General features: G+C 38.8%; 6 protein-coding genes and 1 pseudogene across 7 annotated transcripts; 3 read left to right on the top strand and 4 right to left on the bottom strand.

Annotated features, from left to right (window-relative positions):
• Window positions 1-1,663: 1,663 nt before the first annotated feature.
• On the bottom strand, window positions 1,664-54,116 carry nav1b (neuron navigator 1b). Its single transcript, XM_062444250.1, is given in 32 exon segments — window positions 1,664-2,820; window positions 2,928-3,125; window positions 3,301-3,419; window positions 3,530-3,726; window positions 4,485-4,556; window positions 4,656-4,810; window positions 4,933-5,168; window positions 6,473-6,641; window positions 7,204-7,299; window positions 7,394-7,488; window positions 8,735-8,927; window positions 9,229-9,391; window positions 9,543-9,763; window positions 10,307-10,315; window positions 10,816-10,937; window positions 11,036-11,147; window positions 11,755-11,838; window positions 13,741-13,818; window positions 14,321-14,344; window positions 14,607-14,659; window positions 15,299-15,472; window positions 16,034-16,204; window positions 16,282-16,322; window positions 17,173-17,586; window positions 18,068-18,815; window positions 20,284-20,584; window positions 21,430-21,580; window positions 38,043-38,396; window positions 40,234-40,336; window positions 45,947-46,678; window positions 53,063-53,151; window positions 53,341-54,116. Coding segments are annotated over 32 exon segments (6,534 nt in total). The 3' UTR covers window positions 1,664-2,736.
• A 21,388-nt stretch (window positions 54,117-75,504) lies between these two features.
• csrp1b (cysteine and glycine-rich protein 1b) lies at window positions 75,505-79,549 on the top strand. The gene is made up of 6 exons (XM_062415581.1): window positions 75,505-75,620; window positions 76,610-76,719; window positions 77,180-77,348; window positions 77,619-77,748; window positions 77,898-77,991; window positions 78,840-79,549. The coding sequence occupies exons 2-6, from the start codon at window positions 76,611-76,613 to the stop codon at window positions 78,914-78,916; spliced, it is 579 nt and encodes a 192-aa protein (XP_062271565.1). The 5' UTR covers window positions 75,505-75,620; window position 76,610; the 3' UTR covers window positions 78,917-79,549.
• A 5,051-nt stretch (window positions 79,550-84,600) lies between these two features.
• tnni1b (troponin I type 1b (skeletal, slow)) lies at window positions 84,601-86,129 on the top strand. Its single transcript, XM_062444270.1, has 5 exons — window positions 84,601-84,645; window positions 84,917-85,048; window positions 85,171-85,260; window positions 85,488-85,664; window positions 86,025-86,129. The coding sequence occupies exons 1-5, from the start codon at window positions 84,637-84,639 to the stop codon at window positions 86,127-86,129; spliced, it is 513 nt and encodes a 170-aa protein (XP_062300254.1). The 5' UTR covers window positions 84,601-84,636.
• A 5,432-nt stretch (window positions 86,130-91,561) lies between these two features.
• On the top strand, window positions 91,562-98,977 carry LOC134005284 (troponin T, cardiac muscle-like; annotated as a pseudogene).
• Window positions 98,978-100,662: 1,685 nt separating this feature from the next.
• pkp1b (plakophilin 1b) lies at window positions 100,663-111,016 on the bottom strand. Its single transcript, XM_062416213.1, has 13 exons — window positions 110,827-111,016; window positions 109,049-109,137; window positions 107,594-108,003; window positions 107,332-107,473; window positions 106,547-106,754; window positions 105,934-106,102; window positions 104,422-104,539; window positions 103,039-103,215; window positions 102,225-102,395; window positions 101,886-102,039; window positions 101,431-101,617; window positions 101,210-101,294; window positions 100,663-100,822 (listed from the first exon to the last, which is right to left on the bottom strand). The coding sequence occupies exons 1-13, from the start codon at window positions 111,014-111,016 to the stop codon at window positions 100,748-100,750; spliced, it is 2,175 nt and encodes a 724-aa protein (XP_062272197.1). The 3' UTR covers window positions 100,663-100,747.
• A 2,503-nt stretch (window positions 111,017-113,519) lies between these two features.
• smpd2b (sphingomyelin phosphodiesterase 2b) lies at window positions 113,520-120,958 on the bottom strand. 2 transcript variants are annotated; one of them, XM_062415894.1, is made up of 12 exons: window positions 120,800-120,859; window positions 119,378-119,439; window positions 118,734-118,853; window positions 118,538-118,634; window positions 117,866-117,942; window positions 117,260-117,353; window positions 116,951-117,040; window positions 116,776-116,858; window positions 116,432-116,564; window positions 115,508-115,612; window positions 115,196-115,373; window positions 113,520-115,091 (listed from the first exon to the last, which is right to left on the bottom strand). In XM_062415894.1, exons 3-12 carry the CDS (start codon window positions 118,781-118,783, stop codon window positions 114,667-114,669), a joined length of 1,332 nt encoding a protein of 443 aa, XP_062271878.1. In that variant the 5' UTR covers window positions 118,784-118,853; window positions 119,378-119,439; window positions 120,800-120,859; the 3' UTR covers window positions 113,520-114,666. The 2 variants fall into 2 exon arrangements, with proteins under 2 accessions (XP_062271878.1, XP_062271876.1); XM_062415892.1 differs by lacking the exon at window positions 119,378-119,439 and having other exon boundaries at window positions 120,800-120,958.
• Window positions 120,959-124,316: 3,358 nt separating this feature from the next.
• On the bottom strand, window positions 124,317-141,508 carry tead3b (TEA domain family member 3 b; the record flags this gene model as incomplete). Its single annotated transcript, XM_062445454.1, has 14 exons — window positions 124,317-125,840; window positions 125,954-126,106; window positions 126,215-126,358; window positions 126,860-127,033; window positions 127,306-127,442; window positions 127,557-127,621; window positions 128,059-128,115; window positions 128,310-128,353; window positions 128,481-128,606; window positions 129,489-129,500; window positions 131,869-131,931; window positions 132,084-132,146; window positions 133,730-133,794; window positions 141,277-141,508. Coding segments are annotated over 14 exons (1,449 nt in total), but the record flags the coding sequence as incomplete, so codon positions are not given.
• Window positions 141,509-144,179: the final 2,671 nt, after the last annotated feature.

Here is a 144,179-nt window from a genome sequence, read left to right as displayed (position 1 = left end):
ATCATGTTATTGTTTTGTTTTATCGTCATTTTACTGACCATTAATAAGCCCTGTTTTGATACTTTTGTTGCCATGCATAAGGACAAAACACATCAAACTGCTCTCAAACATCTTAATTTCTTTAAGTATATCGATTAACCCTGTTCTCAATGCAACGCCAAACAAATCCTCCTCTCTTTAAGGCTCAGTATCACCCGCTGAAACAAGATCTTACTTTTATCTTGTGGTGCAATTTGGTCCAAATTAAGAATTCAAAGACAGATCAGATGAAAACACACAGCATTTGCTCGTGAAGTTCAGACATTTGCAAATTGCCAACACCAGTAGAAGTTGCTGCATAGTCCTGATACACTAGTAAGCAAACACAAATCACAGCTACTACAGAGCAACAGGCACAACAACCAGTGAATGAGATGAGATGCTTGAGTTGATGGCTTTTGTTAAACCTGCAAAAAAAAAAACAGACCTGGGTTCGTATACTATCTGAAATATTTACAAAACTTAAATTATTCTCATGTGGCCAGTGTGTGACACTCACTGGCCATTTGGCATCTTTTCCGCTGTAATGTCTTTAATTCATTCTTTTTTCTTTCTTTTTTTTTGTTTAGATTACAGTGACCAATAAGAGCTGAGGATTTGCTTTAGGTTTTGTCATTAGCCTTATATGCAAACAGTGCAATAACTAAGCAAGAAGCAGCTTAAAATGTTAAACTTTCTTATCAAGCTGTCATCAAAGTGGTCTGACATTCATTTAAGAAGAAAGAAAAGTGGTTTTGGATGAACACATGAATTATTTTGACACCACTTGCACAATCCTCAAGTCCCCTAATACTTTATCTTTTCTTTACTCCATATTGGCTTTTTTTTCTTCAAAAAAACAAAATCTACACAAAGTACCTTTTATAAATGTTTTCCTCCATCAACAATTTAATCTGTTTTTATTATGTCCAGAAACCAAAATATGAATACGACATCAACATGGGCAAACACCATACAATGTCTCACATGACTTCACTGCCTCTAAATGTCTTCAACACTTCTTCGACAACACATCCTATAAAATATCATATATCATCATATCTTTAGCATCTGACACTTGTAGTACACACAATTCTTGCCGGCCTACCCTGAATGTCTATGTGGTCTTTACTTAACACTTAAAACATTTGTGGGGACATTGTTAAAGAGCACCGTATGCACCTAAATGTTGATAATATGCACGAGAGTCTTTAACAAAGAGGTTTTTTAACTCTGTCTGTGAAGCGCATGATCTGGTGCAAATGAAATGGGTATAGGTAACTTTAAAGTCATTCTATTTAGCCAGTGTTACAAGTGCCTTGCAGAGGACCTCTGTGATAATGCTTCCTTTACAAGCACCTACAAGATGATTGAATGGTTATAAATGGTTGTTTTTATAAGTGTTTTCTATACATTCATATAAGCAGTTGAAACTAAACTTGACAGTCAATAAACATGGTTTAAGTTTCAGTACAGTATTTGGTTCGGTATATTTGATATTTGCACCACGCAACTGTTGCAGAGAAAATAACTGCAATGTAGCCTATGTACATAATATATACAGTTACTACGGTGAGTGTTGGGGGAAAATAAACATTTTAGGAAAAAAAAACAATCAGATTGGACTCAAATAGAATTTGCTCAATTTACTTTCATTAGAAGGTATTTGTTATATTATCATCCCTGTGAAGTACGAATCTAAATACCTGATATATATGGCATAAATGGCATATATGGCAATATTGGTGACATTAGTTATTTATTTATTTTTTACATAAAGCAATTCATAAAATTAAATTAAGTGCTTGGAAAAAAAAAGTTGAGTATGCAGCCACAATGTGACAACGTTACATTTGATCAGGAATACATAAGTCTTGTTTTATGCAAAAGAGTATGACAGCAAGTTTCCAGCTTATGAACCAAACACATGATAAAAGAAGGAAGGTACCTGATGTTGTCTTGAACCCAAAAAGATTATTTATTTTAAATAAATTATGGATAGTGTAGAGGAAACACTTGATTTCAGGTTGTCCGTGCCGGGATGATATTAATGAAAGCACCAATATACTCTGCTGAAGTTGGGGTGACGTTCTTAAGGCATTTTACTTGTTTCACCTGCTTGGGTTGTAAAGTTCAGGATTGCATATGTATAAGATTTGGCCATGAAAGACTTATACAGTAGATATGTACCAAAGAACTTTGCAATAAATAATAGTGCCTGTCATGCTGTCATACTCTTTTACAAATTGAGTCACCATTAATTGAGAATACCTCTATTTGACAAAGCACACCGTATCCCCCATGATGCACTTAAGCACAAAGCAGGATGGACACGGTGTGCTGTTGCAGAAATCACCTGAAGTGTCAGTGCTGAGACGATGAGTTTCATACTGAGCTGTTAGCACCGATCTAAGAGGACTACAGTGATATTAAGGGTTCTGAACTGAAGTGAATGTCATCCAGTTAACTATATCCTAAAGTATATAGTTTGTCATTCAATACTTATGAACAGTTTTTGAAAATACTGTATGTATATTAAGATGATTTAGAATTAACCAGTCACGCTTTGACTTCCTAGTGCAGGAATGACCTAAATCACCCTACAACCATTTCTGAGGGTTGGTTTGTTCCTGAATGTGCACTGCGTCATTACAGTTGATAAAAAAATAAAAATAACATTTGAAGTGTTAAGTGTAAAGTGTACAGTAAGCTTTGTGTTCAAAGTTTAGGTAGGCTAGGGTCTTCTTTGTCGGGGGATTCAATGTAATTGGCAGCCTCTTGAAGTTTCAAAAGCATTGCCATCTACAACAGAAGAAGAAAGAGTTGACAAATCAGAGATCTGGAAGTATCAATTTCAACGCTGACAAATTTCATACATGAAAAGAAGAAGATCACGACACGACTCTTACCAGCGGATCAGATTCCATGGAGCTTGGTGGAGTCTCCTTGTGAGCCCTTTCCTCAATCAGCTGACCAGGGCTGCTGGAGCCTATGCTCGGGGGAGGCAGGTGGAACAGTTTTGCCTGGTCCTGCTGGGCAGACGGCCAAGGAAGAGTGCCCCTCACCCAGTCCACCGGGTCCTCCCATACTGCCTTCTGGCCGTGGACCTGGAGAGTCACAACATACCAGAAGAGTAAAATTAGAGTGTAACATTTTTGGTGAAACGGAAGCCACCGCCACTTCCTGAGGAAGAATCCAGCTGGAGAGTGAGCTGCAGATGTGTTTTTATAAGCCAGGACTCCAGGAAATGTTTGTTTGGATTTGATGGCTCTGGTTTCTCACCTTGATACCGTCCTTAGCACCCTCTTGCAAATATGGAATAATAGAGTGGTTCCAAAGGTCAATGAACCATGATCGAAATTCATCCACAGTGACTGGACAGGACAGGAAGAAGCATGGGCCTGAGGAAACAACAGGATGACACACACTGAGAAACATGCAGTCATACAAAAAGGTGTCAACATATTTCCAAAAAAAACCTCTGCCCTGTCCTAATCAGAGTGTTTCATACCAATCAGGAAGTCTGATGTACTGTGCTTCTCCAGGAATGTGTGCAGGTGATACCACAGTTTGGGCACCCAGTCTAACACCCTGATCAGGTCCTCATTGGTCAAGTTTCTCTCATCCTCGGACTCCATCAGCTTCCTGTGCAGGTAGCGCACCAGGAAGCCGTTGGCTGGCTCCACGTTGTTGGAGAAGGTCACCATCCTGAGAGGATAAAAGGTCAAATAAAAATAAAAATGAGGGGATAAGGTCAGTGGTCTAGCTCACTAGCTACACTGCATACCGCTTATTCACATTAGATCTTTGAGTTTAGTTTTAAAATGAATCTAAAAAGATATAATCATTATATGACTTAAATCAATGTTTTAAATATGCAGGCCAGGGCAAAGGACAAGTGAGACTTTATTTTTACAGTGGAAATTTGATTAAACCACCAAATCACTGAAATATCAATTATTCATCAACTTCTTCCTTCACTTTTGTTTCATGGCACATACAGCATGACTATATCTTTCTTCCATGGGTGTAATTGTGGCTTATCTTGCAGTCAACCCCAATATTAACACAGCCATCCCTTGTACAGTATGTTTGTGTTTTCTTCTTCGGTAGCGGGAACAGAACATTTTCTGAAGGAAATTAAATTATCTTAAAATGGAGAGGACGCTCAATTTCAGATTTGTTGCAGTTGTTATTTTTCTCAATCATAAAGTAATATCATCATTGGTATTCATGGCATGAAATCAAAATGTATCAAATCATACAGCATCAGATTACATATAAAGACATTAACTCACATCTAGGTATTGACCTGCTTAAAACGTCTTTATTCTATTGACCTGTTTACTCCACATTGAGCTTGAAATCTTATCTGGGAGTAATCAGGAAAGAGACATTCGTTCCATAACACAAACAATAGGAGTGCAGGAGCAGAAGATAGTCCCACAACTGTTTCTTCAACTAACCTGAAGCTCAGGTGCAAGCTGTGGTTCGCTGTCATCTTCACTGGTTGATTGCTTGTTCCAATAATGTACGGGCTAAAGGGAGAAACAATTCCACATGCATCAGACACTGTAATAAATAATCACATGAATATATTTGTAGATATTTTAGGTATTTGTGGATGTGGAGATTACCATTTGTGATATTTGCAGGTGAGAGCACCGTTGACAAGTTCGCTGATGGAAGCAGGGTTGTGAATATCATCCAGAATAACTACCAGCGGTATTTCTGATGTGCTGGTTTCCCGATCGATTTGATTGGCCAAGTTGGAAAGATAGAGCTGCAGATCCTGTGGAGAGAAAGAGAAAGAGAGAGAAACAGCGACATGAGGCGATGAAACAAAGTTGACAACATGACAGACCAAATAATCCAGTGTTGTGCAGGGTCTTATGGGACATCAGTTTCTGTCACCTTGCATGACTGGCGATGCATGTTGAAAGTGACCATGATGCCGTCCGTGACTTCGCGGGCGCTGCGGTCCACCAGGTACTCAGCCAGCCGGGAAGCAAGGTAGCTCTTACCCGTTCCGCTCGGTCCAGACAGGATGATACGACGATGTTTGAGAAGCAGACTGATATAATGTTGCATCATAGGTTTGGGAATGAGGGTCTCGAATACCAAGCTGTCCACACACTTCTCTTTCAAACCTGAACACAGTGAGGGACAAGTGAGACTGGACTGTAAAAAACAATGAGGACAAATTCATTATCTGCTTAACACCCAGCACAAATTAAGAGTTGGTGATGTGTGAAGTTGAGTGTGGAGTTAAGTTTAAGTTAAGAATTCTGTTAATATCTATGCTAGAAAGAATATACATAGCCAACGGGGAGGGCTCGGGTAGGAAGATGGATTTGTATCACCTCGCATGTCCTTCATAAGAAACATGGAGCTCAAGCATTTTGCTCTGAAAATAGCTTAGCATCAAGTGTAGGGAGTCTGTGCACCCCCACCAGCCTGCAGGAGTGTAATGTTCCGCCTTAATGTGTATGGGGCCCATGCGTCTGAGGCTGGTTGATCAGCTGGAACTGGCTGACACCAGGCTGCACTCAGATCATGTTACTCAGGGCCTGTCTAGGCTTCCACTGCTTCCACAGCTCTCCGAGCTCTCCCTCCATGCATTCCTGCATGCAAAGGTGCAGAGGGGTCGACTACCACACCACAGCTCGCCTCACTGATCAAAGCTCTGGTTTAAAATCACTGATGGGATCCACATATGTGCTTCTCGCATAACCAAAACACCACTGTTACTAATGTAACCCAGGTATGTCTGCAGTGGTAGTGACAATGTTAAATGTGTGTGCAAAATCTGACCATAAAAATCTTAACAGGAGGCTATTTTCAGAAAAGCAAGTTTTACCTTTGTTAAGTTAATTAGTGCAAAATAAAAGACTGTAAAGCAAAAAAACAACGCTGAATCTGACAGACAGGAAGACAGACAGGCCCAAATGTAGCAGCTCTAATGAAGAGGTCAAACCATTAAACTCCTAAAATAAACCCTGCACAATTTAGCAAATGCAAAAAGACATGATTGATAGAGAAAAGACACCTGGTGATGTATTAATCATATTTAACTGTGTGGATATGTCCTTCAATCAACAGATTTATTGTTTCAGAACTGAATAGCTGGCTTTAAAAAAAGAAAATGGAAAGAGTCCAACAGTAAAGCTGCAGACAGACAACAGTTTATTTGATTAACCCAACATCTGAATCAAAAAAGTTTAAAAAAACAAAACAAAATCTTTTAATCTTTCTACATTTAGGTTACACAAATCATGTTTCTGGGCCTGAATTCAACTTGGTTTTCAAAACAAAAAGTAATCTAAATCTAAATCTAGATGCTATCAATGCTGGCCTAAATTCATTTATTTCCACATCTGTGGAAGTAAATCTTCATTCTTAACAGTATGATTTTATATTCTGGGTCATAGTTACTTCACATTTCTTCACTCACCCTTTAGAGCCACCGTAATGCCACTGGGGCCTCGGGACATGCAGCGAGAGGGCTGGGTCTCTGGAGCTTCTCCTCCCAAAATTCTCTTAATGTGGCCCATATTGTAGCTGTAGATGGAGTCAGGAGACAGGCCCACACTGGAGGTGGGGTCCACTTTGGCTATGTAGACCTGGAATGAAAAGGGCAGAAAAAGGACAAGATTGTTTAAAACATGATTTCGTGTGTACAGACAGAATCATTTTACAAGGATAAATGTAAGAGCACAATAAAAAAGACAAAACAATAACATCTTCCCGCTGTGATCTTTCACATAGAGATAGTGAAGAGCTGGCTTTTAATACCTGTCAAAGGTCAGAGTTAACATGATCTGTACAGGGGGTTACAAGCTTCTGCTCATGAGTACTTTACGTTTTATTGAGCATCATAATATAACCACCAATTGAACTTGCTATTCCCAACATGCAATGCCTGGATTACCTTGTTAAAGAACCTGCCAAACTGGCGCAGTAAATTCAAATAGCTCAAATTTAAAATCACAAGTTCAACATGAGTCCAAATGCTATTTTTGCATTCAGGTTTCCATCTATGTGCAGTAATAACTCCTTGAAGTATTAACCAGCTAAATTTAATGTGACAGCTGAATTACAAACGTGAGTGTTCTTGACGCAAGCTGTACATTCAGTACTTGTGCAGGTCACACTGAACTAACTTGTCAGAAGACGCCGTCTCACCTTGAACGCTTGGCTGACAGCTGAATCAAGCATGGACCAGTCCATCCTGCCATTCACCCTGACAGTGCCGATGAAGAAATCCTGTTGTTTGACCTCCTGTTGATACCAAGTGCAACATGTAGGTGACACAGGGATTTACAGTCATGTTTATTAGTCTGAAGCTGAACAGCTGACGAAAAAACATACTTACGTCTTTGAAGACATGTAAATCTGCCACACAAACCACCACCCTAACACGATGATCATCTCTCTGTGAGGAAAGGCTGAGAGAATCTGAGAGGACGTCTACTGAGAGGAATAAATAGAAGAGGATAGAAAACAAAAGAAGAAAAGAAAGATCATGAAGCATGTGTGACACCAGTTAGATTTATATCAATGCAATATTTGTTTTGGGGTTTTTTTCCCCCTTTTTTTAGCTAAATAACACTGAGCCCCTTTGAGGTCACATGGCAAAAACAAATATTAATGTTGAAATTTGTGCTGAATTAAACACAGTCTGGTAATCCATGTGTAAAGTTAAATAGATGCAGGTTTACTGAATAAAATTCAGTAAAGCAGAGATTTTAGGCACACTTGGCCTCTGATGCTTAGTGATGATTTAGTGGGATTATACTGTTATAATATGCTTTTAAATACAGTAGTCGTAAAATTTAGAATTGTAGGATTGTGAAATAAATAAGAATTTTTTTTTTTTTTAACCGCAAACAATAGCCGGGTATATACTCTCTTGAGTAGTTGCTATAAATGCTTATATTACACAGATCTATACTATATTAATAATCACATATGTGGATTGTGAATAAATGCATGATACATTTATCAATCATTTATTGTTACGACCCGTCCCTTTCTGCCCGTAGTGGTTCAATTGGCCACTTTCTGCAGGAGCTGGCAGTCAGGGAGGGTTGTTAAGGCAATGTAATGACACCTGGCTACACCTCTACCAAGGTTATACATATCAGTCTAGTCTCATTCTCTCTCTCTCTCTCTCTCTCTCTCTCTCTCTCTCTCTCTCTCTCTCTCTCTCTCTCTCTCTCTCTCTCTCTCTCTCTCTCTCTCTCTCTCTCTCTCTCTCTCTCTCTCTCTCTCTCTCCTAGGCTTCACATTTCTCCAGGGTTTGGGTTTGTTTTGGCATTTTCTTCTGCATTCAACAGTAGCATTCACATTTCTCATTCATCCATACACTCTATTCATTTATATTGATGCAGTTACTCTGCACACCTCATGCCTTTTGTAAATGTATTTAGTTATGTTGTTTGACTTTTTAATAAAACATTTCATTGGCACTTCAACCTGACTTATCTCCCCTCTTTGTCACATACACTGAGCCGGTTTTTGACATTATACACTGTTGTTCCATTTCTCAGTTCAACAACACATCCATAGTTATTTAAAATGAATTCAGTATATTGTCCTGAGTCTGACTCTATAATATTACCATTTAATCTCCATGCTATGCCTACTTGTCTAAAACTGTTGTAAATCCACTCGGTAACACTACATTTACTACATTTCAGGGATTAAACTGTACCTGAGCCGTTCCCCTCACTCAGTCCTCTGCTGTAACTTTTGGGCATGTTCATGGCTACTGACTGACGGGGTGAAGAACTTCCCAGAGCAGTGAGACCTGAGGACTGGGAGACGGAGCTAGACGGTCCAGGAGATGGACAAGGAGTTCCTATCTTCAGATGGTCATTCTCAGCCTTCAGGTTCTCCACTGTTTTCTACCGAGGAAAAAAAAAGGGTCATACTGCATGGCAACTGAATTTGACAACACACAACAATATACACCCATTAGACATCTACAATTTACATTACATAACAAGGTGAACATGGACATTTAACTGTAGAAAAATGACTGTTCACAAGAAATTAATGAGGTGGATTAATCTAAAAGTCAATAAAAGTCTAGTTAAAGATACAGTTGCAATCTGCAAACTACAACTAGTGTTGTCCATGGCCCGGATTTTTTTTTTTTTTTTTTGGTTAGCAAAAAACAAATAAAAAGGAACACATCACACTTACCTGCATGTTGGTCATGGTGTCCTGCAGCTGCTCCAGCTTATGGGCAGAGCTCAGAGCCTCCAGGCGGATATCTGTCAGTTTACGCTCCTTCTCCCAAAGTTCTGAGCGCAACTCTGATACAACTTTTTCTTCCCCCGCATCATCCTCATCCCCCACACTGAATCTGCAGATATTCAGTTCAAATCACATTAGAGAAGTGTGAAGGTGGCAAAGATCAGCAGACTGACAGCCACAAATGGAAAGTTAGATAAATATCCTTCTTGCACAGGTAGTATATGTCTGACAGTGATCTTCATATATAATACATACAGTACATTTATAGTTTTGGATCTGTGCCTGTGCAGGGAGAGGATTACCGGGATGATGCTGCAGAGGCTGAGGATATCATTAATGATGAAGGGTTCTCCTCGTCGTGGTGGACTTTGGGAGAAGAAGGTGCCGAGGACTCTGGGGTGGAAATTTCCTCAATGTCAGCATATGGCCCCGTTGGCTTACCACCCTTCTTATTGAAGGCCTTGTTGAAAGAGCTGCGTAACTGTTTGGAAGAGATAAGAGATGAATGTAATGAATGAGCAATTCCTAAAAACATGTATGTTGAACAGCTTGTATCAGACAGGTTCCTCAGTTTCTGTTAAACATCTGGTTTCCACTTTATTGTGAAATTTCTTCTAATATGTTTCTTTTATGTAATCCTGCACTTTACATGTATAATAGACACATACCTTTTGAGGCAGAATCTGTCCTCCCCTAACTTGGTTTAATGTTAAACTTCTGAGTTGATAGTGGCAGGAATTAAAATGGACAATAATATAATGAAGTATTAGTTTAGTTTATGATGTACATATTACTTAATTATGATGTAGAGAGAGAAATTAGGTGAACTTCAAAGCCTCTGAAAGCCATCTTTATATCAAGTTGTTGTTGTTCAATAAAGCATTTAATGATATGATGACACATGCTTGGTAAGACGTGGATGACACAAAGTTTCCAAAAATTTCACAAGTATGACTCATAGAGTGCATGCAGGCCAGAGTGAGGAAGGAGTTAAGGCTTTATTTACTTTAGCAACATCACTCACCTCGAAGACCTGAAATGAAAAGCAGGGCAGCGTGAGGGAGAGACCAGAGTCATACTTTATAACAAATTTGGAACGAGATAGGATAATCACACACACACACAAACACACACACATGCAGGGACACAAACTATCATCCATCAGCTGTTTTATTTTTTTGGATCAAATACAAACAGTATACTGAGAACTGACGGTAATCAAGGCAAGAACTAACATTTAATCAAAGTTGGATGAATTTGATGTTGGTGAATTAATAACAAACAACAAAAAAGTATGCAAATCAATATAAAAAATGCTTTGATAGTTTTACTCCCTTCTCTGACAATATGAGGAAAATATAAGACTCATAAACCACTGAATTAATGTGTTTGGAGTAGTGCATGTGTGTGTTTTACAGGATAGGCCAGCATGTTGGTTTCAAGTTATTTAAAGCACTTGCTATCTTGTGCTTTAAGTTATATAAAACCCATTTCCGAATGTCTGGGAAACAGATTCAGTTTAAAAGTCCTCACCCAGCTCTTCTTCTTTTTCTTCTTGGCCTCCTGCTCCTTGAGATTGCCCATACTTGAGTGGCTGGTGGTGCTAGTGAGGCTTGAGATGCTTTCTGAGGAGTTCTGCCGATTGATCAGCAGCTCTGAATGAAAGGAGAAAAAAAGAAATAGAGCAAATGAAGGGAAGCTATTGAATCTTTGCATGTGCTTGTTTACTACACATTCCTAGCATATTCTGTACCTTTAGGTGTGATGTCTGGATTACTGAGAGCCACGTGAATGATTTCCTGGGCTTCTGTGTTTTTGGTCTTCAGAGCCTCGATGGTATCCTTGAGCTCCGTGAGCTCAGAGTCCTGAAGAGGAGATACATCAATATGCGTTCATTAGCTTACAGGCCGGTAACTGAACCAAGATTCTTCTGAACTGAGGATTGTGGAATGACTATCCGCTGTCAACGAGGATGACAGGTTGTGTTGAGTGGCTAATGACAACATGGAAATCCTGCCATACAAACCTTTGACCCACATCACATTTCCAGAACGATTACTATATGTCACCTGGTAGATTTTCGTTTGCTGACAGGTTCTGACATAAAGCAGATGTAATTAGCTTGTCTTTACAAACATTTTTAAATTTGTTTCTTGATTTTAGGCCAACTCACACCTGGCCAGGGACAATGGATGAAAACTAGCCTTTGGACTAATTCTGGCTTATTTACAGCAGGGTTTATACATGTGCAATAAAAATGTATAAAATAAATCAAAAATAAATCAACTAATAGCTTATCATCATCGTCATTGTGTATGTTGGGTATTTCTTTAAGTGTTTCTCTCTGATGTTGCATGCTTAATTCTTGGTTGAACAATCTAAGTGAAGCATCAGGAATAAGAATTGTGGGTTTTTATCATCAATGTCACAGGTGGAAAAGCAGTAATTAGCATCACGATATCAGTGAGATACCTTCTGGTCTGAGGAGACCGACAGGGTCTGCAGACGTGCTGTCATCAGTGCCAGACTCTGTTCAAACGCCGCTACCAGATTAGCCTTTAAAGAAATAAACAGAGGTAGACAGAGAGACAGAAAGTGAGGGGTCGGGGGTGGGTAGGGACAGCAGACAGGTATGAGTCACCAGGCTGCATCGAATCAGTGCAGTCTCACACGCTCACAGCACATCAAGCAAATGGCTTTTTCCAACTGCTAGGTGAAGAGGGAGGGGATGGGGAAGTGGACAGCTGTGGATGATGTCAGAGATGAAAGAGGACGTTAGGGTGATGGCAGTGATGGTGGGAGGCGGTGTAGCGCTGGAGCACACGTCTTGTCAACTGCATGTGGCATGTTTAACCTTTAGGCTGACCTTAAGATGTCTCACACCGTTACTGCTGATGGTGGAGTGTCTTTAATGAAAAATAAAAAATCCTCTAAAATGGATGGCTGGATTTCTCTAAATCTGATGACAAAACATACCTGATTTGGATATGATGAAGAAGGATGATACAGTAAAATTGAAATGAAAGTAATGTGACACATTAAAATGCAACACACTTAGGTTTTGCTCGAGAGCAGCAGACCCTCACTGCCTGAAGGTGTGTTAGGTCACCTAAAAGCCTGTTTTTGTATTATGGCTGCATTTCTCTCTGATGTCTACAATTTGTATGCTATAATCTTGGCTTACAAATCTAAGTAAACGAACAAGAATTGTATTAGTGCTAAATCAATCAATTAATGAATCGATAATTCAATAGACGGAGCAGTTATTAATCAAGAATCATGATAATCGTTTTCTAGTTTAAGTAATTGATCACTGTGTCAGCTTTTCAAAGGATTTGTCTCATTTCTCAACTGAATATCTTTGGCCTCTAGACTGATGCTCTGACAAATCAAGCAACTGCACTTGAATGGTTAATTGAATAAAATAGTCAGCATATTAATTGATAATGAAAGCTATTATTAGTCGCAGCTATCGTCAAATGCTTCAATGTAGCCGTTAAGGGTCTGCTGTGCCACACTGGAAGCCTAAAAGAGATGTCTAATAGCAACTTGTCAGCTGGAGTTTCACTCAGAATCATGCGGGAGCGACAGAAAGCCATCTAGAAGCAACAGTCGAACAAACCTGGCCTAGCTGCTACACCCAGCATCCAGAGGTGCGGGTCAGCGGGAGGCAGGCAGTGGCAAGTCCGGCAGTCAATACAGCCAAGAACGTAAAAAAAAGAGGGAAAGTGTTGTCAGGCATGGGATTCAGTTTTTCATTAAAAAAACAACAACATACAGATAAAGACAAACACACCCAGATCATAACTTATCATGGTCAAAACACCCAGGTTAGTTGATAGCAAAGGCAAGTAGGAGACTGTAGTTCATACTGATTCTGTGTTAGTAAGCTGGGGTTAAAATAAAGTTGACTGTGATACAACAGCTAGAGTCAGGCATCTAGAAGCTGCAGGGTGAGATAATAAATAGAAGCAGGGGTGGGTAACTTGTTAGGGAAAGTTGGTAAAAGTGCAGGGTTAAAAGCGAGTGATAAGGGCAAAGATTCAGTGGACGTCCATAGATCGAACAGCTGTTAGCCGGACAACTTGACGCTGACATGTTTGCTGAGTCTTTATTAGGATGGTAAACTCCAAATCATCTTAAATATTTCTTGATATTTCACTTTTGTAAGAATTATGCATTAGAGACAACAGCCATCTACCATCCGCTAGCTTTAACACAATGTTCTTCCTGCAGATGACCCTCACAGAGCACAGGGCAGATATTAGTAAAGTTTGATAAATAGGGTTTCTGTTTTTGTCAGTTGGTTGTGGATTAAAAACACAATCACTTCAAGAAAGTTCAATCAACATTTTGGATTAGTCACACTCTGAATAAAAAAATCTGTCATGTATCCAAGACATCAACAAATTAGCTTATGAAAAGAGTCCAAAAGCGAAACTTGAAACGCTTACGTACATTAGCAGAAAGCTGCATGGTCAAGTTGGCAACTTTTTCCTGCGATGATTCCAGCTCTCGCCTCAACTTGCGGATTTGCTGTGGACAAATAACAGGATGTAAGTCAAGCAGCATGGACAAAAAGCCAGAATTTAAGTTGTTAATACACGTTTTGATTATGGTTATGCAGCAATGGAATGTGTTTAAAAGTGTGGTTTTGTTTGGTTAACTAAAAAAAGACATACTCAAAACACAAAATATGAAACAACACATAACAGAAACAGTAATGAAGTACACAGGACTAACACACGGTTATATGTTATAATGTTAAATTCATGGGGTGACATTTTTCTCATGCGCTGAGAATTGTACGGAGATCTGGACATTTCTTTATTAAATGGTAGAAGGTAATACTGAGGGACAGAGAATATTAGAGATATGAGTTATGAGCTTCTGAGATAAAGACCTGTGGTCCCAGACCTCACTGAGCACTGATAACACCATCTGACGAATGGACACGTTTCAACAGGAAATGACTGACAGATGATGCAGAGGAAAAAGGCACACTGTGAGATGAAGAGTTACGGCACGTTGGCCTTACCTCCCCTTGTATCCTCTCCTCATTCTAAAGAAGGCATGGTGAAAGCAAATAAACAATAAAGAAGAACGGGGTAGAGCATTAACTTTAGGGCGCAGTCATAAAAACTAATTATTCACAGTAAAAAAAAGGGACAGGAAGTTTTATGAGTAGTGTTTTGTAATCCCATGTGGGTTTTCTTACACGATTATTTTCCACTTGAGGACATAAACTAATGACACAATGCACTAAACTCCAGCAACAGCAACATTTTGCAAAATAAAAATACATAAAATGACGATGTACTCACAGTGGAATAGTTGGAAGAAGCATTGGACGCCAATGAGAGCACAGAGCCATGCACTGCAAAAAGATAAGGAATTAATATTACAACTGAGTTCTATTACAGGCAGTTTTATAGGTTTTACTATTGTAGCCAGCACTAGCTGTCAAGCAACAATTCATCTTCACCTGCAGTCTAATCTCACATGTCATCACAATGTGGTGCATGAATTAAACAGCAAGAGAAAACCCCTTTTTTTCAGTCATTAACAGCATGTAAATAACAGGAGAATGTATACAAGTATGTAACTGAAGAATTAGACCTATTTGTCTGTTTATCATATTAAATAAAATCAAAGAGGCATAAAGGCCTGTTTTAGTTTGTGCTTTCTTTTTTGTGTGTTTGAGAACAATACTGATAAACTTTGTTATAGCATCAGAATACATAATTAACTTCCAGTTGATGATAATCTAGTGTTGAAAGCAAGTTCGAACTGTTTTGTTTACATCTACATGACAGATAGTGCTTTTAAGTCTTGATATAACTAGCTTATAATCTAAAATAGAGGCACAAAGACTCCTCTGCACTGTGATTATTCATAAAAACAAATGCCTTTCTGACATTTTGCCCGACAGATTGCGTGCATGAGCGGACAGCTTTGTCTCATTTGAGGACACCTTGGTGACCCCCCTGCAGGGAGGCCAACCGAGCTTGCTCACCATCGTCCCCTGAATCACGGAAAGACCCTGACCGCATCATGCTTTTTGGGCGGTCAGCCAGGGACATAGTGCTGCCCGGCGGGGAGGATCCATAGAGATCACAGGCTGAATCACTGGGGGGTCCTATGCTGTTGGAGCGTGATATCCTCGGGGTGCCACTGGAAATTGGGGCAACTATTACAAAAGAGATGTTGGGAAAGACAGTGAGTGGCACTGATGAAACTGTACACTGCCGAAGAAACATGCACACATACGCGCGCGCACACAACCACACGCACGCACGCACGCACGCACACACACACAGCTCACCTAGGTATAGCCCCTTATTCTGATGACTCAGTGAAAGTCAACACTGCGGTTTCCACAACAGTCAATGTGATAAATATAGCCTGACTTGACCCCTTATTGCCTTCATCTCCTGCATCTTTCAGACTTAAACCCAAGCCTAAATTAGTTAGGAGATATGGGATAGTAATAGTAAAGAGTAAATGGTAAATGTGATAGCACACTAATTGGCTATCATTTCACCACTCTGAAATAACTGGATCTATAATTGACAACTTGTGTCAACATTTTTCAGTTTAAGAACTAAGTTGGGCTTTTCTCACAGTATCCTTTTAAAATCCCTATCCTCAGTTATAATCAACGATAAGATGGATGGCTTATCAAAGATCTCAAGCTGAAGCAGTGAATGCATTTAGAACTTGGCAGCCAAAAGGAACAGAGCAGACTCACCCACGTTGGTGAGAGGAGCCTTGCCGGAGGAGGGGTGGAGTGGGCGGGTGGGAGAGGGCAGCTGAGGGGGGCTATCGCTATCCGTCATGCTGACTATGTTGTGGGAGTGGCGTCTTGCTGGTTTGCTCCCATCACTCTCTGACAGGCTTGAGCCATAGCGTCTAAGAAGACATAGATCATTTTAACTTCAAACATACATTACATTGATGTCATATAGATGTAGATGATAGTAATTGTATTGACTTACTCTAAGCCTTTCTTTGGCAAGGTATTCCTGTTTGTTTGCAGGCTGTGAAAAAGGAGAAGAAATAGTTATTAATATATGAAAAGTGCCTGAAAACAGTCTTGCATAAACCCAATCATCCATCGAATCATTTAGTTTTGAAAGCTTCTCAGAGTTTCCACTACCGGGAAGTGCACATAAAATATGGTTAGTTGATATATCGGCTGCTAAGAAACTTAAAACCGAATTTTGGATGTCTCCACACTAAAAGAACTAGACATTATGTTTCCCGAACTAAGCTACTAAAATAAATGAAGCTGCCTCTACCGCTACTGATTCATGGGAAGATGGAAAAGTGGATGTGTAAGATCTTCTACTTAGATAACCAATTTTCAATTTTCTTTCTAAAAACACCATTGATCCACTGATGTGAGGATAACTTTTTTTGTGCAGGGTTTGGGGTTATTAGGAGTTCCTGAAAAAAATGTGCCTTTCTTTTGTTGTTGATTAAGTTGCCAAAAAATACTGAATGGCGAACAAAAAAAAGTTTGTTTCGTCTGGCGCAGGGTCCCTGTCTCACTTTCACATAATAAATTAAGGAAATCACATCAAATGTGTTGGTTCCCTTTGTTGCATTAAAGTAGAATACGTTTTTACACGTTCACATGATTACAACAGATTAAATTAACCTACAATAACAAAAATTAATTAAGAGACTTGTCTATGATTGTTTAAACCTCATTTCAAATGACAAGTGTCCACTTAGTCCAGTCAGAAAAGTTAGTCTATCAAGGGGGAATACCCCACACTCTCTTCCTGTTCCAGAGGCAAAAAAACAACATACACTTAGGACAAAAAGATGGATCACAGATTTTCAATAGAATGGTAATTAGATTCTTCCTGTGATGAGACCTACCCATCTGAGAGATTGAGGGATGTCCTGCTTCCACCTCCCCATGTTCCTGTACCCCTCTCCTTTGGCTGCATCTCCGGGGAAAGATATCTCACACTGGAAGGCACGCTCATCTGGAGAGGCAGGGACTCCATGCTGCGGTGCATGCCAGATAGCTTCGGGTAGAGCAGCGGGGATCCACTCAAGCTCAGGCTTTCACTGGTGTAGGAACCAGGAGAATCGATGTGGAGCACAGGGGCCGGGCTGGGGGTGAGGTGGGTGGCAGTGTGGGAACCAGCCAAGTCCTGAAGTTTGGAATAAGGGGGTACTTTGGGTGGGAGGTCATGGATGGTCACACAGGAGTCGAAACTGTTGGAGTTGACTTTGTCCAGGTGAGCCAAGCTGGGTGGACGACCCAGAGATTTAGTGTTCAGCATCCTAGGAGTCAGGCATGAAAAACAAGATGTCAGAATACATAAACTAGGGTGATCCCATGAGTAATGATGTTAGACTTAAAAAACATGTATTTATATGTCAATATTGGATCCATGCATGTGTGATGTGATCATTAATTTCAGTTCATTTATTGTTTATTGTAAAGGATCTTTTCATTCCTCTAGCGATACATAGCCATGCACATAGTGGTTGTATCAAGAGCAAGATAAATGCAAAAAAAATGTTCCCATTACTCTGAACCATGTCTAACTGTAACTGGGACAAGTTAATAAGAGATATTGCTGTTAAATTTTTTAGATGCAATTTCTCAATCCTGTGAGCGCCACAGCTGAAACTCTATTCCCTTCCACTGTACAGAAATCCAGGGCATCCAGGCAATCAACTACTACGTGTATGGCTAGATATCAAGAAATGTTTCTTTCTTTTTGCTGACTCTTTAAAACAGTGTTTAAATGAGAGACACCTTGGTGTGGTAGGTGATGACAGTTCAGGGTATTTGCTGCTGCTGGTTCGTCTCAGGCCGTGCAGTTTCACAGTAGACTCTCCTGTACACTCATCTCCTTTCAGAGACCTACAGTCTATGTCAACACCCACGGCCTTTGCCTTGGCTCTCTCCTTCTCCTTCTCTCTGTCCGTCTGGTTCACTGGGCCTGTGCTCGTCCGATTAGCCATTTTACTGCTGCAGCTACTCAGCTCTTTAACCCTGGGGCCTGCGGAGGCGATGGTCACAGGTTTCAAACTCAACAGACTGGGGTCAATAGTACCGCTGACAGGCCGAGATGCAGGCCGACCAATCACACTGAGCGTGCTCGATTTGGCAGGTCGCGGCAGGCTGCGGTACTGTATGCTGTTTCGGGCGTTTGGCCCCAGGAAGCTCTGCTCACTGCTGGCATCAAAACTGTTCTTGCGACCCGAGGGTGTTCCTCCTCCTACAGGCTTCACAGGGATGCCAGATGACTTGGGAGTTTTACCCACAGTAGCAGAGCCACTGGAGATTGTGGCGCCCCCTGCTGTCATAACTGTGGCAGTACCGGTGGCTATAGGTGGTTTCTTGTAGCCAAAGGAGGCTCCAGCAGTGGGTTTAACTAAACCTGAGGGGGGCTTGCGGTGCTCTCCATGATGGTCCCTGCCAGCATCTGAACGAGACCTCTGGAGACCAGCAGTTTTGATGGAAATCTTGGATTTATCCTGTGGCTTCTCACTTTTATGTGCTGCATCAAAAAGAAAGACAGAATAGGTGAATAAACAATATTAATGTCATTGCAATCACAATTTAAAGATTTAAAGTTGAATGATGGTTTTGATAGTGAGGGCAGCTCTGTTCACTCTGTTGCCTTAACCAGTGGATAGATAGGTTAACAGGTCAGTCCTTTTTTGCAAATGTTTTTGGAATAAGTAGATTTCAAGCATATGAGACAAAAATAAATAAATAAAAAGACACTTAATATACTACAAGAGTAATGAAAAGCAAAGGCGAGATAATACACTATATACAGTATATGAATAAGATGCACTTGGCAGAGACAAATGACACCAACCCAACAAAAATCACACTGACACTAAGATGGATAATCAACACAGGCATACATCAATTCTCTCTAACTAGACAGCTTCACATAAAAGTAAATGCACATATCATTTCAGCCACTGCAGTTGAGATAAAATTTAAACAAGAAACATCTGTATTAACTTAGAGAACTTTTATATTCCCATGACGTCAATTGTGACTCAGACTCTGAGTTACTGTAAATGAGCCTAATACAAAATTAAACCTTTTTTATCATCTTGCATGACATATCCAGGTGCCATAATCAATCAAAATATGTTCCGTATGAATCATTAAAATGATTTAGTGCAGAGGTATTAAATATGCAAAGATTAAATGATGAAAGGAAAAGGGTAACTGAAGGGTAATCAAAAAGTAAAATTTGATTTTTTTATTTTTATGAAAAGGTAAAATAATGGGTTCTAAATTCATAGAATACAACACGTGATAAGACATTCTGTTAACCAAGCCTTAGAAATGCATCAGCTAAAATAATGTTATTTCCCTTCAAGCTGAAGCCAAAAAACATACAATCAAATGTAATTTTAATCACTCATGTTTAAAGGTGAAATTAAGTTGAGGAAATTGCAATAACACGCAGAGAAATATTGGTATTGGAACTGAATTTTGACCTATTATTATTGAAACATTATGGGATGTTTTGTTGAGGACTGAGGGGCATTAAAATAAATATAGTTGCAGCAGATGGCAGACAGAGTGTCTCTGCAGACATGTACAGTAACATGCTTTCTCTGAGATAATAAAAGAAACATGGCTTTGGGCTTTAAGCACATATTTTTCCTCACTGAAATGGATTTCATGGTGCAGTTTTTTAAGTATACTGTTCTGTGCTACAAATCAAACCCTGGCTTACGCTAAGGGGTATAACTTGTGTATTTCTTTTGACACCAAGCAGATATCCACCTTGGCTGCTTTACAAACAGGATCTGTTTTGCAACTGGATTCAACATATAAAGAGAGAACGGATGACACAGATTTCTTAGTTAAACCAAGTTAAAAACATCATTGAAACAAATTCCTTTATGAGAGGAATAACAGAGAGAGAAACACAGACTGAGAAAAACAGGTAAACAGAGAGACAGATGAATTAAGAACATGTCATCAGATCTCACCTGCAACTTTAAGCATGCTCTGAGAGGTATGGGTGATAGGGGAGGTTATGCCCACAGGAGGATTACGACCTTTCTTAAAACTCCCTGGATGACCCAGACTTTGAGGCTTCCTCAGTTCTCCTTTACCCGCCGTATCATCACTGAGGCTCGGAGGCTTCTTTCTCCACTTACTCGGAGCCTCGGTCTTGAGACTCCCTGTGTCATATCTGCAACTATCGAGTTTGTGGCTGGCTTTGCTGTCCTCGCTGTACCAAGAAAGTCCACTTTCCACCAGGGAGCGCTTTTCTGCATCAGTGCGGAGCTGCAGGGAGAGGAAAGGAAGAGGCACAGTGTGGGTAACCATCAGACATGGTCTGTGTTATCTATGGAACTGACTGTTCTCTGTAATCTTTGTTTCATCTCAGCTGCATTCCAGTGGGAAGGAGTGAAAGATAGACTGATATGCCCCAAGTGGATTAAGGAAAACCACAGAGGAAGACAAAGAAAGAAAAACAAGAAGTGAAAAAATCTGTTTATGGATTTCACACTTTCAGAGATGCATGAATACATTAAGGCTACAGAAAAGCTTGGAGCTTATATTTTTGAATGTACCACTGTGCAGTGGACAAAAAAAGACAGCTAAACTGTGAAAGAAAACCTATCATGTGGCGCAGTGAGGAGGTAGCACTGCAGACAAAATTGGTCATGCTGCTTCTTGGCACTACATTAATGTGATATAGAGCGACAGATGGCTCATTGAGAAGCTCTAATGTTCATTTCTTCCCAATGAGCATTCTGTAAGTAAGCAATTATCAAAAGAGCAAGTCAAAAATATCTACCTGTGCAAAAGGTAGAAACCATTACCACTATGCAAAGTAAACATAGAAATAAGTTTGACCAAATTTTTGTTTCAGATGAATCTTTAAACATTTTTTCTCCCTTGTTTTATTTTAATAACAGTGGTGAGGTTTGTGGTGCTGTCTTGTGGCCTTGGTCAAAACAATGAACTCGCATTTTAACAAACAAAACATTGTAAATCACAGAGTGAAGCTTTGGAAATGCATGAAGTAAAGGCCTCTGTTGCAATCTTTAGCACTGCGTTGACACACAAAACAAGCCACAAGATGTATTACAGGCTCTTACAGTAGGTACAATATGTCAGCTCACCATAGCAGAGGAGTTGCGTCTGGATCCCAGTGGTGTGCTTGGCAGAGAGTTGAGGGAGGAGCTGACATTGAACTCCTCTGAACTGAGGTTCTCTGACCCATCGCCGTCTCCATCGCTGAGCCCGCTGCTGATGGAGCTGCTTTCATCCCAACTGAAACAAGACAGAACGACAAGTTGGCAAAACAAATGTGTGCTTATCAAGTAAATGACAACCATATGAATATACATCAGGTAGAGCTGCAGAAATCTTGAGAATGGAGGGAGAAAATGCTGGCAGCAACAGCAATAAGTCCATCTGGCTGCAGTAAGCTGTCTCTGTAGGTGGCCGCTCAATAAAGTAGGAGTTTTCCAATTACCTATATCATAACGTACTTTTACACTTTTTTTTTAATAGTATTTATATATCAAAAAACCTTTTTTACACAGTTAAATTGAAATATTTATAACAGTTACTTGGATCAAACCAATCATGATTAAGGTGCCAGAGGCTTTAATTCAATGATTGTGACGAATCCAGAATGTGTGAAGAGGATTATCCCAAAAAGACATTTTTGAACTGAGACCAGGTCCACACACCTTGTTTTAACCATACATTTGCCGCTTTCACTTACAACTTCTCATTTTTTCCGTATCTACTTGCCTCACCCAATACGACCTACCTTTAAAAAACAATACAAAAAGGTGCATAAATCTGAGCAGTTCATATTGAGATCTAACCATAATTTAATAAATCACCATAACAACAAGGCCTTCGTTTTTTAAACCGAGGCCAAGACACAGCCATCTTTAACTATTAGCTTCAAGGAAAGCTTTACAGGATATGCTGATAAATCACGCTGGATGAAAAGTATGGCGACTGACAGCTCCGGGTTTAGTTAGCGGTCTGGTATGCTCTAAAGAAGCAGGGTGAGGAGAAATCGGAGTGACATGCTCCTAAACCCTCTCTGACCCTTCCCTCCACCCCACTATGAAGTCCTGCATCGCCCTGAAACACATGCTGCCAGATTGGCCCCTCGCGTGAGGAAGACAGGGATGGGCAGTCCCACAGCAGCCTCAAGAGCCTGCTCACTAAGCAGAAGATCTCTGGATCGTGCATTTGTATTGGAATAGATTAAAAATGTAAAGTTCAACAAGAGGTGTAGCCTCTCAGTCAACCAAAACATTACATGAGGATAAAGCGATTGAGAGTCTGAAGGGAGTTTAAAATTAAAGCGGAAAACTTTTTTATGTATTTTAGAGGAGTAATAATGCCTTGTTGAATTTAAAAATTACATCTCCAGAGAGCTAGATGGAAGTCCAGCTCACATTTTGTGTAATTACGTTCCCCATCATTACTACTGGCAACCACAGGTGGTAATTGAATTTATGTTGGCGCACCGAAATGTGGCACAGTGGAAAAGGTAAATTAATAAGCCTCCTTTAAAGCTGAGTCACTGCTTGAGCTGAATCAGTTCTTTTCCCCCCTTTTCTTTTGCTTTCCCCACTGAGCTGAAAATGCTCTTTGTGGGTCTGCAGCCTGCAATTAGCAGAGGCATGGAACATGGAATTGGATAGAAAAATACAGAGAGACAAAAATGGCCTGTACACGTTCAGAATCGGGTTTAATCACATGGCTGCAGTTGAATTGTAGTCACAGTTGTAAAACAGAGAGGAGGCTTACCCTGATGATTTGTACTGGTTGTGAGCATTCGGATGCATAAAACTCAACAATTTACTGAAGATTTGTGGACGCAGATACAAAACCTCAGAGATGAATTTTGACAAGAGCGGGATAAAACATGAGATAAATGTTTGATTTGAGATTATAAAATGTTTTCAAATACCACCAATAACTGGAATAACTTTGATTTACGCCGAGCCCAGATGTTTGTGGTATATTTGAACAATACCACCTCTGTCAGGGACGAGAGCGGGGCAATGAATAACCCCTCAGGGATGTCAGCATAAGAAGAGGCAGGAGGGCCTGTGGGCTGTTGATATTACAAGCCAAACTGTCTGCTCTCAGAGGTGAAATCCAGTCAGGGGAGAGGGTAGGAGTACTCCAGCAAAGTGCATACTTCATACATGGGGTGGCAATTAACTTCTTGTTTTCTGTGGCAAAACTCCAACGTCTCTCTGATTTGTGTGTCCATGCTATTATTTGAGTTGCTGAGAAAATGTTTTGGTTCAACAAGACTTGAGAGATGGTTGGCGGGGTGGAGCAGGGTGGGGACATTACAATCACTGTCCAGACTTGGAAGTGGATCTAAGAGTATTGCTGTTAAATACACACAAGCGCTGGTTACCGCTAATGTGAGACTTTCAGCATTGTTCGAGCACAATGCAAAAGGTACAAAGCAAGAAAATTAAATAGGATAGCTCCACAATCTTTAAAGTGTGTCTTCAAATAACAGTCAGGTGCCCATTGAACCCTGAAATAGGTTTTCCTCACTGCAACCATTCCTCCTGTTCATTCTGGCTATTAAAAGGTCTCTTTTAAATGTACTTTCAATGTAAGTGATGGGGGCCAAAATCCACAATTTGTCCACAATGTCATTTTTAGCAAAAAAACTACATTTTGAAGTTTATCTGAAGCTTATATGAGGCATCAGCAGTCTGAGTTAGTCATATCAAGACGATATCTGCCATATTTACAGTCTTTTTAGCATCAAATTCCCTCTTTGTGTTTCCCTGTTGAACTGAGGTGGAAGTATAGTAACAAAAAAAGGGGACTTTGGCACTAAAAGGACTGCAATGCTGAAAGATATCTACGTTATTTGACTAATCTGGATGAGTGAAGCTTTATATTAGCTTCAGATAAACTTTTAAATGCATTTTTGCTCAGAAGCAGGAATGTGGATTTTGTCCCCCAATGGTCAGCATTAACAGGAGGAACGATTACAGCAAGAAAAACCTATTCCAATGTTCATTTGGGCACCTGACTACTCTTTTAAAGCAGACTTGAAAAACTTTGTACATGTCCTTTAACACATTTGACAGAGGTACAAGATACGAATTGGAACTTTAAATCTCTCAGACATGCTCATTTGTTAGGGTTCTTATCAAAAAAATGCCACAGTATAATCAATAAAGCCATATAAAGTAGCAGAAGGCTACATTTTAACATTCATCTCTGTCGCTGTGTCTATTTTCTGCATGACGGACAGTGAAGACAAAAGGCTGCAGGGAGTGCATGCATGCCTCTGGTTGAGTGAGTGGTGAAGACATCTTCTATTACACAGATAGCTGTGGTAGCAGCACCGCAACGTCCTCCAAGAATTGTTTGCACAGATGTTATAATTCCTGGTGTCAAACGACCATCGGCATACGTTCTTGCACTTTTTTTAATAGCATTTTTAACTTCTTGTCAACGCATTTCACACTGTCTACACACCGGGAAATAGTAACACTACAGGCTCAAATGAAATGTAGTTAGGAACTCCATTTTATTGTTACAGTATTCCTGCAATATAAGTGTATAAAACTGCATTGAAAGCAGCCGGTTTCAACCTCTAGCTACTCAAGAGGAGATGATCGGCTTAGGTTAAGGTTCATATCAATGTAAAGCCGGTTAATGTTTATAATGCACTTAACCTGAAGCTACATATGACTCATTATGAGAGGGAAAAAAACATCGTTAGAGATGCCGGTGGATATAAAAGAAGCCATACATTTATCTCGCCAGCATTCACAGTCTAAATACAATGTTAAATACAATTGAATACAGTAAATGCAATGTCATCTTTACCTTGGAGTAAAAAGTAAAGTCCTTTTTGCTCTCGGTGCTCTCGACTGCAGCGGAGGAACTTTTCCGATTAAAACACGGCCGCTCATTTGTCACCGATACAGTGTTTTATTATTTTAATGAGACGTTTTGCTGTTTTTTTAAGTGCTTGAAATCAAAATCATATCCTCCGATGGCGAAGACCCATTTCCTCCCATTCAGCGAAAAGCAAAAACCGGTCTGCCGCTCGGCAACACCCCCCATCTCCCAAAAAAAAGGGAGGGAGGGGGGGGAAGCGAGAGAGCAGGATGGCGAGACTAGAGACCCAGAGGGAGAGACCCAGAGACCCCCATATTACATGATGGCCAATGGCTGTCAGGCTGACTGGTAACCATGGTAATAAGGTCCATCAAGGTCCATCACTCTGCTATAAAGGTCACCAAGTACTGACCCGCATGTAATCTGATTACACTGATCACAATATTTGAGAGTGGTGGATTGATGTTGAAGCATATTTTCCCTAGAAGTGTGCTTTTATCTATAACATTTCTCTTGTCAAGTATCTTAAAGTGAGGGCAGGGGCGCTGCTAGGGATTTTGAGCCCCCATGAAAAGATATCACATTTATGTAACCACACCTCTACCTGTGAAGGCTTGCAACTCTCTTGAAGTCCAATACTAACTGTACAATATCTACTGACATTGAGTTGTGAACATATGTGTAGTAGACATACATGCAACATTCTGCATACAAAATAAAGCATTAGTTTAATTGTAAATTGAATATTATATTAATGAATATTAATGATGATATGTTCATTTTAAAAAATCAACTAATGTTCTTATATTTTTAGGGTCGTCCTAACCTAGGGGGTACATTATTTTTTGAGGATTACAGGAGTACAGTCTAGTCCTGCTATATGTGAAAAGTGCCTTGAGATTTTGTTGTGATTTGGTGCTGCATAAATAAATATTGACTGATTGATATAACTTTCCTTTAGTGTTCCACATGTATTCGAATCTGAAAATACACATTTTGGTGTAAGGGCTTTTGGTGTCAAAATGCCATTTGCCCAAGCACTTGTTAAATCTGTCCTCACATGGTCTGATGACGTTGCCACGTATAAACCTCTTAGTGCTCCTAGCCAGTAGCCACAGAGATGAACTAAGTATTAGCTGCTGCTGCTACTCTGCTAAATGTGCTAAAGGAAGCAGACAAAGCACTCACTGTTGCTGTAAAATTAGCCTACTATAAAAAAACAAACTCTGAGCTCTCCTCCCAACAGTGAACAGCTCAGTGCTCTGGTTCTTACATTACTGCTCTTTGCTAATGGCTAAGTGAACGTTTCCATTTGAAAAACCTGGAAAGGAACACAGGTGGAGTGACAGACTAGTGTGCTAACGTTATACTACTTTAAAAAATAATGTAAGAAAAAGAAGTATGAAGGCTATTAGTGAAGATATGCTGGATGCTCTCTCTTTCTCCAATTAACCTACTCATACAGTAGCCTAAGTGATGAAATGTTGACTGATTTTGTAAACAGTCTTAAACAACTTTTCAGTTTTTTATTTTATTTTGTTTGCTGCAATCACTCCTGTTCATACTGGCCATGAGAAGCTCCCTTCATGCTCTTACAGAGTAAGTGATAGGGGCCAAAATCCACAGTCCTCCCTCTGTGCAAAAACAAATTTAAATTTTTTTCTGAAGCTAAGCTATGAAGCTTTGGCCCAAATTAGTCAAATCAAGTAGATATCTTCCAATATTATAGTCTTTTTAGTGCCAAAGTCCCTCTTTTTGTTTCTACCACTGCAGCTCAACAGGGAGACACAGTCCAAATAAACACAAAGAGGGAATCTGATGCTAAAAAGACTGTAAATGTGGCAGAGATCCACTTGATATGACTAACTCAGACTACTGAAGCCTCATAGAAACTTCAGGTAAAAATGAATATGTGGATACAGGACACTTACATTGAACACACATTTAAAGGGATATCTTTTAATAGCCAGTATGAACAGGAGGAATGAATACAGCGAGGAAAACCTCTTTCAGTATTCATTTGGGCACCTGACTGTTGTTTTAAGACAGACTTTAAAATTTGTGAACCAATCCTCTAACACCACATCTAACGTCATTATTTTTACTTTCTCATAATTATGACTTATGAGTATTTTTATTTTTGCCATGCATAACATTTCATCTACTTTTTTTTTTCTTCTTTTCCTGGCAATGCTGGGCTTCCATACTAAGCTGAGCTATAATAGAACCAGGAATCTTATTAAGGAGATGATTACATAAAGATGAATATCCCTAAAAATAAAATGTGTTCCATCTTCATTCATTACCTTCAGGGGCCCTAGCTGGAAAAACTCAGTCAAAGGTGAGGCCTGAATCAGTGCAAGTGCAACCACAAAGCCACAGATGACACGAGGACCTCCAGTGAGGCATGAGAGCAGCCTTGGAAAACCTTCCCTCCCCTCTCATTAGCAGTGGAACAGTCTCATGGTGATGATCTCACCAGATCTCTGCCCTGTAAACTGATCACTCCAGGAGGTACAGTCCCACACCCAGTCCACATCGCACGCCAAATTGGATCAGTCTGGCTCTAAGTGAAGTCATTTTGGTTTAAAATGTATCAACAAAGGAGCGTACGTGACCGAACGCCATGAATCAATTTCAAAGCAGAAAACACAAGGATGCAGAAAACGCAGGAAACAATACATACATTTTAGGACTTTCAACTGTTTCTATTGAGAGCTTATTGACCCCCTGTGATATATTATGCTCTTCAGGATGTTTTTCCACATCAGTCCACATTTTGAAATACAAATATGGAGTCAGCACGCATGGAATTTGAGACGCCTGTGGTTTTGCTTTTTTGTTCAAATTAAGCAGCCATTTTGCTGTCAGTGAGTGTACCAGACATACAGGCATTCCTAAAACTCTTTAACAGAATGAGTTGCTAGTGTGATAAAAAGATTGTTGAGTCTGCCTCCATCTTTTGATACTATCAACTCTCATCTTCGTCATCATCATCATCATCATCAAAGAACCAAGCATCTCTGCATGTTGTTTTTGTTTTGCTAACAAACACCATAAAACATTCTTCAAAACTTCATTCTCTAATAGCAACAAAACGTGGGTGTGTATTTCTTTCACTAGAATGATGAGTGAAATTGTTTACAGTTAAAAAAAAAGTGCATTTCTCATGTCTTCTGTTTATCTCAGCTGGACCACAGACTCACTAAACAAGCTGTCATCTAAAAAGGCTTGAAGTCATGTTTCTGCTGTGCTGTAACAGCTGTCTTACACTTAAAACCAAATGGCTTGTGTCAGAAACATCCTCTGTGTATTTGCTTACGTGGAAGGCCATTGAGTAATGTTGCCACCAGTGGGCTGGGCTATTTACAAACTGTTTTAATGGAGATTCGGGCCATCTGTGAGTGGCCATAACACTGTCAGACCTTTGCTGCAGACAGGAAACCATTTTCATGATCTGACCTTTACTATTGTGGCTTTTGATCTATCAATGCTGCCCCTGGGGCAGTAAACTGTGCAGCAATATGTGAGTCTAAAAGTAGATTTTTGAGACATTAAATAACATTGACAAAACATCTTGTGTTCTTTTAAAATTACTTTCTTAATATTCAGTTCAAATTGGCAGCTATTTAATAGTAAATTGTTATACAGCCTATTTCCATGTGGTGGCATGACATTAGATTTCCAGCAGGAGGCACAATGAGTTAAAGCTGAGCCTCCTATTGCTGCAGTTTAGTGTGTATGCTCTGTAATTGTGTATTAATGGGAGCCCCACATGGCATTTAGAGAAAATGAGGGACACTTGACATTTTGAAAAAATGAGGACTTAACAGGAATTTGAATCTGAGCTGAGAAAGAGCAGGCATCCTTCTACTCAATACATTCAATTCAATGGAACAAAATGGGAGGTTATTTATGACGGCATCACATGAAAGCACTGTGTTCATTGATTTACACATATAGCCGGAAAAGCTTTTAGCACATTTCTGATTTCTGATCTTTCTGGGGACTAACTTTGATCTGTATCAAGCTTGACTATACTGTAGCTCGGCAAATAGGACTGCCCGGCCATCATCTTAGAGCAGTGGTATATCAGTGTCATAAATGGGTCTGAGATGCATCAGTGGCTGCGTCTGGGACAGTAGGTGCTCCAGAAAATGGACTCGTCGTCCGATTATTGGACTGGAAAATGAATGTACAGTCTCCATGAAGCTCAGACAGGAAACTTCCCCCCACAGATGTAGCCCACAGTACAGCTGATACACACTTCATTCTGAGAACCACAGTCTCATACAGAGCCACATGTACAACCTAATAGTCTGGAATACGGTGTATTGTTTCATGATGTTATACTGTGCTCTTGTTTTTATCTCAGCTAATTCACTCAAGTTGATTGATATGGCACTTGAATATTGAACTTGAGGTGACTGCTGTCTTACTAGTGTGACTTCCAAAAGCATATGTTATTAACTAATCTAAAACTAAACCGAAGTCATTAGTCATACTTAAAGCAGATAAGCTGACAATTCTCAATTATTTCAAACAAACGTAGTGATAAATGGGGAATGATTGATAAACAGGTACCATGTGAATCATATGTTCATATATTGTGATCCAAAACAGTAGGTGTATCACATTTTCCATCCAGGACTGAGCATTACGCACTGATGGAATCCAAACTGCACACTCAGACGACCACACGCAGACATTATACACGGATGATTCATGCTCCCTGAGGTGCTGCTGTAATGGTCCATTATTCACGTGGCCGAGGGTGCTGGTGGAGGTGGATGTGGGTATAGTTTTGGGTTTTGGGGGTGGGGGGGGCTTCTCAATCCAGTATTTTACAGACTCTCACTGGGGAGAACTCCATATTGACCCCAGATGTCTTTAAGTTGCTGACTTTGGGTGCCTGTGTGTTTTGGTAGCGGTAACACGTAGTAGGGTACGGTGGAGATAGTGTTTTTTATTATTGCTCTTCTGTGAGCAATTTTGAAACATATGCAAATTACAAATTAACTAAGCATTTCAGTATTTTATTGTTCGCCCTCCTATGAGCATATGTGTTTGTGTGTGTGTTGTATCCAAAGGCAGGAAAACCACATCCCTTCTTACTGAACCGTAGCCCATAATGGACTGACCCCAAGCGGTGGCCTCACTAAACTGTAATCCCAGCAGCAGCAGGACCAAAGCAGAGAAGCCAAAACCCAAATTTCTGTGCAGATGGGTTTAAGTGGGTCAGAAAACATGTGAGGCTTCAATAGTCAGGGAAGCACAGTGACTATAGAAAGGTCCAACCTGGCCAGGAAAGATAAAACTGAATGCAGACTGCCTGCGGCACAGGATCAAATGACTACAGCAAACCCTTTGTGCATTACAGAATATATTAGTTGACACACATAGTCCAAGAGTGAGGCTGTTAAAGTATTCCAATATTTAGAAAACTACAAATTCTCACTTTTGTACTGTATATGCCAAGCTTTGAACAAATCCACTCACAAGCATGGGTGAAGCTTTAGTATGGTTACCATGGAAATGACATTGCCAGAGGAGCACACTAAACCAAGGGCTTATCGAGAATATACTGTAATGTAGACTAAGAGAGCAACGACATGCATTTAGTGCTTAGCACGGTTAAATATGTATTGGTATTTGTCTGTAAAATCTAATTTACACTATCACTATTAAATTAATTACATGTGCTCAGAATTAAATACATTGAGCGAAAAATTAAAAAAACATATTTAATACAAAATATTTTTTACACACAGTGCTATGGTAAATCCAGGCAAAAATACAAGCGATAGCTTCTTAGACAAACAGCCCCCCCCCCCATTATATAACTGCAGTCTTTACACTAGTCCCCCTCTCTGTGTCTCAATCGCCCTGTCTCTCCTTTTCTATTTCACTTCCTCTGTCTCCTTCTTTCTCTCCATCTCACACACAAACCGCAGCCTATGCACAAACACATCTTCCACACATACATCCATTCAGAAGCTATCACACTGACACACAAGGCAGCCCATCACTGGGTCAGTGGAAGATGGTTGCCATGGCAGCACATCCCGAGCCATGTTGCTGCATGATCAGAGGTATGATGCTGCTGAACCAGCCTCCTTTCTCTGCTCTGCATTGCTGCTTTTATGCTGCTGTACAAGAACACAACTTGGCACAGACCAGGCCTCCAGATGTCCACATACTTGCTCTGAACCTTCTGTTACGTTGTAGAGAACAGGACAACAGCACTGCACGGAACAATAGAATGAATCAAGCCATTTTGTTTCAGGTTCCCTTTGTCTACTTCCACAGTATGTGATCTATATGTACCGGTTATGATGGAACCGTGCATTGTTCTGCTTCACGTGTGAAGCTATGAACAGCATGTGGTGCCGCCACAAGATGTAATAAATTCACCAGATGAATAACACATGAAAGATAGAACCATCTGTAGTATTTTTCTCAAAGAGATGTATCTAAAAACGTGTATTCTGTATCATATCTATACAATGTACTATATGAAATCTTTATATTCCAACAGGAACATGTATATTGGAAAGAAGACATAGTGAAACTGGAATAAGGTGAAAATAAATGTATACTTCCATATTCATTCTTTTTTAACATTTCTGTTATTTGATGCATTATCAGGAATAACTTCACAGCAGACATAATGAATTAATTACAGTCATAATGTCCATGATCTGTATGTTTAATGACTTTAGAGCTGCTGTAAGCAATATTTTTATGCTAACAGTGGATCAAATGACTACATGTGTGTAAAAGGCATGGCTCATACTGACACGTTCAGAGTTGTCACCTCACTTTGCATTTCCTCTCAGCTCTCTAGAGCATCTCAGCATCTTTAAACCATTGTTTTGGTTTTACAGCTGCAACTTTATGGTTTGGTTCGCTCTCACAGCGCCATGTCCAACCGCAGCAGGCAGCTGTTTTCAGCAAAAAATCTTGGACGAAAATCACTGTTATGCTATCGGCTTAACATCAAACTGCTGACAAAGTTAGTGACTAGCTGGTGAACATAGTGGAGTATTTACAGGCTAAATGAGCCAGATATGTAGTTAGTGGGACCTTGACAGACTTAAAAGGAGAGTGAATACTGGATTAAATTAATGCTAATGTTACTCCATGTGTTCTGGATGTGCAAATAGTAAATTGTGTCCAGACATTCACCATATCCACATTAGGTGATCAAACATTCATATAGTGTTTACAGATTTTTCATGCTGCACTTCAGTAGTAAAAGAAATGCATGAATGCAGGTTTCAGTGTAGAAACATAGGTGCATGTCTAAACCTGGCTACTGCACAATGACTTCAACCTATGACAAAAGGAACTCAAAAGCCAGCCAAAATGTTGTATAAATGTAGCAGTTTTAGCACATGATGGCCAAACCTGATTGCTAACCAATGCTAGAAAGCACGAGCAACACCCTACTTCCAAACTAGCTTGTGTTTCATGAACCATCATTGCACATATTCTTTACATATAAGGGGGTGACACGTGATGGTTTATTCCGTCCATATTCTAAGATAATCTGCAATGTAAAGTATGCCTATACTTGCTGGCATACCTTGTGCATGTTATCATTTTGAGCAGCTCACCAAGATAAAGAAGAATGATTCTGTTAACATTCAACTACTACTATATGTGTTTCAGGTTTTCATTGAGACAGACAGAAGAAACTGTCAAAACACATTGTGGATCAAAACTAGTCAAACTCAAGTTAGTCCGGAAGAGAAGCAGCCCATCAACTTTTTATGAGGCATTGGAGTCATCAGTAGATATTTATTGGCCTTTCACTGCTTCTCTCTGCAGTCAGCCAAACAGTCTGGAACCAAAACAACACTAAAAGACAGTTCCATTTTTTCAGTGAAGTCTTCCAATTTAAAAAAACATGTATTTCATGTCTATATACAATATAACTCATAAAAATACTCTGCTTTGAACCATAAGGCATCTGATATGGTTTTCTACAGTCAAGTACCACATTAAAAGCCTCAGAATGATCTACTTCTTTGTCCTCATTAAAACTTAAATCAGACTTCTCATTTCCACATCCTACTTGTTTAAACTGAAGATTGGACCATGATTGGCTCCAAACCAGTTGTAATGTCACAAATCATTCTTGTACGCCCACACCTTTACAATGGGATTTTCAATGTACTCGGAGAAACTTTCCACTTTCAGCAGCTGAATGTAAAAGAAATCCCTTCAGTGTCAAACTCTGCACATACATCATTCTGCACAGTGAAGCTAAAACAACCAAGTGAGGTCACAACAAACAAAACACATTTTTGAGTGGGGGGGACTTTAAAATCATACTGTTTATCTGCCAAGATGATACATAAATCTGTCAGATAAAATGACCATATTCAAGCAGATGGGCCTCCTGTGAAACTCACATGTTCTGTTACAAACATTAGGCTTAAATTCATCTCATCAACTAACTGACATAATGGAAGAAAACAAGCAAGTTTCCCATGCAACATCTGTATTAGACATGAAAAGTTAACCTTAACCAATCTACTTACATACATTACAGTCGAGTGCCTGTAAAACATCAACCATAATTGACTGAACACCACTGAAATGACACTGTATGCTGAATAGTAGTCATAATTTATATACCAGAAATGGAAAAACCAACCATACACTAGCAATATAATGTGATTACTGTTCTACTCATAAACCATTCTTTTAAAACGTGGCTTGCATCAGCATGATGTCATATGAGTGATGGTTAAACTTTGCCAGTATGGTGTGAAGAATGTAACCACAGGAACCACTTATGGTTATTGACGTGGTCAGGGCAGAATAAGAAGCCATCACAACACTCCTGTAATTGTAATATTGCACTGTACATAATTATGGAAATTTTAGATGAAACTCTCCTCCATCCTTTATATTTCCATGTCTGCAGTTATAAAAGACAGTCTGAGGATGGGTACCGAATGACTAGAAAAACAGAAAATGATGATGATGATTAAGTTGTTGTTATTGTAAGGTCTACCTAATATTTTAGCTTGTCCGTGTATATCAAGCTTCAAGATGTACCACAGAATTAACCCACAAATAACTCAAGTGATACTTGAATAAAAGTCCAAGCATTTTAAAGTTGCATTAATCATTTTTTATGTATCAATGTATAATTAAATGTGTAATGTGAACGGAATTGCTCCAACTGGCAAATGCTCTGAAATGTTTTAGGTCAACTTTGCAGCTCTGCAGAGCTTTTAAGCCTCTTTTAGCTCATTATTTCTGGCGTGCATAAGCTGCTAATTAACATGATTTCCAACAGGAGGCAGAAATCTTTGGGAAACAAGCTCTTATATACTGCTACCTGGCCTGCACATAACAGCAGGCAGACAGAGTTATCAACTTGGTGGAGGTTGTTCAATATCTATACAGCTAAAGACCCACATGTGTTGTTGTTGGAGACAAATTCAAAGCCAAAAAACTTATGTTCGTCAGGTGGCTAGGAACATAAGAGCAAATACTGACTGTGAATACTAATGGTGCTCAGAGTTGGCTGGATGTGAAAGTAGGTCACTGTTCATCTAAAACTTTATCAGTATAACTTTATACTGTATAACTTTAAGTAAGTTATACGTTGTTGGGGCTGTGTGTCTGTCAGCTTGTTTCTGACTTATTCTGTTCCCCTAATGGCCAAAACTATATGGCGCAGCTTTAAGTAAGACAGTATTTTAGGTAGGGAGGTGCAAGATGATGATATATATCTTGAGATGATAGAAAATGTCTATCATTTCATATTATGCTCTATAGTTTATTTTATTGTGCCACAAATCTCACCCTTTAAGGCAATATTTTTGCCATTTGGATGACTCTTTGTGTTCTGCATGGATGCAGATTTGTATGAACGCAACAAAAAACAAACATGGAGGAGATTGAACAGGGTAATATCAAACAGGAGGAGGACACTGACCAGCCATGACAAAATGAGGAGCTTGTACCTAAAAGAGGGGCTATTTCTTTCGCATCAATGTGGTTTGAGTATGAAAATTCTGACATGGAGCAGAAAAGTAAATACCTTTTATTTGTCGAGTATAAAAAATGTAATAACAAAATAGGCCTTTCCATGTTGTCATTTTATGTAGACTATTTATTCAGGATATATATCATTGTCTGGATATGAAAAGACCAAATGTATATATGAGATTTTGGTCATATTGCATAGGCAGGGCTGTATGCTATATTATGGGATAATACTCACAGACAGAAACTGGTAACACATAAAGGGCCATCTCAGGAACAAACATTTTTGGAAGGCTTCTTCTAAGACATCGAATGATTATTAACTGGGACTGCTCCTCTGTGATGGAAAAATGGAGCTTTCAGTGAGATTGGGATGCATGTGGTATCACATTATTGATGAGGCAGACACACAGTAGCAGTGATTACTGTCAGTATGTACACATCCAGCCTTAGATAGCCAATTCTGCTAGTGTGGGTTAATCAATATCCATTAGACTTCTACTGATGTGCTACTGTTGTTTTGTTACAATGTCTCATATAACGGTTCATAGACAACACGCTTTGTGTCTGATTATTTTATCTTTATGCATTTGTCTGCTTCCAGATTGTTTTAAGCCACATACACTGGTCTAAGACATTATCCAAGCATTACTGAAAAGTGGAACAGTATCATTGAGTTGAGTTGTCTCACTGTGCGATTAACATAGTTCATTATATTAAAGCTAATTTCAGACCAATGAAATGTATGAAATGTGAGACTGGGGCTTCAGTGAAAGGGAACAGAAATTGCACCTCTCCTTACAGCCGATTTCCAGCTGGTTTCCATGGTTACGCAGGAGGAGCATGATCTATTTTCAAGAGCTGGTAGCTAATGGTTCTCAATGAGCTGAACTGTGAGTGTGTGACAGGGGATGTACAGTAGAAATGTAAATGTATCACAGAAGAGGATATTGTAAGAAGAAAATTAGAGCATGTGCTGCTGTTGCCCCTGCTCTAGAAACCAGATTAGCTAGTTATCTACAGCTTAGGATGTTGGTGAATTTATGGGGCTGGGTAAACCCTTGATATGGAGAACATAAGCACCAGCATTCCAGTATTCCTGCAGGGAAATCAAGATACTTTCCACTGAAAAGCAAGCAATTACAGACCAGCAAAGCATACAAATAAGAGCAGTTAAAAGAAAAACATGCAACCTACTCAAGGTCCAAGAGAAAATAGCACCTACTGTTTCCATGTCTTTGTGAGTCTTGGCAGGCACAATAGCCCTTTATTACTCCCATGATAATGCATAGGAAAAGAAATTTCCATAGTATGTATGTATCTAAACACAACCATAATCCTCCCGGTGTAATAACATATGGAGCAGTTGCTCCCATCAGGGGGTCTCACAGTCACCTTGAACGCTTGTTGGGGGATTACTGGGTGGCTGCACACTGAGCATGATGCTGCATTTTTTTTTTTTAATGGTTACATAAAATGATTTGAATCTTTGGTGCCTGTGGTGTTATAAAGCAGACGAGAACCCCCGCATCCACCTCTCACATTCATTTGAGTCACCGCAGCAGAGCAGATGCAGCAAACGGCGGGACAAAATACAGGGCAGATTTAAATGGATTTCGAGTGCATGGATGTTACTGTGAGGAACGGACCCATATGACATAATCCCCGTTAAATCCTAACCTTATCAGGGTTCTACTGTCTGATCTTTTCCACCTCTCTCCTCCCAAAATGCTAAATCTTTACACATGGAGCTAGATGTCCATTCTTATTTTAATACAACACTTCTTTTTTTAATCATTCCTAAAAACGGCAAGATAAGATTGCTACTGATTCACCTCACCTTGAAATTCTTACTTCACTTAAATAGACCCAGTTCCATTTCACATTTTCTCTTCTTTGCTCTAATTTCTATTGCTCTAAAAGGAGTCTCATCTCTTTTTTTTCTTATCCTTAATGCACTCAGTAGTAAGAACGTGACCTGGCTCGCAGGGCCTTGTGAGTGCTCCAGAGGCTGAGCTTAAATCCCACTGCATGTGCAACAGTGATAAAGCTGCTAAAGCACACTGGAGAACTGTCCTGGATTCTTTCTCTCCTCCTCTCCAACTCTCACTATCAGCTGTCAACTTGGGAGAGGGAATTAGGTGAAGACACAAAGGATGTGAAAGAAGAGCAGTGAGGGTGAAGAGAATAAAAAAGGAGTGCAGAGGAGGAAAAGGAGATGCTGCATTCCTGTGAAAACATTTAATGTAACTTGTAAACGTATGTGTTGCTTCTTTTCAGACTCAGACACTTCTTATAGCAGTTAGAGATGAGGCTGCATGTCTTGTGTAACTGCGAGGACACCTGATGAGTGTTCAAATTCTCTCTTCAGTGAACAACTTCTGAAAGAAATCTCTCACAGTCAGCAAAAACAGCCTTTAGAGAGACAATGTCAGGAGCACTTTGAGAAATAGAGCAAGAATCTGCAGAGACTGCTGATAAAAGCTCTTTTATATTCCTGCCAAGTGAAAACATCAGGTACCAGCACGAAGCTGAGCTCCATAATGCATGAAAACTAACCTTCTTTCTTTTGTTTTTGTTTGCATCAAAGTTGAATATTAAAATGCATATATTCTAGCTAACCAAATTAACTATTTAAATGCAGCATGCAACAGTATCAATTATAGCAGGACCCCAATCATTTGATTATTGTGAATTAAACACAATTTGACAGTAACTCCTCCAGTAGCTGACCTTTTCAAAGCCACAAGGTAGACTCCAAAAGGACAAACCAGCAAGCAGTCATCTGCAGTAACCACTTGGTTCACGTTGTCATGGAAACAGGAGGCTTAAACCCATGCGTATTTTCAGTTACTCTTACCCATTAGCCAGGTTGTCGTCATCTTCATCTGGCATGCTCTTTCCTAGAAGGTCACTGTCACTCAGGTAACCAGACTTGAGGTCGGTGTCATCAAGCCCTTCGATGAGCTCAATACGAGATGTGCTGCTGAGACGGCTGGAGCAGCGAGCTGGCATCGTATGGGCTGTATACTGGGAACCAGTCTTACTCCCCTGGTAACCTCCACCTGTGGAGGACGGGGCGTCGCCCGCCTGAAGACGAGGGCTTGACTGGCCGTGGCGCCAAGACAGAGGTGAAGAGCGGTTGGACATGCTGGATATGCTGCGAGCATTGGTCTCGTCACTGTCATAGCCCACACTGCTCGTGTCCAGACAGCTGGAGAGTTACATGAAGGGAGAGAAAAATGTGAAGTTAAGTTTGAGGAATTTAGCTGACAGTCTTGTCAGTATATCAACAACAGTGCAAAAGGAAGAGCAGGACATTTTTCTCTCTCTGTCAGAAGTTCTTCAAAGAAATCCATAGTGGCATTGAGTCGTGGTTGACCCAGATACAGCAGTTGTGCCTTCAGAGACTGAATCTAGAAATGTGGCATTTCAGAACCCAGAGACAAAGAGAAGCATGACCTGATATCTCTGTATTAACATAGCATCTGTCTCTCCGGGCAATATATTCACACTAACCAGTCATTATCATTGTCATACCAAGGACTTTTCTTTACATGACCACACCCGAAAATGCTGCTGCATAAACAGTAGCAGCTCACCTCTTACCGCTGTTTTGCATCAAGCACATCAAAGTTTTCCTATTCAATTCTGTAACTGGGTCAGGGTTAGAACTGTCGTCTCCAAATGGCTGGAAGCGTCTGTGTGTCTGCCGATTACATAACTGGATGTACCAACCCATAGATAAATATTGCAATAGCTACGACCATGAGGGTATTTTTATCCATTGTTGATGGATTATTCATCAATATGGAGGCAACATGGATGCACTCCAGTACTGACCGTGAAAAACTAAGAATGTTTTGCTTTGTCAATGACTGATATAGTAGCTTGTTTTTAAAAAGTGTTTTCAGGAATTTCTATCACGTGTAAATCACATTAAGGCAAGTTGCTTGGGATGAAATGGTTTATATTATAATATGTGATCATGAATGGTCAAAATAGTGAAAAGTATGTTTTATAATGACTGTTTATGAATAGTTTTTACATTAAAACCAAACACATTATAGCCTCACTTCTTGTAAACCCTTTTTTGGCTATTAGCTGGCAGAAAACATAAAAACAAGCTAACATATACCTTACTAGCTTATAATGTCAATATGACTAACATGTTATCAACTAACTGGTGCTGCCTAATTGCACATTCAACAGACACACAGCAACAGTAGCATATTTATAGCCACCTGACAATGTAAGTTTGGTATTTTATTGGTCATGTAGTTTATGTGGTTTTAGGAAAATGTGTTCAAAAGTAACTTTGCCAACCGTTTGATGCTCGGCAGGCATAAAATGGGTTCATCAGCGGTTTTTACTTGAAATTGATCCGTACAGGGGTTGATAGGAGCAGTTCAGACTAATGCTAGAGGGTTTAAAACCAAAGTAATGAGTTAAAAGAGGCTAAAAAGCTTTATATAGTTGCAGAATTGGGTTATAATTTCCCACAGACAACTCTATCAAAAATACTAATTAATGCAGGTTTAAAGACATATAAGCAGAAATGCGTTCCTGTTTGCATTCATGTTTCATATAATATCACATCTAAACTTTAATGTCCAGACAAAATTAAGACCTTTCCTCCATCAGTGTCTTGTTGTGTTGTGGTTGTTGCAACAAATTATTGCTCAGGCCTTTTGCCTGTGAGAGCCAAACAGAGATTCCTAGAATGAAGTCATGACCATGAAACAGAGACGGCCAATTTAAGAAGGATGGAAGCCAGATGTGCACCAGGTGGCAATTCTCCAAGCGGCCGCAGCACAACTGTTTACACATGATTGTGTTATGTATCGATCCAACAAGCTATCTGTTGTTCATATGAGAATGTGTTTTTGCTTTCAGTATAACCAAAGACAGAGTTTGGCTCAAGGTTTTATCCTGTGATTTCATGAAGAAAATGTGCATTCTCTTAGGATGTTATGTGATATTAGCCAGTGTGTTAGACACACCAGTATGAAGCAGCTAATAATTTCAAAATGTGCATGTGTTGCACTCACCTATGGCCAAGCTGAGAGCCCCGCAGACTCGACATTGTATCTTCCAAATTCTGGCGGAGGTCAAGGACATTCTGCACAGTTCGTTTCCGCTGGGACTCAGGGTCTGTGGGACAGTCATGCAGAACAAAAGCTTATAAACCATTTACTGTCAAATAAAAACATACAAGCTGTCTTTTTTTATTGTAGTATGTGTGTGTGTTTGTGAAGAGAAAGTCATGCACACGCACACATTTTTGCCTCCCCATGCATGTATTCTTGGGTGTATTTTTTTGTTTGGACTGATGTGACAAGTGTCCTCCTGGTGAGCGCACATTCAGCATATGTTCACATCATTAGGCAGACAAATTTCACAACATAGGCTGCCTCACCATGGTAACCTCCACTCTACCCCCCTCTCAGCTGACATGGTACCTACTGAAAATGAAACACTGAAAGGTTGATTGTAACTTAGATCGCCCACCAGGGGGATCTATTCTTACATTCTCACTACATTAGGATCTCTTTCAAGGGACTGAGTTTTTTCTTTCCAGAGCTTCTGTTTTTTGTTGCATTGACTATTGTTTCAAAGTCATTCAGCTAATGTTGTAAAGTTAACGATAAGCTGGACTGAAGCCAGAAAGATTTCACCGCAGGTCAGCTTATTCGGACTAGTCACCGTGCGAATGTAAGTATCCAGTCAATGTGACCATGTCAAGTCAATATTACAGTACAATTATCAGTGTTGTTGTGTTAGCTGTAACAAATCAGAGAAATGCAGTGTGGAGGCAAAACCCCTTGGGGAAGAAAAAAAATTAACATTCAGTGCATTAGCTGGGATGGCTGGAGGAGGCGAGGATGTCAGGGGAAAACATGTCAAATAATGTGCTGTTCTCATGAAGAGGATGTCGCACTAATTCAGTGGAGTGTATAGAGGGTGTGAAATGTAAGCAGCTATATCACACACAAACATAGCCTACGTATACAGTTCACACATTCGAAAACACACAATAATTTCCTTTTTTCTAGTACAGAGTCCACATCTGCAAAGAAGGCAAAGAACTTTGATACATTAGATGGTTTCAATAGCATAGACCCCAAAGACTGATGAGTTCCATGGCAAACATACATAGAGTCTTCTGGAAACCCCAATATAATACATTATGGGTGTACACTGTGTATGTGCAATATTGACAAGCACTGTCATTTATGATTTATGAACTGAATGAGATATGGAGTTAACCTTGGAGATTATGCTGATGGGAACTTATCTGAGAATCTGGTATAATTTGCTTTTTTTGAGAACAGATTCTATAATACACCTTGACTGGTAAATTAGAAACACTGAGCACAGGGAGCAAAAAAAAAAAACAGATCTAATCATCAGTGAATGTCAATAACATTTGGCTGACATTCCCCAATGATAGTCATCAGCAGTATTTGTCAGCAACTTCAAAATCCAGCTGTCAGATCAGGAGAGATGTGCTCCATTTTAAACAAATGAATTACAACACCTGTTTATGTGATGGACAGTTGTTCAAAGCTTTAGTGAACCTGGTTCCAGCTGTAGAGTGATTTCAATATCCCATTTTCTCTAAATTCTTAATCTCTACAGTTATTAATCCTGCATTGAACTTTAGGGAGTCTCTCATCATGTGTATACTGAGATAGGCACAAGCTTTCTGTGACCCAAAACAGACATTTAGTTTAGTTTATTTGACATTATGAAAAGTTAGATGCATAATCTCTCACACCAGCAAACGTCAAGGAAAACACAGCAACGTGTGAGACTTATTTCTATTGTTGTACTTGATATGAGGAATAAAGGTAGGTAGCTACATAAAAGAAAATGAATGAAGGAATACATTTTTTAATTACTCTGTATTTCTGGAATAATCCAGCTAATCCACTTTGTAGTGAATACCTGGGGATATATTCAACCAGGAATCCTGGACGCAATCCAGCACACATTGTGTGTCACATCTGTTTTGAGTATTTACTTTATTGAATAGGCACTATGTTCCTGTGCAGGGAACGACAATCCTCTGGCACCCTGCATTGCAGTAATGCCTACAAGTTGACACAGAGGGGAAAACTCGGACAGAATACTGAAGCAGATCTGAATCGGTAAAGTCCTATGAATGATGCAACACTACAGGAAGTGCTCTGTATCGACACAGAGGCAGACTAAAGTATGGCAGAATTAATGTTGTTAAATGTTGTTAGAGGCCGTCAGCTATTAACCATGTTGCACCGATGGAACCTGAGACATTGGTATCCTTTCCATTTCAATTTCCATAAGCAAACATGTCGATCAGTGTGAGGATTCACAGCTTTGATCAGCGTCTACAGTTCATTTTGTAGCACCATTGAGTGAAATTTCAGATTTTTCAGAGCCCCTCACATTGGCAGCTGATACAGTGAGTGAATGCAGATGGGAAAATAACTTGAACCCTTCAAAAAAAACCATGAAACACTCTCAGGGTGATGTTAGGTGGAGTGTGGTGGGCGATCACTTATTTGAGCTCTACATAAACTGCTAATAGTGAATTCATATCCCTCAGTATTTACAATCCTTGGGCCAGAGACCTACTGCTTCACTGTTTATTTTGTTTGAAACATGTGATCAGCTTAGGGCTCTGCCCAATTGTTTCTATTTATTTGTGATCATGAAACAATTACTGTTTCCAAAAGATGGTTGACTTGTCCACAAAGACACACACTTTCAATATTGCCCTCAACTTCTCTTTCTTACATACATAACAATTGTGTAAAAGGCAGAATTAAGCGCTGATGGTTCAAGGCCAAGGCTGCAGATTATTTCAACTGTTATATTCAAATAATACTTAAATACCAACAACTTGATGATGATAAAATGTCACATTACCATTTAGAGTCAATATCTCTGATCCTTGCATAGCTTTCAATATTGCCTAACCACTGCTTCTCCTATATTCCCTTTCTACTTTGATTCTACATTGCTGTAGGCCATTGCTGCATTTGTGGAGATCTTGCATGACAGATCACATATAATTATGATGAAATAAGGTTTGCTCATCCCTCACTTGTCTAGAAGAGTTTTTTTTTCTTTTCTTTTTTCCAGGAGTGCTGCTGTCTGTACTACTTTAATCCTCTGCTCTTTTCGTGGATACAAATCTGTCATCCTAATGACCTGGAATCCATTTGTCACAGTATATTTGTCATTTTGAAAATAATTGCAAGCAACTGATTTGAAGTTTGTCCTTTATCATTTATTACACAGTGTACTTTGCAAATATCAACTGCTTCATGTAAAAAAGGAAAAATGTACAAGAAAAAATCAAAAACAGCATAAAAATCCATTTGAGCTACTTGTGGATGGAAGATTTTTTACTTTGTTGCACATCCGCAGCCCTGTCTTGTGATGACACAGTGGTATGCAATGTTCTAGTGTTGTATGACAGCTGCGGTACACAAACTAATATGGCGAGTTTAATAAATTAGCCTATTAACTAAGTCCACCATTCTCTATCATATTGGTAAAGAATAAGTCCCTCTATGTTCGGAAATAAAAGCATCCTTTCAGTTGGCTTATAATGAGATACTCTGCGGAAGCCAAGCATTAAGCAGACTATGAATAAAAAGATCTTTTTACAGTAACAACCACATCCGCTGTATGTGTACAGTAGAAGAAAAAAGTTCTCAAGATCGTCGTCCGACATGCAGAAAAAGAGTGCTCAGATAATGCTGTCTTGAATACAAAACACCACTATCAGTGTAATTAAAGAATCTTTCTGTGTCTCACTGATTAAATCGAGTCAATAATCAGTGTTGCAAATTGTTTCCATCACTGTGTGCTCTTCCCATTTTGGTGGCTGTTTTTCCTTTCATAGTCACAAAGCACTCCACTCAGGTCAAAGGCCTGCATTGGATTATCATATTAAATAATGATGAATAATTCATTGGGATGATAAACTCCCCTTTTGAGAAATAATGACCTTCAGTTGATTTGGAGGCATTGTGGAGGTCAGTACAGTACACTGAAGAGAGGTGGATGCCTCAGCCTGAAGCAGTATGTGAACTGTTGCAAATTGTATGGAATTAGGTTAATATAGCAGACATGGGTGTGGTGCCAAATCCGGCAGAGCTCTCAAAAATGCTGGTTTTAGTTACACAGTAAAAACACATGAAAGGACCCAATGTTGCCAGCATGCATGGGGCCATCCATGATAACCTGTACTGCTCACAGTTCTTACTTTGGCTTTAAGTGTGACTAACATGAATGATAGACATCCACGTAGGGAAATGAAGCATGGATAACAAATTAAATCATCACAGATGTGTTCATTAAGATGCAACAGGGAATATGCACTCATGATGATACTGGAGCAATGGAATGACAAATTATTCACTTTTGCATGAGTGAATGGGACATGAAATGCTTGTTGGAATATGACATGCTTGAACCAGATTTGTCAATGATGGGATTTTAGGAGTAATTAATGCAATGTGCAGGCAAGTGAGAAACATGCCCTTTAACATTCCAGTTTTTCTTAAATAGAAAAACTTTTATCATCAGAAACCAGGAAACTGACATTTATAAAGCAACTCACAGATCCATGCACTGACAACAGAACATATTTAATCTCTTACCCAATAGATACCCAAGTAACCAATAAATCTAAAGACTGAAATCTAATATAACTGAGATTTAAGATCTAAAATATCCTCTCCAGGAGATAACTGATAGGGCAATGGATTTGATACTTAATGCATCAAGGTTTTGGGTAAAAATGGATCTAAAAGTCTCTAAAGACAATGATACCTTCTCCTGCCTGAAATACAGCTTGTAATAAGATACACGCTGCAAATACAGTAAACACAGGAGGATGCTTTCTTATACAAATAAAAATAGACATATTTTAAAAAAAGATGGAATGATCATAATCATAATCAACATCATGTGATCAACACCCTGATTGTTCATGAACCCCCCCCTATTGATACCCCTGACCTCCAGCTCCAGAGCCATTTTCTCTGCCATTTGCACCGTTGTTGTACACAGGGTGTAAACCATCTGTCAGTGCTCTACAGATGAATGGAGCTGGAAGGAGGCTAAATATGAATCTGTGAGGCTAAAATTAATTCAATATGGCATGCCTTCTTTCCCATCTCTGGTTTTTGGAAGCGTACGTGAAACAGTGGACGGACCCTCGAGTGCATCAGCACATGTTGCAGCAAACGGCAGTTTTAGAAACGAGATCAGTGTGCTAGTAATAATCCCCAACCCCTCAGGCTTTTTTCATGCAATCAGCTGGCAATGTCATGATGAAAAGCAGGCATATTTCACATAATAAATGCCACCGAGCCCCAGACACCTGAGTGGCATGCTGAGGGAATAAGAACAATGGAGCACAACGGCAATGATCTATATTCTCTTTCTGCTAACTGTTCAGCTTTATGTGAAAATGCCAAGCGAGGGCAGCATTCAGTAAAATAATGAGAAGGTTTACATAGCATGCTTTCAAAGCACAACAAGAACGTCTTCATTTTTTCCCCCTCAGTCGGTGAGTTGCATAAAATCCATTGAGGGGAAATGTGGGGCTGCAGCAGCAAGCAGGTGCCGTGTGGTGGCTGCATTAAAAGGGGGCGTGCTGCCGACCTAGAGATACACACAAGCAGGGTGTTTTGTTTGTAGCACATGGCGCCCACACTGAGGGGTCCTGGGGTGGTAGAGGTATCACTCTGCTGTACTCACCTAACATCTGACTGAAGAGAAGCTGCTCCAGGTCACCCAGCACTGTAACCACCAGCTCTGGATCCACCTTCAGGAAGGGCTTGTCTCCCCCTTCTTCCCCCTGGCCTTTAGAACCAGACTCTGCTCCAGCTCCCTGTTTCTTTGCGTTGGCCTTAGCCTTACTGGAGAGGATCTCATCATCGGACTTCCCATCCTCGGGTGCCTTGCTCAGGGGCTTCACTTCAGCGTAAGGACCACGAGGTATGCGACTCTGCTTATTCAGGGCAGAGGGAGCAGCCAGAGGGCTGAAGGGCTTCGGTTTGCCCTGAAACAGCGAATGCTCCGATTTGGATAGTTTTCGAGAGAGAGGGGCACCCCCTACGGCGCTGCTGCCACCCCCTGCTGTCTTTGGCCTGCCTGTCTTCGTCTGCCCAGCTCCAGGCTTGGCCATGTCATCACACCACTTGGGCTCATAAAGGTGCAACTTCTTCTCAGCATCAGTGAGTACAGCCAGGTTTGTCATAGACCTCTGCTTGCGGAGATTGGAGGACACTGGTAGCCTGCCCTCAGAGCTACCCGCCCGGTAAACCTTTAGTTCACCCCGCTGTGTGCTCTGGGGCACTCCAGTCTTGGCCCTCTTAGCTGCCATACCAACTCCTTTGCCATCTGCTTGGCCGTATGCCTTTGTACTATCCGTCCTTTCCATCTTCAAATCGCCTTCTCTGCCTTTCACACTATTTCCAAGCATGCCTCCTGCATGAGACCATATAGAAAAGCATCAGCAGGGAGAAAACAGGCTTCCTCACTCAAACCTTTTTCCTTGTGCAAAAAAAACAGCATACATAAAAATGCTTCCTCTAAGGCAATCCTGCAGCCTTTGCTTTCTTCCCTGTGTCTCCTTGTCTCCCTCTTTCCTCCTGACCGGCTGCTGCAGCTGCAGCTGTTGCAGTGCTGCCCAGGCGCTCCCTTTCTCTCCTTCCCTCCCGTCCTCCTTTCCTCCGTTTTTTCCACACTCCTCCCTTCAGCGCACCCTCCTGCCGCTGAACCGCGCAGCAGCAGAATGACAGCGGCGGCAGACGCATCAACGCTCCCTCCTCCCCCTGCTCTCTGCTGCCTCTCCCTCGCCTCCGACTTCCCTCCCATCCTCCCTCTCAAACCTCCCTCCTCCTCCTTTTTTTTCTGCATTTAAAGATGCTTTGCTGTGTCTCAGCAGAATATGTGCAATGCAAGAAGACTGATGAGAAACGATCATCTGTGGCTTTTTTAAAACCAGGCACCAGTCTCCATGTTTTCCCACCATCTCCTCTGATTCCTTTGTTCTTCCCCTCCCCCTTCCTCACCTCCAGTGTACCATGTTTGTTGCACTCAACATGATGCATGATTTGTGATGTGGAGTATTGATATTAATGTGTGGATGGACACACATTTAGATATGTAATTACACCCCATAGCATGAATTATGATCACTGTCAAAACCCCACAAAATGCAACAACTGGAGCAACCAGATTATCTCTTGATCCCGTCTGAGCTTCCTTACAATATCAATTCCAGATTTACAGCTGGATAAATCATATGCTAAATATCAGCAATTTGCTGCCCTGCTCACAGTCTACTGTATTCTTATATTATATTAACAACAATGACTTATATCAATAATGTGTAGATTCTAATGAAACTTGATGAAATTATGAAAAAAATATTGGGTGGTTTTAATCTTTAAGTCCAAAAAGTGTTTGAGCCAAAAGGTGACTTCATTTCAGCAGACTGAGTAAGCGACAAGATGTGCCAGTGGAAGCAAAAAACACACCCAAAACCACACTTTGGAAATATCTTCAGGTCAGTATAAGACACATGTACTCACACACACATGATTGCTATAAATTGAATATCCAGTCACCACAGTTTTTTTTTTTTTTTTTGCTGACATATGAGTGTAATCATCTTTTAAGATATTCCACACAGCTGTCTCTCAGGAGGATATGAGGAGGCTCTGCAGCGCTCGCATGCAGAGCTGCACCATGGAAACCACCCTCTCATCGCCTGCATGTCATCTGCACCAGACCTCGCTGCTCTGCACAAACACAGCTGCTAAAGAAACATTTACCTTTTCATATAGCCCACTTCTTATCATGCGGTCAAAGGGATGGGATTCTTCATCGAATAAAATTTATTAAGATTTTTAACATTCCTATTAAGTAAATGACGTGAGTGAACAGTTGCTCTTTTCCACTACACAGCATGCCTGGTTAAGAGCATGCTACATGGAGCAAATCCACTGGATATGATTGACCTGTTAGCTACAATGCCCGAACCGTCCCTCTCTTACTCTCACAATGTGTTCACAACACACTCTACTGCTTTTTTATATGGCTTTCAGGGCACCTGGGGCGGCTCAGGGACTAGTGAGTAGTTGTTTGATCTGGCAATTAGTTTCTGGAAACAATGTCAAGTCTTGTTCCTTCACATCACGAGTTTCAGGACTCCCCTGCTGACTCTAGATCCATGATACACTCCCAAGATGCACTGAATAGCTTATTTGTTTTGGTGAGTGGAGTGGGAATGTCTTAATGAATCATAGGATAAACATTTTCGGACATGCCATATTTTCTTTTTATAAAATCATCTATATTTAAAGTTTGTATTAGACACAGACTAAATGAACACTTTCAATCAGGAGTTGTTGGAGCTGCTTTACTTCAGGGACTACAATGTCCGTATTTCTAACTGAAACATCTCAACAACTATTAAATGATTTGCCATGAAATTTGGTCAACACATTCATGTCCACCTCAGGATGAATTATAATAACTTTGGCGACCACCTGACTTTTCCTTTATGACCAACTAGAACACAGTTCTACCCATCAAACTCAACTGTACTTTATGTTTAATGCTAATTAGCAAATGTTAGCAATCTTAAACCACTACACTAAGATGCTTAACATTATACCCACTTCACATTAGCATTGTCAGCATTGTCATTCTGAGCATGTTAGCATGCTGAAGTAAGCATTTCGCTCAAATGAATGTTGTGCCTATAGCAACCAATTCAGAACCGCTCATACTAGTCACTTAGTCCTGTTGTCAGCAATTCTAGGCTTAAACATCGTGCCCATGAGGTTTAATGGGGCTGATATTTTATATTTTTTGTCATCTTGTTTTTCCATACTGTAATTTTGATATCTTGGTTTTTTCTGTACGTACACACATCTATTACATGGCTCTTCCTAGGGTTTCTTCCACGTTTTTTCCAACATTAAAACGTTTTTTTTTTTTCTCACTGTATGGATTTATAAAGCCCCTGAGGCAAATGTGTGATTTATGATATGTGCCTTTTACACTAAACATGAAAAGTTCAAAAACTGTAATGTCCATTCTGTAAATGTAGAAACCTTTAATCGCCACCAGCTCTCAGGAGAGTGAAGGGTGGAGCTGCATCTTTCATTTGCTTTCTTTCACATCTGGGTCTGATTCCCAAACTCTGACTGGCCATCTGAGTACTGTAATTGTGTGTGTATGTGTGTTTATATGTATGTGTGAGCACAGTATGATGGGACAGTTACACAGCTGTCTGTTATACATTTCCCTGGACAGCATGTGTAATCATTTTGGGTCTGCTCAGCTGCAATAGTGACGCAATGGATTCAAGAACATCAGGAAGACCTCCAGAGAGGGGAAAATGGCAGGGAATAAGCATGGTGTTAAAAGGCACATGTAAAGATTGTGTTTGTGCATTAGACCTCAAAACAGAGACCTAATGAAGTCATTGTGCTTTCTGGAATGGGAGCAGCCTGAGGGATGAATATTGAACAGTTATATTTCTTCTTTTCTTCTCCACAGTCTATTCATGATCAAATCCAAACTGCCAGAAACAATAACAAGGTAAAACCACATTTAAGTTAAAATTGTGCCAGAGTGCTTAACTTGCTGCTTGTTTTAATCATGGAGCACACATGTCTCCCTATTTCTTAAAGTTTTCTCACCAGAAATCTGGACTGAGCTTTTGTTTCTGCAGCCTTGTATTTCATTTTCCGGCTAACTTGTAGTTGAAGCCAGATGACAGCTTACAAAGACACATCGCTCTGGTCTGTAGTCAAAAACTGAATTTAAGCGTCCCTTAGGTCTGTCCAGTCGGGACAAGAGGAACTCCCAGACAGGAGGTGAAAGATGATCCTCCCATCAAACCACTCAATCTCTCAGCGCTGCATCTGTCCACACTCAGCTGAGGACCACTCAGTCTCTAGTCTCGTCTCTCCCCGAGGAGCCCGGCTGGAGGCTCTCACCCCTCACAGTCATTAAGATAATTAAGAAGCCACTTAGAGGGTTTTATAATAGCCTCACACAATTATATGAGTCATCTTCTAAATTCAGTCCATGTTGGGTGACCAGCAGCAAAAAATAAATTAGACATGTTATCGAAAATAACTTGCCAGGCTAATTATATTTTTAACATAATACCGCTACTGTTTCGTTGGTTGTATTAGGGAAAAGAGAAATGAATTAACTAATTAGGTGGTTGATTATTAATTTAAGAAGTCAGATGCTAATTTGTCTAACATGCAGTATTTTAGTAGTTTTTGACTGGGGCAAAGCTTTAAGATCCACCACTTTGATCTAGACTGAAATATCAACTACTGTTGGATGGATAGCTATGAAATTTCATAACATTTTTATCTTGCACCATCATCAGATCAAAAGTTGCATTCACCCAATATTGTTCTTTATGACCAAATATTGGCAAAACCTAAGACAATCTCATGAGAAGTATTTTCATTTGCACATAGTCCAGATTATACCTGCCAAACATCATGTTAGCATTGTCATTGTTAGCATTGCCTTAGCATTAATTTCAAGGTATCACTGTGTTTAAGTACAACCTCACAGAGCTGGTAGCATGGCTGTAGATTCTTAGTCTTTTTAAAATCTTCAGTTTGTTAAGGAGGATAGGCTCGATTTCTCAAATCTGTCTTAAGATAATTGTCAAGTTTTCCTTGCTGTAAACATTCCTCCTGTTCATCCTAACCCTTAAGAGATCCGCTACAAAACACACCTACAATGTAAGAGATGGGAGACAATATCCACAGTCCTCGTTTTGAGCAAAAATATATTTCAAAGTGTGTCTCAAGATAATATGAGGCTTTAGAAGTCTGAGTTTGTTGAACCCAGTAAATCTTTTTAGTTTCAAATTCCTTCTTTATGTTTCCTCAGACAATGTTCCCTCTTCAGCTGTAGTGGAGGGATCCAAATAAAAAAAAAAACATGGGAATTTGGCATTAGAACGACTCCATGTTAAAATATATCTGCTTCATTTGACTACTTTGAAGGGCTCAGATAAAATTTTAAATACATTTTTGCACAGAAGGAGGACTGTGGATTTTGTCCTCCATAACTTATATTGAACGTGCATTATAAAGGGATCTCTTAAGGTTTAGGATGAACAGGAGAAATTATTACAGAAAGAAAAATATGTGTCGAAGTTCATTTGGGAATTTTTGTGTGTGTGTGAACTTATCCCTTAAGCTAAAAAGATGAACGTTAGTGTGTCTGGTATATTTCAGTTATTTTAGTTGGAGGTCTAGTTGGTATTGGTTATTTGTCAGAGAGTGCGTAACAACAAGATTTCACATTAAACAATGATGAAGCTCATCCAAAAATATCTATCAATCTCACAACAAATATGTTTAGGTATTTATTCTGTCTTGTAGTCATTGCTATCTCTGAGTCAATACATGATGTGTCTGCTTACTTACTTGAATCAATATCACTTACTGTATTTAAAGTATGTCCTCAATCATGTAATCTTCTGTAATTGTAATTCATTGGTTTAGATGCTGTTGTTTTATTTACTTCTAATGAATTGCCCTCATTCAGCAAGATATTCCTGCAGTTCCCTTTAAGTAAGTTCTCTTTAAATAATGACATACCGACCAAGCAAATACTGTACAGTATACTGTAATACTGTGTGTGTTTACACCTCATGTTTGTCAGTCTCTAAGCAACACAATGCATGCGTTACAGTGTTGTTGTAGGCACCCCAACAAACACACAACAGTACAATTTTAATGTTTTATGCAGCACCGACTTAAATGACATAAATTAAATCTCTATGGCACACCGGAGACACAAAAACATTTGAGAAACAGTGCTGACTTAACAGTGCTGTGTGATTTGAGAGAAGACTTCTCTGCCAAGAATCCGTGTTTTCCCACATGCACATAAAGAAAGAAGTGAAGTACTTCAGGAAATCCTGATGCACATAACAGGTGGTACATATAGAATGAAGCTTTCGTTGTGAGTTGGCAGCAACTCTGGTGAGAACAACTGCCACGCTGAACAGAGTCCAGTGTCAACATCCAGCCATATTAAAGCCTGGGTGTTACAGGATGCACTATAATACAACTGGAAAGATTTTGTTTTGATAAACCAACTTGGTGAACTCTGCGAACTGTGTGAAAAACCTTTTTTTCCTAAATATAACTCACTTGCTCTGGCATAGCAACGTTCAAAGTTTTAAAGAACAGAGGGAAAATTGAAATGTAGGTCAAACACAAAGTGATTAAACTTTATGGACAGCTCCTTAATTTTAAGATCCTTTATGATAACCTTGACTGCTGTTTCATGTTTCATGACTGTGTGTCAAGGTTACTGCTCATTGGTAGGTTTACAGCCATTGTTACCAACTCTTAAAAATGAAGCCACATGTTTCATGCTGTGCATGTCTTAGATGTGAGCACTATTGTTAAAACTACTTTTGGGGCATTTATGCCTTTATTGTACAGCTGACAGGACAAAGGGGGAGAGACAGATGGAGAATGACATGCAGCAAATGTACCCAGCAGGGCACAAGGTGGTACAAGGTGTCAGCTTGACCTCTGGGTGAGGACTTCAACAAAAGAGTGAATTTTGCTTCTCAGGGTGAGAAAAAGTCAGTATTTCACAAGAAAAGAGCACATATAATGGAAAACTTTTAAGTCTTAAATTTTTTTTTTCATTCCTTTTTTCCAGTCAATCATCTTGTGATCCCTTGGATGGGTCTGGACCCCAAAGTCGGGAACTAATTAATTTTAATTGAATGCCACAATCTTTCTCAGGTGTTCCTGTAGAAAGATAATTGGGAGGAGATTCAAAAAGACTCACCTATATCATCACAGCAGACCTCCATGGAATCAGAGGAACAGTCACTCAGATCATCCAGAGAGGCATCCATCTCCTCATGGACCTGAAACCTACAGTAGTATAGATAAACACAAAAGCATACACATTTTATTTATGTGCCACAAAAAATGCTTATTACATAAACACAGATGATGATTTGTAAGACAAAGCATGAGCTGCTCTGAGGCTGCATGATATCTGATGTGTGCTGAGAAAAAAAGCTTATCTTCCTAACTTAAAAGGTGAAACACTGCCCTCACCTGAACCTGAAGGGAGCAACAGTTGCCATGTTCACCTTCCCTGGCTCACTCCCTCTTCGGTGCATGTTGAATGTCTGATACGAAGGCTTTGATTTGTTAGTGGACGCCACTCCTTCAGAAGTGTTCAGGTCCAGGTTGGAGATGTTCCTCACCTCTTTTTGGAAGTTCCCCATTCCAGTGGAACATATCACATTCCCATTAGTACCTTTAGTATAGAGGAGGCGTCCTCTTCCTTGGCCAAGCTGGTTAGTAGCCGAGAGCTGACACAAGGATTCATCCGCCTCTGCGTTGTCAACGCTTCTCAGACGACATTTTCCAAAGGTCCAGTTCTTGTTGGTGTTTCTTCTCAAATGTAGGTCTCGTAAAGCTTTCTGGGTCAGTGTGCTAGTGCGAAGGTCAAGTGTGTCTTTAGAGCGCCGGACTTCCCTCTTCGGTATCTGAGGGCTGCTGTACGCCGAGCACGTCCCGTCAGTTCGCTCTGTGGCCGCTGGGCTCCTGTGAGAATACATGCTGCTCTTTTGCTGCAGCAGGTGGTTCTTTAAAGCTGTGCCTCTCAGCAGCTCTGTAGGGCCTGAGGAAACAGTAGATGAAGCGTACGAAAGCTGACGTTTGGCTGCATGCTGATTCTGCACCATAGAGTTTGGGAGGCCTCTGTATTGTTGCTTAGGATCCATCTTGGACAGGGGCATCATGCTTCGAGGTACAGGCAAACTGGAGCTGACACCAGCGTCATTCTGGCTCTGAGATATGACTTTGATATTCACTCCACCGCTCATGGTTGGGGAGAGTCACCAGACTGAGATCTGAAAAGGAAAACAGGAAACTCTAATTTAGCACAACCAAATTAGAGCTGCAACCATAAGATAGTATTTATAAAACCATTCCATGTGCATATCTGACAACTGCAGAGTTTTAAGTTTGTCATTGGAAGAAGGAGGAAAAAAGCTGATTATTTGCACATTGGAGTAACCTTGTTACTAAATGTTTATATATTTATTATAAACTTTATTACATGGGTTGTAAGAAATTGTAATGGACATGTTTTCTTACGCTTTATGGACTGTTTGATTGATTAATTGAGTAAGTAATCAGCAGATTAATCAATGATGAAAATCATTGTTAGTTGCAGCCCTACAAAAGACCCCACTGACTAGAAATAGATTTAAGGGTAAAATGTGTTAAGATGTGTTAGGAACAACAGCTGATACCATGTGCTAATAAATACCAATGTACAGTAACATAAATAAATAGTAATGGTGTCACAGTGCTACAGATTGGTTATTTGTTAGACACATGAACACTTAACCGTCACAGCATTATGCAAACAAACTGATTTCATCAGAAGCTTTCAAGCTATTATTTGAGAAGGACCTATTAAAAAAATGGTCTATTTGCTCCTAATGATGCTTTTAAAGTCAAATCAAACATTGAAACAGTCAACATGCCTTCATCATTGTTTGGAGTTACTTCTTGAATACAAGTGGACCTCCTAGTTAGTGCCATATCCTCATCTCTAATTCACCCTACTGGCATAAAATAAAATAAAAAATATTGATAAAAATTATAAATATACTGCAAGAAGGTTTTGAAACTTTAGGTGTGGTCAAAACTTGTGTTTAAATAAATAATTCAAGTGGTGTGCAGCTCCATATATAAAGCATTTATGATTGTGGGGCTATGGGGGCATCTTTCTTTGCAGTATATTATGGATAACAAGCTTTCATTCAAGATGTACAGTGTACAAAATCCTGTAAAACAGCTGTGCATTCCAGGGCGTCTGCATCACAGAGAGCGTTTCTACCCACGAACCTCCTGACTGAAGGTGAATGAAAGAGAGTGGGAAAGAGGAAAGAGGAGAAGATGGTTTGAGGGGAAGGACCATTAAAGCATTATCTATCAATTACAACATCAAAAGGTCCGAGAACCAGACTGGTCACCGGTTCAAATTCCTCAACTGGTTGAAACATTGAGATCAGAAAAATGAATCAATGTCTGCTGTTGAATGTTTTTTTTTTTGTTGCACTCTTAACTGCTAAAGTGGAGCAGCTGTTCTCAGGCAATAAGAAAAAAGTCACTGGTTAAACAAGGATAAAAAGAAACTAAATGTCTACCAGGAACAATTACTTAAATTACAATGTGTTTAAAATCAAATGGGAAAAAAAAATCAAATGGCTAAACAGAAAATCAATCAAAGCCCTCAGTTGCATCCAAAAAGAAGCCATATGTTTCAACAGCTTTGCCTAATGTATTCCTGCTCCTCTACCCACAACCTCCAATGAGAGACGTGCTGTGAAAGTCAGTGTCAGACTGACACCACTTGGCACGTGCAGCAGGAGAAGGGCTCCTTTCAGGCCATGCCAACACCAGCTGGCCCCACTGCGGCCAGACAGCACCTCTCCTCCAAAGATGTAATGGTGGGATCCCCCAACTCCCTCACCTCCATCCTCACATCCAATCCTATACTGGTAACTAATAAGTATAATAGTTCAAGATGACCACAATCCTAAGTACTTACATCATGTTTCATGGACACAATTACCTTTATTGTCATCTCACCACCATTATATTCATATTTTTCATTTCAGTGCTACATACTGCAAGATGATATGAAATTAATTTCCTTATTGTGGGACTCATAAAGGAATATCTTATCTTATGATATCTTATTAAGTTTCCTGGAACTTTGGTGATAAAGTAGGATAATACAAAAGAAGTTTAAGAACAATTTAAATTTAAGGTTCAATAAAAATATAAATTAAATAAATGAAGACAAGCAAAAGCACATAGATTGTGCTAAATGATATGAATGTAAATGTGGCTAATATACAACAATAAAGAAATACAGAATACGCAGAAGTGACGCAATAACGATAGTTTAGCATAAACCTGTTTTACTAGGAAAAAAACAAGATACCATTCATTAAAAGTACAGCATGAAACTGAACATTGAGAGCTTTTTAACTTGTTAGCAAATAGTTGCTTATTTACACATCCAGTGGACACAGAGGAACATTATCATTTATCTGGAGCTGTGTTTCTGTCCACCTGATTAATGTAAGTCCATAATTCTCTGTCTTTTAGCAGACGTTTTGGTCTCTACCAACTCCTGAGAGATATATCTGTCTCTTTAGCTTCTAAATGCTTCACTATGTTCACCCGTTAGTCACCAACTGTGTCTGTTTGTTGTCTGGTGCTGAGCAGGTAGTGTACTGTTGGTGTTCAGAGCTTTTTCTCTGAAAACAGCTTCTTGCTGCAACAGAAAACGACACTATGAGACTGCTGAGAACCGTAAAGTGGAAGTCAGACATCTAACCAATGAGGTCAAGCTCACTGTGAAGCTCTGTAAAGCCAAAAAGAGCTGCAGAGTTGGGTGATAATTCACTCTGTAGATTCATCTTTATGACCCTGTTTACACTTGGTTGTCTTGGGTAAGTGTAAATGACCACAAAGACGCATTGTGATCCAATCACTCCAACCACTTGCCGAGGTGGTCTGGGATGCATTTGACCACATCTCTTTTGTAGTGTAAATGTTAATGTGTCCTGATGTGTCCCAGACAAGGACATAGCAGAAAATACATCATCAATGCAGGATGTGGTGGTTGTTTTGGTGACAGCATGCCAACACCAAATTCTCCTGCCAGTCTCAACAGCTGGAATAGCCTGAACATGTATATTAGTACTTGAAATATTTATCTTTTTCTAAGCTAGCCTTTATGACACAAATCTGGTGCTTGTCTGGTGACCAACTGACATAGTAACTATACACAGGGCCCTTTGACCCTTTAGTGGAAGTAACAAAATCTGAACACAAGTGGTCAGCCAGATAGATACATGTGTCTCGGCTGTCCGCTTGTGTTCTTATCACCGAAATGCATTTTAAAGCCAAATGTAAACAGCCTCTATGAGCGACATTTGTCACATTACATCATTTGATACATTGTTATCAAATAATAATGTGACATTATGAAAGAAATATGAAAAACACTTTATAACCACTTAAATGTGAATAATTGAGCTACTTCTCTCTATACCATGTTACCCTCAAGTATACATTATCTATGTAAAGTTTAGTGTTATGATTTTTTTTTTCTTTGTAGTCCTTTTGGGACATGCATCTTGTTATGGAAAAGTGATAACAATTTTACATGTTGGTCTTGGAGTCACTTTTGCTGTACAGAAAAGTCAACAGCAGTCTTATGAGGTTAGACCTGTAACCGTTTTGTTGTAACACATTCAACAGGGAATAGCTCTGAACTGAAAGTCATGAATTTAACATAAAGACTCCAGCTGGAAAAAGGATTAAAAAGACATCTTTTTCTGTCTTCTGGAAGAGCTATAAAACCTTTTTTTTTAACACATAATAATGTATGCATGAAAGACATTACAGTACTTTAACAGATTATTTGTAACACTGCCGGTTTAACTAATTGTCTGTATTATAATCCTATTATTGCTACTTCTTTTTATTCTGTTCATTGACACATATCATCTGTTTCTTCTGAAAGAGAAAATTCCTCCTTTATTGCTTTTTCCTGTGATTTCTCCCATTTTCTTTCAACTATAGAAAGTTTTATATGCTTCCTATACAGATATTAAAGCACCTTGTGACAGACTACTGCTTTTAGGATACAATATATATCCAGACTCTCTGTTTTTTAATCATTTTATACAATATATGCTGATAACTAAACTAAAATCAAGGCAAACAAGACGTTTGTGTCCCTGTGTGTTCCTCTGCCCTAAATAATCTTTCCTCCATAAGGAATTAAACATGTTGTTATTCATGATGTGGAATTGGGATTAACAGGCCATTTCCTTAAACACTGCCTAACACACAACAAATCCTGTTTCACACAGATCCAAAACACATACACATTCTGGCTCTTTAGTCTATGTATGTAAACTAACACAAGCAAGTGCATGTAACTAAGCAGGAAAACCAATTTAGAAAGTGACATGGTTAAGAATCAATGTCAGGATATTAAATATTTATTATAATATTGATAGAGTATATAGAGGTATGGGTAATGGGTAAAACAAGTCTCATTATAATCAAACTCATGTTAAATGTAATGAATTGTTCCCATACTTTAGGCTTTAATAACTAATAACAGTGTTTATTATACTGAATTATTACCTATTTACATCTATGAAAACTTCAACTTAAATCAAAAAACCTAAACTGACAGGTTAAATGAGTTCAGATGTTTCGTCTTACCTGCATGAATAAATAAAAGTCCAACATTAGTCAATCTTCAGTGCAGAGACAATAAGGAGACAACGGTGCGGTGCAATGCAGACTAACTTGTTCACTGCTGAGAGGAGCCACACTTAACAGTATGATGCAGCTTACAGTAATACAATTTAGACCCACGTGTTGTTTTAAAGTGAGTGGGGGCAAATCAATACTGGTCCACAGCAAGCCAGTGGAGGCTGAAGGCAAATTACATGTCTTCACTTCACCCTGCAACTCACTCTCTTTCTTGCTTATTTCTCTAGGTTTACCCACCCCCACACAAACACACACACACACACACTTTACCTATCATGACCGGACTTATTAGTGACTCACGTTTCGATTTTTCTCTGGTGACATCATGCTTTGTTTTCCCCCTGGGGCTCATGTTTCTATCACAGTTTGAGGGTGACCTATCAGCTTCTTTTTAACATGCCAGTCTTTCAACATGCCATCAACTCCAGTGCAAGGAGCTGAAACCACCCCAGTCCTCCAAACCTATAATCAGCCCTGCAGGCCAGACTAAAGATACTTGTATGGACCGACAACATGTCGGCGCAGGATCAGTTTACTCTGGTAAAGTCCCCAAACTGCTGTGCCAAAGGCTTTGATAATACACTCATAATACATCAGAAGAGTCCATTTCCCCAATGTTATAAATCAATTTTTGGGAGTGAAGAAAACGACTGTCGTAAAATATAGATGACCAAACCTGGAAGTCATCATCATTCAGTCTACCGTGTCATGGTTTATGATGCCTTCTGTAATTGCCGTTTTGTTTTGTGCCAAATGTCATCCTGTGAGGTGTTGCCTTATGAAATGGCCAATGTTTTCCTTCACTTGCAGATGTTTCACAGAGCTGAATTTGGGCCTTTTAGCACAAAAAAAAACAGAATCTCAGTGTCTTTCTGCTCCAGTTTCCCTCCGTTCTAGCTGAGCACCAATAGATAATAGAGTTGAACGAGTGCATCATTATCTACATAATTCAATTTTCTCAAGACTGTTGCACTATCTAGTTTTACAAGAGCCCTGATCTAATTTTTATATATAGCACAGAGTCCCAGATTCCTGATTTTCACTGCTTCCTCCTGTGGCCTGGCTTTATCAGAGAGGAATTGTGTTGGGGGCAAAACACAAACTGAGGTCACCACAGACTCTATCAAAGATACACACAAACACACAAAGGCACATTCACATGCACGGATGAACATGCATGTGGCTCTTTTTACATTTGTCTAAAGGCACATTGTTAGGTGACACCAGTCCAGACTCTCTGTTGCCATTGTTTTTGACAGCTAAGAGATGCATTTGTGTTTCATTTTTCCCTCCAGCACCACTGTTTTTCCAACTATGGTGGGATACTTTGACAGCAAAACAGCTGGAAACTCAATCCTAGTTTCTCTGGTATTTCTTGGCTGTTTTATCCAGTTTGTCCAGTTAATTACTACGAGGATTTGTATACATAGTGAACAAACTGCATCCACAAGAGCATTAGATTAATTTAGCTGCTTATTTGTTCGTTACAATGCGGCAATTATAATCAGCATATTTGTTTTTTACTGTCGCACAAAGAAAAAGAGGCAGTAGAGAAAGAAAGGGATTCTGTGTAATCTGATTGAATACAATATCAACAATATTTTGAGGTGAGCTATCAGTCTTTATAAAGATGTCACAGAAAAAGTTGATCTATAATAAGAAAGGTAGAAAAGGATGTTGAAAATGCAAACATATTTAGGTTTAGTGTGTATGTGTGTGCGATGTTCGGGTCTTTCATAGGCTACTTTTGGGGACAAATTTCACACTTAGTTAATTGGGAGCAGCTTGTCCAATTGGGAAAAAGCAGATTTTTGGGTTAGTGGATAAGGTTAGGGTTAGGCATGTAGTGGTTATGGTTATGGTTAAAGTAAGTCTCAAGGAATTGAATGTTATTCAGCGTAATGTCCCCAAAAGTGACCTGGGACATTGCATTTACATGTCTGTTTACACTTCAAACAGTTTTTAACAGTAGCTGTAATGTCTGCACCCAGCTGCTTTTTTGTAATCAGATTACTCTAATGTTTTATTCACCTGCCTGCACTGAAGCAGATAAAAAGCTCCAACTAGATTACAGCCAGAATTAAGTGTATCATGTAAATGTAATGTAATTTGGTATCAACAACCTCTCAACGTCTCAGTTTGTGCTGCAGCACGTTTTAAGAGTGGGTTTCCTGGTAAAGAATTATTTTTATTTTTCTTGACTGCATTGTCTCGTCAAGATCTATAATAGTCACTGTCTCCCTCTTCAATCCATCACACGTACAATATAACAGAGTTAGAGCACTCTGCAGCAGCACTGTGGTGTCTGTGTTTGCTTATGAAGGCATGTGCACTGAGTGGGTAAAGAGTGTTTTCTTCTGTTTGTCTGAACACATCTCGTCTCATTACAGCTTCTTTATGAACATCCTTGCTGAACACCAATTAGTCAAAGATTACCATAAAACCATACTACATACTGACATATTGTTCTTTTTTTATTAAGCCCACTGTACTTTTTGTGCACGCGAGATTAGAGTGGGCATTTAAGCGAGTGAGTTAATCTGTTGGCCCATTACAGGGATTTATCCCTTATAAGTCACTTCAAGTGATTAACCGCGGTCAGTAATGCCATGATGACATCATCGACACCCTGAATAATGCTTCTGCAGCCAGCTGTGTCCAACTAGCACTGGTTACAGGTTAGAAATAACTCAAGAGAGGGTAAATCCTTATTTGATCAAAGGATCTCTTTGGGTTGCAATATCAAAGCATGTTTTATATCTGGCTACACCTCAATCAGTGACATGACAGCAGCTGATTTACCTCTGCTGCCTGCTTTAAATATGTTGTCACCCGCGTTAGTTTAAACTGAATGACTGATTTAATTATCGAGGATATGGCATGGACCTTGATTCTTCATCTCTTCAAAGCTTAAAGTTTAAATTTATCTACAATTGCTGTCAAAGAAACGGTTCATTTTAAAACTAGGTAATCATGATACAACATGGACTACAGATGCAGGTTTTGGCCCATTTTCATCCAATATTATTATAAAAATATGTTCCTCAGCAAATTGCTTCCATGCAGCTAAAAAAAGGTCTCTCTGTGGAGCCAGTTTTCAACACTTTCATCTCCTTTAAATTAAACAAAGAGCACAGTTATTAAAAATAGCTTGATACAGATTAACTACATATCAACAAATATAGTCCAGACATTAAGTATTTGGACAGTTACACACGTTTGTTCTTAATGCTCTGAACTTCAGCACATTTAATTTGAAATAAAATAATGGATAGTACATTAAAGATTTAATAGGTTTATATCAATAAAGAACTATGTGGGAGATATAGTCCTACATAGTTGTCTGTGAATATGAGGAGTCAACACGCAACCATGCAAGTGACATATATGGTAAGACTGAAAAAAGCTGTCAGAGAGATATCAAATGACTTAGTTTGCCAAAATCAATAGTTGGGTTCATTCCACAAACAAAAAAGAAAGAAAAAACAACAACAGGAAAACAAAAACAGGCGTGCACAGAAAAACTAGAAAAATGGCAAATGAGCTGGTCAACCGAGGAGCACAAGTCTTGTGGATGACCAGAAAATATTTTTCATGATGAAGAAAAAAACCTTTATGACTGCACAGCGAGTCAAGAATGCTCTCCAGGATGTAGGAGTACCTTGTCAACCATCAAGAGAAGACTTCATCATCAGGAAAGAAACAAAGCAGTTATTTTTATGTAAACCTACTCAAATTCAATCTTAGACTTGGCACTTTAATCCATTATTTCATTTCAAATTGAATGTGATGAAGCACAGAGTCTGTTTTATTGTCTGGGCTGAATATCAGCCTGATGATTTATCTGCCAGGTTATAATTTCTAACAATAAGCTGTCTACTTTTGAAAGAAACATTATATCATTTTAGCAACAACATTAAAGCATTGAACAAGTACTATTCTAAAGTGCATTACATAGCTATTTACAATTATTTACCATCACTGTCCTGAGGACTTGTTTCCCTTTGCCTTGAGATAAAACACTCAGTGTTTCAGTCATGCAGTGACCTGATTTAGTTTTTGAAGAATCACAGGCCTGAAAGAGTTGGATCGCTTCTTTCTGAAAAAGTCATGTTTGCTCATTAATGTCTCTTTGCAGTCCAATTAAAATGAACCTTTTAAAACTGCAGTGTCTGCAGAATCACAGCTAAATGGGTCAACAAGGCCTTTTCATACATAATATTCCATGTTGCATTGCTGCTCTGTCATAAATTATTACTTTTAACCTGAGACATAGGTAGATATTACCTCAGAGGGATCAGAAAGCAGATTATAAGAAGCACAAGATGTTGTATTGTAAAATCCCTTGTGCACACTGAAACAACCTGCCTCTGCAGTTATGCTGCTGTTATGCAACTGACACAGTTCTCTTAAATAGGAATAGAGAGGCAGTTTGCAGGGCATACTGCAGCGCTGTGATGAGTCAATGAGTGGGCAGTTGTCTGTGATGGACCATCAGTCTGTGTTAGGTCTGCAAACTAGGTCATTAGAGCAGGTAGGAGAAGAAAACTGTGTTAGAAATAGACTTGAAAACTCTCCAAACTATGCAGCAGCAGCAGCACCTAAAATAGTGCAAGTGATGAATAAATGAATAAGCAAATAAAACAGGATTTTTCACTTTCATCCTAGAGAGAAAAAACTGTAGGGGGAAAAATGTGCACAGCTTTCTTTTCTTTGCCTACATTTAACTAAAAACATATGAATGGTGACCTATAAGAGGAGGGGAAATAACTTCAGTACTGTGGGAATAAACAGTTAAATTCTCAAATATACAAAGGCAGGTGAATCATAATTAGTTTCTTGTGAATTCAAAGGTTGTGTCAGCAAAGGCCTGAAGATCACTTTAAAAATCACTTTCCAAGCAACAAAAGACAGCTGACACAGTGCCCTGACTAATAAATGCATTGATCCCAAAAAAGGACAAAGGTTAAAGGTTACGCAGCTACACAAACCTTCGTTATTCATGTATTTTAAACTGAACATAACACATAATTATTGAACATCAGACCAGGCTATTGTGCAGTATGTTTAAGATGAGATGAGAAAACTTTATCCAAAAATGTCATAAAATTCCACTAAGATTTCTTCAATGGAGTATCATAAAACAGGGTTTGTTTTATAAACACATTTTACAAAATTAAATATGAAAAGTATTAAATTTGACCTTTAGTTTTTTACTAAACAGCAATGATACAGTAAGTTACATATGATAACCCAAATGACCCTACACACTACATTTGTACATACACACACACACACAAATTTAAAGCGAGAATGACAGACAGTTAAGTCAGTTGCCACAGTCGAAGTCAAAGTTTTCACTGTATGACCTATTGAGCGTTCCTAAAAGCTGTCACCACTGTCAGCTTGTCTCAAGAGCCAGCAGTGTGGTGGGAACCAGTAAACACAGGGACTTTATTTTTTGCAAAGCAGTTGGATGGAAAACTGGAAAATAACATTTTATTCCAGTGTGCTGCAGCATCTGAAGTCTGCTACTGTGCACTAAAGCAGATTTCCATTCATATCAAAGCGTACAGCAGTTGATTGTAGTACCGACAAACAACTTTGGCCACAAGGAGGGGTGTAATTAGTGAAAACAGCCTTATTGGTTGGAGTGAAAACCTGCATACATATGGCTCTCAGTGGCACCACTGAGCTCGGTCTTTAACACTGCAGAACCAAAAGTGACCAACTGAAATAATGACCCATCTGTCAGTATTATCTAAACCAGACCAAACGCAGACAGAGCGGAGCTGTCCTTTTAGGAGGCACATAAATCGTAGCTGAGTCATGTTAAGTCAGCATTTCTTAAAAGCTGAAATCACACCTAAAAAGGAAAATATATAGGAACAATCCTGAGTTTACCTCTTCTTTTACCTCTTCTGCTCCCTTCACATAATTTGAACTGGAATTTCTAAAATGCAACTTTACCTCCACCAAAATTAACTGCCTAACTAACTTGCTCCAAAACAAATGAAAAATACATTTTAGGGTGCTTTATTATATAATCTTGGTCCATTTTTTGTTTCTTTCTCAGTCATGTTCAGTGGAGATTTGGGGACATGGATACGCAGCTTTACATGGTAGTCCATGAAGGTTAGCAACACCAACGTTGGCAGCAAACACATTTTAAAATGCAGCAACCTTAACCATAAATACAGAAGCTCTGTGTAATCTTTTGGAACTTTACCTATTGAATAATAACCATTTTGTTGGCCATAACTGCCACTGCCAGATAGGTACGTTAGGGTTAAAAACTGGCACTGATCAGCTTTTTGACATATTAGACTCTCATAATGAGAGCTGTATCACTCTTGTATCTCAAAAACTAACCTGGTAAGTAAAATTCTGTAACAAAACTGGAACCCTCTTTCGCAGCTACACATTTCAAATGACAACTAACACAATTAAATGCACTTATCTGATTGGTCAGCTCATGTAAGCTGCCCCTCAGCAGACTTCAAGGAGCTCCAGGTTCAACATAATTGAACGACTAGTAGGATTTCACCTCTTTTTGTCATTATTCACTCAAAACGGAAACTTCTTTGCAACAAAGACTACACAACAGACAGCCATTTGTAGGCATATGTACATCATCACAAGGAGGAGGTCAAGGTAATATTATAATATAATAATATAATAAAAGTAATAAAATAAAAGTAATATAGAGCATTCAGGGCAGGCTGAAACCTGGGCTTTTGACTTTCAGGGAGCATTTTTTACTTTTACCATCATCCAACATCATGAGAGTATAAAAATAGCAAAAAAAAAATCCCAAAAAGTGTGACATGCCCCTTTAAATATTGGAGCATTTCATGTATTATTTCTTCAAGGTGCTACTGTCCACATCTGGGCTTAAACGTTTATACTTCCTGGAAATCGGTGAGACTGTTTACCTTGAAACGCAGTCAGCTATTCAGCCACACGCCCAACAGCAGAGGACCTCCACTATAGCCGCCAGATGTTGAGCTAAATTTAACAACATTCAGCAAGGTGGGATCTTAACTGTCACCCAGTGGACTCAATACTATGCATGCTTTCTGAAAGGATTAAAACACAACCAATCCCTCTCAGTTTGTCTACACAGTATTATCACCGAGAGCTACTGTGTCCTTCCATCAATGTCTACTTTTGTCTACTCAGCCTCTGATCACTGGAGGGAAAGCTGCTCTGAAATGTTCCTCCTCCAGGGAGGCACAGTGGCTGTAACATGTCACTCAACAGCTGACAAGATGTCCATGTGTAACCTGAAGCCTTTAGACTCAAGAACTAGATTTCATTAGGTTTCTTAAGTTCAAGGCAAATGATTTATATCTTTTTTTCTTACATCACTCCAAGCAAAAGCTTTCTTATCATAGTATATTTGTTAAGTTACTTTCACAATATATTTTCAGTTTCCCTTACTACGCTTTAAATTGTATTTGATACTCAAACAGATAACTGCACCAGAAACAAATCATGATTTAAAAGGCCAGAGCTGTATCTCTCTGCACAATATGGGAAGAATCATCCTCACCTCATGTCGTGTCTTGCGTCTGATCTCTGACAGAGCTCTGATCTGAACGCTCAGTATTGTATAACATGGAAAACATGAAATACGTATCAGGTTTTCCAAGGCCGGCACACATGTCATTTTGGTTAAGCCAAGGTGGAACGTGTCTACCACTGGAGCGTGTCTGTGGAATAGACATTCCAAACCAGAAAAACCACACACACATATACACAAAGGCACACACACACACACACACACACACACACATATATATATAAACACACACACACACACACACGGACAGTTGGATTCAGGACACACTGAGACGTGGCATTTAAGAGTGAGCAAAAATCACCCTTTGAACATGAAGCTTTCCAGTATTTGAAAAACATCCTATCATGACATCTCTGTGCATGCTTGTACTGTAATATCATAATCATCTTAATTATTTTGATGATATGTATAATTTGAAATCAGCTATGAATTTACTGAGCACTTTTACTGCAGTAGCTTTCTTTGACCACGATGCTTTGCTATAAAGCTTCTTGCGGAGGCTCTGAAAGTGCCTTGGACAAGACGCAGGCTGTGGAGAAGAGACAAAATTATGCTCTTTGCAGCATTTTTCACCGCTGTAATAGATGTCGCCTTACCACAGTGTACTATTTCTGTGCTGTCATCCCATAATCCAGAGTGACATTGAAATTAGTTAAGTTCAAAAGTGCAGCACGTTGTGTGCACGATAGATCTGTTTTATTGACAATGACATCACCTACCATTAGTGGTATTCTCCAGGGCCATGCATGGACTCCCTATGTAGAATTGAATTACTTTATGGTCTGTATTGTGTACATTACAGCAGGTCTGGGTGTGGAACATTTAACACTATTTTATACTGACCAAAATGTGTTGTACAAATATCATGTACCAAAAACTGAGATTGAAGGTTTGGTCCAAGTCCTGCTCTTCTTTGCTTAATCTTATTAATCAACTAACAATTATTTCCACTATCGATTAATCAAGAATATGTTGAAAAATGTCAGTTACTGTTTCCAAAAGCCCAATATGCAACCTAAGATGTCTTGTTTTTGTCTCAACAGTTCACAGCTCAAAGATATTAAGTTTACAATCACAGAAAACCAGAAAATATGAACATGTAAGAAGCTGGAACCAGAAGTTTAGCATTCATCTTTAAAAATAAAAAAATACTCAAAATAATCAATTGGTTATAAAAAAATACTAATGAAATAACTTGCAGCTCTAGACATAAGTTTTATTTAGGCAAGGTATTTTAGGATATGGCTTCTTCTATTCAGACATAATTCAACATTTGAGAAGTATTAAAGCTGCTTTATTTGTTTTTCCTTTCTGCCACTTGGGGGCAGCAGAACAAACTGTAAACACACCACTGACATACTATCACTATTTAAAGTTGTTTCATCAAACAGATCCAGCAGACACAGAGCAACATTAGCTTTTCATTCAGAGTTGTATTTCATGCCATTTGATGAATGTACTTTTTGATATTCACTCTCCTTTTAGTGTCCACCAACTACTGAGAGACATATCTGACTGAATGCAAAAGGAACAAACTAAATCACTAACTCTGTCAGTCAGCAGTTTGATGCTTGGTAGGTAGATTATTATTAGACCTTTTTCACTGAAAACAGCTGCTCGATGAAAGCAAAGAGGCTGAACCGATTAGCTGATTGGAAAAACAAAACAATGAGCTGAAAAACAAAAAAACACTATGAAGAGCTGAGGATAATTCTCATTCATTTTGAGCTACATCATTCACACTATGCATAGTTATTGAATACAGGTATTGTTACATAAAAAAATAAGCTTTTAACCCTCAAAGTAGTAAACAAGTAGTTTTACAATCTGCATTGAAACTCAGTATGCTCTATTTGGGCTAAAAATGTGTTTACTTATTTAATCTATTGTTTGGAAAAATTCAAACAATATCCAGCCCCATTACATGGTCGTTTGTATTTTGTATAGTATGCATATATGTGGTTATCACTGTGTCTTTCACACATTTAAAAAAAAAGGAAATACAACCTTCTTATTTCAGTCATTCATCGCTTCCAGCATTAAAATAAGCTTGTGTTGATTCACTCTTTGATGGCGACATCAAACAGCAATGAATGAATGATCTCAGTGTATTGCATCTCAGTGTAAACTAAGTAGATGAGTAGTGTGAACATGAGCCTGACGCAGTGGCAGCCTGTAACCCACACTGCTATGAGTCAGCACTACATCCCAGACAATTACTGGGCACATGACTCCTCGTCCCAGGAAGCACAATAAAAGTCCAGCACGGGACCGCAAAGTCTTTGCAGGAATTAGTTCTGCAGTCCGACTGTGTCCTGTTTCCCTCAGGCCTCTCTCTCTGCACAGAGTCATACACATGACTGAAATATCACAGTAAACCATGGGACCGTGTATTGTAAAAGGTCTGTGTCTGCCAGCTGCTCACACGCTCAACAAATACTACATGGATAAACAACTGGTATTGTTGTAGTAGAGTCATGTATCTGAGCTGTTTGGGACAACAAGGTCACAGGAGAGAATGGAAAGTTTGGAACGACAAAGTGATTTATAATCCAGTTTCATTCAAATAAACACACACATATTTTGAAATCCTCTTAATGTAGTCAAATTTTAGTACAATATACTCTTAAATGGACACAATGCATCTCCAGTAGCCAGTATGAACTGAAACTTACCTAAAATGAGGCTGACAAAACTTATGGGATGGTAACAAGTGCAGGGGAAGCTCAAAACATTTGATGCCCAGGTGATGAGAATGCCAAGCATTACATGTCCATCAGTCCATCACTCTTACTGTGTGATCTAATTATGCAGAGAGGCTGCTCCAAAGCCTGTCCTAGTCTACTGTCCGACATGCAAATTCCCAGATGGGACAGCAAACGCCCTCACCAGCCTCCAGCTCAAACAGCTTTGAGGACCGAAGCATCCCAGCCTCCGTCCGCTGTGTGGATCAAAGTGGGACTGCTCCCTTCCTGCTTGCATAACAATACTCTAGACAGATCCTCTGCTGCAGTTGTTGCCTGTGGATCAGACTACTTAACCGGCAGGCACTCTCTCCGACTTGCAAATGGACCTGGCGCAATTCCAGTCAAAGTCAAAAGTGCTGAGCTATAACTGGGCCATATACCTGGTGAAATACTCATAAAGCTGCCTGATATTCAATACTTTTCTCTCTGTCTCTCTCTCTCTGTATGTGTCACAGCACAGCTTGGCGGGTTGCGTATGCATCTTTTCCGCCTGGCGCTTAATGTCCTGAGTCACAGCCAGAGCCAGTGAACTGGACTGATTTGAATTGTCACTGCATGTTTGTAGTTGGCTGCCTACAGGGCACAGGCTCCCTCAGCACGACCCTCAGTGTGAATCTGGGCCAAAGGAAGCCGACTCAGCTCAGGAGAAAAATGACAGGAGCAATGATATGGTGACAGCATGCACACATGCACTTTTTCCTCATATAATCTTTGAGGTGGGGATTACAAACTGTGAGTAAGACAACCCCCCCTGTGTGTTACAAGGCCAAATATTATAAAATGACTCATGTAATCAACGGGTGAGGCAGAATATGTTCAGGCCAAGGACGTGGCAAAAAAAACATAACAGCAGATCATGACCAAATTTAGTGTGTGCCGAGAGCAATGAAACAACACAGACACACTGGTGTGAAGATACAAGGCAACGGGTGGTGTGATGGTAGGTTACATGTTACATTCCCTGTTGCACATGTGAGAAAATTGCCTCTCCTTGAAGTTAATCGCTCTGCAGGATGACTAAAGTTCATGAGGAGAGATTATAGACTGAGGCAGTTTGGAAATTAAAGCCCTGCATCCTCTGTGTTGAGTCACAGACAGGAGATAAGTGAGGATTACAGTCAAAGATGTGGACTGGCTGAACATAGAAATACTCACAGAAATGTGTAATTAATGTGCACACGCTGTACACACACGCTATCTGACCTTGAGAGATATGAATTGCTATCTATTAGATCACTTGCACGGGGCTGAACATAATCACGACTTAATTAAAAGGTGCCAAGATAAAGAATCAGTGTGTTCACACAAGCAGGTACAAGCGGCTCAAGTGACCTGAATTAATAGCGAAGTCCTTCATCTTTCACCTTACCCTCACAACTTATTAATTGTGCACTTCACACTACGATGCTCACACATTCTGCCTCAGCTAATAAACCTTGTCACCTTTTGCATCAGCTTGGCTTACAGCACTACTTGTGCCTACACACCAAGACACAGCAAGACACAGCCAGAGAGGGGAATCAGGGTGTGTCTCAACAGCACTCAAACATAATCTCAGCACAAATGTGACCTCTACTGACTAATTAATGAAACTGCAACTCTTCCACTCTCGCTCTGGTCAGAGTGCGTGCCGCAGAGCAGGAATCTGAGAGCCTGTTAAGCCCAGTGAAACATCAAACTGCTGCTTGTTGAATGAGACAGAGTCATCCAGCACAGATCATCCTGCCAAACTCCCTCTACCCTAAACACAATTAACTCATTTCCCTCCTGAAATCTATCTAATAATGTGTATTGAATGAATGGAGGTTATGTTTTCATACCTTAATCATCCAAATGACATCACAAGAAATATTAAAAACACTTTTGGCTCCTTGTGTTTGAACAGCCGGTTTTGTTTTCTCAAACGGAAAAATTACACAGCCCTCTGGAAAGAACAAGAGCTTTATTTCTAAATAGTTAAATTTAGACGGATGTGTCACTTGATTAGTGAACACTGTGGAGGAACACGCATTTAGTTTAATGAGTGGCATTTAGGCTGCTGTTGACAAAATAATTCAATATTCAAATGGGGTTAAAAGTTAGAACACATACAAAAGCATGCACTCAAACTGCAAAATGAGGCTACATGAGATTATTTAAGCAGAAATAACACACAACAACATAAACCAAAGCATCAGCCACAGTGGATTTAACACTAAACACCGGTGTGCATATGACTAAACACACTAACACAGCGACAGCTATTTGCTATGCAAACACATTTCTCAACATGAAGTCAGCTCACCTCTTCCAGCTCTTCCTCCCTCACCTGACAACTTGGCAAAGCTTCTGTGAAAAATGTTGCCAAGGGGGAGACCATTATCAGGGGAGGAGTCCTGGCTTCAAGTCAGGTCAAATGCAGAGAGACTGTGCTGAATTCCTCCATAAGCAATCACCACCCGAACACTGATGGATGGACCACAGCCCAGCCCCGTCCCTGCCTCTTATCTTGCTTTGCCTCTTATCCTCTCCTCTTCCTCTGGATTAATCCATTGAGTCTCTGTCACTCTTCTCCTCTCTTTCTCTCTTTTCCCGCTCTGCCATGAGCATGATCACATGTACACATACTACACAACAAGCCAAGGCGGATGTCCATAGAGCAGAAACAGAGGGGCTAGTGTTAGCCAATCGCTGGCTATAAATAGACTTCTTGAGTTCATCATTGTCTCTTCCTATGATGGTGAAGAGCCCAGAGGGCTTGGAGAGAGGGAGGAAAGCAGACCGAGTAGCATCACTCTCTGCTGGCTATTGCTTCCCTCATGTATCGACTAAAGTCATCCTATTAGTTTCACCTGATTCTCCTCATTTGTAAAGAAATAGAGCAATACTGGAAGTGCCAATAGTCATGTTTTAAAACTGGATGATGAAATTTTAAGAAAAGGAACAAATGCCTCAGAAAACATGTGTCTTGTTTTTTGCAGCAAACAAGCAGCAGGATTACTTGCACTGATCATTCTTTCACCCATCTGTCATAATGGAAAGGTCACAAGTGTGATGCACTCTAATAAAGTGTAAAAGACAGTAAGCTTGTTGAATGTTAAAGATCACCAGCAAAATGCCAACAATGCCCTTAATGTAGAAGTCATATTTGTAGATACAGATAGTACAGTTGTACAATGCAGTTGTAGTGTTGTATACAGTATTCACTGTGGTGTTTATACAGTACTATACAATTATCCAATCCATATAGAATTATGAAGACACTAAATCACTGTTGCAGTGGTAAATTGACATTATAACTTCTTACACATAAAAGACATTAAATTGATGTCCTCTCTCAACAAATAAAATCTCCCACCAAAGAAAAGGTTCCTTTCCTAAAGTGCAACTACATACATGCACCCAATATAAGCCAGCAGAGATATTTTACAATGGTTACAGCCCATAAATCATCATATACGTAACGCAGCAATAAAACATAAAATGGACATAAGTCTTCAGCCTTACCCGAATCATATTACACACAAAGCCTTTGACTCCAGAGAGACCATTAAACCTTATTATAGCTAATGGTAGTGGAGCTGCAACAATTAGTCGATTAACTGATTTGTACACTGACAGACAGAAAATCATTTTAGTCATTTTTCAAGCAGAAATACCAAATATTCTGTTTCCATCTTCTCAGATGAAATGATTTGAGGCTTTACTTAACCATATATAATATCTTCTGGTACTCAACAAGTAATTTGAATACAGTATTAGCGAGGGAAATAATATTAAGTTGCAGCCCTAAATGGAGCTGGAAGTGGACTTGAACGTAACTGTGGACACTTTGATAACATTTTTTTTTTTACATGCAAGTTTCTACAACATTGCTGTTTTCTATGAAACAATATGTTGGTCATTTCAGTTTGTACCAAACATCAGCAGACCATCTTTCCACATCTTTACTTGTGCTGAGCATTACGGATATTATACTGTAATCTTTTGGAAAATAAAAAATATATATACAAAGTAAATATTTCACCTCACCCAAAGACCAGGGACACCCGTACAAAATGTTCCCATTCAATAGGTGTTGTGAGGTCAAAAATGATATTAGTAATATACTGTAATACAGTATACATCCAATCAAAAACTAGTATTATTTAAAACGATGCATCACTTGAGCACAACTTTCCCAAAGTGTTGTCGGTAGCCGTTTACAGCTACAGTATGTCAGACATATGCAAAACATGTGTCAAGTAAACATTGCCTGAGAGAACCTCCTGATTGACCTGTCGCCCTCTGAATCATACGGCTCATTTAAACACATCCACAAGGTCTCTGGAGACGGTGAGTAATCCACACAACTATCCACTGAGCTAGAGGGAATGACCCCGTGCTTTCAGTAGGAACACCTTTTAAGGCAGTGGCAACAGCACTTCCTCTTAGATTGGACAGATTTGTAGGCAGTCCTCTCCCAATATCACTGCTGCCACTTGTCAAACACAAAACAGCCTCTTCATCCGACACGCAAAGTCGGGGAGTATTTCATGGGAACGTACTGTGCATTTTACCCTGCAGACACATAGGAAACACAGAGCGGGACTGTCATGTGAAAATGTCAGATAGGGTTGAGCACAAAGACTTCAAAAAAATACAGCTGTTACCATGAAATAAGTAGTTGATTTCCTATGAGCTTTTCTTCTTCTTTTTTAGTTTCTATATTCTCACATTCAGTTACTCAGTTTGAAATATACAGCATATTACAGTAAGTATTGGACAGTGTAGGTTCTGTGTTTTCATTCATAGTCCCTCAGTTCTAAGACAGTTCAGTAGGACAATGATATCAAATATTCTGTAAAATGTAACTAAAAAGGTTTTCAGAGACAATGAAATGCTCTTGACTTGCCAACCTCACTCGAATCGATCACATGTTCCTTTCTAAAGACCAGAGAGATGGAAAAAAGACAATTCCCTGAAACAAAGAAGAGGTGATATATCTATTCAGGCTATAAAGAGCATCATAAGGGTTCTAGACTCACAGGTCAGTCTCTAAACACTTCGCTCATAGACACCAAGGAGAATCTCTCCAGTTTCTTTGTAAAAAAAACTGAGTGTCAACAATTAGAGGGTTGAAAAAAATAAAAAAGGCATTACAGAACCAATCCTGTCTTGGGGGGGGGGGGGGGGGGGGGGTGACGACATGCAGTTCACTTAAGGAGGATACTGTGGAGAGAGAGCATAATTTTTTCTTTAGGCGTGTCCTCCACAAAATGTAAGGCGTGTAATTTGTTAGCGGCCGTTCAAGCTACTAGCCAGTATTTAGAAAGAGATCTCATAATGTTTGGTATCACAAGACTACCAGAGTGCTTGTTAATATATGTGGGTCATGGGGTGTAAAAGACTCGCAAAACACTTGTAGCCACTTGGCCGTGACACAACATTAACATATTTTGAGTTTTTAAATTGGCAAACTTGTTAGCAAACAGTTATTTTCACATCTGGCTCCCAGAGTAACATTATTATTGATTTGGAGTTGTGTTTGGAATTCACCTCAAATATTTATGTCAATTCTCGAGGTAAATATTTGGCTCTGTTGGTACTAAGTGCTTCACTATGTTCACCAGTCGCTAATTTTGTCTGTATTCAGTTTGGTGCTGAGCCTGTGGTGTACGCTGGGTTTTTAAGAGCCTTTGAACTTAAAACTAATAGAGCAGTAAGAGTGAACTAAACAGTGAGGTAGCAATGAGTTGAAAGACAGAGTTGAATCGTTAGTTAGGTGATAATCGTGTTCAATGTTTACTGACTTTCAGAATTCATTTCTGTTCCATAAAATTTGTGAATTACATCTAAAAAGTGTTTACAGTTTTTTACACTGTTAATGTGATGTAGATTTAGCTGAGAGTTGGGACTGAAACCTCATAGTTATTACATTTCAAACCCAGTGGGCTCAATGACATGTGCTGTAATTAGAGAGACAACACAACAAACATTGTCCTCAAACTTTCAGATTTCACCCCACATTGAAACTGCTTGTGGTTATAAAGTCTTCATTTTCAATCATTCCCTAAACTTCCACATAAAAAACAGCTCACACGCACGCACGCCAATATTGTTTCTAGAACAATCTGAGGATACTGTTGCTATGCACCAGTAATAATCTAAAATAGCTAGGTCCAAAACAATGAAACTTGGAGGACGTCATCATCAGTACCAGTTACCTCTTGTTACCATTTGGGGCCGCCAGCGTGCAGAATTACCTTGAACCTCAACAGTCTGGCCTCCTTTGTACACATGTTATGTGTACAAAGTCTTACACTTAGATCTTCATGTGTACTCTATTAACCGGTTGTTTATATTATTTGTCCGTTGCTTATATTATTTAGTCCTCAAAGTTTGGCAGGGAGTTCTGTGATTTCACCAACTTAACTTAACTTAAGCCTCCAAGTTGAAATAAGTTCATCTGTACCTCTTTCAGTCTCCCACCCTCCCAGTGAGGTCCATCAGTAACTCTCTCCATCTTTCTCCTCCTTTTCCTCCCTGCGTCTCTCTCACTCTCTGTTTGTGTGTCCTGACTCCTCCCTCAGTTCCTGGTGTTCACTCAGCCTCCCTCTACTTCTCCTCATCAGACCAGTGTCTCTTCTCAACTCAGTCGTCTCTTACCATCACTCAACAACCAGCGAGAGCAGCCGCCTTTCACCTCAGTGCAGGTAAGGGTCAACTTGAACAGTCAAATGTAATAACATTTAACTTTAAGATTTCATTGTAGAGGGACAAGATGTAATTAACTTTTCTACAATAAGTATATCTCAGAGGTCACTGGATTCAAATTGGTCAAATCAAGAGTAAAATGCAATGAAAGCAACAATTTCTACTTAGTTTTGATTTGATATTCAAGTGAAATTACCTTTAATGACAAAATTATTAATGATTCATTGGTTCTGGTATGCATAGAGTTAGGAGGCCTACATTTAAAGATAGAAAACGTTCTAATATTATGTTGGATAGGGTGAGGTTATGCTTTAACGCTTTGCCTGAATATCAGACAAGGAAAAGACTTTCAAAAACAATGTCAGGAAGATCGTTAAGTATAAAAATAAACCTTTTTTTTGTTATCAGACTTATTAATGATCAGGCTGAAACTATTTAAAATGGATGTTTTTATTCATCATTTAAAAAAAGTTTGTTTTGGCAACCATACAAACTGCAAATGATCCAGGTCTGGTTGGGTTGTCTGAGGTCAAGACTGTTAACATGTGATAACAAAATGAAATGCAGGGAATTTCCTGTTTATCTGGAGCGGTCTAGTAGATTGCAGACTTTCTGTTTGGATGATAACCCTGGGCTGATGTATCTCAAACATTACATAAACTGACATTGGTGTGGCATCCATACAGAGTTCTGATGTCATTTTATGAGCATGAGAAGGTTTGGCGATATCAAGAGCAATGTCGACAAGTACTTTGCATTTTACAATTACGTATGAACAGTCTTTCAGATATCTATTCATGCCAGGAGGCTGCAGTAAGAAAAGGAAAAGAAAGTGCAGTCTATCATAGCACCCTGGTATGTTTCCTTTTATAGGTATTGTTTCTTGCCTCAAGTGTTGCAGATGGCCTCTGTTGTCTGAGTAACTCTGATGTGAACATATACAGTGAGTGAAAAATATACACAAAGCGGTTCTCCTGTATGCTCACAGGATGCCTTTTGGAGGAGGAAACAAGTGTGGCTGCTGCCAGAAAACCGTCTACTTTGCTGAGGAAGTGCAGTGTGAGGGGAAGAGCTGGCATAAATCCTGTTTTCTGTGCAGTAAGTATGTAACTTTTCGTGTAATCTGCTTTGTGTGCTGACTGAATAAACAACCCTGAAAAATGCCAGAATGGAATGCGAAGTATTTGGCGTCAGGGTAGGAAACTGAGCATCCGCAGGTTTTCGCTCTGACATCTCTGACCTTATTTGGATACAGTGGAAATGTGACAAAGGCTTCATCTTCCTTATATGGCAGAGGAAGGTGCTAGTACTCCCTCTCAACCACAGAAATGTATTTATCTGAGCCAGCTACGCACATGGCAGTTTGCCATTTAATTTTATTTAAAATGTCATGCATAGTTTGTGGTAATGTCAACGTCTGTGTTAACATCTGTGAAAAAAGATAGTTTACAGTTCAGAGAGTTAAGTTTGTTTCATTTGCTGTAGATGTTTCCTGACTAAAATAGATAGATTTATTCTTTTAATTCGGTTTTTTTCCCTCCTTTCCCTTTGCTGTCAGTGGTCTGTAAGAAGAACTTAGACAGCACAACAGTGGCTGTTCATGTGGATGAGATCTACTGCAAATCATGCTATGGCAAGAAATATGGGCCAAAAGGCTATGGCTTTGGAGGTGGAGCCGGCACTCTGAGTATGGACACAGGAGAGGGAATTGGAATCAAGCCTGAAGTGTGAGTAAAACAGCACCTTTCCTGTATAAATACTTCACATAATGTTTGAATGTACCTCATTGAATGGTTATGAAAAAAGGAACATAGGACCTGTAAAACATCTGGTTGCTGTTGTTGTTGTTGGATAAAAGCTTCAAAAGAGTCTGCATACTGTATTTATAACTCCCAATAAAAGCACTGTTTCAATCTCATTGATCCTTAATGGTCTGTTTCCTCCCTCAGTTGAATTCCCCTCTCCTCCTTCATTAAAGCTCTAATGTTTCTTGACAGACAAGGTCCTCATCGCCCTACAAATAACCCAAACGCCTCCCCGTTTGCCCAGAAAGCAGGGGGCTCAGATGTGTGTCCCCGATGTGGCAGAACGGTGTACGCAGCGGAGAAGGTTATCGGCGGAGGCAATGTAAGAAAGTTCTACGCTGCTATCTTGGTTTTAGACCTTATAAATGTACACTTTGATTTAACAACAGTAGCTTTTAGCTTATTGATTTGTCAGTTATCAATATATGTTTGAGGGCCAGCGCTTGATCCAACTCTCTGCTCTCTCCTCAGCCCTGGCATAAGGGCTGCTTTCGTTGTGCCAAGTGTGGCAAAGGACTTGAGTCCACAACTGTTGCTGATAGAGACGGAGAGATCTACTGTAAAGGTCTGTATGTATTAATACTACACAAGCTTTTACTACTGAGAAATGACTTCCAGTATTCTTCACTGAACAAATTAAAATGGGCAAAATCTTCAGTTAAATAAGTCAGTACTGCAGTAAAGTACAGCGAATGTACGACTTATTGAAGATACCAACCGAGAAATAATCTCACAGTTAAACCTCAGTATTCAGAGCCAAAGTAGTTTTTTGATGCCCAGTAGCTCAGAGGACTGTCTGACCTTTTGCCATTATTATTTTTTTATAAATTTAATGCATTTATTTCATATGAGAAGACTATATTTCAAAGATCATGTCTATAGTTAACTATTTTAACAAAGCCAGACTCATAAGTCAGTCACGCCAATATGAACCAATATTGGTTTAATTGCATATATCAGTAGTGACGTGTATATACATTGATAATGCAGTACAGACATGTCAAAGATGTGTTTGAGGCCATTTAGTAAGTGTGGTCATTACCTTGTTTATCCACCAGAGAGCATTGAAATGTCTGTTTTCCAAATGTTAAATGTCTTGCTGAGTACATTTGTCTGTCACAATTATTAAATAGTCTAATTTAAGGAATTCCTGTTAAAGTGGAAGCACCACACCTTAGGGGTTTAGATGACAACCACAAAACCGCAAAGTGCCAGTTTGACTCTCTTTCAAATTTCCTGTCATCTGGCATAAAATGGCCAAAACTGCTATTTAAAAAAAAGTGACCTCTGTCAAATGTTTTTCTTAATGTTAATCATGTAAAAAAAATGAACATCTGCTACTATATATTTATTCAATGTTTATAATATTTATGTTTTACCTATTTTTCCATTTCTCATTCATTCGATTCACAGGTTGTTATGCAAAGAACTTTGGTCCCAAGGGATTTGGCTTTGGTCAGGGTGCAGGAGCTCTGGCTCATTCCCAGTAAAGCCTGAAGCTTCAGCCCACCTGGGGCTGACATCTGGTGCTCTGATACCATCGCTTCCAGGATCCTTCCGTCAATAATCAAGGATATTTCATTCTGCCCTTTCACTCCAGCTACAGGCAAAAGAGGAATGAGAGTAGCACACTGCACATTGCTTTTTGCACATGTTCACCAATTAGATTTTGCTCCATATGTTGCATTAGACTTTGGTGTATAATCTTCTAGGTTAAGCAATACTAATCATTTAAAAAACACAATGAATTCTAACTCTGGATGTGCACATCCTTTGTCTATAATCTGACTAATTAACGGCAATCGGACTCCATTACTAGAGGAAGAAAAATGTAACAAATTAAACATTGTGGTTGCAATAAGAGTTCTCTGTAATACAAAACTGAGACAAATGTTGAGAATGATAAACATCTGAATCAGTTGGTGTCTGAGAAAGGAAACACAATAACATCAGCATGTTTCACCACTGACAGCTGTGTCAAAACCAGCTATAAAGAAGTCTCACATCATGTTTCAGTGCACTCAAGATAAAGCCTTCCTTTCTGCCTCACATGTCAAATGGTGTAAATAATGTCTTGAAATATGTTTTATTGCTGAGAAGCAAAAATAAATATCTTGCATTTATCTGGAATGTTTCACAGTGATAGCATAATGTGCTTTCATAGTAACTTCAACCAAACCATTGTTCTTTTTGTGGTTCTGATCTGATGAAATCAACGTTCATGTTTGTGCAGTGCTGGGTGTGTTTGTTATTCTTTCCAATCAGCATCATCTAACAGAGCAAAATGCCAGCTGTGATCGCGAACAACGGAGGCGTAGTGCTCTACCCCGTCTCTGCCTGTACCGAGCAGTTGGCACACTGACCGCAGTGCCAGGCAGCTGTGGCAGTGGTGCTGGTGGAGGATCAGTTGTTTGCTTTGGCACTGACTATAACATGTGTGAGCCATATACTAGAAGACTAAGTCTGAAATCCTCGGATAACCAAAGCATTACACTAAAAAGCGGCTTCAAACATGCTTTCATGTGTTCAGATTGATTATAAGTGTAACAGGGATGTGTTTCATCCATGAACTACTTCAGATAGATGTAAAGTTTACTCTTGATTTCCTGCATTACGCATTAGAAACCATAGACATACAGTATAGATTAATTTGCTTTAGTTGTTTACCCACCAGAAAGAAACAGATAGGCCTGATTTTACAGTAAATAAACAGTTGAAAAAATGACAAATAAATCTCATAATTATAATTGGGTAAGTCTTTAATTAGTGGTTTTAATCAAATCTGCTAGTGACAGTTGTGTTTTCAGCCAAAATCTATGGCTTCCAGCTATTATCTTAATCTTAATATTTATAAGTGAGGCAAGACAATCGAGCCTTAGAGGACTCTGAAAGGGCCGTGGTACAAACTGGCACAAGTGCAACGAGAAAGAGCCCCAGTTGGACGTTTTTTTTTTGTTTTTTTTTTAAATATTTAACGTAAGAAACAACTGGAAGTACAATAGTAAAAAGAAAGAAGTGCAGAAATCAACAAAGCTTTAGGAGTCCTTTGAAATATGAAGCCTGCTTTTGTCTGTCTACAGGTATGTCTGAAATCAACGACCCACTTTATCAAAACATACCACAAACTTTGAGTGGAAAATCTACACAAGCCAAGAAGTAACAGTATTTTGGTGCAAATCTGCTGTATGGGAACGGAGAGCTTGGCAGGCCTAGCAACAGTAACTAAGGGGGGTTTTAAAATAATAAACTTAAATGACCTAACAACTCTACATTTGAAATGAGAAATTAGACAAAAGAGTGCTCCTCTACCATGTTACACATATGGATAACATCTGCATGATACAACTTAAGTGGACATTTTTAAATTCTTCTGTTAACAGAGACTTAACAATAGACATAACAGCAAAGTGCCACGTGTGAAAACTACTGTACTATATGAAGTCTTAGCATTTATATGAGTCAGGAGTCAATTTCCTGGAGACAGTCTGGCAAACACACACCCTGTTAATCCTGCTGCCATATATACTGTGGAATTATAATCAGCTGCCATGAACAGCCTGGACCTCAGTTTCACCAATTAAATCAGCATCAGGGATTTTTTAACTCCTGACTCAGCTCGAGCAGAAGAACAATCCTGCACATTTTACCAATCTAACACTAACGATAAAAAAAGAATTAAGAGGATCCTGTCACAGACGGCGCAAATGCAAATTATCTCAGACCTCCACAGATTCATCTCAGAGATTGATTCTTCGCTAGGAGTATTTCCACTGGTGGAGTCCCACGTGTGTGAGCTTGCAGAATTCAGAATGAACCTCTATAAATACTTAAGTGCAATAAACAGCAAGGTTGGTGGCCCAGTGGGTCTCAGTTACTGTGGTCTCATGAGGCTGACAGCTTGCCAGTTACCTTGCAGAGCTGCATGCTGCTCACAGAGTCTACTGTCCGCACTACCACAAACGTAGAGTATGTGTAATAGCTGAATAGTAATGAAATGCTGCTTTAATATTAAATTAGTTCCTAGTAAGTGCGGAATATAGTGTGTGACATATTAAAAGGAAAACCTGGAGTGCAGAGGCTTCCACAGAGGACACACACTAGTTTCATTAATATGAAAATGATGTGAATGATGTGCTCTGGCCTTTACAGTCACCAGATGTCCACCCAACAGAATATCTATGTGAGATTTGGATCAACAATCACCATCATAGAATGGTGTTCATCTCCCCAGTACAAATACAGAAACTTGAAGCTGGTCTAAACTCACTATGAACAACCAAAGCAAGCTCAACATAAAAAGAGTTCAAGACACAGAAGTTGGAGCAACTGAGAAATTGTGATAACACGATTGGATCAAACTCAGCTGTTTTTTTATAACAGTGGGACAAAAAGTATGTCACTTGATTTCACAACGTTTTAGGAAAGTTTTACTAAATCTATTTCTCAGAAAAAGAGAAAATGTAGCCTAGTAGAAAATCTAGTGATGATGTGCTGAAATGTAGGTACTTTCCCTTGAAAAGAGTCTTTAACACAATAATCCTTTATCACTTCCTGCTTCCTCTTGGGTAATTGATTGGATCGCATAGACGGCATGTGTGCAAATGACATGGTTTACTTGTTCTGGTCACATTTATATTCTCAAGACTGAACTGAATTGATTGATAGGTCAAGGAGTCGAGTGGCTCTATGGATGGAAATGTCTGTCTTTCTGTTGGTCTGTTGGCCCTCAGCTTTGCTACCTTGAGATCAAAGCTGTTGTGTCACTACAAAGTGTTACTATGTATATGACCGACTTTCAACCGGGAAGTCCAAGTTTGCGTCACTGCTGTACAAACTGAATACAAGTAAATCTCTAACACAAACACAACTGAACTCACGGATTAATTTAAGGACTTATTGTCCTTGCATGACTGAACTGGGCACTTTTGTTCACACAGACACACACATTCACCTGTGTTCACATTTCCCACACGTACAGTATGCAAGCTTGGGCCCCGTATCAAAGAGTGGCAGCATCACATGGTGCTGCAATTTGTCTATGTTTAGTTGGAAGGCCTCAGCCACATGTACACTGGAAACTGCATTCCTGCCCTAAAACCACGGCTTAGCATTGTCTGCAGCTATTATACTAATCAGACCTAGAGGCCCTGCAGTCTCCGGGGTGGCAGGGCACGTCTACACCGTCAATCGCAGTAGCCAAAGAAAATCTCGCAAGCTCATCCACGGTAAGGAGACAAACTGTTATAGCCGCTTGAAGTTTGCTTCAATTTGGAGAAAAACCTTCTGTGTATACTATGGCTTTTTGTTAGAATGAGCAAAGAGATGCTGCTACCTAGAGCTTTAAATAGTTCACACGTGTGAAAAGAAATATCAACAACCAAAGGAAAACTGGTGAAGTGAAAGTCAACAAGGATGTTGTTTATCCTGTCCTGGCACACAGAAAAGTTCACACACATTTTTATAAAGAAGCAGAGAGTGGTGATATATCAACACGACATGAGCATCACTATCAATGTTATCCTGAGACCCCTCCTTCATCATTAAGTGTGTAGTAGTGTGTCTGTGTGTGTTTCTATTTAAATCTCCTTGTGACAGAGAGGAGGGACAAAGGGGGCAAGAGATAAATATTCTGGTGGGCTCTTTTCTGCATCACTTTGTGCCTGTCTGCATCCAAACCATCAACACAGAGAGGTAAGGTCATGTATCTCTGCTACAATATAATATGTTTCCAGTGACTAATGATCTGAGACCTAGCTTTAACCTTGGATTTGATCAATAAGAGATATTATTTAAAATATTAGTATTCTGAAATTTTAAGTAAAAATATTACATAAAAAAGATGTAGTGATAATTACATTGTTTAAATTGCTAACTACCTCCTCAATTGCAGAATAATAAAGATTACATTTGACTTTTTATAATCACTGTTAATTGGATACGTGACTTCATTAAATTGTAGAACTGGGAAGGATGATGTGTATTAAGTCCTCTATCTTTTTACAAATTTGTATCAAAATATCAAACATTATTCTGAAAAATCAAGTCGTAATATGTTTTATGTATAACTAGAAAGAAATGTCTTTTTTTGGCTAATTCGTCAAATTTAATATATCTGACAAATCCCAGTATTTCATCACAGTTTGCAAACATAAACAGCCCTTCATGGATTTGCAACACTGAGTGCAATGTGCTAATGCACCTAGAAATATTTAAAAAGGGAGAGATACCATTGTGCAAATATAGTCTTAATCTTATGGTATATCATGGTATGACCCAAACCTATGAAAAAATAAACATTTCAGTTTTTTTGTTGTTGTTTTTTTCTAATGGGCCAAATAATTGCTCAACTCAACCGGGTTTTCTAGAAAAAGCTTAGCACTATTCAAAGAATGGGGGATCCTTACTATATTTGTGTCTTTATCCAGTGGAAAAGTGGGGGTGACAGCAGGAAATGTTATCTATGTGGAATAGCTGTCATGTTGGGGCCTTGTTTCTGCTTGTCTGCTATCACTTGCATGTTGGCAGGTGTGTGTGCTATCAGCAGTGGGAGGTGACTGGTTGATTTTGTCCAGCAAGCCTTTCTACAAGTAAGACATAACAATGGTGGATAAACAAAACAAAATATAAACAGACAGGGCATCTGAAAAAATGATGTCCATTAGTAATTCAATAAATAAATCATTGATTATGTCACGATTAATGAAGGAATAACTTTACATATACTCTTTAATCCCATTCTTGTAACACTATACTTTGTAGTGTTGGTTGGTGCTAAAATGGAAACAGAAGTTAAGACCCATTGGGGCCCTAGACCCAAGTGGTCCCCACTGTCATGCTCTTCAGAGGCAAAAGGTTTTATTTTTGTCTTCCAGGGGGAATTGAAATAGCCAAGATGCCTGAGAAAGCGTAAGTGTATTGTGTTTCTATTTCTTGTTTCCATTTCATCAGGAGTGTCAGTTTCATACAGGAAAAGTGATTTATCTATAGAAACACAGATTAAGAAAGGTAACATGACAGTTTGAAATTAATATTAAACTTGGTGTCTTTCATTTTGTTTTACATGTTTACAAATTAACGTCCACCCATAGACCGGAGGTAAGATGACACTTATACTTACAATCTTAAAATGATTGTCTAATAAAATGCCAATAAGACAAACTCTTCATTGTTTTTACAGAGAAAATCTAAAATCTCAGCCTCCCGCAAGCTCATGCTTAAGGTGAGTCATCAGCCACATTTCCAAAAGGTCACATCAAGTAACTTTTTAATTTTACAACGCACAAGTCAGGTCATGTAATCTAAGTATTGCGATGTCTAATGTTTATAACAGATTAAATTCCATTTACTTGACTTATTTTATTGAATTTACTACTTGTTCTTAATTAGTTCATCTTGTTTCCTGCACTGCCACAACATGTACATTTCCCCTCTGGGAATCAATAAAATCTGATCTTTGTTACATTCATTTGTGTGTGTGTGTGGTGCCTCAGAGCTTGATGGTAGCCAGAGCTAAGGAGGATCTGGAGCAGGAGATGGAAGAAAAAGAGGAGCAGAAGGAAAAGTACCTAGAAGAAAAATCTCCTCCAATACAGACCAGCAGCATGTCCTTAGAGGAGCTACAGGTATCATTTTATACTCACCACTGTTACGTTCAGATTCGCAAACTAAACCTGCAAACTGAGATGATTTATGCTATATTACAGGTGATGTCTAATTCTTCAATTTCTTCTCATTCTCTACACAGACATTATGTCAAGAGCTGCATGCCAAAATAGATGTGGTGGACGAGGAGCGCTATGATATTGAAGCCAAAGTCTTGCACAACACCAGAGAGGTAACATAACACTGGTTGAAGAGAGATAACAATGAATAATCACTGATAATTTCCATATCCGATGGCAATTAGATAAATAAACACATATCTCGAAGCTGATCTTGTCCAAAAAGTACAGTATATTTTAACATCTAGAAAGTTCAGCTTTAAATGAACTGATTCTGAGTCTTAAAAAGTGAAATGGCTGTCACTGACCAACATTACCTTCTTCTGTACTTTCACCACAGATCAAAGACCTAAACATCAAGGTACTGGACCTGCGAGGGAAATTTAAGAGGCCCAACCTGAGAAGGGTCAGGGTGTCTGCTGATGCCATCTTGCGCTCCCTACTGGGCTCCAAACACAAGGTCTCTTTGGATTTGCGAGCTAATCTCAAATCAGTCAAGAAGGAAGACACAGAAAAGGTGGGTTCGGAAACAATTCGCATTAGGCCTTCAGCTGATGCTCCTATCAAGGGTGACTGAGAGTGTGAAAACGGTTTAATTAGCTTGTAAAAACAAAATGAAACCACTGGTGTGAGGGTCAAAATATCAGATTATTCCTATAGTACATATTTAGTGATTCTGGTTAACTGAAGGTTACAGCTGAATACTGCAGCAAACATCTGAGAGAATTCTTGTAGACCAAACACATGGACTGAAGAGTGATTTGCATAACTTTAAGTGTGCATAAGATCCTTTTCCCTTAAGCATATTAGAGCAAGTCTCTCTACACTGGGAAACTACTTAAAAACTCAGCTCTAATATCTATTCCTTGTGCTGCAGGAGAAGACAGTGGAGGTGAACGACTGGAGGAAGAATGTGGAAGCCATGTCGGGCATGGAGGGCCGCAAGAAAATGTTTGATGCAGCAAAGGGCCCCAACCAGTAGAGAGGGCTTAAGCAAACAGTTGGCTTTCATTTTATGCCAAATGCAACCATCACTTGCCATGCAAAGAGTGTTTGCCATCAGCACCAAACATAAATGCATAAAAACTCAAACTCTTCCCAAGGTAACAGAACATTTCTTGGTATTTTATGGAATGTCTTTTTCCTCTAAAACCCAGATTAACAGTGTATTTTGTTTCATTGTCACTGAAATAAATACAGTATCTCTCAGTCTGTGTGTGTGTGTGACTTTTATTTGTTAATCTTTTTTTTAAATTGTGCAAGCTTTCCATTCACACACATTAATCAGCTTTTCTAATCTTCAGTGGGTTTCTGTTAAGTTTTAAAAGCTGATATCCACTGCTTGTCCTACACACACATGTTAACAATGACGCATAGAAACAATCTTTTTAAGACAGTACATTCAAAATGTAAGATTACAATCAGATGCAATCAGTTAAAAAACAACATCGGCCTATTCACAGGGAGTTCCCAGTTTTCATCAGAAAAACAGCAATGAGGCCAGGTAATCACCATAAAACAAAGCTGTAACCACACAGTAACCACATAACCGCCAAACTAGCAACTACAAATTCAGCCATATCTAGCTCATAATTTCAAAGAATTATTTAACAACAGCTGTGAATACAAATAAGGTATACAAGCAGATGCCAAGACACTAACAAAAAGGTCTGCAGGAGAGCCAATCCAAATATGCATAATCAAAGCAAGCAGTGAATACTTACTGTAGCTTGTTGAAGTGAAGCAGTGATGTGTGACAGCTCAGCAGGGAATAAATAAATCCTTTGGGGGAAAGTCTGTCTGCCATGGCCAGGAGCACAGCTAAATCCAGCTTGAAGCTCACTGTGAGGCAGAAAAACAGCAGTGAGTAGCCACTCACACTAACATTATTACATCCACAAAAATCCAAATGTGCTCTGAGATATAACTGGACTGTCTGCAGGTGAGCTTCATGATGTAGGACAGTGGGATGACAGTCTGCACAGGTAACTCAGTTTATAGCTACAGCCCGCCATGTTTAATATACTCTGTAGCAAGTGGTTTCATGTCAGGTGAGTGTTGCAGGTAAATTAAACTGTTTGCCTTCCTGAACAAGCTAATAGGCGTTTTCATACATTGCAATATACACGACAATGATCAGATATCATATCAATATTTAAATGAATGTGCTGCGGCAGAATTAAAAGCATGACAAGGCATAGCAACAGTAACTAAGGGGTTCAGGGATTAGCGAACTGTGAATTGCTGTTGTTCCAGTGGTTTCCAACCTGGGTCAGACTTCATCCAAAGTATAGGAAAACATATTACCACAAAATTACGTTTTATTTTTTTCAGACTTGTATTTTAGGCCTACAGTGCAATGTTCCTAAAACGGCAAAGTCATGACCCGTCCTTCTCTGCCTCTGATTGGTTTACCTTGATATCCTTACCCTAATTTTAACCAATCCAACCAACGAATGTGACAAGTAATAGCCAATCAGAGGCAGAGTAGGGCGGGTCATGATTTCGCCGTCCTAGGAAAAAAAAAAGGCCACATGAACATGTAACAGTGCACAGTGTTTGGACTGCACATGTGGTGCAACTGCTTTTAATGAATAGGAACTTAAAATATTGAATTTAAAAACAATTCTCCAGTTTGACAAATTTACAACAATAAAGTTCGCATTTAAAGAAAATATGTTTGCAGATTGTGTTTTGGTGTGTAAACAAAATTATGAGATTGTGGTCAGTGGATTTGGACTCATGACCTCAGTATTTTTTTTTAAATCCTGGTACATTGACTGTGCATTTGTATTCACATTTCTAAAGATGTAAAGTTTCCATAACATCAACACCCAAAAGCTTTCTTATGTGATGTAACCTGTCCAAATGTATGGGTTGAGTGCTAGGTGTCAATTGTAACACATTAAATGACAATTCAGATTATTTTGTATTAGATTCTTAAAGATGACACAGGTAGGCATATAGATACTGAAGGTACACAGGCAGATGGGGTGCATCCTCTCCAGCTTTCACTTCTGCCACAAGATGGCAGTGTCAACTCACAGTTTACTGATAGATAGATAGATAGATAGATAGATAGATAGATAGATAGATAGATAGATAGATAGATAGATAGATAGATAGATAGATAGATAGATAGATAGATAGATAGATAGATAGATAGATAGATAGATAGATAGATAGATAGATAGATAGTGACAGAGACATTTACTAGCAGATTTCAGCCTGACAACTGCAGATAAAAAAAATGGGTGAAATATTGTCTTTGTCTAAATAAACGATGTGCTGTGCTTTTAGAAGCTTACAGATATATTAATAATGAGTCTCAAAAAATACATGTGTGAGCTGAGGTTTCTTTGTTAAGACTGCTGCCATTTCAGGGTTAAACACAGGATGCCAAAGTCTTTCCTATTGTTGATTCAGGTGTCGGATGGGTGGGGTTGCAACAATACAACCAGGAAGAGAACGCTTAACTTATCATAGGAAAGCACTTTGAACGTATTACTTCTCTATCATTGTCTGACATCCTAACACTGTTTTATAGCTTTTATTGCAGCCCACACAACTAGACAAACACTAGAAACACAAACTCTACATTTTCAAACACAAACTTCTGTCATTGAGGTGTTTTATCAAGTGTTAGACAAATTACATAAAACTATAACAATCTTCATTTGATACTGATTATATCTTACTTTATTATATCTTTATATTATATCTACTGGACTACTTTTTTCTACATACATGTCAGTCAGAGGAATACTAGCTTTTATCCTGAAGTCAGCAAGTTTGCCAAAATTTTGATTATTGGACTACAAATAAAATGTTTTCATCAGATGTGTGTGTGTTGCTTCTCCGTCCCTCCTCTAACGTTTTTTAGCATTACAAACATCTTAAAACCGTGGACGTAGCCTATTGTGAGAACCCTGAAACAGAGGAAATGGGTCAGTTGACTTTTTGTGTTTGAGCATCACAGGCTTTATGGGGCAAACAAACAAAGGTTCCTTTCATAAACAACCACAGGGTGAATGATAGTCCAAATATTTGTTTAAGGAGTAAAAGAATATTTCATTATTTATATTTAAGGCACATGCACAGACATCTACATAAATCAAATGGGAAATTTTGGTGTTGCTTCTCACCAAAACGTGTGTGGCATCTGGAACAAAAACTTAAACCAGGTGTTGGCAAATTGTGTTACCTTTCACCACTATCTGAGTCATACAAGAGAAAGAAGTGATGGGAATATGTTCATAACTAAAAATAGATCCATTACTTCCTCTGTATGCTGATTCATAAATGAATGTAGCAAACTTTAGTGTTTACGAGGACTGGGTATCGGTACTCTATACCGTAAAGGTATCGACTGAAATTAATTAATACCAAGTAGTATCAAAACATCTCCTGTCAAACGATACCTGCAGTCAATCCTTTTTACAACCAGAGCTAGAAAATATGACTGTGTATGGACTTGCTCACAGGCAATCAATGTAAGTGTTCTTTGATTTAATGTAATGTGATTGGCCCACTGCCACAGCTGCTACAGTACAAGTTGCATTTGTTTAAAAATGTAAAAATCATCATCAAATCAAATAATTCAGATGTGGAGGAGTGGTGGCATGTTATGCAGTTTAATGCTTCTATTTACATGATGGGTATCGAATGAAGTACTCAGTTGGTATTAGTATCACTTTAAAGGTACTTGGATTGGTACTGATATCATCATTTTTTAAACAATACCCAGCCTTAGTGTTTACAGTAAACATTCACTGAACTTTTACTTCAAAATGTCAAAAGCAAAACTCAGATAATCTTTCCTGTATTTTGACACAAGAGCTGCAGACTTACTCACAGAAACAAGGATTTAAGACTTTTCTTTCTCTCTTATACAATCTCATACAACATTTTATAAAACTAGTATCACTGCCAACCCATTATTGAGTTTATCAGGGAATTAAATCTACCCATCCAAACAACTGCACATGTACTATATCATGGACCACAATGTATAGCCTGATGAAGGGCTTCCTTAAGCATCCATAATAATTATCACCATTGATAACGTTCAAATTCATTCAGGATTCAGATCATTGCTACTTTTTTATCTTTTAAATAGTTTCAGTTTTCAAATTTTGTGAAAATTTATGGTGATGCCCTTTGATGTTAAGATGAGCCTCGTCAAGTGCAAATAAAGCTTAACCCTTAAGCTTAAGCTGACAGTATAGAAGATCCCCAGTTATTTGCAATGTATTTCCTACAGTAGTTGGCAAAAGTGTTTGATTAAGACATGTTATATGATGTGAACTCCAACTATACTGTCTCGTAGCACGTAATGAAGTGCAGGATATATCATGATGCATGTTTCAGAGATACAGTTTCAATAGATTTCTGAAAACGTGACTTGAAAAACTAGATTACCTCAAAACTCGTTTGACCTGAATAAAACCTCCAATTATTTTCTTAATGATTTGATTGTAAATAAGACAACAGCAGGTGGGGTCAGCAGAGACTATATTCAAGAGTTATATTTTGGATTCACCTCTTTGAGTCATAATCCCAATTTGAGGAAGACCAACCACTGGGAGTATAAAAAGACTTGGCATGGTCATAAAGGGTGTAGTTGATAGCACTGTCCGTTGGATGTGAGTCAGAGATTCAAGATTTATGACGAGGTGCTCGAGATGGTGCCGATGAAAAAAGGATGGCTTTATTTTACCCTTTACCTTTGGCAGCCTGCCAGGGGATTGCTCAATTATTTATTGCATAAAACAGCCAGTTTAGTGAATACATTGCTGCTGTTACATAATGCTGTAAAGTGTGACGTTTGTGGGATAAATGCAGCACTGATTGGCAGAATCACCACATGAAGTACCAGTAAATAACATGTTTCCTTCGTTTTGAAAACGGAGGAGCTCGAGCCACGAGATTTATTCTAACTTTGCACACGTCTGACTTACTGAAACTTTCTGTGTTGTTCAGTCTAGTTTTGCAATGTAAAAATAGTCAATGCAAGTCCATGGAGAATGCTTGTTTTCCCATTCTGGTTAGTGCGTTCTGCCATCTGTTTGCAGGTATGTGCCCACCCATTGTAGACTTGGGCAGCTTGCCGCCATGTGATCCACTACTGGGTTTAAAAGCTTAAACCACAGAGAAGGGCATAGTATACAATTTCCATTTAACCCCATCACCAGCACACATCGCACTATCTCGGTAAGTCTGTGTGCTCTTCTTGTATGTTTTTAAACAGTAAATGGAGATCATATCATAATATCAATTATAATATTTCTCTGTGCAAGTGTCTTTCATATAGGTGGGGTCAAACTAGCCTTATTATATAATCTCTGGGTGTTTTTGATCACTAACTATACTCCTCTGAATTGTATTTACTCCTACAGGTGCTGCATCCTAAACATGTCAGACACAGAAGATGCCACATACGAGTGAGTAAATACATTATTTCTGTAGAGTGAAGCATGATGATAACAAAGATGATTCCAGGATAGATTGAATCAGTGTCTAACAAAATATCTTTGGTGTGTTTTTTTTCTGCTTTCAGGGGAGAACGTAAGTCAGTTTATCTCCTTGCAGCACATGGGCAAGATGAGTCTTCACAGTTTGTAACTGAAGTGTAGTAATTATGCTGCAGATTCAGGCAGCTGCATGTTGTCAGACAGCTGTTTCACATATACCACAGAAAAAAATGCATGTTTGTATGTATGTATGTGTGTATGTAATAATGCTGCATGCATACTGTATGTACAGTATGTCACAAATGCAGTTATGCCCTTGTTTAATGTAAGTGTTTTCTACTTTGAGTAGGATATTGTTGGTATATACCCTAAGCCAAACAATATCTATGAAAACAGCGTAAAACTTTGCTTCAAAATGCACCACTTTTAAAACGCTGGTTGTAGTTTTTGCTGCCACTTTGTTACCTGCTTTACACACTTAAGCCTTGCATTTAAACATTCTCAGTTACTTAACAGAGAGCATCTGCTAAGCTGCTGGCTTCACTGCACAACACACTGTATTTTTGGCAGGTCGGTGCCACTGCAAAGACAGCTGATGTCCTTGAGCTTTTCTGCCAGATTGACCTTTGTCCTCTCAGTCAGTCCTCGTGGTCTAAGGCTGGAGATAGTACACCGTGACACATCCCTAAGGAGCTGTCCTTTCAGTTGAAATGGTGCAGTGGGTCGTCATCAAAGAGATAAGGGGTCTTACCTCTATTTCTGTCTCTTTTGTGTGGCTGTCCATGCGGGCCACTGTGCAGACCTGCTGTCCCTGAAACTAAGCAGCACCTGTCTCCCTCTATGTGGACTCACTGTTAGACTAATGTGGGTCAGCTTATGTTCTCAATAGAGTACCTTAGGGAAGATAGCGGCACAGGCACAATACCCACTTTCACTTCCATGCCTGTCAGAAGTTATCTAAATGCAGGTTGGCTTGCCGTCTTTGTAGTGGAAAGAGGTTGAGTTACCTTCTGTGGCCAAAGGCACTCTGACTAAAAGCTTGCTGTCACTGTTTCCCACAGTGGCCCAATGAAGAAAGCAATGTTGGGAACAAAATACAGATGGTCCTTTGAATATAGTGTTGCAAAAGCTAAATAAAACTGTTGGGAAAGCTGGTGGCAAAATGGCTAGAATCACTCCCGTACTTGAGTCATATCCACATTGTGTGATATCAGTCATGCTGTGTATTGAGCATTGAAACTAAAAAATGTTATTGTTCATTTTATTCTCAAATGGGAGCTTTATCTGCACATTTGCATTAAAAATTCACTAATTAGTATGTTTTGAATGCAAGACTGAAGCTACATATCCACTATTGCCCAATTGCATATTTAAGGAGTCAGTGGATAAAATATTTACTAATGAAATAGCAGAGTGCTGCGCAGGTCACCAAGGGAAACAATATACGAAAACTGCAACTGTAGAAGTCAGAATATAAGAGAATGTTTTCTGAAGGCATCGGCACACACAAGTGGCAGAAATAATGTAGATCTAAATGTTGTGTGAGACTGTCACATTGTTTGCTTGCTAACTCAACGTGCTTGCTTTGCACAGAAGAGGAGTTGCAGGAGGTAGCAGAGGAGGAGGAAGAAGGTAGTACTGCTTGTGCTAATATGTTTGCATGCCAGGTATAAATAAATACAACTGTATTGTTAGCACAGTGTTTGCAACCATCTAATGATAGTCATTATTGGAGTACATGTGCAAGAGGAATATATTGTCCCATGAAAACCTTGAATCTCCAAAATGTCAATTTTTCCAGAACCAAGAAAATCACCCCTGTCTTTAGCTTCATGATAATATATTTTCAGAACATCAAATGGTTTTTAAAATGGTCTATTTAGCCTAAGAATTAATTCACATTTAATCCTTCTGTTTAATTGAAAAATCCCAAATTACCAGGAGTTTCGTGGTTTTCACTGGACACATACTCTATATATCTCTGTGAAACTATCACAAAAAACACTGCATACCTGTTTACCTGCTGAGAATGCAGTTATAGTTAAAATTTCCATTTCAAATTGTATAGCATTAAAGGTAAATTTAACAGCTAATTTAAAACCCGGGATTATGTAGTTATGTGTAAACTTTAAGGATGATTTAATATAGATTTGTATTTTTATTTTTTACGTATGTCTATCTAAGTAGCAGGATCTGGGATCAAGATAGAAAATAGGATAAGAAATGTTGCCTTTCTGTGTTGGGTAACTAAATGAAAGGTTAACAATAGTTATAATGAGCTAAAAGCTTTACATAATGTACTTATGGACTAAGCAGACTCTCTTTTTGTGACTAGGCAGGGACTAAAGTGAAGACAACACATGAGTTATCTATGATGATAATCTAAAGCAGCTAACACGAATACCTGCATATCTGTTTGGCTTAGTTCATCAGCGCTGACAGACAGGAGATGGTCAACTATGTTGCCTCAGTCTAATAGTTACTGACAGCTCTTCCTTCCTTTAAATTAAAGACAAACAAGAGAGCATTGTTGGTTAACACACAATGTCACTTGATGATTTGTGTTGGACTGTGAAGCTTTTTTTCTATTTCTAAACAGATCTTTAAATTGCCTCAGTTATAAAGTTTTATCCATGTTTTTATATCAAAGTAAAAACAAATATTTCATAAATATAGCATCATTTTTACACCTTACATTTTGAAGAGATTTAGACTTTTATTAGTCATAAAAAAACTAATAATAACCAATAATAATCACTTAAATAAAATCTTAAAAAACATTACAACCATATCTACTTTTTAAAAAGACGTAGTAATCTACTGAGAACCGTCCTGTAAACCTGTCTCAAAACACACAAAGGATAAAATGTCTGGTTTGTTTGTGAGGGGATTAGGCAGATCATGACCTTTGGCCAACCTTGGTTTATGGCTTGTCCTCCAGGGTTTGCAAAAAGCATCATCTGTAGCTTTTCTACTCCACCCAATCTTTACCTTGCACTGACTCTCTTATCTTTCAACAGATGCTGGAGAGGATGATGACAGAGGTATGGTCACGCTATAGAAAGAACAGAGGTTATGTGTGTCAAAGAGCAAAAATGCTGCTCTGTGGATTTTTTCATGCATAAAGTATATTCTTTTCCATAACATCTTTTTCTTTGTATGGTTATACAGAAGACTCGAAGCTCAAGTCAAAGTAAGAACACTGTTTAAAAATACTTTATGAACTCAAAGTGAAGCGACATACTTAAATAAAAAGATTTTCAATTTTGCATTTTCTTCAGGGCTGGTTTCATGCCCGGCATGGCAGTTCCCAAAATCCCAGAGGGAGAAATAGTGGACTTTGATGTAAGTTTAAGACGAATGAGACTAAAACTAGTAATCTCAAGACTGATCAAAGAAACACCTGCAAGCTGTTCCTTGGGCAGAACATTTTCAGTTCACTTTTGACTTCTACTTTCAGGACATTCATAGAAAACGAATGGAAAAGGACTTGAATGAGCTGCAGAGCCTGATCGTAGATCACTTCGAGAAGCGTAAGAAGGAGGAAGAGGAACTAGTTGGCCTTACAGATCGCATTGTATGTTCACATCTCACTCCGTTCAAAAATTGTACATCTAGTTTCCAACATTAACCAATGGTTTTTACAAAGTCACAAAGTCACATTTTGAGTTTTCAGAACTCAAATTGGGTTGGTAAAATGTCTTCCTCTTCTTACTTTAGGAGAAACGCAGGTCTGAAAGAGCAGAGCAGATGAAGATCAGAGCGGAGAGAGAAAAAGAACGGCAGAACAAACTAAATGTAAATGTGAAGTTGTTTTTTCTCAAATAATATTTACACCTGAACTTAGAAAATACCATTTCTAAAATGATTAACTTATCATTTGGTTGCAATACCAAAGGCCAGTACAGCTATGAATTATACTTTCATTCAGTTAAAACAAGTGTTGACAATGTCACTGATGAAAATACTGCAAATTAATGTTTTCACCAGGAAGAGAAAGCAAGAAAAGAAGAGGAAGAGGCCAAAAAGAAATCTGATGATGATGCAAGGAAGAAAATGATTCTAGCCAACTTGAGTTTCACTGGATACAAGGTGATAATTTTGTGAAACATTAAAACCTCATGTCTTGATAGACTGAGGCGTACAATCTAGTACATCCCTACATGTGCTCTGTTCCTGACCAGCAGACACAGACTGGGCCAAAAAAACAAACCGAAAGAGAAAAGAAGAGGAAGATCTTAAGTGATCGACGCAAGGAGTTATCCATTGATCACATGAAAGAGGAAAAACTCAGGTAAAATAAGAACACAACAAAAAACGTTGCAGAAATATTCATAATTCAGTCTTAATACTTCCTATTATCAATTTCAGATAAAATAATCAATTTTCATTATTCACCATCTGGGCTCTGTGAAATGTTTTCATGTTCTCTTCTCTCATACAGGGAAAAAGCGAAGGAACTGTCTGACTGGCTGCGCCAGCTAGAGGCAGAGAGGTTTGAACTTCAGGATAAGTTCACGAAACAAAAATATGAGGTGAAACATCAATTAAGTTTTTGTGACAAATTCTAGGATCCAAGCCAAATTGATGACTATCAACTGAGAGTGACAAGATGTATCATACACAGAGAATGTTTCATATTCACGTAATATGGGATTACCAAATTCACTTTTTTTGTAAGTGCAACTCAGCCAGAGATCATTGCATTTTTACATTTGTGTAAGTTTCACACTGGACCAGCATCAACTTTCAAAAATGTTGTGATGTCATAAGTCATGCCCTTAGGCCCACCTCTTTAAAGGTGCAATATATGACATTTGGCCCCACTAGATGTCACATTATAGCACCAGCGTCTCAGACCAAAACAAATGTGCCAACTGTTTACTCAATAAAATTGAGCAAAACAAAGAAAGCGGCATCTGAACACACAACTCTTGAAACTCAGATCAAATGTTTTCAGAAACATATTTTAGGGTACTGTTTAGCTGTAATATGATTTTGACCCGGCTGAAAGAGGAACTCACATACACTAGCACTAGCACTACATTATTCACTCTTTACATAGCAAATAATTGTCTGCTGACATCTAGCAGGGATGAATTTCGTATATTGCACTTTTAACTCAAGTGTCAAACTCATGCATACATATTTCTCTACAGTGAAGCTCAAATATCCAACTAAAGTGACAAGAAGAAAAAATATTTTTAAGTGATGGGTGGCTTTAACAGAACTCGCTTAACAAACCAGAGTACTGTGACTGCAATTTTTTAATTGTACGTGCTGATTTGGCTTTGTATTTTCTTTTGTCAAGAGATTGCTAAAGAGTAATAATTCATGAAACAAATGTCAATAAAAATATCTGATTCGGCTTTGAGCAAATATGCATTTTGGCTTTTATAGAGATGCTATTGTCAAATAACAATTAAATACATCTTTTCACAGATCACCGTGCTGAGAAACCGGGTCAGTGATCATCAGAAAATGTAAGTCTATTGTGTTATGAACACTCTGACAGATCGCAGTGCACATATTGTGGTTTTACTCAATACTTTCTAGCACATGAACTGCATAAAAGCAAATAGTTCCTGCTGTAGTATATGAATGAATTTACTGAGTTTAATATTCAGTAGTTTTTGTATTTGAACTTGTTTTTCATTAGTTTTATCAGTGTTTTGTGTCTAACTGTCCAGTGACAGCAGATGGAAATTGGCTAATGGCTAAATCTGGTAAAACACATCTCTTTTCCTTTTGTGAGACCTCTAAAAAAATGAATAAATTATAGCATTTTTTGTCTTAAATGCAACATGATATCACCACTTTATATATATATATATATATATATATATATCCCCTCTCTTTTTATAGCACAGTAATCTGACATTACTGTAATTAAAAACTTTGAGAGATGAACTGTCATCATGCTGGGTAGAAATATAAATAAAGGTGGAGTCCAGAAAGCAACATAAGTTAGCAATAATAGATAATTCCCTGCTTACACTGACTGTTATGCTCTAATGTAAACATTCACCTTGTGACCTTGTCAAGTTTCCACCTCCTCCTGTTGCAACTTCCTCTGAGTTTTTTCCTAAGCACACCCAGCCCAAAAAGACCGGGAAAACAAAAAGGCGTGCATACGAGAGGTGTTCAAACAAAGGGCAGGCTGGGGAGAATCGGAACAACACACTCAGTGTTGGAGGAGAGACGGGCTGTAATGGCAGTCCAACAGCTGAGACATCTCATAACTGCAGTGTGATATCATCTGTGTTAATGTAGCTCACAATAACACAGTGACCCCCTGCTGCTGCAATCCAAATCCTGTTGATCTCATGTTGGCTGTGTTACGATGAGGGCTGAAGGTCCAAACAAAACACTCCAGAAGGTGTCAGAAAATATTCACAGAAATATTCTCAGTGTGGTCGGTTATTTCAAACATCGCTTTGATCGGCTTATACTATAGTCAGTTTACAATTGGAGAGCAAAAGCTATAATTCATTTTCAAATATTGTAAAAGCTGAAATTTTGTGGTATGCCTGTACAATAAAGCTAGCTGACAAGACTAAATTGTCAAACTTGCAGAACATGGAGAACTTATTTGTCACAGTTTAACGCAAAAATGATCAGTTTATGTACTTGTGTATAAACTGCAGGGGTCTAGGTACCTCGGTGGCAACAGCAGTTAAAGATAGCAGTCTTCTATTTGGTAGCAAATCCCCTCTAACAGCAGACAGCTGTGAAAAGCTTTCAGTAGCTCCAGTGTCTCAGTTTAGTTTTGTAAAGGCTGTGATAGAGCTCACAAGATGAATCTAAGTTGTCACAGTATTAGCAGGAAAGGAAAGAAGTAAAGCAAAAAATTGTGCTGCACAAAGGTTTGTTTATTTTGTAGCATTTGTCTCTACATTTTTGGAAATGTTTTTTTACACAATTAAATACTCTTTAAGTTTACCCCTTCATGCCTCTAAAATGTAATCTCTCATAACTCACTGACATGAACCCAGTGATGAATGAGGGGTCACAGTTAGATATTGCTAAGGGGTTACAAACAACAACAAAAAAAGATTTGAGAAGTGTAATGATCTTTGCAATGTCTTTCTTGCGATATGAATTTCCCTAAAATCATTTAAATTTCAAAGTGAGTGACTTATTTGCATCAGCAGAAAAGAAATGAAGTTTCTTGAGTACAAACATTGGAGTCAACAGGTTCACCACACAATTTCCCATAGGAGGGAACATAAAAGATCTGATATGCATTACAGGTTTTGTGGGTTGTGTGCTGGTTTATGTGACAGATCACTGCTGACATCCACTTTATATTTTCAGTTCAAAGGGAAGAAGGACCAAGAGGGGCCTGAGGAAATAACGTCTGATATCAGCTGGAGTGAAACGTCTGATATCCATATTATCCAAATGATATCACTGAAAGTAAAACAATATAATAAAAGGTTTCTATACAACTGAACAAAGAAGAACAAAAAACATCTAAAGATTATCCTCAATAAGTCATCTGTGAAATGAAGTGCATGCTGAGTTCATCTGCAGAAGTGTAGCAGTAGAGTTTCTGGTTTAAGATAAATCAAGTATTGAAGCTAATGTGTATTCAATAGGGATTTGACAGGAAGTGTGTAACCCATTATAATAACTTTGGTATCTGAAAGGACTCATATGTCCTACCACTGAATCTGTCACATTTAGAATGGTGAAGTTGAGACTGAATTATTTGTTTTAAGTGTGTACGATTGTGTGATTGGAATTAATTAAAACAATCTTTATTTCACAAACCAGAAATAGTGTCCGCTTTGTCTTAGGTCTTTGCTTCCTTCACTTATGGGAACTTTGACATAGGCACCAACTCCATGATATTTATAAAAGCCTCACCCTTCTTCTTTAACAAGGTCCAGCCTTATTTACCAGAATGAAGAATAATCTAGTTTGTGTGCAAATAATCAGCAAATTCAAGCCAGTTCATTTTGGCTTTTTTTTTTTTTTAGGTCTTTAGATTTTTATATTAATCATCTAGCCATGCGAGTACACCGCAACATTACCAGTCTTCTATAAATGATCGCATATGAGCACATAAATCTATCCGTGTAAAATTGAATGATTATGAAAAAAGCTCCACCCTGCCACAAGCCTCATATATTTAAATATCACCCATGATCACCAGATTCCCTCATAACTATGGGGTGGATTATGTGGTTTGAACTGCAGAAGATCATAGGTCAAATCTAGTCAACAATTACATAATATATGCCGTGTCAGTCTCTAAAAGCTAGTTCTTGCGACTCAGAAAACAAATTATAAGGGTGGAGTAAACAGATTATGACCCATGTGTTGCTAATCTGCCCTGAAGCATGTCAAAATCTGCAGGCAAAACCAACATGGCGGTGACAAGATGTGAGCCATGTCTGACAAATCAAAAACACCTCATGCCTCATCAGCTGTGACTGTAATGTTTCACAAATACGGAATCCAAACTCACCTCTACAACTTGAAGATAGGATTTCTGTCAACTTTATTTTCAATTTTTGCAACAATACACATAATTTCAAGATCACACACATAAAAAGATGGATACACCAACATACAAGTTGCCTTTACAAAATGTAAACACTCAAATCTGCTTCAGACAATGTCACTGTTTTTATAGTAACCATAGAAACTCTGGCACAGGTTTTCAGAACATTCTGCCACCAAAATTACATTTTATAAACTCCTAATACATTTTATACAATGCTATTGCACAGATTTGATATTAAAGCAGCAATTTCCGTGTCAATTAAAAGCAAAACCCAAACTGTGTATTATTATTGGATAGAGCAAATGGATGCTGCTAGATTTCAGAATGCAAGCACATACATAAAGTGTACATTAAAAGAAGCTAAACTATAAAGGAAATGAAAACATGGTTGCAAACATGTTACATCTTAATCTTCACCTTACAGCATATAGAGAGCTCTGAAATCCTTTTTTGATGGAAGCAACACATAAAGAAAAAAAACTCTTAAGTCTTTGTGAAATGAGAGAAGATGCCGCTCAGCCTCAGGTGTGTTTACGTCCATAGGTGTGCAGTAGACTTGCAGTTTGGTTACTTCTGTAAATGACCTTTTAGAGATCCATTTAAGCAGTCAAATTAATAGATGACTTGAGCCGACTTGTGCACGGCCGTGGTGATATCATTCACAAATGAGGACTTGCTCATTCCTTGCTGCAGGACAGATAGTTAAACATAAATCAGTGTTTCATTTCAGTAATTACACAGAACATACAGTAAGTGACACACTGACAAACTGAGTGTGGGAACTGAAATGTGCAAAACGTTCTTATGATGCATCGTGTTAACGTGGCTTTGTGTATGTGTTCTGCAAGTGTTTCCTTGAACCTGAGCTACAAGATTCCTCTGCTTTTGGCTTCAACTTCTCATTCACATTCAATGCGCATCTCTTGAGATCACTGCCTAATCTGTCAACTTTTCTTACTCCGTTTATTATAAATGCCTGAGAGAGGTGTGGACTTTTGAACTAAAAGTACCAAACAGAGAAGACACACCCAAATCTTGACAAATCAGGTAACCGAGGATTAAGCCTCTACTCACCTTTTTCAGGAAGCTCTGTGTATCTTTATCTGACCAGAGGTTGTAGAGAAGCAGTGATGCGGCCTTGCTGGCTTTGGGGAAGTATCTAGACAGAAAAACAGTTGTTCAAGTGAAGCATTCATTAAAAATATTATCCCTGATGAGTCATAGGTTTTCCCCACATCTTGAACAAATCTATCTGTTTTTGTGCTCATGCAGGCACATTCTGTTTCTGCCCCTACCTGTTCTTGCTGAGATCTTTCAGTGAGTTTATCAGGTTATTGTTTAGCAGGCGCCTGCCCAACTCAGGTTCCTTTATGAGCAGACAGTTGGCAGTCTGGCAGGCCATGGCCAGAGTGTCATCAGATTCGTTCCCCTGTTTTGTGCCTACGCTGACGATTCCCAGCAGGTCTGGGAGGACTCTACGTGCTACAAAAACAAATCAAACAAAACTCACTGACTGTTTAATACATGCCAACACTTGCAGAACTGCAGATGATTGTTTAAGATCATTTTTGTCCGAAACTAATAATTCTCCGTCTTGTGTTATTCATTTAAAATAACATCTACATCTAATGTATAATTTAATGTGAAATGAAATGGTTGGATTTAAATCATTTTATTTGATCTTAGCAAACAATACAAACTGTATGGTAAAGCATCACAGTGCATGTTTTGTCTTGTATCTGCTTCTTACCGATGGCACTGTGCAGGTTTGGGTTCTGGGTCAGGTTTCGCACCAAAGCCACTGTGTTTCTCTGCAAGTTGACTTTGTTTGACTTTAACAGGGGACTGATAACCTGTAAGCCATTCAATTTCTGCACAATGGTCTGACTCATTACACTGGATACCTGTGAATAGAGAAAAACTTTTCAACTCCTAATCTCAGTTGTTACAAATTTACAGGGAGGAAAATGTCAAAATAATCACATATTAGTCTCAATTGTACAATTTTACTACACAGTGTACTATGACAAAGTACAACAACACAATTTAAATTGTTATTCAGTACGAGACAGATTTTTTTTTTTCTTACAATGCCTTCATGTGCAGTGAGGTTCTGCAGTGTTCCAGTACAGGCTTCCTGTATTTCCTCTTGCTGGCTAGAGCCCAGTAAAGCCAGGTAACTCTGCAGAGTTTTGGAGTGGATCAGCCAGCCTGCCCCGTTAGGCTGTGGATCCTCAACGACAGGGAAGTCAAAGTGGTGCTGGAAACGAAAGGGAGGTGAACAAGATAGTATATCATCTGCTTTGTCTGGATCATTGTCCTGCACAATTGTATATTTGTACTTAAGCATGTCCATATTTGAATACATTACATATGTTGATTTTTTTTCAAATTTTTAGTTTTACACTTATTCTCATTATTCTTTATCAAATTTGCCTCTTTAACCGAGCCTCAGAAGCACACCAGCATGCATTTCCCAGCACATAGTGTATGAGCTTGTGAAAAATAAAACATTTCGATCTTTGTATGAAATTTAGAATTACACTGTGGAATTTTTGCAGTCTTATAAAATGAATCCGAATGATTTGTAAGTTACAGTCTGTGATGCAAAAAAGAGAAAATGCTGCAATCCTGTCCCTATTCTGTATGTCCCACACTGTCACCCCGTCCTTTTGAAATGCTTGAATGTTATTGTGATTGCCATAATGTTAGTGCAACCAAAAACCAACTTGTACTCATGAAAAGATACACACTGTCAGGTATAGTCTTGTAAAACTGACACGTACTTGTAGCTACTGTTCTCCAAATACTTCTGATGAGTTGTCACAAGTAAAAGTATCTCTTGGGCTTCAGCCCACATCGGTATGTATGCTTGTTTCTGTCATGCATTTTCCTCATCTTACCTCGTGTTCTGACGTTTTGCTCTGTGGACTGAAGCAGCCGATGGGGCCGGTCTCGTCTTGATTCTGGTTCCTGTTGGCAGGCTGGGCCAAAGCTGTGATCCTGCTGAACAGAGCCGGAGCCTCAGCCTCCAGTTGGAATGTCAGGTTGTGCAGGATGCACACACAGTTTTCAACGGACTGTTTCAACAGGTAGAACAACATGAGAAACGTGTTTCATAATATGGCTTCATGCATCCTGACATACAAAAACAAAATTACTTGATCAAATGTACACGGGGGATAAACACAGAAATAGCAACATCCATACAATATAATGCAAGCCAACAAAGTAGCTTTACATTTGATACTACTATTGTTGTAGTGATAATGCTTAATATTTTAAAGATGTTTGCACTTAGATTTTATTGCACCTCATTTTATTTTACTGTATTGCATCAAACTGTGCAGGTGTTGCTGTAACTTTGTGGTCCCTGAAAATTGATTTGCTTGGAGACTAAAAAAAAACATCTAGCTGCAGACACTGGCTGAGGAGACATCAGCTGACCATCTCAGCTAAAAAATCTGATGAACTGCACCAGCTATGTGAAAGCTCGCATGAGCCATTTAGCATCGTAAGCTGGATCAATGTTAAAATATAAGATCAATAAATTATGTCTCTGCCTGATTCTTACTTTGTGAAATGACATGCAATTAATAAAATGTAGTTTTATGGTTTACACCTACGATAGGGGCCATTTAGTTATTACTTCATTCATCACTGTGTTGCAATCGTTCTTTGATTTTGACAGCTCTTTTGAAGTGTAGCGCTGGCTCTGATGTCTCTGTAGTATTTTTTTTATCTTGACGACGATGTACAGACTCACTATAACAGTAAGCTTTATGCTATGTTCAACGAGTGATAATGATGGTGGGGTGATGGGGGGGGGGGATTTGCTGCCCCCTTTTTGTTTGGATTTGTCAAGGTTTGTAATTCTTACACATTGCACCTTTAATCACTTAATTTAATTATACGTAATGCTGCCAAAATTGTATTAGGCAAATCATTACCCTGTATAAAAGGTAATTAACCTGTATAAACTGTATAAAAGGTTGCTACCCTGTATAAACTGTATAAAAGGTTACTACCCTGTATAAACTGTATAAAATGTTACACAATATAAAATAGTTTTCTGTGCAACAGAAACAGCACATCCACATTGGGTTGCTGTAGATCAACTGATTAACTTAACAGCAAAGATTGACTAACTTTAAAAATTAAACTGTGTCTCTATACTACAATAACAAATGTTCCTTTTTTTTTTATTAACGTTCCACATGACTGACATATGGCACACACACACACTCAGTTGGGTTTGTTTAGTATAAGCAAACTGTACGACTTACCTTATCATCTGGTTTGCCTGCTTCCACGCAGTCCTTCACATAGCTGACTAAAGAGTCAACCAAACCTCGACATTTTCTCATCGCCTGCCTGTTGCTTTGCTTTGCACTGCTCAGGTTTCTGTTGAGATTAAAATATGAGAGATCTGTTCATGTTTTCATACATTACAGTGTAGACAGCAATATCATTAGCAATCACGCTAAAAGCACTGTTATTAAGATTTGAATCACTGCTATCAACTTGCCATCAAGTTTTTATGTCTATTATTGTCTTTATATTAGTCTTAGTAGTAGGAGCCTATAAATGCAGTCAGACACTCTGTTTATTTTTCATTTAGAAACAATTATTAAAGAGCCTTGCAGCAAAGTTTTCAAGAATTGATTTAAAGAAAAATCTTGTTTGAGATTAACAATGGTAATCTTGTACAGTCAGAGGAGTGAAAAAAATTACAGCTTTCCCAGAATGATACAGGAAATACGTCAACTGTTTTACATAGCATGCGTGTGTTTGCTGATGTAGTCAATAAGATTATCGCTGGTAGCTGTGGTTTTATAGATGTGATGTATAAAAACACATTATACATCAATCATTTACTTGAGGATCCTGTTTCATTATGCACATTACAGTAACACATAAATGTCAGCCACAGCAAAGAGCCTGCAGCCTAACCCTCCTGAGGTTGAAGAAGTTATTCAAAGATAGCAACCCTGACGGAAAAAAAACCTCTTTATGGGTTGCAGGCAGGCTCATAAGGAAGATAATCGCTATATATGTACAGTCAGAAAAATTATTTATATTAATGAGGGTAGATTAAATATGAGAAACAATGTAAGTCAGTATAAAGAAAATATATGTAAGGGTCCCACAGTTTCATTAAAACTTTTAAAACATTGTAATATTCATAACAGTTGCATTTGTTGCAGGGCTGTTGTATTAGACCTAATTTTAAGAAGTCGTACATAATAAACTGGCAAATGAGTTTGTATCTTGTCTATGGTTATGATATGTAATCTATACTACTACTACTACTACTAATAATAATAATAATAATAATAATAATGTTTATTGCAAGGCTAGTCAGTTTTGTTGTAAATGATCACATCTCTTATGTTTCTGCATGAGAAAAGGACAAAGCATTAACTTGACATCACTGAGTGAAAATGTCACACTACTTGATGAGTTAAATTTGTTTTAATGCAAATGCAGTGATCAAGTCCATATTTTCTAATTGTTTTATTAAAGTTCAAAATTATTTTATAAATGTTACTGTAACAGCTGCAAGAAAATAGCCTAATAGGATTCCATAGTCCAGAATGGCCCACTGTGATTTTGATTTATTTTCAGGAATAAAAATGTTTCAAATACATCCCCTCCACCACCCCTCTGATTTTTTCACACATAACATCCCGAGCTAAAGCATTATACTGATATAAAACAACGGATTTACAGCTTTGGTTAAATAAAACTGAAAGCACTGAAATGATATCAAGTGCTCAGTTACATTATTTTCTTACCGCAGACATTCTGTGGTGTGAAAGAAGACCTCAGGGTCTCGGCTGTTACTGATGGTCCGGTTAGAACTTGTTGTGTAAGGCAGGATCACACGCTCCATTAAGACAGGCAGAGCACTCTTCAGCAGGTCTGGCTTCAGGCTGTCTGCGGAGGACAAATTCCACAGGAGACCTGGAAAGAAAAAGAAAACCTGAGCTGTTTGACATCAGCAGAACACTGATCAAATACTCATCTACTGCTCATTTTAGGATTATAAAGGAAAGCATGGTCATTTTAAAGATTTAAAGCTTGTACATTTTTCACTATTATATCCAAAAGTTTGATTGTCCAGTCGATAAGATATTATTCCCACTAATATGTTTTTGAGTTTGTTTTATATATAAGTTTAAACATCTAATGCAGCATTTAGACTCGTCGATAGAAAAAAAGCGTAATGTTTTTGGCAATGTGCTTCAAATACTAATAACACTTTACAGTACAAAAACAGTCATGGGTGGCTTTGTGATTCACAGTAGGATCTGAACAGGATTATGGTGTAACTGTAAACAAGTGGTGCTCTGTCTGTCTTGTTTGCATGGTTAGTTGTGTGTTTGCTGATGCTGATGAAGCTTGTACCTGTCAGCTGTTTCTGTATCTCTACAGAGTTGGTATCACGTAGCAGAGCTGCAGCCTCCGTGATGCCGCCGCAGCGTTGTATCGCATCCTTATTGTTGCTGTTTTTAAAGGACAGGTTGCGGAGGGCGGCCGAGGCTGTCTGGCTGACACTTAAACTGGGACTGCTCAGCAGACCAACCAGGAGAGGAATCCCCTTGAGCCTTAACACCTGCAAGACAAGAGGGCTTCAGGAGTTAGCACACCTGAGGAACACAATAACAATAACACAAGAGGGAATTATTTCAAGTAATGATTTAGAATTGTTGGTTTCATTAGAAGCTTTTATTTTATATGATGATTTACAGTGAGTTAAATGATACTTCTGTTTGAGAAATAGCAGGCGCTCTTCATACTGTCAGCACCTTGACTTGAAAAATGTATAATTTATTTGTCAAGTGACCTCCATCAGACATTTTCCCACGTGTGTGATTTTGTTGTTTTGAATTTTCTGCTTTGTCTCCAATGTTCCTGTCTGTTTACTGGTGTGCAAAGACAACTGTTTTTGTAGGGGTAGACTTTGTTTGAAAGAAATCAGCTGCAAGGCTGAAATACCGCCTGCAACTTACAACTGTGTAAATTATAATAAATAAATATCACTTTCATTTTGGCAAGAAAATATGTTTACCATTCTGTTGAAAGCCAAGCTCCCCTCCCACCTTTGTCATCTGAATATCTAAACTGAATGCCTGGTTACACTCAGATGGAAATGATAAGGAAACTGACAATAAGAAAACAAACTAAATCACCTCTTCTTTGGCCTTCTCATCAATGAAAGCATTGTGCTGGATGTAGGAGGCACCGCAGTGCTTATAAGTCTCATCGTCATTAGAAAGATACTCCACAGCCTCTTTCATGGTGATATCAGCGACTCCACTGTTCCCATTTGACCTGTACACAAAATACAATTTATAAACACTGAGAGCACACAAGCTTTATTTGTTCATTTAGATCATTCAAACACAAAAAATGAAGCATGTTAGGGAGAGAGAACTGTATTTTCTTACTCACCCAGAGTCTGTTTTGCCCTTGGGTGCAGACTCAGTGACCACAGGCTTTGAAGGTGCTTTGGACAACGTGTTAATTTGGCTGGCCACAAACTGTTTGTTAGCCTTGGTCGGACCTGTGAAATTCGCAGTCTGGGGCAAGGAGCTTGTTATAAACTGACTGCTGCTCTTCTCTGTCCTGTAGGTGCTTTTGTTGGAAAGCAGCCTCTGCGGAGGAGCAGAGCGCTTTGGCACTGAGAACTGCCGGGCCAGATCAGGCTCACTGCGGCTGGTGTCGATTTTACCAGCCACCATGGAGATGACGGGGGCGTAACTCCGCTCATAATGATTGGCTGAGGCTGCTGTGCTCCTCTTCACAGTGGATCCCTTGGAGATGCTGATTTTATGCCAGTTATTGTTTTTCTCTTGGCTGAGCTGCAGAGCCAAAGAATACATGTGTTTTCAATGAAAAGTAATACTGTCTCGTGAAAGCTTATTTCATCAGCAATGAAGCACAGAGACAAAGTGACTGACATGACATGAAGTTGGCAGTGAGAAAGAACAAAATGTGAAAGAACTATGCAGCCCTCCAGTGTGGTCATATGGACATCTGGAAGCTACTGTGGGAGTGAATGGTAAACAAATGTTTGTGTGAGGAGACAGAAATAATCTCACAGATTCTGGAAACTGTTTTTGAGAAAGAAAAGGGAGAAAAGCGATTTTTGACTCCCTGTTTATTAATATTAAAAAGGATAGGTTCACAATTTCTCAAGTCAGTCCTAAAACAACAGTCAGGTATCCAAACAAAAATTGACACATGAATTTCTTGCTAATCATCCCTTCTGTTCATACTGCCCATTAGATTAATATACACAATTCACAATTCCTCCTTCAGTGCAAAAATGTATTTAAAGGTTTATTTCAACATTACAGTCTTTTTAGTGCCAACATCCCTCTTTTTGTGACTATACTTCCAGCACAGTTCAACAGGGAAACCCTTACAGTCAAGACACAGAGACGAAAATGTTTACTAAAACAACTTTAACCACAGAATATATCAACTTTATTTGACTAACCCAAACTGCTGAAGCCTCATAATATCTTCAGATAAATATTAAATGGTAAGCACATTTGAAGGGGATCTTCTAATGGTTAGTATGAACAGGAGGAATGATTACAGTAAGCAAAACCTGCTTCTATGTTCATTTGGACACCTTGTTTTAAGCCAGATTTAAAAGACTGTGAACCTATCCCTTAAGAATAAGTCAGCCTCCATACTTAGCAAAGGAAAATGCACATTGTTGTGGGCGTTTCTTGTGTTATTACTGTAACAGTGATTCATCAAATAGTGGCTGACTCTGTCAGTCCTTAAAACCTCAAACTCACATCACTTTCTCTGCTGCAACACTGTGATGATAATTCAACCAGAAAAGTATTTCCAGTTAATGTTGTGATAGTGAATGCTAAAAAAGTTACTCACAGTTTTTGAAAAGCCATTTCCCAAGAAGACGCTTCCATTGGGGGTGCTTGACTTGAAAATATCTGCAAACACGTAGTCAGACAAAGGACCTACAGAGACATATTGAGAGTTATCAGCTCTTATCAAACAGCAAATACCTGAGATCACTGTCATTGATTTATTGCCGGGGAAAAACTGTCACCTGTTCAGTACCTCGGCCTGATCTATGGTTTATGCTCAAAAGGTTTTGTCCTTATGCTATTGAAAGAATAATTAAAATCCTAAAAACACAGAATCAGAAAGTCAACCACCGTCACCACTTTGTTAGCAGGAAACAGAGGCCCAAAAATATGACTTAGTGACAGCCTATGTGGACTGTCACTACTGTATATTATATTGTTAATGTCAAGGCTCTGGCTGGGGTCTACATTGGTTCTCCCTGTGTTTCTCTGTTTCCTCCTCTGTCTCTGCCTCTCCTGTCTCTGTGTGTGTGTGTGTCTCTGTGTGTGTGTGTGTGTGTGTGTGGGTGCGGCTGCCACACCTGTCTGCAATCAACTCATTAACTCACAGCTAAAGTGCTATGGCTCTCCTTCTCACCACACAGGTTGTTCAGTCAGCTCCGTGGTAGCTGCTCTCTCTCGGCCATTCAGTGCTCTAATATTTAATTATTTTTCTTGAGATCACTTCATTTAGTTTACTAACCCTACTTCTCCTGTGTCAACCCAGTCTCCAGTGCCAACTCTCTTCCACCACATTCTCTCTTTCTACACCGACGCAGACTCACTCTTCAGCCAGTTTACGCCAGATTCATCCAGCTACCAACCAATCTCCACCATAAAACCCCTCCACATCCTGCCTGCCCCTCACCATCACCAGCTGGTGAACCAGTTGGCTTATTAAAACTATCCAATCGTATCCATCCCTTTCTGTGTGTGTCCATGTCTGCTTTTGAGTCAAAACAAACGTAGCCTTAATGTTTAATGCTAAATCAATGAACATGTGTATCATATTTTTAAAAGGTGTCATGAGGACATGGTGGACCTTAAAATTAATTATTTTAAAATAAAGCTACAGTACCACATTGTTATTCTGATTTTAAAACTATTCATTCTGATTCTATAAATGTATTTTTTCTATGTATTTTCTATTTTTCTAATTATTTTTAATACTGCAAGTATGTCTACTTACTTTATTATATTCTGTATAATATTCTAAAGTATGTTGATACAGTTAATAAAGTGAAAATAAAGTTATAAAAAAGTATAAAGTTTAGGGCTGTTGGGAGTATTTTAGAAATACTGAGGTCACAAGTCCCCCAAAGCAACCCTCATCACTCTCAGAAAACTTTAACCAGAAAAGAAGACGATATCTTAAATGTTTCAATTAATTAGATTTGTTTTAACTGTTCATCATACTTAAAAAATCTTCTTAAATTTGAAAGTGTTAAATATATAAATACTGTTTAAAAACCCTCATCATACTGTCATGAATAAACTACGGAAACGTTGTTTTATTTTTATTTATTTATTTTGCATAATACTAGTAAACATTTAAATTAGATTAAATTAAAAAAACTAGTAAAAAATATTGAGTCTAAAAAAAAAGCAGTTTATTATCCAATGTGTAAGTTCCTTATATGTGTGAACCAACTAAAGTTCGAGCTAAATTGTCTCAGAACTTTTCTATAGCCTATAATATGTGCCAATTATTATCAGATTATATATTAATAATATCTGGGGAAACTAATAAGACTAATAATTGCCGTTTAAAAATCCAACGCAGACTTTGGACTGTCTTACTTGTTGGAGATAAAGAAGTGGATCCAGTCCTGCTGCTGCTGGAATGTCTGGATTTGGTCCTCTTGATACTCTGCACTTGCTCCAGGACTCTCTGCTGTCCTGATCTGCACTTCGTTACAGACGGCAGAGCCAGCGACGTGTCGTCCACATTCCCGATGGAAATTACCGATTTGAGCGGATCCAGACTCATCTTTCTTTCTTTTCTTTTTTGTAACTGTCTGTGTGGCTCAATGATGATCCAGCTGAGGCTTGTACGGTCAGATGCGGAGCGTCGGTGATGTGTTAGGTAATAAGAGCGCACCTTGCCCTGCCCTACCTTGTCCTGCACGGTTTGACCGCGCCCTTCTACGCACAAAAGAGCTACATGACTGAACTGCTGTTTGGCATTTACACTCTTTGCTTTCTTGGACATAATCCATGGAGACAATTCTTGCTTTGACAAATACCCGTCGATTAAATGATACAAACGTGCAGCTGGTTAAACCATTTCCCCAACTGATGGAAATTAAGTCAATTTACTCGAGTACTATCTGGAGTTACCTATCTTTTCTTCAGCATTTCCATCTCATGCCACGTAATTTCAGGGTTAAATATCACACTTTTTACTCTTACTTTAGAGTACTCTACTTGTTAAATTTCAACCAATTGTTGTATGCATCTTTTGTTATGTGTGTGATGTGTTTGTTGTGAGAATTGCATTGCATTGTCTGAACCTCCGTGTTTTTATATGCATATGACAATACATTTCTTTATCTCATCTTATCAAAAAGTTTCATGCATTATAAACTACCCAACACAGGTACTATTGGTGCCACACTCAACCAACCACATCATAAAAGAGCTAGTTATGTGTCATTCGAGATCATTTTACATTAATACAATGTATTATCAATGACAGGGCGAAATATGCAAATCCTTAAAAGGACAAATACAACAATGTAAAAATACTAAGTTACAGTTACTGTGCCTTTCCATGATATAAAACTGATGAATCAGAACTGCTGATAAATAGCTCAAATCCTGCACCACAACATCTGCAGTATGCGGTTCACACTGAAGATAAGATAAGATAAAACTTATTGCCCTGAGGGAAATCTTTGTTGGGCAAAAGTGCCACATAGAGCTGCAGTCAAGCAATACAGTACATGACAATTAAATACATAGTCAAGATTATACCTAACTGACAAGACAATGCAGTTGTGCACGAGTGCAAAAAGTACATAAAGAGAGGTTCTCAAAAGCGTCCTACCACAGCAGAGCCACAATAACACTGAGACTGCACAGAGACTCCGTTAAATATTACAACATAGGCTACTATAAAAACACTACAGGAAACATCAAATAAAGCCTGAGATGCAAGTTCTATTTTGTAAAGCATTTTAATGAAATGTTACTGTAGCGTCAGTATGCTGTGGAGCTTTGACATGAAGCAAAAATAAACATTAATATTTGACTGGATTTAGGTGTCAGATATTCAATATTAAAAGGACTTTTTTTAGTGCTTGTGTGCATATATTTGGGTGTCTGATGTTACCACTAACAAACTGCCACTAACAAACTGTGAAACAAGACCACCCAGTCAGTTTGATGTGGTCTGGTTTGTTCTGTAGCTACTCTTGTGATTCTACAAGCCATTCAGATTTGACCTCTTCTTATGTCACATGGGACTAAGTTAAGCTAAACTAAGGGTGAAAAATGTGCACATAATCGGGGCCTGGACTCAGGGACAGAGTCTGTCTGGGTCTTTTCAACAAGAGATGTTAGCAGTCACTTTATTATTATTACATTGGTTGAGGTGGAGTTTGGTTTGGCAGTTTAGTCCAGTGGTTCCCAACTTAGGGGTTGAGCTCCCTCAAAAAGGTCACAAGATAAATTTGAATGGTTTGAAAAAAGGTTTTTAAAAAGTTGTAGCTTCAAGCCAATTTTCTCCAGGTGTCAGTATATTTTTCATACAGCATATTTATTGAATGTACTTGTAGATTGATTCATAGCCTGAAATGTTTGTCCAACTCTACTAACATAACATTTTCATTTGTGGTAGAGCTTAACCTTTAGCCTGATATTTGATTATTTGAAAAAAAGGAAATATATCTGACATTCATTCAAAACTTTACATTTAATATAAATTGTTGAATCATTGGACCATAGTTTAGTGTTTTTATTTTTTTTTTTTTTATCAGAAAAACTAAAGAATAAACTATCTGCTCTCTGAAAGCTTCATTATAAATAAATAAGATAAATCATGTGTATCTATGACTGATGAGGTCTTTATGAATGATTTGTGCTTTAGAAGTTTGGTATAGAGACTAATTATGTGAGGAAATACTGTGATGGGTGAGAATATGAACAGTATGTGAGGGTTAAACCTTGTGTGGGAATGTCACTGCGCATTATGTTTTTTACAATTATTATTTGGTATGAATAAGTGTTTTATTATAATATGTGCTGAAAAAAAAAAAAACTGAAAATCTACCACACCCATAGGTGCTCTCGCCCTCAAGGCTTATGTGTGCCAGCTGGCCTGTAGTCAATTTGGCTGTAGTCTCCTCTCACGTGATTTGACATCAGTCTGTTCTTGTTAAGAAAGTTCACTTGTCAGGTGTAGTTAGATTGCCCTCTAGTGGTGAATGTGCAGATCTGTAAATGAACACTTGATATTTGTAAAAATCACACAAATAATTCAGTCAAAAATCACCAATATAAATTCTTTATTACTGTTTTCATAATCATGCCCATAACAATTTCAATTGGAATGAATATCAGGTGTCATCTGAAATTATATGAACCTTCATAAAAACAAGTACTTTTCCAACATTGTGCTGACAGTCGAGAACACATTTAAAGATGATCAATCATTGTTTGTCTCTAGCAGTCTAGCGGTCAGTCTTACAGTGGAGCTGTGAATATGAAACATTCAGTAGTTTCCTAGTTTTAAAAAAAGGAATTGGATTAGTGTAGTGTACACTAAATATATATTAGGTATTTTTAATTTTCCATCATACATGATTCTTTGTAAAAGCCATTTATCCGATCAAATAAAGTTAAAGTTAAGAGTTTACATGATACATTCTGCTTTACTTTGGGTTACAGAGAGGAGTAGTAGGATTGTCTCTGTAACATAAAAAACACTGCAGTGCGAGAGAGTGAACATGAGGGGGGGAAGACATGTAGATAGATATTTTGCCCTTTTCCTATAATATAATAGACTGAATACTGGTACATGAGGATATTGTCTCTAAGTGTTACTGGAAGCTCTCAGCAATCTGTCCTGCAGAAATAAATCTGTTACTGACCAAAATATAAACCTACAGTACAACCTTCAGAGAGTCTGGGTCTTCTGTGCAGTTGGGATCATCAGGCTAATTTCTGTACATATTTAAGTAAGTAAATCTGCAAACACAGTCTGGACCCACCGTGATTGTGATGTGGACTGCAGCAAATTACAAAAAAACGGAAACAAAAAAACCAGAAATATCTGATCCCACTGAAACTACCGATGGATGGAATGCAAGTCGGACCTGAGGCTTAAAAAACACAAATGCTCACATTTAGGACCTTAAAACACAAATCAGCACAGGTGTATCTTACTGTGTAATAGGAAGCTTATGTGTGAAGGTGCATAGAGGGAAATCTAGGGTTCATACAAGGTTACAGACGAGTATATAAAAAGTATAAAAATGTCAAAGCATGTGTCCTGCACTACTTCCAGAAACATCCTTCAATTATGGTTCATTCTGAAGTACAAATCTAAATCTCAAGAGCATCAAACACATTCACAGAAGCAACGACACCTTCAAACTTTTAAAGGTGTCATTTCACTAAACCCAGCTGCCTCCTGTACTACTCCTCTGGATCGAAGGCAGTGGGCTCATCACCCTCTGGGGGCTTCCGCTGGGCATTGTGGGGCTGAGCCAGAGGAAAACCTCTGAGCTTCTCTTGCAGACTACCTATAGCCAGCCTCATCTGGTCCTCAGCCCCCTGAAGTGATTTCAGCTCCATGGTGTAGAAGATGTACAGCAGAAAGGTGGTAAGCAGGATGGCGAAGCACAACGCGGCCAGCAGGTAAAAGGAAGTACGAGGGAAAGGTTGTTCTGCTCCAAGGGCCAACCAGGGCACGGCTGCGATGGCCAGCTCCAGAATCAGCAGAGCCAACCCCATCACTCCGGTGCGTGTTGCTGTGTAGCGCATCCTCTCAGCGCAGTGCAAGCCCACTTTGACTTCCGTACGGGCTTCTGTCAGAATGTCCACCAACTCAGCGCCCTTCCCTTTGAGACACGAGAGAATAGAGAGAAAATAGTGAGTCAAAAAATCTGGGAAGACTTGAATGTTTTGTACAAGTCTAAAGTTGTAAGGTGCCATAGAATAATACCTGCAGCACAGTCCTGATCCTTAGACTGCCCGTCACTTCCGGTCTCAGCTGGAGTGTGTGGGTCAAGTCTCAGTTCAGACGTCAGAGCCTCGTGGTCGGAGTACGGGAAAGGATGGCCGGGGACGGAGCCTTTGGTGGTGGACATGGAATCACAATGAATATCCAATTTGGAAGAACCCTGCAAATAAAACAAAAAACAAAAAACAAATGAAATGCAATTTTTGAGTTGAAACATACAGTATTATAACATCTGATGACTACAACAGAGAGATAAAAATACAGCAGGTGTGATGAAACAAAGCTCTCACCCACCTTGAACAGGATGTAGTCAATTCGGATTCCATTCTCGAAAGGAACAAGCTCTTTCTTACTGATAAAAGGGTTGTCTGCTATGAGAGTTATACCATCCTCACATCCCTGCAACAGAAAAGAAAAGAAGTGTTTAAGTTAAAGACAATTATTTTTATTTCTCACACTTCGCTGTTATTTTCATAGCCTTTACTGCCATCATAATTAAAAATAATAACCTTTAAATTACTAGCTCAAATATTTTAATATGAAGCTACAATAACGCAGCTGAATACAACTGTACAGAGGAGTGACCAGAGAGATTTAAAATGAATCCCTGATTTCACTTCAGTATCTACACGCTGTATATTGTAAGTAAAAAAAAACAACAACATTACAATTACTATCCAATATGTCCATATTAAACATGCTTTAGATATTCATCTACAACATCTGGTGGAACTTTAACGAGCATTATTGGAATGTTAATTTTCATCTTCACAATGTAGCTAAAAATGAGACTTGGTTCAAATCTGTCACATACAACATGGTGCATTGTATTATTACATTTGCACATTGTGAGCATTTACACTTTCCCTGTCAATATCTTGTACAGTACAATATATTTTAAACTCTGACCAGCTGGTTTTATTTTATATATTCAATTTACATTATTTATGACACCTACTAGTTGTATTTCTCTTACTTTGCATAGGTACGTGTATTTTCTCTCACCTTCTGTTGTACACCAAGCCAAATTCGTTGGAAGTACAAATCTACTTGGCAATGATCGTGTTTCAGATTCCACTGCAAAACTGTCTACTAATGTCATTTTGTAGAAATTCACTACAAAGCTAATGAAATGTTAAATGCCAAAATTACAAAATCAGTTTTAAACAAAAATTAATTTTCCTTGAATCACTTTTAGGACACAAAATCAGTACGTACATCGAACTTAGCAGTCTCTACATAAGAGTCTCGGAGTCCAGTGTAGGCCCTCAGCAGTCTGTTCCCGAGGTCCTGAGGATGCATGTTGAGGTCACCGCCAAGAATCACCACATCTGCTCCAGCAGAGGTGTGACTAACAGGCAGAGAAAAACACATTATTAACCAAATTACAACGCAACATCAGGATGAAACTTTACTTAAATATTTGTGTTGCTAAATAAAACTTTGTAGACAATGCAGAGTTGTTTTATACACGTCAGCTGCAACAGGTGAGATTCACATGAAAATAACATGCAAATATACACCAGAGTAAACTAGAGAATTTACATGCAAAGATCTCCTACCGAACGAACTGCTGCAGCTCCCAGGCTTGAACCACTCTGTGAGGTAGATAAGAGTCCTTGTCTCTGCAGTACTCTGCATGCAGCTATAACCAACACACAGGGACATTAGCTCTTTGATCAACAACTGGATATAACACACAGGTAGGGATTACAAAGGCTGTTATGGAAAACCTACATGAGTGACATAGACGTTTGCAGTCAGCTTGCCGATGTTTAAGACGGCCATCCCAACAGCTTTACCTCCAAACCAGTCTCCATGGTGAGCCTTAACATGTGACAAGAGAAAAAGGTGATCAACACATATGCCTATCTGCTATTGAAATATGTTACTACATGTTAATCATTTAATGTTAAACTTGTGAATCTAATGCATTGTGATCCATAAATGTTCAAAACAATCCTTCTATCCCTCCTCATTCTGCCTGAGTATACTTGTGAGTAAAAAAAGACACTTCTGTTTTTGCCTCAGCCCTTCCAGACTTACCATGTATGGATAACCATTCAGTGAGTAGCGATAAAGAAATGTATCATGGATTCTGTGTTTGGAGAAAATGGCCAGTCCACTGCCTATGACCCCACTGAATAATGAGAGAAAAAACAAAGACATAAACAGAATATATGCTTCACTCTAAACATGAACTTCAGCAGTATGTGATAATTGTTTAATAAAACAAGCCAGATCCCTGGTTTCCACGTAGATTTACATTATGCTACAGTAATTATGTGTTATCTCCAGGAGATGTGAGAACTTATCTACTAGAGTTGACATTTTTGTGAACTGTGCAGGAGATTAGAAAGGTAGGGCCTTTGATTAATCTCAGTCTTGTGCTTTGGTATGGAGGTCAAGAAAGAATTAAGCTGCCAAGCACTACGTTAATCCTTTAGGTAGTGCATGGGCTTCAGTTAAAATTTTCAGATGGTTCAGTGCCATGCAAGTACATTTTCCTGACACTCCGGCACTTTGGTAGTCTTTTGAAGATATGACAAATGAAAGTACTCATGAATTTTAATAACGGATTGAACGATATCCACAGGTACGAGGTTGAGAAAAGACTGCACAGCAAATTTGGGATAAGAGTAAAATCATTACCTTTTGAAGTAATGTGAGTGAGGATGAATACAGCAAAGTTTCTTTTTCAAGGAGAGATAGTCTTTCTCACTCCACACCTGAAGACAAAAATATATCATGCATCATTAAAATAGTTCCTATTGGGCAACAGGTGGATTAATGACTTAAAGGAGACATGTTATGCACATAAACTGGTCTATATTTTTCATTTGGAGCTCTTTGAATGATTTACAGTTCAAAAACTCCTCATTTATCTTATATTAACCCTTCATGCAGCCCCTCAGTTCAGGCTCTGTCTAAAATGGGATGTTTAGTTCCTATCTCTTTAAAGCCCCCCTCCCGATAAGGCTACACTGTGTTGATTGGCCAGCTCTATGAAGCTGCCCATCGGCAGATGTTCGGCAGCTCTGAAGGCTATATTAACAAATCACGAAATGAACTATTGCAGTAGGATTTCACTACTTTTGACTTGCAGGAAGCATTTCTACATATAATAATCTAATTTTTTATTTTTTTTAAGTTTTACCATGTTGAACATAGATATCTGACATCATAACAACATATAAATTATACAAAAACCAGAAAACTCATAACATATCCCCTTTTAGGATGATCTTTTATGCAAAATGCACCAAAACTAAATAAGATTATTACTGATTGACTTAATATCCATTGAAAAAGGCTTCCACTCACCTCTTGTAGTAGGACAAGATCATACTCTTCCTTGCACAACATATCTCCAATCATGGCATAGCGCTGAGGACAGTGTTTGCTAAGGTATCTGATCCCCCTGAAAAAACAAAACCACCCAGAAAACACAGTGAGTATATGAACAAAGTGTTGTTGCATGCACATATTAAGACCCAACACATTAAAAATCACTACAAACCAGCAGTTCAGAGAGAAGACCCGAACACGGACAGAGTCTGTGTTAGCCATGCTGGCAGGTGAGTGGATCAGTAGATGAGGTGATGGAATGTCAGATCAGGTGGGATGACTGGGACAGCTCCTAATATGACATAAAAGTGATTGTTAGAAGTTGCTGTCTGCGCTTGATGTTTGTTTTATTATCTCAATGTCTTGGTAGTGCATAAAAACCTCCCGGAAACACAAGTCATAAACATCATCATAAAGTGGTGTGACAATGTGACTATCACAAGACACACAAAAAAGAAAACTGCACAGTTAGCGCCAACATTTGCAAATGAAGCAGACTGCAACCAGACAATGGGTCAGTTCTTATTCTTGAACTGTATTAAGTAATCAGCTAATTTTCACTGTTTTTAAAAAAAATAATAAACAGTGAAAGAAAAAGAGCTGTTTCTACATTATGTTTAAAATAAAGAGAGTAAAGATATTAGTTTTTCTGTATTGTAGAATAATTCATCAAGACCTTTAGTCAAGTCTGAAAATAAGTGTTGTGTGTGTTAGAGCTGATCTGGCAGGACTAATTATGTCATGCAGCAGCCAAATGCTGGTGAGTTTTTCTTTGTTTTTAAAAAGGAGACAAAGTCAAGGGGCAACTGCATTCACTTGTTTCTCCTGAGAGTGCAACAATACACCGGTCACACAGTGCTGACTTGGCTTTGCTCTGTCTGGAGAGAAAAAAGGGAAGCAATGCAGAGTCAGGGGTAACAGCTGTTTTGAACAGGCAAAAATTGTCAATTCATTGGCTCCAAATACACAGAAAAAATAAAAATAAATAAAGACATTTCTAGAGCTGCAACGATTTGTCGATTTGTTGCCAACCACTGAATTAATTGACAAAAAATTCATCTATTAAGAAAGAAAATTCTGATTACAGCTTCTCAAATGTGAATATTTTCTAGTTTATTTAGTCTTCTATGATAGTAAACTGAATATCTTTGAGTTGTGGACGGTTAATCAGCACAAAAGAAGAACATTCAAGATAATCATCTTGGTCTTCTTGCTTTCGGAAACAGTGACCAACATTTTTCACTAATCAAGTGATTAAGAAGTAATTTTTCAATTAATCAACTGAAAGTACATGTTAGTTGCAACCTCATACATTTCCTTGCAATTACATGTGTAGACTATCATTTACTTAAACATGTAAATACATGTGTATGAATGTATCTGTGTGTGTGTGTGTGTAAAGGGAGGGACGCTGCATCAATCAGTGAAAAGACTAAACAAACTTCTACAATGTAAAAGTAATTACAGTTTATTGATGAGTTTGTTTGTGTTTTATGCTGTTTTGTATATATTTTACATCGTATGTATAAAGTATATGCTATATAAGGTCAAATATAGTATGTAGTACATATACACTGTATGCGTTTTAATGTGTTCATATGTATTATTGAGTTTAGTGCAGTTTCACAGGCATTTTACAGCTGATATTTATGTATGTTATAAGCTCATTAAACGATAGGTATTGCAAAGAAGCTCAGGCTATAAATGTAATGGTATGTGGCATGAAGTCATGCTTAAATACTTGTCCCGTCACAAATAAACATTAAATAAATAAATATAGACAGGTGACAGTTTATAACACGGGCAGTGCACTTTAACACTGTATCAACATGAAGTCACCTACACTCAACTCAAATAAAAAGAGGCTTAATTTAGTCACAACATGAGCCTTATCTTTCACAGCCAAATCAGGTCACATACTGTATAATCATGTCTGGTGGCTTTTTGGGGGGCAAAGAAATGCAGAGGCAAGAACAGCTGGTTGACAAGATGGGTACAAGTTTTAGCTGAATGCCTCGACATTATACACTGTTATCCTTCCTTAAGTGAAATGTTTAGTGAGTGAGGGGTCAGTATCTGCAGAGGAAACAGCTGCATAATATCAAATCACTTGCAGGTAGCGAGTGAGGCTAACGTTATGTAAACAGCAGCTAAACAGCACCAATGTTAGCTTCAGCACCTCCAGTTTCAGCTGATTGATAACCTGATTATTTATTATATTATCACAATCTGACTCACCTCACGAAGCTGTTGATGTCAGCTGAAGTGAACTGGCCCGTTTAAAGGGGTGTTTCACCGCTGCAGAGATGGACTTAGACTGCTGTTAGTTACGGTGTCGTAATGTTAGCTCTGGGTGAAAAAAAATCTTCGTGTTATCTCACCGAGCTAGCTAGCTGGTATTATAAACCCCAGTTAATTATTACAAAGGTTAAACAGCCGCTGACCAGCATCTCAGATAACAAACACTGACTTTAGTGTCTTCTTTTCCCTGCCGGCGGAAAAGGCAGCTGCGCTAAAAAATCTTTGCAAAAACGAGGTATTTTGTTTCCTAGGACGGCAAAGTCATGGCCCGCCATACTCTGCTTCTGATTGGTTAATCTAACTCCTCATACCTAAATGTAACCAATACAAGCGACGAAGAGAACGAGTTTTAGCCAATCAGAGGCAGAGTAAGGCGGGTCATGACTTTCGCCATCCTAGGAAAGAAATAGGCTTGTGTTGTTCAATCCTATCAAAATAAAACAGGAACTTCAATTGCTTCAGTTTTTAAAAGATTGTACACATTAAATACATGTGTAGGACACATTTTGGTTGGGAAAAGCAGTGTCTTAAATTGATATATGACAAAAAAAAATAGATTTCAAGTAAAAAAGAATCACTTCTTTTTATGCAAACATTTAATTGCGAAGACTTTCACTCAACATCCGGTGATATTTTCGTTAGTTTGACATCAGTTTCCGGTTTGAGTTGGTTTTAGCCTCAAATAATTCTGGGAGATGTTGTTTCAACCAGTTAAAGCCTGTTTGCAACATGCAATGGTAGAAGCATGGATGTTAGGCTACAAGAGCTCTTATAAATGAATACATCCATGGGTGGGAGAAATAATCCCATCCTTTATTACCACAATAATTTAAACACCACTACTAGAACTTAAAAACACATTACAATTAGCCTAACACTCATTTGTATGAAAAATCCTGTTTACAGTCAAGTTTTGACACATCTTTTCTTTCAAGGATTTTTCTTTAATTTTACAATTTTCTTCATTGCAGAACAGTATTGTGGAGATTAAAACCATGAAATAACACATATGGAATCATGCACACAGCAACAACAAAAAAAGGTAAACAAAGCAAAAAGTGTCATAGTCTATTTTATAGAAAAGTAGCCACTGTTTGCTTTGATGACAACTTTGGACACTGTCAGCAATATTTTAACCAGCTTTGTGAGGTTAATTAACAGATGACATTTGTTTGTTTGTTTGTTTTTTAACAGGACAATGACTGAAAACACCACTCCAGGCTGTGTAAGTAGGTGTCCAAAGTATCGAATACATTTGAGTGGTGCTGTAAGTACAGTGCTACTATTGGAAATATGTATTTAGAGTGCTCATTGGCCATTTAGACTGATATGACATTATTGAATTGTGATTACTGATGTGTAAGTAGAGTTTTACTGCCGTAGCTTGTAAATGTGGACTTGTTTTAGCTACTTTATATTCAGATAGGTAATCCAGTGGTTGCAAACCTAGGGTCAGGCCCCTCCAATGGGTCACAAAATAAATTAAGGGGGTCCTGAGGTGATAATGGGGAAGGAAAAAAGAAAACAAAATTCTGGTAAACAAATGCCTTTTCTTTTATATTCAATTCCTTGGTAAACATTGGATAATTTGACCACTTTGGCCTTTAAACTGTCTAAGAAGTATAGAGAGGAAATGTGTCAAATTTGACACTGGACACACCTTTATTTGTAAGGGGTACAAGCCAAAAAGTTTGATAACCACTGGTTTCATCTTTAGTGATTTTGTTTTTGTGAAATCAGAATCTTGAACCTAACTAGTATCTGTCAGATAAATGTAGTGGAGGCCTAAGAAGTGCATTCAATCCTGCTGAAATGTAGTGAAACATAAGTTTAAAAAAGGCAGAAAATGAAAATATTCAAGCAAAATACAAGTATTTCAAAATATGCATTTAGTTATGACCCACCGCTGCTGCAAGAGATTCTCATGGAGATCCAGGTGTTAAACCCAAACATGTGACCTGATTAGGATTAGGATCCCACTGCTGTAATCATATTGTATCACAGAGGGTCTTAGAAGTTTAAAAGGGAATGTCTCTTTGGTGGAGACAAACCTGACACTGGACACAGCTTTCTTTGTAAGGGATACAAGGCAAACAGTTTGAGAACCAGTTGTTTCATCTGATTATAGTTATTGTAAAATATTGAATCTGAAAAGAAACCAGTCACTGTATCTGTCAGATACATGTAGTGGAGGAAAACTTCAACATTTAGTTTATGTACAGTTATGACCCACCATTGGCTACAGGAGTTACAGGTGTTAGACTCGACCCCATGACCTGATTAGGATTAGCATCCCACTGCTGTAATCATACTGTATCACAGAGGCTCACACAGATTTAAATACATTGAAATCTGATCAGACATCACCTGATCTGACAGGTGAACAGTGTCAGAGGTCCATGCAGACTTGTACACCACACATCCTGCTAACACAGCTATCAACATTTGTGATGCTTTATGTATCTAGGAGGCTTTTTTTTGTCCTTTACATTTTTTAAAAGATGTGACCTTATATGCTGTCAATACTTTAGAGGCACAATTTGGGGAACAGGTGCTTTAAAATATGTGTAAAATGTTCTCAGCAGTACAAAAACTCTAATTGGGTCACAGAATTTGGTGCAACACCTGGAACCACATGGGATAAATGCTCAGCTACAACTTTCATTTAGTAAAAAGAGTAGCTTGCAACTTGTGGACGGCACTATCACAATATTTGGTATCACATGACACATGTATTATCGGTATGAAAAGAACCATCGTGGACAAAACAAATTTACAAACATGTTTAATAAGTTTTCTGGGGAAAATGGCCCCCAAAGGCACCATGCGTCTTTTATTGTTAGATACATTTGTTTGGTTACATAGTCCAACCTCTACTTTGAAGTATAAAATTGCAATGCACAATAGTAACAAAGACAATAGTAAACCACCTTAAACCGAAAAAAAAACAAAAACAAAAAAACAACAAAAACACTGCCCACACCATTCAGAATATGATACATTAGATATCTCATTATTAATTATCAATATCAGCACAATCACACATTATTTTCAGTGAAGCATATGGCAAACACTGAAAGTCAAAAGACAACAGAATCAAAACAAAACATTAATCTTGATAATAGCAAAATGTCTGTATAAAAGATAAACTGAGAGACCTGCTAGAGGAGTGTTATTGTATCTAGCTTGTGAAATATGACATTCAAAGCCAGGTGCAATTATTATTCCACTTATTTTAAACTTTGAACTTTTATAGAAAAATTGTCCAGTGAACCACACAGAGTAGACACTTATCACTTGTCTGGCAGGATCCATGGGCTGACAGTTATCCTGTCTCTAGTATGAGTCCTGCAATACTTTTAACATCTCCATCACAATGGAAAATATGATCAATACAACTCCAGTACCCCTCCCTGCCCCCCCATCGTCTGTTTTCCAACCCTATAAATAACAATCAATGGTCATACTCCACAGCACAGAGACAATAGCTCTCATTCAAGACAATTATTTTGTTTGATTTTAAAATTATTTCATGTGTAATGTCAGTAAAAAACAATGTCTTAAATATAAAAACTGAACTTTTATCAATGAATGCGTCTTCTCCACACATCACACGGAGAAGGGTGAAGCAAATGAGCCGACTTCACAGCATACAATCTCTTTTTTAAACAAAAGAAACAGTGATTAACTTCTCTCCACTTTAACCATGGTCTCTGTGCTGAGTTACTTGATCACAAATATGAACATAAAGTCCCCGAAAAATACTCCTATGTAACACATATTCCTTTAGCATCCACTGACTCACAGTACAGAAACTTTTTTTTTCAATTAGGCTACATAACTCAAGGCAGAAAATAAGCACTGTTGTTGCTTCATCCCCCTTCTTGATCTTTTAAGTGCAACCGAGCACACGTCTTCAAACAGAGAGAAATAACAAGGGGGTCTTGTAAAGATGGCAAAGCCCTGGCTTTATGTCAGGCTAGCAATGGTACAAGGCATCCCTAGTGTCAAAAGTCAGTTATAGATAGATGCTTGTAAGACCTGATTTTTAAAAAGTGTGTAATAAAACATAAAAAAAGCAGAACCTAAATAATATGGTAACACAATAAACCTTCTCCCTGTACACTTGATCTGTAAAAATTGGGACGATTTGTTTTTTAAAACAGGCTACATGAAAATTAGTTATCCCGTCCCATCCATCTGTGTGCCCAAATACAAAAACTGCCTCACAAAGACGTAGATCTGAGGGGTTTCTTTCCAATTTTTCTGACAAATTAAACCGGTCTGACTATTTAAGAGGTAGTAAAAAAAAAAGGCAATCCAAAGTGGCAGGCATTGATTTAATCTTTGGAGAAAAGGCACTTGCTTTCCTAACAAACCTTCTGCAACAACACCACTTGGCTCTGGTTTTCCCCCTTCCGTGGTCCTGTTCTCTCGTCTTTTTCAATCTTTTAAATACACGTCTCTTTTTGCTCAGAGTGTGTTCCCTAGGATTCTGTTAGAGTCTTTTCAACCCTAAACACATTCTCATTCCCTCAATAAAACATTTCAGGCTCCATCAATTACCTTTGCAAAAGTGACCCACTTCATCTAAAGCATGTTTAAACACATGGAAAGTAGCTAGTTGTTTGAAAAATCCGTAATTCTTCAAATATTTCTTTGCATGTCCGCATGTTGAAATTCACTCGTTTTCCTTGCGTATGAGACTTTTTGTTTTGTTTTTTTTAAAGCATAAAATGTGTCCATGTTAGTTCGATTTAGCTTTGTTTGAATGTTACTTAGTTTTTCCTGGATGGCTGAGCTGGTTGAAGAGGAGATTGTGTCACGCTTTGTCTGGCTTTTCCAAAACCTCCCTGAAGAGCTGTTAGTCCTTAACAAGTCTGTAGACGTGATACTGAGCTCCGTGTTCACTTGTAGAAACCTCAAAAACAAACGCTATACATAGCAAGGTCTCCTGGGTGTCGCGGTTTGTCACCACCTGAGAGCAAAGCAAAAATGTTAGGTGAAAAAACATGAAGCAGTGTAGTCTGTACATATATTTAGCATTTTACATTTTCAGTTAAAAATCCCATATAATCGAGTGTATGTTACCTGTAGGATAGTGAAGTTTTCAAGAACACTGTTCATCATGTATTTTTCAGGCAAGTGTTTGAGTTTGTGGATAAAGTTGATCATGTACTCGCACATCGGAGAGCGGTGGATCCTGTAAACACACTTTCCTCCCTCCAGGCGGGCGTACTCTGTCTGCAACACACACAGGACAGTCAAAATCATGCAGCAGCGTGTATCTACGTATATCATACATAATAAATGTTTGAGAAAAGAGAAGCGACTATTAATGTACGCCCTTACCTCTACCTTCTCGACAACCTGCTTCCCAAACGAGCAGACCTTGGTTGAAACAGTGATCGTCATGTTCTCAATGCTGCTGTACTGGCTGCTCACACCGTAGAAAGAGCCAGGGCCATCCTGCATGCCGCTGCTGTTCAGGTCCGCCTGCAGAGAGGATACATTTAAATGCATTAGTGATGATCATAACATATTTCAAATGTAACTAAAGCACCTTATAATACATGAACTGTAAAGTCACAAGTTAATTGTTTGATGGTTTAATGGTTTCTTGCTCCTGTGAAAACATGTTTTGGTTGAAATTGGATGTCCTAGTAAAGTGTGTATATCAATAGTTTGTTTAAATGTCTATGTGGTAAAATGGTCCATTGTGAAATGCCCTGTGTATAATCTCAAGATAATAAACATATACTTCACTTTGCTGAAAGAAACACCACACTGTCATAACAAGAGGAAGTGGTTTGTTTAAGCTGCACAACAATGCTGTTGCATGTGTGACTTTGAAAGCGAGGTTGTGGATTTTATATGATGAGAATGAGTGATGAGGAAAATGCACGAAAGAAAGAACTATGACAATGATGATAATCTCACATAAGTAAGTATAAATCAGTGAAAGAAAAATGCATATTTGATAGATTAATAACCCACCCAGAATTTAACGAGGAAGAATGCGTTCTGAGGGCCTTTCTCATAAAGCTCTTTGAGCCCACCCTTCTTCTCAGGGAACTTGTCATAGATCTGCCTGATGTCCACAGCCTCGAGGAGCGGGTCGCTGTACGAGGGGTTGGTCTGTCCAATGTGGACAAACAGATGTTTGCTGTACTGCAGTGTAGAGAGACAGAGGAGACAAAGGAGGCTATGGTTAACCTCAAGCGCTGAGAATATCACATTCTGTTTACATGTGAGAGAAAGACAAAAGGATAAAGTTGCTTCCTGTTAGAGGCTTTAAGACATCCAATCAAAGCCACATAAGAATCCTGCAGTTCTTAGTGTTGTTTATGTGCATTACAGTTTTACAACAGAATCACTTTTTAAATGTGTGACATTCATTTTGTTGTTGTATATTGGAAACCTCATTTTAAACTTTAACTCACAGTGTCTGGATCTCTTTGAACCTCCATGAAGGCTGAGTACTCCAGCATCCGCAGTTTAGAGGAGGCGATGGTCCGGTCCTGCCACACTGGCACTGCAGTAGCACTTGGTGGAGGAGGAGGCGCCAAGGGCTCATAACCTGGATGAGCACGTACACAAAGATTTATAAAACGGTGACAGTGAGCCATTTCCATGTCATTCACTAGTTTGGTTTGTTTGTTTGTCACTGATTTTCATTTAACTTGATACTTACTTGGTATGGACTGTGGTATAGGACCTGATAGGTTTGGGTAGGGGGGCTGTGCAAAAGGTTTGATACTGAAAGACATTGAATGGTTCAGTGAGACATTAAAGTGTACTCCATAGTGTCAGGATCAGATGTTTGTGGCACATGTGTCTTACTATATTTGTGTTTCTGATACATGTTTTTATCGTGAAAATCTGTTAGTGCTAAAGTATCAGCATGTGTTGCTGCACCAGCTAAGCGTAAGTCCACCTGCTTCATAATGATGCAAAATAATAATAATGATATAATTGCATTTTTACTGGCAAATCCAAGAAAATGAATACAAAATATTTATAGATTTTGTGTTGCTTAGGATTTGTCTGCCCTGTTTCTCTTTTTTTCTTAATAAACTTCAAAGCAGTTAATTTGGTGGTGGTTTACATCAGTGCAGGAAACATACAATACAGTGTAGAAGAAGAGTTAGTACAGCTTTGTGCTCACAGCTGGACCTCAGTTAGGGGGAACTTACGCATGGCTGGTGCGGCAAAGCCCAGGAGTCCTTCCCTGGTTGAGATCTGTAATCAGCCTGGTGTGCAAAAATGTGATCTGTTAAACATGCCCTGAAATACCCACCTGACATTCACCCTAACCCCCTATCTTATTCAGTCACTCATTCATGCCTTTACTCGTCTCTAGCACCAGTCTCTCGCTTCAGAAACTAAACACACCCTGTTGTCACCCCACAGACATCTTGCGGGTTCAGTAAAGGGGTTTACTTACTCCTGAGAAGGTCCAGGCTGTCCTGCGATTGGAGCAGGCCAGAACTGGGGAGTAAGAAAAAAAAGTGTCACTTGCATTCTGTGGTGTTAATCTGGTTTCTTCAGATCAAATCCAATGTCATGTAAAAATGTATGCTCAAAAGAACAACAAAAAAATGAAGGGAGGTCTCACTCTGGCTTGTTGGTAGGGGGCAGGAGGCAGTGGTGGAAGATGATTCTTTATCATACTCGGGGAGACGATCTGTGCAGACGATAGTGCTGCCATGTTCTGCAGAGCTTTGTCTTTAGATGCCTGATCCTGCAGATTTGAACAGAGAAATGAGAGAATTCAGCCACAAGGTGGCGCCAGAACACATCATACACATCACACTGCATACCTAAAAAATATTAAAACAATATCATAATTCTAAAATAAATACATTTAATAATCTTGAGGGGAACCTCTAATTTATTTTTTGAAATAGCAACTCAACAGAACAAAGCAAAGAGAAGAACAGAGAAAATGAAGCAGGGTTGTCTCACAGGTATTTAAGCTTGGGTCACAAGAAATTGAAAATTAAAGGTCAGTGTGTTATCATGGTCACCAGACAAAAGAAGAAGATAAAGAGTGTATTGATCAGAATGCTGTTTTGCATTAATGCTGCATTTACAAATGAACATCAACAAAACCCAGGTTTGACTATGCTTGAAAGTGGTGCTGTGTAAGGAAAACAGGTAGCACAAGAGACATACAAAGCCAAACAGTTCAAGTCAAATCACACAGAAGAATTTTAAATTTGAAAAGGTACATGAACATAATTTATGGTTCACAAACTGCTTTAATTTCAACATTTCAAACTTTCTTAAAATTCCACTCTCCTGCATTATTGCATGTTTGTTTATAGAATAATCAAGATATGACTTTGCGATTAAAGCAAGATCCCAAATCAAAGAGCGACACCTTATGCAAAGCAAGCGAGACTTTGGCTTTTGGCAGAGGCTAAGGGGATTGTGCTACATCAGACAGGATGCGCAGCAGTATTGTGTTCAAAGCGTGACTGTTTCCTAAGCATTGCCTCATTATGGGATTGCAATGGGGAGGGATGCCATGCCAGCAGACGGCCATAGCAGGGGATAGTGCACTGGTGCTGCCAAACAAAGGGGAGGAGGGAAGCATATTGCACAATTCAGATTCACTTACCAAATTCATCGCCTGAATCAGAAAAGAGACAAAACCATTAGTACTGTGATTAATTGATTTTTGGTCCACATAAAACCTGAAAGTGTATTAAAATTAAAGTTGGCCTATTTTTTACACTACAGACATGGTGTGAAATTATTTAACATTAACTCAACACACCATAAATAACAGTTTTCAGTGGGGACTGGGGGGATGAAAGAATAGCTTCTAACTAACTCAATATTTCGAAAATGACATGGGAATTTTGCCAAAAATGTCTACATAACATTTGGTAATATATGTATATTTGAAATAATGCAACTCGTATAAAGACAGCAATTACAGATTAAAACAATTGTAATATTCCATTAATATATCATAATCTCTACAGAATTTAAATGATTTTTGTTTGTGTCTGTTTGTTTTTAAGAACATTGCTTGAGTGAGTTCTTAATCAAAATCAGTACTGCACAATGCGGGAGCACATGGCTTTATGAAACTGGACTTTCCCCCACGATAATAGTACAACTGAAGAAAACCTGACGCAAATAGTAAAAAGGTCAAGTCATTTTACCACTTAACCCTCTTTTTGTAATGTATTATGTTGAATGTACAGCTGTTCCATTCAGCTTGTTGTCATCTTGTAGCTTGTAGTCACACTTTTTACTTTTACATTTAAACTGAATTCGCAGGAATCAGCCATCTGAACTTCAAAGACTGGCTTGGAAACTAGCTTGTTGGGTGTTTTTCACTAACAAAATACTTTGGCTTGACTTCATAAATGCTTGACACACTTGGACAGGGCGTAGGGAATTTCTACGGCTGCTTCTGCAGTCTCTTATTTGATATTAAGAGCTACAAAAAGAGTTAAAGTAACAACAGCTTTACGGTGCAATAAAGTAACCGAATGCAATTATCCAACTAAAGGTGAAGCATAACAAAGCCAAATCAGTGGATTAAATACATGTTGAGTGAGCAGTTAATGTATGATGGTAACATCAAAGATTTTTGTGAATGGGTTCATGAATATTAATTCTACTACAGAAATATGTCAAGTTATGTTAAGTAGGCAAAATATAGATTGCTGTTTGTGCAAAAAGCATCTATAAAACTTCCCCAAACTACGCCTGAAACAAGAAACAGAAACAATGGAAAAAAACATGATTAACCCCTTCAAGCAGAGAGGATAGAAGTCTCCATAGAATGTATCTAAAGCCTTGAGAAGCCTAAAACCTGATTTTATGCATTGATTCTGCTACGTGATGGTACATTTTTAGAGCACACATTCCATAAAATATGTAAGATAAAGACTACTGATCAAATTTACAGTTTAGATTTGATTTCTCAGTGTACCTAAACTGACTCCAAAAAACTTAAATCTTATTCTTTCTACTCAAGATAAACTTTTCATTAATGGAAAGCTTGGAAACTCAAATCACTCTTCACTAGTTCGTTACTTTATACAATTACTAGTCAAGATCAAAGTTTAGGTGATATAAAGAAATAAAAAAGTAAATTCTTCAGTTTGCTTACAGGTTGTTAGCATAGCAGCTACTGCTGGGTGGACTAAACCACATGTGACATTGAAAACTAAAGACTCTCCCCTGCATACAGATGAATCATTTATCTCTTTATGACAGAATCTTTAAAACATGACAGTTGTGAATTAGTCTGCATAAAGGGGTTAATTTAAGAATGGCAGTTTTTTTAAGTATTTACACATGTTTGGGTTATGTATATGTGAATATGCAAAAACAGTAAAAAGCATTAGGAGAGACCAGAGGAATTGGAAAAACTACAAGATGAAGTCAGAAGGAGTCACATGTTGACAAAAATGAAAGATTAATCTTATTTCATGTTCAGTTTTAAAAAAGACAAACAGACACATTAGAGGAACTAAAAGTATCAGAGTAGGGAGAGGTTTTAGGGAAAGAAGAAGTCTCAGAGGAGGACAGTTTGCTGCAGAAGCTTTGCTGGCACAGAGGACAAAGCTGGAGCATCATGCAGCTAAACAGCCTTTCATAGGACTCAAAACAGCTTGTGTAGCATTTCTTTCAAGCAGAGGTTTTAGAATGAGCTATAATACATTTACTACTGAGTGATGATAATTTATAGTTAATGTAGCACAGACCTACAGTATGTAGAAGTTAAAAAGCTTTTGTCTTTTGTGTTTTACATGCATGGTAAAGAAGCAGGAGTGGGTTTTTTCAAATAATGAAATTCTTAAGAAAGTTGTGAGTAATTGTTAAATATTTAATCTTTTTTGCCAAGCTTGCATCAATTTTCCAGCAGGACCTGGCCTATCATGCAAGCAATGACTGTTAATAATATGCAAGAAGTAACTAGTTAGTGCAAAGCCAAGCCTTAACCAGCCCCGCCGAGCCCGCGGTGAAGCGCATACCTTTAGCTTTGACTGGATCTCGCGAGATTTTCTCCGGGCGAGAACCTGCAAGTGGCTAGAAACCTGCACAGAAGAATAGCCAAGAGGAGGGAAGAACAAAAGAAGACAGGGAGAGAAAAGACAAAGGAAGAAGAAGGGAAGAGAGAGAAGCCGTAACCAAAAGAGGAAAGAGACGCCCAGTCAGTGTTGCCCGTAGGCAGGTTGGCGGCACCTACCTTGATACCCGCCTGGTATTCGCGAACTTTCTTCCGCGCTAACACCTGTATGTGACTAGACACCTAAAAGGGTGTGAAACAGTATTTGAGCATAAAACCAACATGCACCGGGATGCATGCACACACACGTGCATGCAAGTGCAGACATGTACACACAAATATTTAGAGTAAGAAGATAAACAGCAATATTTCTAAGTACTCTATGCATGATGATTCTTGTTGTGAACAAATCCCATGAAAAAATCTAAACCATCAATGAAATGATCCTTGTAACAAGCAATGTAGCCAATATAGTTTAGTGTAGTTCTCTGTGCCATCAAGCTCCATTGGGACCAGCTGGACCACTAACAGTTCACTGGTAATATATCTTTTAACTGCTGCCAGTCTTCCTGCATCTTAGTCAATTCGATGTCTTTTTGCTTCAGTCTGGATTTTTGGAAGCAGTCCATGTATGAAGCAGGACTTTGAATGTGCTTTCCATGGAGTCGTGGCTCTTTATCTCTCTTGTCGATCTGGTGATGTGATTCCACGTTTGCTTCATAGATCTTGGTCATCCGCACCAGATAATCTGCTGGTCTCATCTGGTACTGGTGCTCACTCAAGCATAGGAAAGATGAGTGCTGGAGGCTGGTCTATAACTGTCTCACTTCTGGTGTGGTGAGCTGGTCCTGTTTGTCCTGCTGGAGGGTTCAAACAATGTCCAGCTGCCCACATGAGTCTGTCTGTTATTTTCTAGTCCGTTCTGGTGTCAGCCAAAGGAGGTTCAGATGCTGCTGGAGGCACTGGTGTTGCAGTCTCAGGATGTGTCCGAAATGGGCTTGAGGGACTTAAGTTCGACATGGATGTTGGATCTGGATATATTCTCTCACTGTTGCCTCACAGCAAAAATACTTTGGGTTCAAACCCCGTCCCAGGTCGTTTCTGAACTGGAGCTGTTCCTGGGTGCTGCACTGCAGCTGTCAAGTATAGGCCAAGGATGATCAAATGCAGAGGATCAATTTCCCCAAAGGGATCAATAAAGTTCCTCTTCTTCATTGTTGTTGAAAAACTATTAAAAACACATCGATAAGACACGCCATTGTTCCTTCATTACCATATGGCCCTGTAGTTTATTTTGAGTCAGTCCCTCATACGGTGTCCTGCTGCCATAAAAAACTTGCAAGAGCACCAAATGTGTATCAATCTGTGAGTGAAAACAATGCCCAACAAATACAAACACGCCTGTTTCAGTAAAGTTTGTTAAAAACTACAGGGGCCAGCTACTTTAAAAAGTGAAACTATACATTTGTGACAAGTTTTTAAAGATTTACATCCTCAGCATTAGGGCTGACTGCAGGTAAGCCAGAGAGTATCAAGAAACAGACTGATGCATTATTAGTTTTGAATATTAATGGGATTTGTTAACAATAAGAAATATATATAATCATATTATTCTTTAAATGACTTGTAATACACTTTTGTCATTAAGCATGGCATTAAGAACTATGAATTAATTTCAATTATTTCTACTGTTAATGATAACTGTCACCCTCTTGGTGATGTCTTATGCCTTTTATTGTCAGTAACTAAAATCAGAATCATGCATACTAAGAAATTATTCTAAATCAGGCATTAAAGTTGTTAAAACGTATATATTCAGTGTTTACCTGTTTTCTTGTGCGGGTTTTGCCTGTCCTCAGCTTTATGTACCTTGCTATCAATTCATTGCGACCTGTAACAAAAAACAAAAAACAAATTCACTAACAAAGAACACAAAGATACAAGAATACGTGTATAAACATAAATTACAATACCCTACATTGGACAGAAGGTGGCACTGTTGTTACACTTTGAATCTAATGTAAAAAAAAAAAGAGCAGTGTGACCTTTCCCAGAGCTCCTCAGACACAGGGCAAACACACTTTTGTCATGGGTCACAGGTCAAACTAACACCTATGTTTCCTATAAGGGACCTTCATTTTAAAGTTTCATGTCTTATTTAAGATAAGCTGGGAATTAAAAGGTTGATTTTCTTGTTTTACCCCAAAGTTTTCATTAGCTTGTTTCACGCCTCCTTATTGTCTCCTCACATGATCCTGTAGCCTAATTATAGAGAGTGCTTAGAAAACAGAACCATGTTTTTCATGACATAACATCTACTCTCGACATTCTGCACAAACAGGTTGTGCAGAGAATAGGCTTCTATTCTGGGCTTTCATGGTCGACTTTACATTCAGTGCCATGCATGTGCTTTAAGGAGCACTGCCTTTTCAGCAGAGCAGCTGGGTTCAAGCAAAAATTATCTTTGGTGTATGAGAAGTGCAAAAAGCATTATTATGTTGTGCCGGGGGAAAATCAGTCCATCTTTTTCACTCTGTTTCCTTGCCAAGTCACGCTTACTGGGTTCCTGTGGCTGAAAATTGGGCCAGAGGGAGAGGTTAAACCACTGTATCATTATGAATAATGACCTAAATCTCCTGAACTTGCTGACAGAAATTTACACCAACAAAACTGGTCAGGATGTGTATAAACACACACAGACACACATAACAGACTATGTGTCTAGGAAGTCTGTCGGTTAAACAGCTTTCAGAATATCCAGACACATAATGACAGGAGAAACTCGCAAGTCCTGTTTTTTCACACACTCTTTAGCACTTGGCCTCCAGAAGGCACTGGTTATTGCAATTACCATAAAAGTACTGCAGGCCATCTCCAGCAGTCTCGCAGCACTCACTGTACTCTCCAACCAGTCAGCCCGGCGGTCGGCCAGCAGAGCAAAGCAGAGCAGGACTGTCTGCCGATACTGAGGTAGCCCCTCCCCTTCTGCCCCAGGCCAAGGATGGACACGCCCGCTCCAGCGCCTCCGCATTCCTAACATTCCTCTAAGCCTGACACATCTGTGCTAGCCAATCTGATTGGCCTGGGCCTGCGAACACAGCCAGAGCTCAGGCGAACACACACATGCTCCTATGCACTCCCAACTCTGGGAGAAGTAGGGGTTAGAGCCGGGGTGAGGGCCATTAGGTTGGGGTAGGGGGTCGTCAGTTAGGGGGGGAAAAGGGGCAGCTGATGCTGTAACTCTTGGAGGAAACACAAAGCCATAACTGTCTCTGCCAACAACTGCCACCTGGCAGCAGAGCAGCCCTTTTTCCCAAAACAACACCACTGTGTGACCCTGCACTCAACGGACAGCAGCACCTGCTGCCGACCATCCCAGCAGAGGATGGCAGAGAAAGAACAATGCCAGCTTGACCCCCGCCCAACTGTCACTCTCAATCTCTTCAGCTGAAGGGCAGAGAGGGAAAAACATTATGTCGTCCCAACCACAGAGTTCTGCTATGAATTTTACAGATATCTGATAGCAGAGCTCTGGAGGCAAGATAAGAACTGCAGTACCTCTCACAGAACGACAATGGTGAGACGACCTCAGTGCTGTACAGAAATTCACAGCAGACTTTTAGACTCTGACTCTAAGTAAAATCAAGCTAAATCTATTATTTACGATTAAAGTGATGATGGAAATCATATTAAAAAAGCAGGCCAAATAGTTTTTTTGTCTAACATGCGTTGTAAAAGTGATGAGCACAGTTATGGCTTGCTATTGTGTGGTAAATCAAAAAGTTTACCACATGTTTTGTTCATCTGTTGAACAGTGCAGCTCTGTGGTTGTGAGCTGAGACGATATCTCCAGTTTCTCCACAACATCTGGTCGGTTTTGTGATATTTCAAATCACTGCGTTTGTTTTCATGTGATGTACAGTTTGCTGCAGAGAGGCCACTTTGAAGCGGGTCGTGCAAAAAACTCCAGTGTTTGATTTCAAAGTTTCAAATAAACTTTTTTATAAAGTTGAATGTTATAATGATTCTCATTCTCAGGCACAACTTTCTTCTGCTGTATGGAAAAAGACAAACTGGATCATAATGCCACTGCAATATACTGAATAGTGCCTTGAATTATATTAAATGTTACACCCCTAAACAATATAGCATTACCAGTAGGTTCTACTTCAGTGCAAACAAGGAGTTGTGCAGCTCACAGAGCGACAGCAGATGATTTTAGAAGCACTGGGATGATGAGTCCTAAATCCTTCATCCTCCACCTCACACCCTTGCATCAAATGTTTAAATCAATAGCATTGAAAGCATTTTGAGGGCTAACATAATCACTCAGGACACTTGTGTTCATCCCCAGGCTCAGTCAATAGACTCTGGATCAACTGGGTAAGTGTGTGGTTTAAAAGCAAAACCTGAAGCTAAAAGTCATTCACTTTCACACACAAAACAAAGCCACAACCTGATATAGAATATTCCATTTTCCAGGATTGTAAAACAGAAGCTGCACATGCAAATGTTATTTAAATCGAGTGCTTCTGCCTGCTTTTTCTTATATCAGTTGATATAATGAATGAGACACATTTCTCTCTCAAATCCCAAAAGAGAAAATATCAAGGACATGATCGTGAAGTCATCAGTGCTAACTGCAGCCATGACAGCCAAATTCTGCTCAGACTTGACATAGTGGGGGGCAGGGAGATTGTGAAAAGTTTGGTCCACACAGCAGGAGAACATGACAGGTGCATACACACAGACACACACTGTTACAATCGCATTTGCAGCCTCATTTGTCCTGTGCTTATTTCCCCACACTCACTGTTTTTCCATCTCTCTACCCCCTTTTGTGAGCTCCTTATGATTCCCTTGCTGATTGCTCAACACCCACTCACATCGCTGCAGGCAACCATTCTTAACCTCTTCCCTGACAGGACACACCTATCTTTTTTCTTTTACTACACGACCGCTGGAATTTTCCACTTCCACGCTAAGATAGTGAGCAAAAAGGTAATCTCTCTTCACTCCCTGTACCTTCCCCCTCCCTTCCTGCCTCTACCGCTCTGTCTCTCTCCTGAACCCTTTCTCCACCCATATTCTCTCCCCTCCTCCCTTCTCATAACATTGAGGTAATCCTAAATTGCTAACATACTGCTCAGCCATGACTGAAAACATTCCTAACATCTCAGTGAGGGGGCTGACAGGGAAGCACCAGGCTTGCTCAGTCATCATTACAGGCCAGTCAGCACCTCCTCTTATACCTTTACACACATGTTTCTCGAAACTTTGTGCATGCAGTGGACCTGCTGCTAATTCCTAATGTGGCCTTCAAAAGGTCAGAACAGACATAAGCCTCCAGCGCTTAAATCTTTTTTTTTTTGTACCCAGAGTGCATTGCAGGAGTGACAGCTGCAGGGCTGAGAGGGAGAGGTGTGTGCTTGAGGTTTGACACACCTGTCGAGGCCAGAAAACGCAGGTGAACAACATGTCAGTACAGCCCCAAAACAAAACAAGACAGGTAACATTTTTTTCACACATACACACACGCATCTTCTGAGCATACTTCCCCTGAACCTGTGTTGTAAAATGTGCCAACTATTTAATCCTACTATGAGGGAATGTCACTGAGGCGCAACTATTTTTTGAATGTTTTGCTTTTAGTTTCTCTCCCTCTCCCGCTTTTTCTTTCAACCCAACCGGTCAAGACAGATGACCGCCAACCTAGAGCCCGGTTCTGCCTGAGGTTTCTTCCCGTTAAAAGGGTTAGGGAGTTTTTCCTTGCTGCCGTCACCAAGTGCTTGCTCATGGGGGAATGTTGGGTCTCTGTGAAATAAAGAGTATGGTCTAGACCTGCTCTATGTGAAAAGTGCCCTGAGATAACTGTGATTTGGCGCTATATAAATAAAACTGTTCTTCAAAAGATGCCGCTGTTAAAATGCCAACCACTTAGTTTCTCTCTGAATGAATATGAGTGGAAAATTAAAAGTATTGAACCTAGTTTGACATTTGAGATAATATGCTTATTCTCTTTCTTGCACAGAGTTAGACGTTGGATTGATGCCACTCCCACAAAAGTATCTGTCCCAGCAGGCACAGTTAGCGTAGCTTAGCTTAGCACAAAGACTGGAAATAGGGGGAAACTGTTAGCCTGGCTCTGTTCAAAAGTATCAAAATCTGTCTCTCACAGATAAACATGTTGCATCTTAAATTTTTTTAAATTGGTATATAAACCGAAGTGTAAAAACTTCCAAGTTGTGGTTTTATGGGGGGTCATGTGTCGGGCACAATGACTTCAATCTGTCATAAAATCCGGAAAGAAACCACAAATAGTTGTTTTTCCCCTTCAGTCAGAGCCAGACTAGATTCCGGTCTTTATGCTAAGCTAAGCTAACCAGCTTTAGCTAACCAGCTTTGTATTGAATGGACAGGCTAAGTAAGTGAGTGGTATCAATTTTCTCATGTAACTCTCAGAGAGAAAAAACAAATAAGCAACTTTCCTAAAATGCCCTTAAAGGAAAAAGATGGAAAAGGTGATCATGCTGCTACCTAGGATATTTTTTATGGAGGTTATAGTAGCCTATATTTTACACATTTTAAAAGACAAAAGTATCATAATATAATAGTATATAATCAGTATAGTCAGTATAAAATCAGTGCACTAACAGTGGGCACAGGCAGTGGTTTTACAGTCATCTTATTCCAGATTCTTTGTTGTTCGTGTTCAAAAATAACTGGAGTGAATAATAACATGTGTGACTTATTAAACTGAGTGTTTCGCTCCTTTGAACTCTTTGTCACCCCTGAGCCACGTAAATGACTGGCAATGCTACTGGGAAGTCTAGACACTTTTGTGGAGCAGATAATACACATGTACAGTATAAAACAGCCTTTTTGCTAAGACAATGGAAATTTGTAAAGGTTTCCCACCAAATGAAAAAATAAAAATAAAAATCCTGGCAGAAAATCTGGAATTCCCAATGAGAGGGATGACTTGCCTGCTTTTGGAGGCCACTGGGAGTCTGAGACTGCAAGGTAGACAGTATCACATACAGTGCAATCGTTAACATTCCCCTAACCTCACGTCAGGCAGCTTTTAGGTGTCTGACGTAATCACCTTGTGAGAGGGCTTCTTCTGGGGCATGCCTTAGCTGTGCCAGCAGAGCCTCAGATGACTTATTGTAAATGGAGAGGGTGTTTAGTGCTCTAGAAAAAAACAAGTCTCTAAAAGGGGTCCTGACAGTTTGCTGCTAAGGGGGGGGGGGGGGGGGGGGGGGGGGCAGGTTTGTGCAGGGCCGACCTCTTTGTTGACGTTCTCATGACAAATGTACAAAGCCCAGGACACAACACTGCCCTGCTAAACAAGACTGAAGAGTTACTTAAGTAAAAGCCTGTACACAAAAATCAAACTAATAGTACACTGTAAACTGGCTGTGTAAATCCGCATAATATGTATTAATATATACTGTTATAATTAAACTTGTCCTTCAAGACTGTTTGGATTAAATTCAATTGAAATGGATTACATTCATCAGAAATGTTAAATGGAAATGTTTATCCAACAGCTAAATCCATATTAAAGTCTGTTTTTTCTGTTACAGGTCAACTAATTATAATTTTCATATTTTAACAATTATAAATTAATCTGTCAATCTGTTGTCCTAAATATGAATTAACTGTTCAATCTAGTTGTCGGAAAATAGTGAAAAATGGCTGCTATGATGATTTAAAGACAAAGGTAATGTCTTCAAATTGGATTTTGTGTTATCTAACACCCAAACAACAGTCAAAAAGACAAAAATATTAAATTTACAATTATATAAAACAGAGAAAAAGCAGCAAATCCTCATATTTGAGAGGCTATAACCTGCAAATGTTCAACATTTTTCTACACAAATGACTTCAATCATTCATCTATTAATCAGAGGATTGTTTTTTTAGACTATTTGAGTCATTTAGTGTTTATCCAGTGCTCTGTGCCTTAAGACAGGATCAAAGGCACAACAGAAGCTGCAACAGTGTCTGAGATATCTCAGGTATGTGCTTGGCCATGAAAATCCAAATCTTCCTGACGAACCAGAGGATGAGATTCCATCTTTGGTGAATCATGCCAGAAGAATCCCATCTGACGTCAAGCGCAGAAAAAACACCCAAAAAACAGGGCTTTAAAAACAAACACTAATGCAGTCTGTCTGAGACTTGGTGGCAATGATTGATGGTTTTTATGGTTGCATTGAAGCCGGAATCAATTTCAAGTTTTTGAGACATGATGGACAATAATTAAAGGGTGAGGAAGTCTTACGAAGAATGGCTTGAGGGAGATGAATTACGATGGTGAAAATAACATAATTTTACAAAACCAGAGAGAGAGGTTTGTTGAGGACAAGGCCAAGCACAACAGAAAAGAGGCAGTTCAATTCCTGTCAATCAGCGTTTATCACTGTTCAGCAAAATTTCCAACCTCAAACGTTCAATCTAATTAGGAGAGCGTGAGCTCTCCCAACAACAGGAACGAGAAAGTGAAGGATCAGATTAATGAAAGACAAATGCATTCAATTTCCTACACCTGGATGTTGGTGATTCTAGCAGAAGACTTGCCAACATATCCATCTGGAGCTTTTCAGGGCATTAATGGCTCAACACCTGCAATTTAATGAACACACTGCAGGAAACAGCATAACTATTCTGAAACCATATGGATGTTTAAAATCTTAGAGAGAACAGCATGCCAATACGATGTTTTTGTTCCTAAGTCTCGATTCACGCTGTGCTAATTACTGCTAATTTAATAGAAGCATCCAGGATCAAACGCAACACTTCCTCAGAAACCGGCTCCAACCAGTCACCTTACAAGCAAAACTCTCCCAGCGATACCGGTGTGGGGGAGAACAAGCGCATGACGTTCTGCGATAAAAACAAAGAGCAGGTTTTGTGACTGAATGTGTAGTGAGGAAGAGACAAGGCCATAAAACCCAGGGCATAAAAACAGGCTGTGTAGAAAAACACTCTGAGGGAAAAGACAGGTGTAAATCAAGAGTAGAGGAGGCGAGATGCTTTCAAGACAGCAATAACCAGCTCTGAGAGTGCCGGTACGACTGGAAGAACCTGCCCCTGGGTCATAGCACAACAGGTACAGACTTGTTAATGAGAGTTCTGCGAGGAAAGAAAACATTCACCTCAGTGTCAAAGCTGTGACATGAGCTTAGGAGGAAGAAAAGTATTTTTCTCTCTTTTTTTTAAGGATACTTTGGTGGATGTTTGTTTTCCTCCAGCCACAAATCTCTGTGGAATGGATGGTTTTCTCATTTTTGTACATTCATTATGGAACTGATTTCCATATAATTGTTGTTCTTTTGTTGCTCTGGCTGTTATCCAGTGTACTCACCATACATCTTTCCCTCGTCTGACAGGATGATTTTCCTCCTGCCACAGGGAGGGTAGATGGCGAGGGCTTCTTGGAAGCTCTGCTCGATATCTGGGCTCCACACGCCCTCGGCGTCCCCATCGATGGTCTTGTCCTCGTTTTCCCCGTCCAGCCCATCTTCTGGGCTACCGTTGGCACTCCAATCGTTGGACGCAATGGTGGCGGCTCCCCCTGGGCCCGACCCCGAGCCCCAATATCAAAGGATCTGTAGGAGATCTGTGGAAAAAAAGAAACAATTTAGTTGTTTTCGATTTTTTTATTTTTTTTTATTCAAATTTTACAACTTAATCAGAGTTACACAACACATGAAACTCAAACAGTGTTCAGCCTTCTTTACCCTGACAGCAAGTTAAAATTTGAATGAGTGAAATTTGATATGTTTCTTTCTGCCAACAAATCCCATAAAAAGACCAAAATCAACAATATAAAATGATTTATTTATGGATCGCAGACATAAAACACAAATCCAAGACTTAAAGTCAAAACATTAATTTCTAAGATATTAAAAGAGAAAAAGACAAGAAATGCAACATACAAACAAAACCACAAAATCTTGAAATCCAGAAATACATTTAATTAAGTAGAAATACATCAAAACTATGAACAACAAGGACAATGTGACAGCTCAAGTAAAACACATTCATCAGCCACATTTCTTGACATGTGACATGTTTCTTCATTATATAAAGGTGAGCACTGTGTGGGTCAATCTCATATACACTGTAATACTCACTAGTACCACAAAATTTGTGGCTGAAAATAGTCCCCAACATATTCACTTCTGCATTTTCTCCTGTTTGAGTAACTTTTACTAAAAACTACAGAGCACAGCGGTTGTAGAATATTATCTAGTTTTCTTTAAAAATGAAACTATATGTTTATGACCTGTTTGTAAAGATTTATGTCTTAAGCGAAAGAACATGTGTAACACACACAGAGTAGGAAAGTCTGAAAGTATTGAGAGACGAGCTAACAAATTGTTTGGGTTGGTCTTTTCAAGGAATTTGTTGACAATAACAGAATATAAAATGTCACCAGCCCAGTTCTTTAATACATACATTGTTTATCCAATGGGAAAACAATCACAGACAAGAAACATATGTGCTGGATCCAACTCTAATTCAGTATTTTTTTTTCTAATAAAGACACGTCACCACAATGTCTACAACTGTTGGATGCATGTGTTGCAACACTACAAAAGTCAGTCAATATAAAGTTATTTGTAGCTTTATTTGAGATTGTTTTTTGACTTTAATGTAAGTTTTGTTGCCAGTGTTACTCTAAATTAACCAATAGTCCAATGGCCACAGCTGGAACTGCAGGTCATGTGACATAAAACTAGCTAGAGAATTTCTATGTTGTTAAACACAATCAAAACTTAACTGTTTGATTACACTCAACATAATTACAAGCCATCGCTTTATGTATCAACCCATCGTTTTTGTTGCATTCATGTGTGGAGGGAATCAGCCACTTGAAGCAAAAAGGAGGAGGCCCAAAAACCCCTTTTGGTGTTTGTGCTGGATGGGCAAGTTTCACAACTCATGGAACAGTTTTATCACCACACAGTCACATTATTCTCTTATTTTGAACTGTTGATTGAATTTACGCAAGCAAATTTCAAGTGGATGCCTGCAAAATAAATACGTGGAGTGGGGAGTCAATCAGGTTTCAAATTTAAGGACTGCCCATCCTTAAAATTGGTTGGCGGAGGATGAAAATTCATTTTGGGACAAGAGTTGGGGGGGAAAAAAACCATGCTACCATTACAATGAACAGCAATGAAACTGAAACGAACGGCACATTTTGTTGAGCACAGATATTCCTTATCAAACTTCCTTGACAAAACGTTAGCTAGACCTGAGACATAGCTGCATGTCTCCCACTCTGAACAGCCAGAGCATCATGTTGGTCAGTGTCCAGTGTATTAATGTGAGTTAGTATTATAACGTTAGCTAAGAAAGTTAAAGCTACATCAGTATGATTAACTGTACATGAGATTTGGGTTTATTAAATTAAGGAGAGGGATGTTTGTAATCTTTAGACAGAGAGAACCATTAAAAGGTTTTATCAGGATCAATTTTATGTATTATACTCACCACAGTTAAACATTTTCTACTCCTTGAAAGCATTTTTTATTTCACCTGTTTTCCTCGTTTTGCAATTTGTGCTAGTGGTGTGACTAATTTAGTCTCTAATGAATTTAAATAAAAAGGTTGATGAATGATCATGTAATAAGTTGAAGGTAATTTTGAATGATTTTAACTAATGATATTGTAGAAATTCAGGATATACGACAGTCATTTTTGAACGGTGGATAATATTTCGGGAGGATGTCGAAAAAGTTCGTTAAGAGCCCTGGACTCGATTCAAACCAATTCATTTAGGTCTACAACTTAATTTTTAAAGTGTTAACTAGCATTTGCACTTATAATCCCTTTCTTTGTTTTACTTTTTTTTTCTTTAGATGTTTAAATATGTGGAATAATTACAGTAGCTGCTAAAAGCCCCAGATATGTGTGAGGTTCATGTAAAGCACATTGAATACAAAATGTCATCTATCAATAGGCCACTACTTTGGCTTCCTTTAACATTTTCTTTATTGCAGTCATTAAATTTGTATGGATAAACAATGCTAACCGTAATTATTACTATAATTTCCTAGATTTTATTCCTCTGAAATGGCCAAATGAATTCAAGATATTCCATAAAATGAAGTTTAAAGACCTCACTAATCAGCACTGGCCTCAAAGAATTCTTGTGGTCTGGGAACTGTGTCCCAATGTGGTTGGCTCATGGCTGACTGCAGGCAAAGATCTTAAGTATTTTTCAAGCTGTCTTTTCAGCATTGTATTGTTTCTGAA

Source organism: Scomber scombrus, chromosome 3 (assembly GCF_963691925.1).
Source record: "Scomber scombrus chromosome 3, fScoSco1.1, whole genome shotgun sequence".
Taxonomy (NCBI): Eukaryota; Metazoa; Chordata; class Actinopteri; order Scombriformes; family Scombridae; genus Scomber; species Scomber scombrus.
Note: the sequence above shows the minus strand (reverse complement) of the source record. Positions and strands in the feature narration are given on the sequence as shown.

What these genes read in the sequence shown, in the direction of transcription:
- csrp1b (XM_062415581.1), top strand. Translation starts at nt 76,611, where the DNA reads ATGCCTTTTGGAGGAGGAAACAAGTGTGGCTGCTGCCAGAAAACCGTC. An exon ending in AGGTTATCGGCGGAGGCAAT is followed by an intron (nt 77,749 to 77,897) that starts GTAAGAAAGTTC and finishes CTCTCTCCTCAG; the next exon opens with CCCTGGCATAAGGGCTGCTT. An exon ending in CGGAGAGATCTACTGTAAAG is followed by an intron (nt 77,992 to 78,839) that starts GTCTGTATGTAT and finishes TTCGATTCACAG; the next exon opens with GTTGTTATGCAAAGAACTTT.
- tnni1b (XM_062444270.1), top strand. An exon ending in TGTCCTTAGAGGAGCTACAG is followed by an intron (nt 85,049 to 85,170) that starts GTATCATTTTAT and finishes TTCTCTACACAG; the next exon opens with ACATTATGTCAAGAGCTGCA. An exon ending in AGAAGGAAGACACAGAAAAG is followed by an intron (nt 85,665 to 86,024) that starts GTGGGTTCGGAA and finishes CTTGTGCTGCAG; the next exon opens with GAGAAGACAGTGGAGGTGAA.
- pkp1b (XM_062416213.1), bottom strand. Translation starts at nt 111,016, where the DNA reads ATGAGTCTGGATCCGCTCAAATCGGTAATTTCCATCGGGAATGTGGAC. An exon ending in CACTTCTTTATCTCCAACAA is followed by an intron (nt 109,138 to 110,826) that starts GTAAGACAGTCC and finishes ATGTCTCTGTAG; the next exon opens with GTCCTTTGTCTGACTACGTG. An exon ending in CACACCACAGAATGTCTGCG is followed by an intron (nt 104,540 to 105,933) that starts GTAAGAAAATAA and finishes TAATCTCAACAG; the next exon opens with AAACCTGAGCAGTGCAAAGC.
- smpd2b (XM_062415892.1), bottom strand. Translation starts at nt 118,783, where the DNA reads ATGGCTAACACAGACTCTGTCCGTGTTCGGGTCTTCTCTCTGAACTGC. An exon ending in CAAACGTCTATGTCACTCAT is followed by an intron (nt 116,859 to 116,950) that starts GTAGGTTTTCCA and finishes TGTTGGTTATAG; the next exon opens with CTGCATGCAGAGTACTGCAG. An exon ending in TAGAGACTGCTAAGTTCGAT is followed by an intron (nt 115,613 to 116,431) that starts GTACGTACTGAT and finishes TTTCTGTTGCAG; the next exon opens with GGATGTGAGGATGGTATAAC.